This window comes from Camellia sinensis, chromosome 9 (assembly GCF_055761805.1).
Source record: "Camellia sinensis isolate YWXY chromosome 9, ASM5576180v1, whole genome shotgun sequence".
NCBI lineage: Eukaryota > Viridiplantae > Streptophyta > Magnoliopsida > Ericales > Theaceae > Camellia > Camellia sinensis.
In genome coordinates, this window is record NC_138969.1 from 99,558,694 (window position 1) to 99,702,872 (window position 144,179).

The following is a 144,179-nucleotide window of genomic DNA, read 5'->3' on the forward strand; positions in this document are numbered from 1 at the left end:
ATAATAGGATCTTCTTCAATATTTTTAGAAATGCCAGTAGTGCAAGGGGAAGGTGACTACATTTCAGGGTTTCATATGGGAATTGTTTATTATAAAGTTGAGGATGAAGAAAGCTACTCCATGAAATTAGATGATTATACGTGATTATTACTGATAAAATTAATGGCATTGATTTTACTTATATCCCAGTCTTCTTCGGCATTCCTAAAAGTAGTGGAGATTATTATTAGCGCAGCCATATAATAGTTGGAGCATATTTTGGGTGTAGAATTAAAGGTGGTGAGCAATTCCAACTTTCTTTCATTATGCCATCACCTTTAAAGTAAAGCAGTGTGCGACAAGTCTAATTGTCCATTATAACAGGTATATCATATATGAACCAATTAGTGCAGTAACTAGTGTACCAGTTGATGATGTGGCATAATTTAAGAAGTTTTTGAAATTTGTAATGTGATTAATAAGTATGATTAATAATAATATCATAACTAGTGTTGGTATACTAATTAGTGCATGTAGAATCATCGTTATAATAGAGTCACCTCCTTCTACAGATGACGAAGGATGATCATGAAAATTGTCACCAAAACATCAATTGTAATTGGGCCATCTCACATTTTCCTTTGAATAAATATGAATAAATTACAAATGTATATTCACCTTGCTTGTTTCTACTTTTCAAAAAACACTTTTCAAAAAAATTTACTTTCTTATTTTTCGTGTTTTTTTGTTTTTACTGAATTTTTTTAATATTTTAAGCAATTTTTTTAATTTTTAGACACACCTAACATAAATATATCTAAAAAGTAAAAAAATTGTAACAAAAATCTTTTAAAAATTCACTAAATACCAAAAATATAAAAAAAAATACAAGAATTCAGTACATTTTTTGTATTTTTATGTATTTATTAATTTTTAAAATATTTTTTCACAAATTTTTTATTTTTTAGATACATCTAAGTAAGGTGCATCTAAAAAATTAAAAAAAAATGTTTAAAATTTTAAAAATATTCACTAAAAACAAAAAACATGAAAACCAAAATAGTCAATTTTTAAAAAAACTTAATACAGAAAACTCAAATCAAAATAGTCACTCTTTTTTTTTTTTTTTAGATAGTACAAATACATTTATATTTTTGAGATTTGTTTAAGATCTATAATTTTAAAAATTACAAAAAATTGTTTGATTATGAATTTTGAAAAGAGAAAATTTATTTGGTTATGAGTTTGTTGTATTTTGATTTTTTTTTGGTTTCTTTTTTACATTTTAAAAAATTTCTTATTTTATTTTTTTAGGATAAATATTTTTTTATTTTTTTATGTGTGGTATTTTTTTTAAGAGTATTTCTAAATATTTAAAATATTTATTTATTTATTTTTTAAATATTTTATTTTATTTTTTTGAATATTTTCTTAAATATTTTTAAAAAAAATTTGGAGTAGTTTTTATTTATTTTTTTAAATATTTATTTTTTAAAAAAAATTTAATTTTTTTTGAATCGCCTGTATATATTTAAAATTATAACAAATTATTTGGTCAATACTTAAAAATATAACAAAATATTTTTTTTGAAAAAATAAAAAATATATATATATATTTACTTCAAAAATAAAAATGAAAAAATGTTTTTTCAAAAAATAAAAAATAATTTTAAAGAATAAAATTTAAAAAATTGATTTTTTTTTTTGAAAAAGATAGAATTTTGGAAGAATTTGACTATAAAGTTTTAAAAATAATTTTTAAATTGAGTTTTGAGTTGCATATGTAGTTAGGGTAAATTACACTGACACCTTTAAGATTTCTGTTTAATACAGATTCTCTCCTTATGTTTGTAAAATTACATTCCTCTCCCCGAGGTTAGTAATCTCATTACAAATTGCCCTCTAAATAGCTGATGTCATGCCTTAAAATTTTCTAAATGATCATTTTGCCATTTTTCCTACCATTTCTTCTTCTTATTATCATTACTACATTCTACAACTTTTGATTATTAAATTCTACCTGAACATACTTTTACTAAGTGATAATATACAAACATAAATTTTATATATATAAAATTTTTAAATACAATGATATAACTTAATAGTAATATTTCACTTTAAAACAAAACGCTCATAAACATATTTATATTTACGAAAACATCACTATCATAATATTTTTTGTATAAATTTTTATATATGAATACAATTTTTTATTTTTATTTCTATCATCATTTTTCTTTTTCGTCCATTCACCCACATTTATTATAATATTATCAAATATCATCATTTACATTTATTACAGTATTAGTGAACTTTTGCATTTTTGTATTTTTTTTTGTATTTGGTGAATTTAAAAAAAAAACACAAAATATTATATTTCTTAAGTAAATTTAGATTAGGTATATCTAAAAAATTAAAAATATTGCTTAAAATATTAAAAAAAATAAAAATATAGAAATTTAATTTTTTGTGTGAGTTAAATAAAAAAAAGATGATTATTATTTCTCTTGAAATAAAATGAATAAAATATCAGTATTATTTTATATGTATAAAGGTTAAGAAGTAAATATATCATTTTAATCTGATAAAAGGTAAATGTAATTTTTTAAACGTGAAAAAGAGATTGTATTAAAGAAATCTCATATAATTTACCCATTTAGTTATGAATTTTGAAATTCTTTTAAATTAAAATCATGATTTGATTTGAGTTTCAAACCAAATGGTACTAAAATTTGATGGTCGATATTCCACTCTTTTATACTTTGTGTGGATTGAGTGATTTGGAGAGAAAAAAAAAAATTGGAGAGATATGTATTTTTTTTCCTTGTTTGGATAACTTGAGTGAAGAGAAGTACGAAGAAATCAAGAGAAACGGAGAGAAATCCATTTCTTTTATAATTCTCATTTTCAATCTTTCCAAAAGTGGAGAGATTGGGAGAGAAAAGAAATCAATAAATTCTTATATTTTTATAATACCAATTTTGTTCCTGTAAAAGTAAAAGAAATAAAATGATTGACAAAATATAAATAACATAAAACAGTTTGTTTTCTTTTCTCTTATGAAATCTAACCAAATAAGAATGAGAGAAATCACAATAATTTTTTTCTTTTATTTCTTACTCATCCAAAGGAGAGAAATTACAAATTTTTTTTTTTCTTTTCTTCTCTTCTAACTTAAGTAATCATTTCTTTTCTTTTCTCTTATAGGTTCCCAAACATAGTGTTAGTTGTAGGGTTTAAAATAGGGGTGCAACTCGGGCAAATTGCCTCGGGCTAGAGGATTGCCCAGGCTCAGCCCAAATTGCGTTTGGCCGTGCCTAAGCCTAACCATCAACCCAAGCTTGGCTGCCCCAGCCCGGACCGAGCTTCATAATCTGAACTCAGGTTAGCCTGAATTGCTCAAATTTCACAAAATATATGATGATATTAAAATGAGAAGCCATTTTTTATCCTTTCATATTGACAGGAGAAATTAAGAAAAAAACTTAAGTTAAACATGATATGTATAGATGCGTACTCTGATTAAGTATTGACCACTGCAATCCAATATGTAGTTAATTTCATTATTATTCGAACTTCCACAAATGTAGCAACAGAATGCATCCAAATCTAAAATAAAGGACTGACAATGGTGCATTTCAATGGATCTAAACCATAACTCAAAATGATCAACATTTTCATGATTAAACTATTGCAATTCATGGATGAAGGTTAAGATAAACATTCTGCTATCAGTATACCAGCTAGACTAGTAAAATATTAATCAAGATACAAGAGTATAACTGGATTACTTATTTGGAATCCTTAAGAGCAAGAATATCTACACAGATGGAATCCCTTCTTGATTAAACGTCGTAGTCTTTATTTCTCTCTCCATCGTTCTTCAACTCTTTGAGAAACAAATAAGAGTCTGAGACACAGAGAGGGAAAAAAAAAATAGGTAAGGTTTAGTATATACTTTTAATCTAATGGTCTAAATACAATATTCTAATCAAAGCGCAATAAAAAATAAAATAAAATAAAATCTAAGAACCACCTCTTTATACATATATTATATAATCTATCTATACTCTATATACTATACTATATATTAAGCAAAAGGGGGTTTTTAACCCCAAGCCTTGTGGGAGTTCCAATCTCCCAATCCAAATTTCCTGATTTTTTGATTTAAAAAAAAATAAATCTTAGCATTTATTAACTTCTCTCAACTCTCAAGTCTTACCATCATAATAACACTTTAATGCATTAAGAACAAGCATAATTTTTTTTTTAAATCCAACACATATGAATTCCTTGAAAAGTCCCAACACATATGATTATTATCCTTCATAATAACACTTTAATGCATTAAGAACAAATAGAAAAAAAATTTCTTGAAAAATCCAACACATATGATTATTATCAAAATATTAAACTTTAATTTATACTATATATTGAGCAAAATAGGGTTTTTAACCCCAAGCCTTCTGGGAACTCCAATCTCCCAATCTAAATTTCGTGATTTTATAAAAAAAAAAATCTTAGCATTTATTAACTTCTCCCAACGCCCAAGCCTTACCATCATAATAACATTTTAATGCATTAAGAACAAGCATAAAAAAAATTCTTTGAAATCCAACACATATGAATTCCTTGAAAAGTCCTAACATATATGATTATTATTCCTCATAATAACACTTTAATGCATTAAGAACAAGTATAAAAAAAATTTCTTGAAAAATCCAACACATATAATTATTATCAAAATATTAAACTTAATATAATATAATAAAAAAAAAGACATTTAATTTATTGAAAAGTCCAACACATATGATTATTATCAAAATATTAAATTTATACTATATATTAAACAAAATGGAGTTTTTAACCCCAAGTCTTGTTGGAGCTCCAATCTCCCAATCTAAATTTTCTAATTTTTTGATTTAAAAAAAAAAACTTAGCATTTATTAACTTCTCCTAACCCCCAAGTCTTACCCTCATAATAACACTTTAATGCATTAAGAACAAGTATAAAAAAAAATTCTTTAAAATCCAACAAATATGACTTCTTTGAAAAGTCCCAACACATATGATTATTATCCCTCATAATAACACTTTAATGTATTAAGAACAAGCTTTAAAAAAATTTCTTGAAAAATCCAACACATATGATTATTATCAAAATATTAAACTTTAATATAATATAATAAAAAAAAAAAAGACATTTAATTCCTTGAAAAGTACAACACATATGATTATTATCAAAATATTAAACTTTAATATAATATAAAAAAGGAAAAAAAGAATATATTTAAAAAAAAAAAAAGACATTTAAAATTGACAATTCACATATATAGATAATTGTAAATATATTAAGAAAAATGGGGTTTCTAAACCCTAAGCCTTATGGGAGCTCCAATCTCTCAATCTTAATTTTCTAAATTTTTGATTTAAAAAAAAAACCTCAGCATTTATTGATTTGGCCAAAATCTCCTAATCAGCATTTATTAACTTTTTCCAATCCACATGCTTGCATTTATTGATTTGGTCAAAATTCCTAATTAGCATTTAAAATTTCCTCATACAAATAATTATAGATACAGCCGTGTATAGTTATTGCAGTAGCCATTTTAATTTCTCCTGCATAGTTAGTGATAAAATTGTTAAATTATATTTATAAAAAATCTTAAAAAACATAATTTATATATTTAAAAAAATTAAAATAAATATAAATATCTATAATTATCTCGTGCATAGCACGGGTGATAGGCTAGTTTTAATATAATACAAAAAAGGAAAAGAAGAAGAAATTTAAAAAAGGGGTTTTTAACCCCCAAGGTTTGTGGGAGCTTCAATATCCCAATCTGAATTTTCTAAATTTTTTATTTAAAAAAAAAAACTTAGCATTTATTGATTTGGTCAAAATTCTCTGATCAGTATTTATTAACTTTTTTCAATCCACATGTCTTTCCACATGCCTGCATTTATTGATTTAGTCAAAATTTCAGCATTTAAAATCGCTTCGAACAAATAATTATAGATACAATTCGTGTATAGTTACTGCAGTATCCTTTTCAACTTCTCTCATACATTATGATTAGTGATAAGATTGTTGAATTATTTTTATAAAAAATCTTAAAAACATAATTTATATATTAAAAAAAATCTAAAATAAATATAACTATCAATAATTATTCTGTACACGAACGATAGACCAATTTTTAGAATATATAAAATGCAACTTGGGTTCGAATGGCTTGAGTTATACACAACCTTTGCCCAGTCCAACTCAAATTATATTTAGACATAAAAAATTTATCTAAACCCATCCAAACTATAAACCTCCGCTGAATATAAAATCATTCGGGTTAAGCCGGTCCAGGTTGCACCCCCTAGTTTAAAATAGCAGCCAATGAAATAAACCCTTCTTCTTGTATCTACACCTGTGGTCATAGACTTGGACGAGGACATGGAGAGAATTCTATTCAGCGAAGACCAAATCTCCTAACGAGTCTCCGATCTCGCCTCTCAGATCACCCATGACTTCACCACCAATGCCATCTCTTCATCCCCGCCGGTCGTCGTCGGCATCGCCACCGGCGCCTTTCTGTTCCTAGCCGACCTCGTCAGAAAGATCAAACTTCCCCTCAACGTTGACTTCGTTCGGGCCGAGTCGTACGGCTCAGGAACTGTATCGACCGGCGCTCCGAGAATTTCATTCGACTTGAAAATCGATATTCAGGGAGAGCACGTCATTCTGGTACTGTTTTTATCATTCAATTCCAGTTGTAATTCTTTCGTAGCTGTTGTTTTGTATCTAATTGTGTGAAGATGAAGATTTTTTGTTTTCTGATTTTTTGGTTGCGTAATGACTCGTGAAGCGATTTCATTTTGTGACATTTGATTGCTTCGTTATTTATTTATTTTTTTAAAGAACAAACATTTAGATCGAAAAGGGTTACTGCAATGCAATGTATCTTTATTCAATGAAATGAATCACCACATGACATGGGGAATGATCTGAGATTTTGTCAAATTAGGAGACAGTCTGGATGTAGATATTATTTTTAAAAATTTCTAAGGGTTTTGTTAAGGCATACCTTTTAAGGCCAGAAATTATCATATGAGTTAGGAAGATGGGAAACACTATATATGCACCTTATAACTAAAAAAGGAAAATGGCATAATTTCAATCTAAAAAAAAGAAAAAATTGTCATAACTAAATGACTAAAGAACTCACGAGTCCTAACTAAAATAATGTCAAAACTAAAGAAGAAATTTGGTTATAACGAAAGATGAAAACGGGATAATTAGGGGTGCATATGGTACCCCCTTTTGAATGGGTGTTTATTAGAATTTCCCTGGGAAGATGCATGCTAAGAAGTTTAAAAAAATTATACATTTTGCATAAAAATGCATGCAATAAATGATATATAATATTTTTAAACCTCAAGGACTAAATTAACTAGACCCAAATTCTAGACTTCTTTACCAAGCTTATTTAGAAAGCTCTGGGAGGAGGGTATGTAGTAATGTGGGAATCAAAATTGCAACCATCATACAGAGCTTCCCCAGAAGGAAGATATGGTTAATTTATGTTATTGGCAAGGTCCACACCTTGCAGTCATGCTCCCAATCCCTTCTGCTTTTGCACCACCACCACAACAATAAAGATCAAAATATTATATATTGACAAAAGATTATTTCACATGGGTTACATTGAGACAAGAAAAATAAACGTGCAATTTGGATTAGTGATGGGTGCATAGTTGGTCTTATTCTCAACATTTATGGGGTTTGATATTATACCTGCATTTTTATTTTCTTTTCAGCTTTGATATTCTTTCTTTGACATGCTACTTATATTTTGGTTTTTCCTTGGCTTAGGTTGAGGACATTGTGGATACGGGAAACACTTTGTCTTGTCTTATTGCTCTTTTGAAATCCAGAGGAGTGTCCTCCGTATCGGTGTGTACCCTCCTTGATAAACCAACAAGACGAAAGGTTAATTTTGAGCTTGTGGGTAAAGGAAAGTATTATTGTGGCTCTGAGGTACTCTCTCTCTCTCTCTCTCTCTCTCTCTCTCTCTCTCTCTCTCTCTCTCTTGTGCATATGCAATTGGTGGAACCTTATCTAATTCCAAGTTTTACCATGTTTGATGTTTCAAACAATTGAAAACTAATACATTTGAAAATAGCTGCACAATTTACCTGCAGTAATATGTGGAGTACCAAGGACAAACTAATACATTTTATCAGCTAACTATGCTTTGCTGCCACATCATTGAGTTGCAGTGTGTTTCTGCTGGCAGGATCATATATCGGTTCAATTAAAAACTATAAATTCGTGCAGCCCAACATTTCTTGGTGTTGAGAGGGACCTGAATTACCAAATAGTTTATCTCCTCTGATTTTCTAGGCAATGATATCCTAGTGTGCCCGTTGAAATTTTTTCATTTTGCTAGTTTCAAGGCATCGTAAATTACAATTGCCATTCAGGCATTTGATGTTTGAACGGTCAAATTCTTTATTTTTGGCGGTTCCTTATTATTTATATGTCATTTTGTAACAGTCAATTACCACCATGTATGTGTTGTAAGTATTCAGAGGCACAACCTCCATTCAATAGTTTCAGGAAGTCAAATAGTCCATCTCTACTTTATCGCAATAGTTGTTAACTTGTTATAATGTTTCTGAGACATGGCCTTCTTTTTTCTGTGCTTGTATAGAACTTTTCTCTTTCCTTTGAGTTTAGATTATTTGACCTCTCTTCACTGAATTCTTGTACATTTTGACAACTTTAACATAAGAAGATGCTTTTTGTCTCTTGACTCAGAATAACCAATCACATACTTCTAATGGACTTTAAAGTAGTATTTCCAAAAGTGATATGTAATTGATGGATTAAATCTTTGATTTTTTTTTTGTTTTTAGTTATTTTAATTGGGATAGTTAAAAAACATTGAAGGGTGCATGCTCTGTTTACCCAGGCTAGACCTTTAAAATTTTTAAAGAAATTATCTTGACGTGCTTCAATTGGATGATGTGTTGTGTAAGTTCACTGTCTGGTTGGCAGAAACCTTTTAGGGAGTGTTTGATAACTGGATGAGTGGATGAGGGATTAGGATAAGAAAAACATATGTGGGCCTCACATTCTGCCCCTTGTCCCTTGTTTAGTACAAAATATCTAATCCTAGGATAACCTTCTTATCACTCATATGAGGAATTAAATGAGGGATAACTAAGGGTCTAGGAGGAAAAGGGGGGTCATTAGAGAAATGTTGAAGTTATATCAACTGGATATAGTGTTGCTACAAGAAGCAAAACATGAGACTTGTGATAGAAATCTTATTAAAAGCGTATGGGGAGCTAGATTTAGGAAGGGGGGACACCTTCCATCAGTAGGAGCGTCGGGGGGTATTTTGATTATTTGGGATGAAAAAGTAGTGAGCGATTGTGAGACAATTTTGGGGGAGTTTTCAATTTCAATCAGGTTTAGAAATTTAGATAGCAAGGAATGGTGGTTGTCGGGGGTTTATGGCCCTAATAGTCCTCCAAGGAGAGGGGTTTGGTGGGATGAGTTGGTTGGTTTGTATGGGTTGTGTTTACTAAATTGGTGTGTGGGTGTAGATTTTAATGTGGTAAGAACGGTGTCGGAAAAGCTTAATGGCTCATTAGTTAATAGAGGGGTGAGGGAGTTTGATAATTTTATTAGAGAGTGCGGTTTGGTGGACCCTCCTCTGTTCAGTGCCAGGTTTACTTGGTCTAATCTTCAAAAGAATTTGGTTTGTTGCAGATTAGATCGATTCTTATTTTCGTTGGGGTGGTCTGACTTGTTTCCAGAGGTGAGGCAGTTAGCTCTCCCAAGGCTTATCTTGAATTACTGTCTGATTGTAGTCGAGAGCTGCCATTCAAATGGGGACCAACTCCGTTTAAATTTGAAAATATGGCTGGAGCATTCTTCGTTTAGAGATAAATTCACCCTTCGGTGAAATGAATGCAATGTTTTAGGTTGGAAGGGTTTTAGGTTCATGGGGAAGTTGAAATTAATCAAGGAAAAGGTAAAGGAGTGGATTAGGGAGATATTTGGCAACTTGAATAGGCAAAAAGGGGAAATCTTTAGAAGAATTGAGGAGATAGATGCTCTTGAGGTGTTTGCAAGTCTGGATAATATTTTGAAGAGGGGAGAGGATTGAGCTAAAATCTAGAGGGGAGGAGATCATTTTTAAGGAGCAAATTTTCTGGGCTCAAAAGGCAAAATTAAAATGGTTGAAGGAAGGGGACATTAAGTTTTTTTGTAAGGTTGTAGATGGAAAAAGGAAAAAGAAGTTCATTAAGAAGTTAGAGGTGGGGCAAGGGGTGGTGGTTGAAAAGGAGGATCGGATTATAGATGAGATTTTTAGGTTTTATCAAAATCTTTATTCTGATGGAGGGGTAGTTAGACTTGGAATTGAAGGACTTGAATTGGCTCCGATTGGTGAGGCATTGGCGAGGTGGGTGGGAAGGCCTTTCGAGGAGGAGGGAAGTTAAAGAAGCAGTTTTTGACTGTGAAAGAAATAAAGCTCTAGGGCCAGATGATTTTTTTATGATAGTTTTTCAAGATTGTTGAGAGGTGGTGAAAGATGATCTAGCGAGAGTCTCTGCAAAATTTCATGGAAGGGGGATTATTACTTTGAGCACAAATGCGTCGTTTATTTGTTTGATTCCCAAAAAAGAGTTTTTAGTTAAGATAAGTGATTTTAGACCCATAAGTCTTGTCTCGTCACTCTATAAGATTTTGGAGAAAGTTTATCAAAGGGACTTAGATTTAGGGATGGCAATTTAAACCCGGCTCGACGGGGACCCGATCCCCCAATCCCGATTAGAACGGGTTTTCTCCGAAAATTATCCCCATAGGGTCGGGGATGGTATTAAAAATTAAATCCCCAATAATTTTCGGGCCGGGGACGGGGATAGGTTTCCTAGCCCCGGCCCCGACCCCGACCCCGACCCCGGTCCGGCCCAGGCCCCGACCCCGGTCCGGCCCAGGCCCAAGTAATCCCTATATAATCCCCGAATATATATCCCACATATATATAGATATATGTTTAGGTTATATATATATATGTTTAAGTTACTTTTGAGACTCAGTCACCTCTTTTCTCCATTCACACTCACCTCTTTTCTCTCAGACTCTCTCTTCCTCTCTCTCTCTCTATGCTGCGCTACGGTGCTCACGGCGTCTCTCAAGCTCTCTCTCTCTCTCTCTCTCTCTATGCTGCTGTGCTCACGGCGTCGGTGTCGACGTCTCCTCCTCTCTTTCTCACCGGCGTCACTCTTCCCTCACAGCGTCACGGCGGCGGCTCCTCTCTCTGTCACTGGCGGCAGCTCCTTTCTCTCTCACGGTGTGTCCTCTCTCTCTCTCTCTCACGTTACTCTCTCTCTCTCTCTCTCTCTCTCTCTCTGTTTTTTGATTTTGTCCTTCAGATCTGTGAGTTTTGGGCATCGGTGCCAAGATCCGAGTTGAGGAGTGAAGAGACGAATCTGGTGTATGCTAGGGTTTCGTCATTTCTACTATTGAATCTGTCGAGTATATAAGCTAGTGAAGAGACGAATCTGGGTGTGTTGTTGTTGATGATCCTCAGATCTGGAGCTGAATATGTATAATATGTTAAATCTATTGTTGTTGTTCATGAGTATTAAATTTGTTGTTGAATATTAAATCTGTTAGTGAATATCTGATCTAAAAGTGATTTTTTTTTTTTGGCCGGGAACTTTTCGGGGGCGGGGGTGGTGACAGGTTCCCCGTCGGGGACCGAGATCGAGACCGGGACCGGGACCGGGGACGGGGACGGGGACGGGGGTATTTCCACCATTGGAGATCGGGGACGGGGAGTGCGATCCCCGGCCCCGCCCCACCCCGTTGCCATTCATACTTAGATCGACTTTGACTTAGGCCGTTTCTTCGGTGCAAGGAGCTTTTGTAAAAGGTCGCCAACTTTTGGATGTAGTTTTGGTAGCAAATGAAGCGGTGGAGGAGTGTAGAGTTTTGAAGAAGGAAGGCGTTGTTTTTAAGGTTGACTTTGAGAAAACCTATGATCGTGTGGATTGGCGTTTGTTGGATTTTGAAATGTCTAGAAAGGGCTTTGGAGAGAGGTGGAGGAGATGGATTTGGGGCTGTTTGTGTACATGTAATATGTTAGTCATAGTTAATGGGAAGTCGAGGAATTCTTTCAAGGCCACAAGGGGTCTTAGTCAAGGCGATCCATTGTCCCCGTTTCTTTTTATCCTAGTAGCAGATGTTTTGGGTAGATTGGTTGATAGGGAAAGAGGGTTAGATCTTGTAGATGGTTTTGTTGTTGGAAGAGATAGAGTATGTATCTCCCACCCTTCAATTTGCAGATGATACCATGTTTTTTTCATCAGGGGAGGAGAGTAGGGTGAGGTGCATTTTATTGCTTTTAAGGATTTTTTAGATGATCTTGGGTCTTAAAGTAAATTTGAGCAAGAGTAGTATTATTGGTGTCAACTTGCAACAGAGCTGAATTCAAGGATTGGCGGAGATCCTAGTGTGTTTCATAGAGAAGTTACCGATGAAATATTTAGGGCTACCTCTAGGGGGTAGTCCTAGAAGTGATTCCTTTTGGGCACCGGTGGTGGATAAGATAGGCAAGAGGTTGGAGGGGTGTAAAAGAGTTTTGCTTTCAAAGGGAGGGAGTTACACGTTGATCTATTCTGTTTTAAGTGGTATTCCTATTTATTTTTGGGAGATTTACATATAGGTCCTACTAAGTGAACTTATTGTCCAATAGGTCCTATGATAATTAATGGCATTTTTCATCATACACTATTAAAAAACGTTAGTAATTGTTAATTTTTAGTGACCGTTTGAAAATTGTCACAAAAATGTCACTAATTATAAGTTTTAGCGAAAGTTTAAAAAAAAAATTCACTAAAAAAGTCACTAATTTTCAACTTTCAACGGCAATTTGAAAAATTAGTCACAGAAAAACGTCACTAATTGTAAGTTTTAGCAACAATTTTTAAAAACCATGACAAAAAGTCACTAATTGTTAATTTTTAGCGACATATGTAAAAATACGTCACAAAAAATTATTTTTAGCAGTGATTGTATTAAGACTTATTTTCAATAGGATTTAATAGGAATTAAGTCCAACTATTAAGACCTATTGGTAGTTTCACCGATATTTTTTTTTTATCTCTTTTCAAGGTGCCGTTTAGTATTGCTAAATCTATCGAGAACCTTATGAATGGGAAGGAAAGAATGAGGGAAAAAAGATGCATTCTGGTGAGATGGAAAGTCGTCACATTGTCCAAGGATAAGGAAGGACTTGCTTTAGGGAACATTATAGCAAGAAATCTTGCTGTCTTCGGAAAATGGCTTTGGAGATTTCCTTTGGAGAGTGACTCATTATGGCGTTCTATTATCAAGAGCAAGTAGGTGATGGTAGGTCTATTCAGGTGGTTTTTGTAAGTTTTCTGAGTAAAACTGTATATTAGTCTTGAATTAATTTGAACAAAGAATACATACATCATTTATATAGAGTACCACTAATTCCTAACCCTACATGAATACATTACTGAGATATATAGAAGTCTAATAGACATAGGACACTTATTCCTAATCTGAGAAGAACACATATTCTCACACCCCCGCTCAAACTCAAGGTGTTTTAGCAGAAAACACTGAGAGTTTGTCAAGAAAAAACCGAAACCGAGCAGTGGTGTGAGTCTTAGTGAAGAAGTCAGCAAGTTGCAGAGCCGAAGAGACAAAAGGAAGCGAGATAAAGCCAGACTGCAGATGCTGACGGACGAAGTGACAATCAATCTCAATATGTTTTGTCCGTTCATGGAAGACAGTGTTATGAGCAATTTGAATAGCACTTCGGTTGTCACAATAGAGAGAGGTTGGGGAAGATTGAGGGACGCCCAACTCAGATAAGAGCTGACGAAGCCAAACAATTTCAGCAGTAGCATGAGCCATAGCACGATACTCAGCTTCGGCAGTAGAACGGGCAACAACAGTCTGTTTCTTGCTTTTCCAAGAAATTAGGGAATCGCCAAGAAACATACAGAAACCAGAAGTAGATTTACGATCATTAACATCACCAGCCCAATCAGCATCAGCATAAGCCACCAAGTCTAAGGAAGAAGTGGAAGAGAACAGCAAACCCTGAAAGATAGTACTGCGAAGATAACGAAGAATCCGAAGCAAAGCAGCCCAATGCGTAGAGCGAGGGGCAGAAACAAACTGACTAATCACATGGACAGCATAGGCAAGATCAGGGCGAGTAACTGTCAGATAGACTAAGCAACCCACAAGCTCGCGAATATGTGTTCTTCTCGGATTAGGAATAAGTGTCCTATGTCTATTAGACTTCTATATATCTCAGTAATGTATTCATGTAGGGTTAGGAATTAGTGGTACTCTATATAAATGATGCATGTATTCTTTGTTCAAATTAATTCAAGACTAATATACAGTTTTACATTAAGTTCAATAGGGGTATCAGACAGCTTAGTGTCAGTAAGTCTGGCACGATGGATAACGTCGTTAGCATACTTAGCCTGGGACAGAAAGTAACCCTTGGGAGAAGAAGCCACCTCAATGCCAAGAAAATACCGCAATGGTCCCAGATCTTTCATTTCGAAGGTGCGAAAGAGATGCTGCTTGACCTCAGAGATAGCAGAAGAGTCAGAGCCAGTGATGATCATATCATCTACATATAGTAAGAGAGCAACAAAACCAGCCGAGGTATGTCTTAGAAATAAAGCAGAGTCGGAAGCAGAAGGATGAAACCCAAGCTCGGTAACAGCAGTCTGAAAGCGATCATACCAAGCACGAGGAGACTGCTTCAGACCATATAGAGCACGCTGAAGACGACAGACTTGGCCAGAGGAATGGTGAAGACCAGGGGGAGGACGCATGTAAACCTCCTCAGTGAGAGTGCCATTAAGAAAAGCATTCTTAACATCCATCTGATAAAGGGGCCAAGAACGAACAGCAGCGACAGAAATCAAAGTACGGACAGTAGTCATCTTGGCAACAGGAGCAAATGTCTCCTCATAATCAATACCATACTCCTGGGAGAAACCTTTGGCCACCAGACGAGCTTTGTAGCGCTCAAGAGAACCATCAGAATGAGTCTTGACTTTGTAGACCCATTTGCAACCAACTAGATTCTTACCAACAGGTAAAGGAACCAACTCCCAAGTACTCGTTTTCTGTAGAGCAATCAACTCATCCTCCATAGCTTGAACCCAATGAGGATCCTGACAGGCCTCCTTGTAAGACTGAGGTTCTGCAAAAGAGTGAATAGCAGACAAAAAGGTACGATAGGAAGCAGAAAAACAAGTATTAGACCAACCCAACCTTTTTGGAGGATGACGCGCTCGAGGAGGATATCGGTGTGCAGCAGGATCAGAGTCGTCAGAAGCAGGAGGATCAGCAGCAGGGGTAGAGACAACTAGTGGAGGAGGAGCCTTGCGACGAGAATAAACTAACAACGGAGGAGAAGAAGAAAGAGAAGGAGAAGGCGAAGGAGGAGGCGAAGGAGGAGAAGTAGTCAGAGGTGAAGCAGAAGGAGAAGATGGAATAAGCTTAGGAGGAACTGTGGAGATGTACTCATCAGATGGGACCTCAGAAGGAAATGGATCAATATGAACCAAATCCTCTTTGGAAACTGGGGCGGTGAGAGGAGGAAGCTGAAAGTAAGATAGACGTTCGAGAAAGGCAACATGGCGGGAGACATAAAGGCGACGAGAAACAGGGTCATAACAGCGATAACCTTTCTGAGTGAGACCATATCCTAAAAAAACACATAGGACAGATCGGGCACTAAGTTTAGTCCTATCTTTACGGGGTACAAGGACAAAACACGCAGACCCAAATACACGAAGGAGGGAGTAATTAGGAGGTTGAGAAAAGAGAGCCTCATAAGGAGACCGACCCGAAAGAAGGGGGGTAGGCATACGATTGAGAAGAAAAGCAGCAGTAAGAACTGCCTCACCCCAAAACGGAGCTGGAACGGAGGCAGAGAGAAGAAGGGATCTAGCGGTCTCAAGAAGATGACGGTGTTTACGCTCAGCTCGGCCATTTTGGGCAGGTGTATCAGTACAAGAAGTTTGGTGAATGGTACCCAAGTTGGCCAAATATTCACAGAATTCAGTTTTAAAGTATTCCCCACCCAAGTCAGACCGCAACAATTTAATAGTAGATCCAAACTGTGTAGTGACCATAGACTGGAAAGTACGATATATTTTGTAGAAGTCAGACTTATGAGTCATAAGATAAACCCACGTGTAACGGGTGCAATCATCTATAAAAGACACATAATATACTGAACCCCCTTTAGTAAGAACAGGAGAGGGTCCCCAGACATCAGTATGCACAAGAGAGAAAGGAGAAACAGAAATAGACGTACTTTTATTAAAAGGTAAAGCTGACATTTTAGCAAGTTTACACCCCCGACATTCATCAATTTGACTAGGAGAAACTTTACCCAACAATCCTGACTGAGCTAAAGACCGTAAGCGGTCAACAGACAAATGACCAAGACGAGAATGCCATAAGTAAAACTGACTTGACTGAGAATCTAATTGAAACGAGGAAAGTGCAGCTGGAGAGGTGGATAAGGGGAGATGCAAGCTTTCAACCACATAGAGATCTCCAATTCTACGGCCGATCCCAATCTGCTTCTTGGACACCCGATCCTGCACACAACAGACAGAAGAGGAAAAGATAACATCAAAACCAGACGCATCAAGTTGACTGATAGATAATAAACTGACAGATAACTGAGGAACATAAAAGACAGAAGGAAGAGTAACAGCAGACATGGCAGAGGGTAAGACAGACCCAACAGATAAAACAGACATACCAGATCCATTAGCAGTATTAATAGTAATAGGAACGGGTGGGGAAATACAATTTTGAAGTAAGGAAAGATGAGGAGTCATATGATGTGAGGCACCAGAATCAAAAATCCAAACAGAAGAAGGGATACCTGAAGAGGACCCAAGCAAACCTGAATGAAGAGAGGTAAGAGCGGAGGCAGATGGGGAGGACTGAGAGGTGGACAAGATATGCTGAAGTTGTGCAACCTGAGCACTCAGGGAAGCCAAGTCAGGATCGGGAGCCGAAGTAGATGCAGTGTAAGCAGCAGGAGGTCGGAAAGTACTCGAAGTAGTACCGCGGAACTGTGTCTGAGAAGACGGAGCAGGCTGACGTCCCTTTTTAGGACAATTGTTCTTCCAATGACCCCTCTGATGGCAGAAAGCACACTCATCTAGCCCTAATGGTCCTCTCTTGGGTTTTGCAGTGGCCTGAAGTTGATGAGAAGGAGGGGTCGATAACAAGGGCGGCTTGGCAGGAGCCAAGAACACAGAAGGAGGCAAAGTCTGACTGGTCGTCTTAAGACGGGTTTCCTCGGAGAGGAGTTCACGAACAATAGCATCCACAGAGGGAAGAGGAGATCGGTGAAGGATGCCACCTCGAATAGCCTCATACTGAGGGGAGAGAGCTGTTAAGAACTGGACTAAACGACCCTGTTCCCGAAACTCAATATAAGCGTCTAGTATCTTGAGACTAGGTGGTTCCATAAGAGCCAACTGATCCCAGAGACCTGTCATCTCAATATAAAAGTCCTGAATAGTTTGATCCCGTTGACGAGCACCCTGAATAGTTGTTTCCAACTCATACCGCTTGGCAAAATTGGACTGCTGATAAACACCGAGTAAATAATCCCACACTTCCTTGGCAGTACTGTACTTGGAAAACATCATTCCAATACGGTCATCCACAGAGTTATGAAACCAGGTAAGAACTTGAGCATTATCACAATCCCAAGTGTCACAGGAAGACAGATACCCTTCTACTTTTGGGTCCGATGGACGAGGAGCAGAACCAGAAACATAGCCCCATTTTTTTTGACCAAGAAGAAAATTCTTCATAACACTGGCCCAATAGGCATAATTGCCACCATTGAGTTTACATTTAATGGCTTGAATTTTAGGGTCCATTATTGTAATAAACTAAAGATTAATGGGTCAAAGAGGAATAAGGGTTTTAATACTATTGATAACAGATCACCGAGACAGAGACAGAGACAGAGAGATGAGAACCAGAGTCGCGAGAGAGTCTCGCAATGATGAACCGAGATGAAGCCACAGAGAGAGAGAGAACCAAAGTTAGAAAATCGCGAGAGGGAGTTGCGATGATGAACCGAGATGAAGCCGACGAGGACTGAGAGAGATACGATGATGCAAGGGCGATAATTGATCGCGATTTACAGCCGATGGGTTGCGACTGACCAGAGAGGCTACGACTGTTAGGGCTTCGACTCTGCAAGAAGGCACGAAAGAGGCAGAAACAGACAACCAGCAGGTTGTGACGATGGGTCTTGACCTGAACCCAGATGGATCGCGATGGACAGACGAATCACGATGGATGGGTTGATTTCGAACCAGACGAAAACGAACAGAGATGGTTGCTAGGGTTTCGAATCCTTCAGATTAGGGTGTCAAACCGAGCTCTGATACCATGTAAGTTTTCTGAGTAAAACTGTATATTAGTCTTGAATTAATTTGAACAAAGAATACATACATCATTTATATAGAGTACCACTAATTCCTAACCCTACATGAATACATTACTGAGATATATAGAAGTCTAATAGACATAGGACACTTATTCCTAATCCGAGAAGAACACATATTCTCACAGTTTTGAGGGGTCATTGTTAGTCTCCTTGGAAGTCGATATCTCATGTTTTCCCTTTTTTCTCTAGATTTTATGTGTAAAGGTGGGACATGGGGAGTCGATTTGGTTTTTGGGAGGATATTTGGGCTGGAAATTATTCTTTTGCTAGTGATTTTCCCGGTCTATATAGGGTTGCAAACTCATGGTTCTTCCATTGTGTCGTTGGCATGCTCTAGTTTGGCTCCCATTGCTTGGAGTCTTAGCTTTGCTAGAAATCTTTCTAATGGAGAGACTGGTGATTTAGCCTCCTTGTTGTTTTGCATTGATCATTTGTCTTTGGATTCTTCTTCGGGTGATAAATTTGTTTGGCTCTTACATTCTTCCGTTGTCTTTTCATATAAATCCTTCTTTGGAAAAGTCACTGAAAAACCAAACATACCATTTTTTTCCTCATCATGAAAGAATCTGGAAGTCTTTCGCACATCTCAAAGTAAAGTTTTTATATGGTCTTGTGCATTATGTGTGAGGGAGAGGGATAGAGTTTGAATCATTTTTTCTTGCACTGCTCAATGGCAAGAAGTTTATGACAGCAGTTTTTTGCTTGGGGGGTGGCCCCTGAAGCATGTAGTTTAATGGTCTCTATTGATTTTCGATTCTTAGGCCTAAACAAAAAGGCCTTTGTTGGGACGTTGTGCAGTTTTTGCTCTTTTCTGTGTTATATGGTTGGAAAGGAATGCTAGGATCTTTGAGGATAAATTTACTGACGTATCTGCGATGTGGGAGAAAATCAGATTTCTTGCATCTTTTTTGGGCTTCAATTGCTCCTCCATTTAGGGGAATTCCACTCTTTTTTTCTTTCTTATTTTTTTATATTTTTTTATTTATTTCTAGCGATTGGAAGTCCGTATGCGATTTGTAGAATTTTTACTTTCACTTTAGAACCTCCTTTGTATTTTTTTTTTCTTCTCCATTTTAATAAAATTTTCTGTTGTTGCTGATCAAAAAAAAAAAAAATGAGGGATAATTAATCCCAACCCCCATGGGATTAGCTAATCCCTCTGCTCTAGATTAACCTCCTTTATCCAACAGTCAAAATCAATCCTGGAAATCTAATCGCCGAATTAGCGATCGGAAAGGAAGGCTGCTTTCATGTGCTGGAAGAATGGAGCTCATCTCCTCAGTGCTTGCAAGCCTTCTCATCTATTGGTTGGTGGCCTTCGTCATTTTCCTGTAACAAAGATATGGGAGGCTGGATACTTTGAACTGGACACACATAACACAGACATTTACCGACTACATACACTTTATTCATCTTAGACAAGTTTTGGTTGTTCTAAGTTGTAGATTTCCATGATTTGTAGATCTGATTTACTTTCATGTCATATTTTGGGCGCTGAAAACTATGTTTAATAGTATCAATAGTTAAGCACATAATTCACCTTTTTTTCTCTCCTTGTTCTTGGCAGTGCCCGGATTATTTCATTGTGGGCTATGGACTGGATTTTGCAGAATCATACAGGAACTTGCCTTATGTTGGGATCTTGAAGCCTGAAATGTACAAGTGATTTCCGCTGTCACATCAGTGAAGTGTATAACTATTTGGTTTTTATACCCCTGTGCAAAACCTATTCCAAACATAAACCAATAATTACACAACATATTGAAAGATGAGAATTCTAGATGATTGGAATTACATCGAGCATTTTTCTTCACTGCTCATGCACTTTTTGCAATAAATTTACAGCCTCATAGTAATACCATTGTAGTATTGTGTTTTTTATTATCTCTCTTCGTCTCTTCTTTTTGTGGCGACTACTGTTAGTATACTAGCAAAGATGAATTACCCGGCTGAAGTTTGTGCATGAATTAGTTGAATATATATATATATATATATCAGTGAAATTGTCTTCTTGCGTGCGTTGGGAATTTATTGTAACCTTTTATGTGGACGTTGCAAAACCGGTAATTTATTGACATCAACCTGTGGTGAATTACAAATTCTTGTTACAGGATGATTGCTATCCTGCAACTTCACAAGAGTAAGACCTTTCCAGCCAACTTTAAACCCTAAAAACACTTCAACAAGACTCGTGATTTTCAACAACTTTGCACTCTTCAATTTTCATCATTTCCATGGGAAAGCGAGAGAAGCTTTAGCAGCAGGAACAATATTCCCAGCAGAGTCATATATAATGACCCCAGAAAAATCCGGGAGCTGGCACTTCCCACCCATGAGTATGTTCTTCTTCCAAACTGACAATTCACCACTTCTACCACACATGCTTCCTTCTTCGCCTCCATTGCCGAATTGGAACCCACGAATCATCTCTTCATTGTTGTGTTGTATGACAGGACCGTTGTTGCAGTTACCATAGCCATAGCAAGCTCTCCATTGGCGACGCCATTTGCGCGAGTGAGAGGCACATGCGAAGAGCGCAAAGGCACACAAGAGAAGGGTCGCTGCAACATAGCTGGATTGAGAGGAGGTAGATAGGTGGTGAAATAAGAGTAGCTGTCGAACCATGGTTGTTAAAGGTGTGGTTTTTTGTATAGAGTGAGTTTATGTGACGTATATATATACTAGCAATTTTGTGGTAAATGGGGTTGTGGGGATGTTGGTTATGGAGGATTTGGTAAGGTTTGGATTAAGGTTTGACTCTTCGTACAAGTTAGAACTGTTTTGTGGTTTTGGTTACTTTGAACCTCTAATAGCTCGAAAGTGATATTAGCTGAAAAGTGCAAAAATCAATATGATTATTGCGCTGTTTGTTTCAAAGATAAATATTTTATTCAAATTTTCTTTTAGAAAATAATTTTATATATTTGATTAACGTACTAATGATTGGTGGTCGACAGAGGTGTTGGTGGTGATGATAGTGTGGTGACATTAGTAAGATTTTAGTTCAGAAAATGTTATTTGATTTTTAAAAGTGAAATATTTTTTGTTAAAATAAATTTATTTTCCAATGACCACGTAAAATATTTTTTGTTGCATAAAAAATCAGAAAATACAAAAATATTTTTTTTAAAATATGTTACATCTGAACAAAGAAAGTGTAAGATTCAATATTAGGTTAATGCTTTATATTCTTCTCCATCCATTTTTGGAGGTGAATGTCATTGTAACGCTCTCTATCTCACTTTTTTCTCAATATAATGTAGTAGTTCATTTTTTAGTGTATACCTGTAAAAATTATGTATATTGTATGCCTATTTATAATTTAAAGTTGTCTTCATTATAGTTCAAATGACTTGATAGGATGGTCAAATTAAAGTACATCTCATCTTACTCCGGTAGGATGTAAATTGATTTTTTGACTTTTTGACTACTTTAACCTGGGCTAAAAAGTCTCGTTTGGAACAGAACTTCTAGCTTTTTTGACTTTTGTGAAAGAAAAAAATGAAATGATTATAGTTTGGATGTGATATTTTGTTTTATTAAGTTAAAAAATCTATTTTGTTTTTTTGTGACTAAATTAGCTAAAAAGTCAGAAAGCCTGACATGCCAAGCGAAGGCTCATTACTCAAAAGGTGTTTTGCTGACTTAAAATGGTTTTGATTATGACTCAAAAATAATAATTTAGTTATAACTCAAAACGGTATTATTTATATATCAAAATAATTTTGATTATACCCGAAATAGTTCAAAGTGAGTGCATATATGAGTATATAATGTAGATTTCTTAATTCAATACATACTGGATAAATCCACTCCACCAGAATAGGGGGAGGGGAGGGGGGAAATATGCAATCACTAATATGAAGGAAAAAAAAATAGAAAATAAATAAATAAATAATTTAGCTTTGGTTTAAGGGTGTGAAGTTTTTCCTCGTTCTTGAGTGGATTCATAGTTGGTCGTTGTCATGAGGTTGCATGCTAAAGGGTAAAGCATAAGAAAAAAAAATAAAAAATGAAGAATCTAGAATAAAATGGAGTCATCAGGGTCAATACTAAAGCCTCGTTTCGGAACCCTCAATTTTAGCTAAAAAATCAAAAAAGTTACTAAATTAGCCAAAAAGCCAACAATCCATACAAAAAAGTCAAAGATTCTCTTTTCTCTCTACTTTTTGCACATCTTTTCGTAAAAAGTCAAAAAGCCATGCTAAACATACTAGTTTTTTTTAGCTCATATTTTAGCCAAATAGTCAAAAAATTACTAAATTAGCCTGTTCCCAAACGAGGCCTAACTCTCCATTTCTCTAAAATCTTCCATTATCTTTCATCTTTTATCTCTCTAATATTTGTCTCTAACTTATAATTTCTTCTATCTAGACAAACATCACGAACATTAAAAATGTATGGTCATGATTCGCTTGTACTATACACCCCCTTCTTATTGTAATTATAACTAGGATGCCTAAATGCTATAAAAAAATAAAAATAAAAAAAATTGAAACCCATATGAGGGGCCAAACAATTAAAGTAATTTTTATTAGAGTTTTTGGTCTAATGGTTGTGTAACCTTTTTTGTGGTATAAGATTGATATGAGGAGTTTGATACCTTTTATTTCTTCCTTGCATTACGTGATTGTTCCCAATCATCTACCGTTCACTAATGAGATCACATGCAAATGGTCTAACTAATGAATTTTTAGCATAAACAACCATTTACCATTAATAAGGGTTTTATTAGGAGGGAGAGACATAAGAGACCGGGTGCCTTGCTTCTGTAAAGCTTGATATTCATCAAGCATAGTTGCAGTTTATTCCGAAATTTTAATTGATAAGTGGTAGGCTCAACAAGAGAAAAAGGTGGACTAGGGAGAAAGGCAGAAAAACAAATAAGGACCTTAGGTGTATTAATACCACCTTTGGATCTGGTGAGGATATGATAATTGTTACCAGAAATTATAGCTAAAAAATAATGGTTAGAGAGTCTTCATTTTCTTAGTTACAACCATTTGACAAGAAGAAAAATGAAATGCAAATGGTCTAACTAACGATGACAAATTGTAACTAAAAAAATGTGATTATATAGTTTTTCATTTGACTTTTTACCAACCATTTGAGGGCAAGAAAAATGAATTCAATAACACGTACTAAAAAAATTCACATAAGTTGTAAGGTATTTTATGTTCATTAAGACTACTCAAATCATCTAAAGTATTTGCAAATGGCCTGACAAATTGTGGCATACTATCGTCTCTTCTATTTAGTAAACTTGTACAATTTTTATCATAACTATGTTATTAGTTTAACAAGAATAAATTATTGGTTTAACAATGAATAGACATTTTTTCGAAAACTTGTACAATTTGTATCATAACATGTTATTAGTTTAACAACGGTAGATTATTGATTTAGCAATGAATATAACTTAATATTTTGATGACATACAACTTGCCATTGTGCATATGCCTGAAACAACCTTCTATGATGAGGTTGGTATTGGTGGTCTATGTTCTTTATGCACTTGGAAATAATATCAATGTTATAAGACAAGGGAAGAGTGTCAAACTGGAGTCAACATGGTGCAAAAAGTAATTGAATGTTAGTGTGTGAAACTAGTATTTAAGATGTATGGAGTAGAAAATGTTTGAGATGAATGCAAAATTATTATGGACAATCAATAATTTTCTGATTATGCTAATTTGTGGATTGAGCACGAAAGGAAGACTAGCTTGTACTTCTGTAAGATCAAATTGATATAATGAAAAGAGTTATTTTCACTTGTTACATAGGATATTGTTGCTAGTTGAAATGAGTTATGTGCTAATTTCTGTCTTTGGCATTGTAAATTGACTTAAAAATGTAATAGATTGATTGTTACAATTGAAGATCAAGGAAGAAAAAGGTGGCTAAGAAAAAATACAATAAGAAAGTTCAAGAAAAATGACAGGACAGTGAAAGTTAGATGGGCAAGACTAAGATAAATCGTTAAGTGGGCTAAAGTAGAAGATGTAGCGCTTTGCTAACTTGACTAGGTTGGGTGAATTTCCACTTCTTTCTTTTTGTCTTGAAAAGGGGAGTCATCAAGGGACTCTTAGTTCTTTCTTGGCGGGAAGAGGTAAAAAACTTGCTATTCTTATTTTTTTTTTGCGCCAACCCTTTCCTTGTTTCTTCTAATATTAAAATTTTATTAAACGTACGAAGTATAAAATGTAATTTAGTTAAACATTTGTAAGTGATTTATTCCGATGTGCTGAAAAAAAAAAAAAGAAAAAAAAAAAATTGTAAGTGACAAACCAAACCTAAGTAGTCTAACATTTCTTAAATATTTTCCCTAATCAAACCTCATTTTGAAGAGACCAATTCAAAATGTGAACCTCTTTATGAGGAGTTTGGCTGTGTTATGATTTTTGTTTTTTGAAAATCATAGAAAACTTATTTGGCGAACTATATTCACTTGGTTTTTCCCTTTTAGGAAGCATCATAAATTATTTTTGCCAAAAATAAAAACAATAAGAAAACAATGAGTCTTTCAAGCTTTGCACTGTTTATAACACGAAAAAAATATTTTTCAAAATTTTGAAAACGATTTTCATTCAAAAATGAAAATGATAAGAAAACATTGAATATTTTAAAACTTTTCAAACATGAAAAACAAAAACACCACTAAAGAAGGCCTCTACACTTCGCAGCTTGCTTTTGTTTTAGGTTGACAAAAATGGGTCTTAGAATTAAGAAATTTGAATTCGAGGTGTTGACGCTCCAAAATCACCAAACGGGGATTAGCACGAAACTTGGCACACAAGGCCGCCTAGGCACTAGAGACTTGTGGGAGAAGACGGGGCTCGAATCGGGTTCCCGGTTTGGGAGTTAGAGCCAGATTTCGGTCTAGGCATACTAGTTCCTCAAGAAATCTGAATCCGAGGTGTTGACGTTCCAAAATCACCAAACGGTTTGCACACACGATCACTTAGGCACAAGAGACTTGTGGGAGAAGACGGGACTCCAACCAGATTCCCGGTTTGGGAGTTAGAGCCGCATTTCACTCTACACAAACTAGTTCCTTAAGAAATTTGAATTCGACATGTTGACGCCCCAAAATCACAAAACGGCGTCGGGTTGGCACAAAACTTGGCACACGCGACCGCCTAGGCACGAGAGACTTGTGGGAGAAGACGGGACTCCAACTAGGTTCCCGGTTTGGGAGTTAGAGTCAGATTTCACTCTAGGCAAACCAGTTCCATAAGAAACTTGAATTCGAGGTGTTAACGCCCTAAAATTGCCAAACGGGGTCGGATTGGCACGAAACTTGGCACAGATGACCACCTAAGCAGGAGAGACTTGTGGGAGAAGACGGGGCTCGAATCTGGTCCCCGGTTTAGGAGTTAGAGCCGGATTCTCGTCTAGGCAAACTAGTTCTTTGAGAAATTGGAATTCGAGGTGTTAATAACACAAAATCACCAAACAGCGTCGATTTGGGACGAAACTTGGCACACACGACCGCCTGGGCACGAGAGACTTGTAGGAGAAGACGGGACTCCAATCGGGTTCCCGGTTTGGGAGTTAGAGCCGGATTTCAATCTAAACAAACTACTTCCTTAAGAAACTTGAATTCGAGGAGTTGATACCCCAAAATCACCAAACAACGCCGGTTTGGCATGAAACTTGGCACACATGACCGCCAAGGCACGAGAAACTTGAGGGAGTTGACGGGACTCCAATCGAGTTCCCGATTTGGGAGTTAGAGCCAGATTTTGCTCTAGGCAAACTAGTTCCTTAAGAAACATGAATTTGTGGTGTTGACGCCCCAAAATCACCAAACAGGGTTGGATTTGCACAAAACTTGGCACACACGACCGCTTAGGCACGAGAGAGTTGTGGGAGAAAACGGGGCTCGAATCGGGTTCTCGGCCTGGGAGATAGAGCCGAATGCCCGTCTAGGGAAACTAGTTCCGTAAGAAATTTGAATTCGAGGTGTTTACGCCCCAAAATAACCAAACGACGTCGGTTTGGCACGAAACTTGGCACACACAACTGCCTAGGCACGAGAAACTTGTGGGAGAAGACATGACTCTAATCAGGTTCCCGGTTTGGGAGTTAGAGCCGGATTTTTCTCTAGGATAACTAGTTCCTTTGGAAACTTGAATTCAAGGTGTTGACGCCCCAAAATCACCAAACGGGGTTCGATTAGTACGAAACTTGACACACACGACTGCCTAGGCACGAGAGACTTGTGGGAGAAGACGGAACTCGAATCGGGTTCCCGGTTTGGGAGTTCGAGCCGGAACTCGGTCTAGGCAAACTAGTTCCTTTAGAAATTTGAATTTGAGGTGTTGACACCCCAAAATTGCCAAACGGTGTCGGAGTTGGCACACACGACCGCCTAGGCACGAGAGACTTATGGGAGAAGACGGGGCTCGAATCGTATTCCCGGTTTGGGAGTTAGAGCCGAATTTCAGTCTAGGTAAACTAGTTCCTTAATAAATTTGAATTCGAGGTTTTGATGCCCCAAAATCACCAAACGGCGTCAGTTTGGCACGAAACTTGCCACACACAACCGCCTAGGCACGAGAGACTTGTGGGAGAAGACGGGACACCAATCGGGTTCCTGTTTGGGAGTTAGAGTCGGGTTTCAATCAAAAGAAACTAGTTCCTTAAGAAACTTGAATTCGAGCTGTTGACGGCCCAAAATAACCAAACAGGGTACGATTAGCACGAAACTTAACACAAATGACCGCCTTGGCACGAGAGACTTATGGGAGAAGACGGGACTCCAATCGGGTGCTCGGTTTGGGAGTTAAAGCCGAATTTCGATCTAGGAAAACTAGTTCCTTTAGAAATTTGAATTCGATGTGTTGACGGCCCAAAATCGCAAAACGACGTCAGTGCGGCTCGAAACTTGGCACACACGACCACCTAGGCACGAGAGACTTGTGGGAGAAGATGGGGCTCGAATCGTGTTCCCGGTTTGAGAGTTGGAGCCGAATTTCAGTTTAGGCAAACTAGTTCATTAAGAAATTTGAATTTGAGGTATTGACGCCCCAAAATCGCCAAACGGCGTCAGTTTGGCACAAAACTGGCACACTCGACCGTATAGGCACAAGAAACTTGTGGGAGATGACAGGACTCCAATCGGGTTTCCGGTTTGGGAGTTAAAGCCGGATTTTGCTATAGGCAAATGAGTTCCTTAAGAAACTTGAATTCGAGGTGTTGACGCCCCAAAATCACTAAACGGGGTTGGATTAGCACGAAACTTGTCACACACGACCGCTTCAGCACGAGAGACTTATGGGAGATAACGAGGCTCGAATCGGGTTCCCAGTTTGGGAGTTGGAGCTGGATTTCGGTCTAGGCAAACTAGTTCCTAAAGAAATTTGAATTCGAGTTGTTGATGCCCCAAAATTACCAAATAGCGTTGGTTTGGCACGAAACATGGCACACACGACCGCCTAGGCACGAGAGACTTGTGGGAGAAGACGGGACTCCAATTGGGTTCCTGGTTTGGGAGTTAGAGCCGGATTTCAATCTAAACAAACTAGTTCCTTAAGAAACTTGAATTCGAGGTGTTGACGCCCCAAAAACACCAAACGGTGTCGGTTTGGCACGAAACTTGGCACACACGACCATCTAGGCACGAGAAACTTGAGGGAGTTGACGGAACTCCAATCGGGTTCCCGATTTGGGAGTTAGAGCCGGATTTTGCTCTAGGCAAACTAGTTCCTTAAGAAACATGAATTCGAGGTGTTAACGCTCCAAAATCACCAAACGGGGTTGGATTTGCACGAAACTTGGCACACACGACCGCCTAGGCACGAGGGAGTTGTGGGGGAAGACGGGGCTTGAATCGGGTTCCCGGTTTGGGAGCTAGAGCCGGATTTCGGTCTAGTCAAACTAGTTCCTTAAGAAATTTGAATTCGAGGTGTTGACGCCCCAAAATCGCCAAACGGCGTCGGTCTGGCACGAAATTTGGCACACACGACCACCTAGGCAGGGGAGATTTGTGGGAGAAGACGGGACTCCAATCGGGTTCCCTGTTTGGGAGTTAAAGCCGGATTTCGAACTAGGCAAACTAGTTCCTTAAGAAGTTTGAATACGAGATGTTGATGCCCAAAATCACCAAACGGGGTCGGATCGGCACGAAACTTGGCACACAAAACCGCCTAGGCAAATGAGACATTGTGGAGGAAGACGGGGCTCGAATCGGGCTCCTGGTTTGGGAGCTAGAGCCGGATTTCGGTCTAGTCAAACTAATTCCTTAAGAAATTTGTATTCGAGGTATTGACGCCCCAAAATCGCCAAACGGCGTCGATTTTGCACGAAATTTGGCACACACGACCATCTAGGTAGAAGAGATTTGTGGGAGAAGACGGGACTCCAATCCGGTTCTCGGTTTGGGAGTTAAAGCCAGATTTTGCTCTAGGCAAACTAGTTCCGTAAGAAACTTGAATTCGATGGGTTGACGCCCAAAAATCACCAAACGGGGTTTGATTAGCACGAAACTTGTCACACACGACCGCCTAGGCACGAGAGACTTGTGGGAGATGACGGGGCTCGAATCGGGTTCCCGATTTGGAAGTTGGAGCTGGATTTCGGTCTAGGCAAACTAGTTCCTTAGGAAATTTGAATTCGAGGTGTTGATGCCCCAAAATCACCAAATAGCGTTGGTTTGGCACGAAACGCGGCACACACGACCGCCTAGCCACGAGAGACTTATGGGAGAAGACGAGACACCAATCAGGTTCCGGGTTTGGGAGTTAGAGCTGGATTTCAATCTAAACAAATTAGTTCTAGGCAAACTAGTTCCGTAAGAAACTTGAATTCGATGGGTTGACGCCCAAAAATCACCAAACAGGGTTTGATTAGCACGAAACTTGTCACACACGACCGCCTAGGCACGAGAGACTTGTGGGAGATGACGGGGCTCGAATCGGGTTCCCGATTTGGAAGTTGGAGCTGGATTTCGGTCTAGGCAAACTAGTTCCTTAGGAAATTTGAATTCGAGGTGTTGATGCCCCAAAATCACCAAATAGCGTTGGTTTGGCACGAAACGCGGCACACACGACCGCCTAGCCACGAGAGACTTATGGGAGAAGACGAGACACCAATCAGGTTCCGGGTTTGGGAGTTAGAGCTGGATTTCAATCTAAACAAATTAGTTCCGTAAGAAACTTGAATTCGAGGTGTTGATGCCCCAAAAACACCAAACGGCGTCGGTTTGGCACGAAACTTGGCACACACGACCGCCTAGGCACGCGAAACTTGAGGGAATTGACGGGACTCTAATCGGGTTCCCGATTTGGGAGTTAGAGCTGAATTTTGTTCTAGGCAAACTAGTTCTTTAAGAAACGTGAATTCGAGGTGTTGACGCTCTAAAATCACCAAACGGGGTTGATTTGCCCGAAACTTGGCACACACGACCGCCTAGGCACGAGAGAGTTGTGGGAGAAGATGGGGCTCGAATCGGGTTCCCGGTTTGGGAGTTAGAGCCGGATGCCGATCTAGGCAAACAAGTTCCTTAAGAAATTTGAATTCGATATGTTGGGGCCCCAAAATCACCAAACGGTGTTGGTTGGGCACGAAACTTGGCACGCCCGACCGCCTAGGCATGAGAGACTTGTGGGAGAGGACGGGACTCCAATCGGGTTCCCGATTTGGGAGTTAGAGCTAGATTTTGTTCTAGGCAAACTAGTTCCTTAAGAAACGTGAATTCGAGGTGTTGACGCTCCAAAATCACCAAACGGGGTTGGATTTGCACGAAACTTGGCACACACAACCGCCTAGGCATGAGAGAGTTGTGGGAGAAGATGGGGCTCGAATCGTGTGCCCGATTTGGGAGGTAGAGCCGGATGCCGGTCTAAGCAAACTAGTTCTATAAGAAATTTGAATTCGATATGTTAAGGCCACAAAATCACCATACGGCGTCGGTTTGGCACGAAACTTGGCACACACGACCACCTAGGCACGAGAGACTTGTGGGAGAAGACGGGACTCCAATCGGGTTCCCGGTTTGGGAGTTAGAGCCGGATTTCACTTTAGGCAAACTAGTGCCTTAAAAAACTTAAATTCGAGGTGTTGACGTCCCAAAATCACCAAAAGGCATCAGTTTGGCACGAAATTTGGCACACACAACCGCCTAGGCACGAGAGACTTGTGGGAGAAGACGGGACTCCAATCGGATTCTCGGTTTGGGAGTTAGAGCCGGATTTTACTTTAGGCAAACTAGTGCCTTAAAAAACTTGAATTCGAGGTGTTGACGTCCCAAAATCACCAAAAGGCATCGGTTTGGCACGAAACAAGACACACACGACCGCCTAGGCACGAGAAACTTGTGGGAGAAGACGGGACTCCAATCGAGTTCCCGGTCAGGGAGTTAGACGTGGATTTCACTTTAGGCAAATAAGTTCCTTAAAAAACTTGAATTCGAGGTGTTGACGCCCTAAAATCACCAAATGAGGTCGGATTAGCACGAAACTTGACACACGACTGCCTAGGCACGAGAGACTTGTGAGAGAAGACGGGGCTCGAATCGGGTTCCCGGTTTGGGAGTTAGAGCCAGTTTTTGGTCTAGGCAAACTAGTTCCTGATGAAATTTGAATTCGAGGTGTTGATGCCCCAAAATCCCCAAACGACGTCGGTTTGGCACGAAACTTGGCAACACGACCGCCTAGGCACGAGAGACTTGTGGGAGAAGACGGTACTCCAATCGGGTTCTCGGTTTTGGAGTTATAGCCGGATTTCACTCTAGGGAAACTAGTTCCTTAAGAAATTTGAATTCGAGGTGTTGACGCCCCAAAATCACCAAACAGCGTTGGTTTGGCACGAAACTCGGCACACACGACCGCCTAGGCACGAGAAACTTCACAGAGTTGACGGGACTCCTATCGGGTTCCCGATTTGGGAGTTAGAGCCGGATTTTGCTCTAGACAAACTAGTTCCTTAAGAAACATGAATTCGAGGTGTTGACGCCCCAAAATCACGAAATGGGTTGGATTTGCACGAAACTTGGCACACACGACCGTCTAGGCACAAGAGAGTTGTGGGAGAAGAGGGGGCTCGAATCGGGTTCCCGGTTTTGGAGTTAGAGCCGATGCCGGTCTAGGCAAATTAGTTCCTTAAGAAATTTGAATTCGATATGTTGAGGCCCCAAAATCACCAAAACGGCGTCAGTTTGGCACGAAACTTGGCACACACGACCGCCTAGGCACGAGAGACTTGTGGGAGAAGACGGGACTCCAATCGGGTTCCCGGTTTGGGAGTTAGAGCCGAATTTCACTCTAGGCAAACTAGTTCCTTAAGAAACTTGAATTCGAGGTCTTTTCGCCCCAAAATAAACAAACGACGTCCGTTTGGCACGAAACTTGGCACACACAACCGCCTAGGCATGAGAAACTTGTGGGAGAAGACAGGACTCTAATCAGGTTCCCGGTTTTGGAGTTAGAGCCGGATTTTTCTCTAGGATAACTAGTTCCTTTGGAAACTTGAATTCAAGGTGTTAACGCCCCAAAATCACCAAACGGGGTTCGATTAGCACAAAACTTAACACACACGACCGCCTAGGCACGAGAGACTTGTGGGAGAAGACGGGATTGGAACCGAGTTCCTGGTTTGGGAGTTCGAGCCGGATTTCGGTCTGGGTAAACTAGTTCCTTTAGAAATTTGAATTCGAGGTGTTGACGCTCCAAAATCGCCAAACAGCGTCGGTGTGGCTCAAAACTTTGCACACACGACCGCCTAGGCACGAGAGACTTGTGGGAGAAGATGGGGCTTGAATCGGGTTCCTGGTTTGGGAGTTAGAGCCGGGTTTCGATCTAGGCAAACTAGTTCCTCAATAAATTTGAATTCGAGATGTTGACGCCCCAAAATCACCAAACGGCATCAGTTTGGCACGAAACATGGCACACACGACCGCCTAGGCACGAGAAACTTGTGGGAGATGACGGGACTCTAATCGGGTTCCCGGGTTGGGAGTTAGAGCCGGAATTTGCTCTAGGCAAACTAGTTCCTTAGGAAACTTGAATTCGTGGTGTTGACGCCCCAAAATAACAAAACAGGGTACGATTAGCACGAAACTTAGCACACATGACCACCTAGGCACGAGAGACTTGTGGAAGAAGATGGGATTCCAATTGGGTTCCCGGTTTGCGAGTTAGAGCTGGATTTCGGTTTACGCAAACTAGTTCCTTTAGAATTTGAATTCGAGGTGTTGACGGCCCAAAATCGCCAAATGGCGTCGGTGTGGCTCGAAACTTGGCCCACACGAGCGCCTTGGCACGAGAGACTTGTGGGAGAAGACAGGGCTTGAATCGTGTTCCCGGTTTGGGAGTTGGAGCCGGATTTCGGTCCAGGCAAATTAGTTCCTTAAGAAATTTGAATTCGAGGTATTGACGCCCCAAAATCGCCAAACGGCGCCGGTTTGGCACGAAACTTGGCACACATGACCGCCTAGGCACGAGAGACTTGTGGGAGATGACAGGGCTCGAATCGGGTTCCTGGATTGGGTGTTAGAGCCGGATTTCGGTCTAGGCAAACTAGTTCCATAAGAAATTTGAATTCGAGGTGTTGGCGCCCTAAAATCACCAAATGGCGTCGATTTTGCACGAAACTTGGCACACACGACCGCCTAGGCATGAGAGACTTGTGGGGGCAGACGGGGCTCGAATCGGGTTCCCGATTTGAGAGTTAGTGCCGCATTTCAGTCTAGACAAACTAGTTCCTTATGAAATTTGAATTCGAGGTTTGACGCCCCAAAATCACCAAACGGCGTCGGTTTGGCACGAAACTTGGCACACACGACCGCCTAGGCACGAGAGACATGTGGGATAAGACAGGATTCCAACCGGGTTCCCGGTTTGGGAGTTAGAGCCGGATTTTGCTCTAGGCAAACTAGTTCCTTAAGAATCTTGAATTCGAGGTGTTGACGCCCCAAAATCACCAAACGGGGTTGGATTAGCACGAAACTTGGCACACACGACCGCCTAAGCACGAGAAACTTGTGGGAGATGACGGGACTCCAATCGGGTTACCGATTTGGGAGTTAGAGCCGGATTTTGCTCTTGGCAAACTAGTTCCTTAAGAAATTTGAATTTGAGGTGTTGACGCCTCAAAATCCCCAAACTGGGTTGGATTTGCTTGAAACTTGGTACGCACGACCGCCTAGGCACGAGGACTTGTGGGAGAAGACGGGGTTCGAATCGGGTTCCCGGTTTAGGAGTTAGAGCCTGATGCCGGTCTAGGTAAACTAGTTCCTTAAGAAATTTGAATTCGATGTGTTGATGCCCCAAAATCATCAAACGGCGTCGGTTTGGCCCGAAACTTGGCACACACGACCGCCTAGGCACGGGAGACTCGTGGGAGAAGACAGGGCTTGAATCGAGTTCCCGATTTGGGAGTTACAGCCGGATGCCGGTCTAAGCAAACTAGTTCCTTAAGAAATTTGAATTCGATGTGTTGATTTCCCAAAATCACCAAAGGGCGTCGGTTTGGCACGAAACTTGGCACACACGACCGCCTAGGCAAGAGAGAGTTGTGGGAGAAGACGAGACTCCAATCGGGTTCCCGGTTTGGGAGTTAGAGCTGTATTTCTCTCTAGGAAGACAAGTTCCTTAAGAAATTTAAATTCGAGGTGTTGACACCCTAAAATCACTAAACAGCGTCGGTTTGGAACGAAACTTGGCACACACGACTGCCTAGGCACGAGAGCTTGTGGGAGAAGACGGGACTCCAATCGGGTTACCGGTTTGGGAGTCAGAGCCAGATTTCACCCTAGGCAAACTAGTTCCTTAAGAAACTTGAATTTGAGGTGTTTGACGCCCCAAAATCACCAAACGGCGTCGGTTTGACACGAAACTTGGCACACACGACCACCTAGGCACGAGAAACTTGACAGAGTTGACGGGACTCCTATCGGGCTCCCGATTTGGGAGTTAGAGCCGGATTTTGCTCTAGCACTCAAGCTATTACTGTGCCGAATTATGACAGGATAACTCTTTCCAGGTTGGAATATCTTGTGATCTGGAAATCTTTTGATGTTATCATATATCTTCAAAACTCCCTTCCCACTGACACCAATTCGATGGAAATATCTTGTTCTAACCTTCAGAGTTGTTGCAGCCAAATTTGCAGCTAGATTTCCAACTATCTTCTTGTATTTCATGTCCATCTCTTCTATTCGTTCATCCAAAGCATGCATGGTGTTCTTGATCATGATTGGATTTTGAGAACCAATATAAACACCACCCCTTCGGAGAACTGAATACATTGGAGCAACAGAAAGTGCACCAAGAAGAACATCCTTCTGCATAACTGAACCAGGAAGGACTAGGCTTTGACTCCCCACCGCAGAGTTATCTTGCACCTCTATTTTACCAGATACAAACCCAATGGATGAATAGAAACCAGCTATGATCCGGCTGAAGTCACCTAGATGGACACCATCACCGATTGAAATTAACTTGGGTTCTGAAACAGGGTTTATGGCTCTAATAGAACAATGTTTTCCAACTTTTGCACCTAAAAGACGCAAGTACATGCAAAAGGCTTCTGTTCCAGAAAGCAGCTTGGCAAATCTAAGGTGGCAGGCTATGGTAATCCGGTGGCAAAGCCAAGTTTGCAAGTGGCTTTGCTTTGTTTCCTGGTGTCTGGTAAGAAAATGCGCCACAATAGCGGTGAGGAAGCTGAGTATCAAGCCATGAGCAAGGTAAGCAATGGCAACTGAGATGGCAAAGCTCTTTGCTGTTGAAAAGGCACTACCAATCATAGTGGCATATGCAATGATGGCAAAGGGAAACCAGTGGAAGGCACCAGAGATACAGAGGAATGCAAAATGTTGTATTGAAGGAGGCTTTTGGGATATCCAAATATAGAGGAAGTAAAGGATAGCTGCTGAGAAGGAGCTGAGAAAACCAACCACGTAGATACCCATGAGGTGGTAAATAGCTCCAGTTTGAGTATCACTAGTGGCTTTTTGCAGTGTTGCACCCTGCAACCATGGTAGAAAAACATAAGGCACTAGCGATCCAGGACAAGTTGCATGCATTCATTAAATATTAGACGACAGTCATCTCACAGATACATCAGTATGAGCACAGTAAGGCAAAACGGTAACATCTGATCAGTGCAATGCACAAGAAAGCCAAAAAAAATTGGAATTTTTGTATTTAACCACCTTGGTGACTAGTAGTAATTTACAATACATTCCACAACAACGTATTTTATCATCAGAAATTCTCATAATCACAGTTATCTCCATGCAAGTTGACAAGGGAATAAGCATGTGAGTCCAAAATGAAAAAGTATAACGAGAAAGATGAATGAAATTCAAGTCTGAAAGTAAGTGATTATATAAGACAATACTTCCTTCTTATTTTATTTTTCTTTTTAGACTGTTGTCACTGGATGGCTAGATGGTGAATTTCTTGAAATAAATAAATAAAACTTGGAAATCTCCAAACTTACAAGTGAGTGACGAGACACTTATAAATCTTATTAATGCAAGTAACAAACTATGATGACAGTACCTTTTCATGTTATTTTCCGATTTGTAAGATAATTGCCTCATCTGAACAAGAACTAGCATTTGGAACCAATGCTTCCAGGGAAGGAAAAAAAAATAAAGAAAAAAGAATGATGGTTGTATTGAGAAAAATGAGAGACCTTAGTGTTATCTTGCTGAATGAGTAATGCAAAATGCCATCTACAAGAACAATATCATGACTTAAAAACTTGATCTTTGGTGCTGACAAATGGATCGAAAGAAAAATAAGATACTTTTCTAAGTAATCAATTCGGAATCCATGGAAGTAACAGAACATAAGATGCATTTAGAAGAAAACTTTTTAGTATTTCAACTTTAGGACAAGCCAAACTTCTTAATTAGCATATCTATAATTTAAATAAAGATGAGAAGTTAAAGTATGTACCTTCTGAATATTTTTACCCCTGGTAGATTTGAAAACAGGCTTGCCTCCTTCGGTCTTTTGCAAAGCTGGTGCTTCACAATCTTCTCCCAGAACACTTCCTTTCTGGATCAAGGCATAAGGACCAACCGAAGAATTGCTTCCAATTTTTATTGGAAGGAAACTCAAGATTCCATTTTTCACCTCATGGCTTTGAACCAATGCCCCTTCTGCAATCACAGCCCCATCTCCTATAGAAACTAGTGATGGATCTGTAATGTCAACAGTATCGAGCAAAACTGATGATCCAATCCTAGCCCCAAGCATTTGAAACCAAAATTTCAAGAACACTGTTCCTCGTAGATGCACTGCCATAACTCTTGAAGAAACTTCATGGGCCTTGTAGAGTGCCCACCATTTCACAAAATCTGTTGACCATATGGAAACTTCAGGGGTGAGGGCATAGTTTGGTTGAAGGAATGAATTCCCGAAGAAAGCAATACAAATGCAGGTTAAGAATGTGCAAAGGATCCAAGCAAGCGGGGCAAAGGCTAGGGAAATCATATAATTCAACCATGGACTTTGGCTCAAAGATATCAGATTCATAAAAGCAGAAACTGATAGATATGCAGGGAGGATCAGCATGGAGGAAACATACGTAAGAGCTAGAAGTTGTAATAAGCAAATTCCCAGTTGGAAAGAATGGGAAACTTCAGGTATCAACTCAGAAGAATCAGTCTCTGGTTCTGGAAGATAAGATGGAATTGTTGTACTCTGAGGTTGAGACTTCTTAAGAAGATCCTCTGAGAAACATGCAAGTTCTTCAATGCAAGTGGCAGTGAAAATATCAACTGCCCCCACTGGCACTCCTAGGAAATCTGAAAGCTTTTGAGCTGCTCTGACTACACCAATCGAATCAATTCCATAAGATACCAGGTTCTCAGTTGTAGAGATCTTGTTGATAGAAATACCTGTCTGTTCTGAAACAAGCCGCCTCAGAAACTCTGTGATTTCTTTGTTACCCAATCTCGTAAATGGTAAAGGAGGACCATTAACCATCTGAGATCGAGGTGTTTTTCCCTCTTTACATGTACCTGTAGTGAAGGAACGAGCCAGAAATCTTTTTGACATAATTGGATCTGGCACTAAATTGAGTGTTCCATCAGTGAACTGTTTGAGGCAATCAAACCTCTTGATTTTACCACATGTTGTTTTACTGATGGTTCTGGGCTTGATTAGCTTAACAGAAGCAACAGTGACCCCATGTTCTTCTGCAACTCGGGTTTGAATTTGTTCAATGTCATGTTTAGGAACAGGTTTACCATCTCTGACCTCTGCAATGACAACCAAGCCTACTTGATCAGAACTATCAGGAACTGATATCCCTTTTGTTGACAATATTTCCTCTGGAACCCCAATGACGGCACAGCAACCTGGGCGAATAAGTTCAGATGAGCTCTCAACTGTCTTTTCTACGTCTGCCGAGTATATGTTTCTACCAGCAACAATGATAAGATCTTTGATTCTACCAGTGATGAACAACTTCCCATCAATTATCCGCCCCAAATCACCAGTTCTTGTGTACTTTTTATTGAGGCAACTCTGAAATATATTTCCGAAAGTTCTCTCACTCAGATCCTCCCTACCCCAGTATCCAATTCCTGCACTTGGACTGCTAATCCATATATCTCTCCCTCTTTTCCAGCTTCTTCGTGCTCTTTGTCGGTTTCTGGATCAATTATTCTAATGTCAACATCCGCATCATCTGGATTCACATATCCACAGCAAACTCTTCCTTGCCAATCTACCAAGATGGGAATCCCTTCACCGTAAGCACAACTAACAAACACACAATTTTCTGCCAGTCCATAACCAGGAGCCATCACCTCTTGGGAAAGACCAAAAGAACTGGTGAGCTCAACAAATCTTTTGAGAGTTTTCTGTCTCACCGGTTCAGCAGCAACCATGAAGAAAATCATTGAAGAAAGATCATAGTTCCGAACCTTATCCTTGTCTGATTCTAATCTTCGAACCACAAGTTCAAAAGCAAAGTTGGGGCCGGCACTGTGTGTACCATGATATTTGCTTATGATCTGAAGCCACAAGAGGGGGTTCTTGATGAATGTAATTGGGGAGAATAATATGGCAGATCCCCCACTAACCATAGCTGTAAAAATTCCTCCTATCAGTCCCATATCATGGTACTGAGGAAGCCAGCTTACTAGGACTGTCTTTGATGTGCTGCTGTATCTTTTCCGCATTAACTTCACATTATGAATTAGTGCTCCATGAGTTATCATCACTCCTTTAGCATCACCAGTTGATCCTGATGTGAATTGCAGAAAGCAGAGATCATTGGCCTGGGGTTCAGAAGGATAACCTATGTCCTCTGGAAGTGTGCTTTTGGAGTTCTTAATCCAAGAATCTGTGTGTAACCATGGAAGATTAGGCCAGCGAGCTGAGGATTTCCCATTTTTACTCGCCAATGAGATCAAATTCTTCACTGCACCTGCCCAAACAGCTGAATGATAACCAGTGGTTGATAGGATTGCCACTGCATTGCATGATTTGGCAATGTTTTCAATCTTCAAAAGTGCTTGTCCGCCTCTTTGAAGCGGATCTGGAGGAAGAACTGGGACTGGTAATACTCTAGCTCTCAAGCACCCAAAGAAAGCATCAATGAAATCAAGTCCGGGGATGTGGACCAGGAGAACCCGGTCACCAGGCTTGATTACTGGTTTCTGGCCTGTCAAGAGGTTTTGAGCTATGCAAGAAGCATTGGCATGAAGTTCTCCATAAGTCCTCTGATACGCCCCTTCCCCTTCTTCATTAATCCAAGTGTAGAGGGTTTTATTTTGAGTGACTTTATGAGATCCCCAGTGCTTCAGATAGCCATCAAGTGTACACAAATCAGGAAATTCCACTCCTGAGGATTCTTCTAACGCTTTGGGCTTTCTATCCCAGCGATCTGATTGAAGTGGAAAAAGTCTCTGCAGAAACAGTGTATGTTCAGAACATCAAAAAATGTAATCTGATTACTGGTCTTTTTAAAAATATAGAATGTGAAGTTTACCTTAAGATATGGGAATGTCGGCAATGAACTATCATTTGCAAAATGCTTGCAGACTAGAGCTATGGCATAAGATGAATTTCTTTCAGTGAGCTCAAATGCCACAAGTCCACCTACATAGTAAGTGTTCTGCTGACCTTGAAGTTGACTCTCCACTTTGTCATAGAACCCTTCCTTCATATCTGTATCCAAATTAAAGAAAATTAGTAATCGAAAAGATTGCAATGGTAAATGGTGCGACATTAACTCATTGAGCTTACCTTGGCTGTTTACATGAGGGAAGTACTTGAATCGCCGTTGTAAAACTACTTTCTCAACTATCCCCCCCATATTTTTAACTGCATCCATTGCAAGCTCTGTGACCCTTGTTCCCATAATATCTGCAGAATTGCCATAAGACCAGAACAGGAAAATATCTGTCTCCGCATAGAATCTCTGCATTGCAACTGGATTTCCTATAGTTGCAGGATCGTCCATGAACTCATCGAAGTAATAAAACCCAACTGGCAAATGTTCCAGCCCTCTAATCTTCAAAACAGTGGTATAGTAATCAATAGTTTGTACTCTACTGAACAAGTCCTTTTCCAGCTCACTATAGTCCATTACGTGGTTTTCGTCTTCTGCAGTGAGAAAAGCCGTAGTTTAAAATTTAAAATGACAAAAGCTTAAAGCAATGAGAAGCCTAAAAGGAAATATTTATATACAAATCTGACAAACCTGCTAAACATTGAGGTGATCTGTAAGTTTTTCCAATCTTGAAAGGGAAAGACCCAGAAATAATTATCTTATCAAATTCCATTACTTCAACATCTCTGTCATTACTTTTAACATCAATGCTGACACCACATGAACTGCGTCGAACTGCCAATACTTCAGTGTTGCAGCGCACTTCAATTGGCAGAGCTTCACTGATCTTCTGCCAAAATCTCATGTATCCATCTTTAAAACGTCGGATCTTTCCAGCCATAGAACTTCGGGTAAACTCATGAATGTAAGCATAAGACATGTCTTGAACAAAACCATATCCAGAAGCAGTGTATCCATAAGCTACAGATTTGGGAACAGATTTGAATCCACGACCCTCAAGAAACACAGGAGTTGAATCTGAAGCCAAATCACTCACAGCATGGACCCCAATTCTACCGGAATCCTTTGCTTTCTCCTGTCAGGATTCAAAGTGGAGAATTAAACCAAAAAGAGAAGTGGAGAGTAAAACTAACTGCTGCGCTCTAAAATCAAGCAACAATCTAGTTCTGTGAACTACAATAGAAACTGACCTGGAGTTCTAAGGTCAGTGAAATTACAGATACATAATCATCAGCTACTTGGATGTCCTGATACTTTCCCGTAGAGTAGTCAATGAGTGCAAGTTTGTGGGAGTCCAATTCAACTAGTTCAGACTCGGTTTCTTTTTCCAAATGAAAGATTGTTGGAGCACTGTTTGCTGCAAGAACTTGACCTCCGAGATCATAAATCTTTCCTGTAAAAGAAAAAGAAAAATATGCATGTCTCGTTAGAATTTAAGGCAGAAAAAAACAATTTAGACTAATAACACAGCTGTGTTTGCTTTGTACCTTCAATATCAGCCGATTCACACATGCCACTAACAGTGTGATACTTCTCAACCACAGTTACATTAGTGTAACCAAGCTTACTTAGTGCATAAGCAGCTGATAATCCACTTGGACCCCCACCAATTATCCCGACTCTGGTGTTCACAGGCAAGCATGGATGAACCTTGGAAAATTGATCTTCTACTGATTTTTTCAGGTCCATCTTCCCTGTCAAGATTACAAAACAAGCTGAGACCTAGCTTCCATTTGCATCACTCCCAATTTTTCCAAACAATACACAAGGGTGTATACAAGAATAACATAAAATCTTGAATCAAACGAACACTAATCTTAGATTATAAAAGAAACACTAGCACTTTATATGTTCTTCATTGTTGTGTTAAATATCAGAGAGCTTCTAGTGGGTTATATAACCACCCAGCAGGAAGAACAGCAAAAACAGAAACCCTTGTCAGACAAAAAGATTCTTAATGTTTAAAACAAAGCTCCTAAATATATTCCTAATATTGACATATTATATGAAAGATATGCCAAACTTATCTGCTAAAAAAAATCTTCCTCATAAGAAACAGCCAGAACACACTGGAATCATCCCAAATTTATTTTCCCCCCCCAACATTGCAGCTAAAAAAACCAATCATAATAGCAAGAGAATATGGCTTTAAAATCCCAACTTTCATCATGTTACGAAAAAGTTATTCATTAATGTTACTGCTGCATAAATCTTGAAAGGCTACGATTTGTAGTGTGGACTGTGGAGAAACCAACAATTCCAATAATCAATATCATATTTAGAAAACAGCATAACAGAATCGAGAACATACCTTTGAGATGAAAAGAAGTTATCTCCACCTCTGGAGCTGCCTTAGCCGGCTTGGAGCACCCTATATACCCCTCCCTGTAATGCCACTGTTGATGGAGTTTAAGAATCCAAAAATTGGCATATGAATCAGGTAGATAAATTATTCTTTACTCACCAAACTAGCATTACTCTCACTCCCTCCTCATTCTCTCTTATCCCCTCTTACTATAGATACTACATGATCTCTGAAACAGAGCCAGTTATCATGAAAGAAAACTCCTCTCGGTTGTTCTCTATGAGATTGTCTCTTCAATCTCTATACTATGTTTCTCTCACGGTTTGAATATTTACCAAAATCAATGAACCTGCATGAGTCAGCGAGAAAGACAGTTGTCTCTCTCTCTCCAACATTTTCTCTCTTAATGTATACCCTTCAAAAACAATCAAACAGTAAGTCATTGAAAAAGAAAACTCTCCTTTAAAAAAATCATCTCTTCTATCATTACAATCTGTTTCTCCTCAAATTTTCATTACAAAATCAATAAAACATTGTGATCCATTGACAAACTCTCTCTCTCTCTCTCTATCTCTCTCTCTCTCTATATATATATAGACATGTACATTACAACATTAACAAAACATAATCATCCTGTAACGAAAAAAATCACCTTCTTTTTCTATCTATAATTACATTCTGATATCAACAAAACAGAACACATGAAGCATTTGACCCCGTTGGGGTCACTCAGTATACCCTCATTACCAAAAAGAAATGACAATCTCTCACTTGAGAAACCCTCCTTTATATTTACATTACATAAACAAAACAATTCACACCTTAATTAAAAAAATATATATACATAAATAAACCTCTATCTCCTACAATGTACAAAACAGGTAAAACACAGAGAGTAAGCCATTGAAGGATTCAAAATAAATAAATAAAGAAGGCACAGTATAGTAGAGTAAATAAAACGAACCTGAGAGGTGAAGTTGAGAAAAGGCAGAGTAGTGTAATACAATGCCAAATGGCAGAGTCTCACTTCTTGGATTTGTGACGACCACCTATTCTCCACAAAGCTTAACTGATGATCTCCTGGTTGAGTCGAATTTAAACAACCACAAAAGATGCTTGTTAGGTCCCAAGTAATAAACGACAAACCTTTCATTTGTCAAATCAATACAGACTTCATGTTTTCCTTCGGCGAATCCGATAATTCCTTCTTTATTTTTACAACGTTGACACTCTGAAAATATCAAAATCAAATCATATACCCAGTAATATACTAATATTCTCCTCCTTGTGCAAAAACACCTAGGTGGCATTTTGTAATGTCCGTCTTGTCAACCACCACAACCTAGGACTATTTGTTGATGTTGATAGATACTGTAGTATTCTATTCTATCACCAGCATATACTATGCTATACTATACACTTGCTCAGTGAGAGATTATTTATGTATATTATATTGTATATAGATGAGAGAGAGAGAGATAATAAAAAAATTTAAAAAAGGATTTGGACTGTCCTCTCTCTCTCTCTCTCTCTCTCTATGCTGTTTGTGTTTCATGGCGGAATTAATTAGCAAACGTCGTCGGTCATCTCGAAGTTATGCTTGCCTTTTTGATCACTTGCTATGTAACATTCTTTTACAGATTCGCATTTTCAAACAGGCTGATTGTTCGATAGCTGTGAATACGGGTACAAAATATTTCATAATTGTATAATTGGTGAAAAAAATAAAATATTAATTATTTATGTTAAGGATTAAAAAATAAGAAAAATTATTTATATGTCTTATTAGGGAGACTAATGCTACATATGGTCCTACTAAAAAATTTATGTTCCCATAAGTCGTTCCTTAAGAAACATGAATTCAAGGTGTTGATGCTCCAAAATCACCAAACGGGGTTGGATTTGCACGAAACTTGGCACACACGACCGTGTAGGCACGAGGGAGTTGTGGGAGAAGACGGGGCTCGAATCGGGTTCCCGGTTTAGGAGTTAGAGCCGGATGCCGGTCTAGGCAAACTAGTTCCTTAAGAAATTTGAATTCGATATGTTGAGGCCCCAAAATCACCAAATGGCGTCGATTTAGCACGAAACTTGGCACACACAACCGCCTAGGCACGAGAGACTTGTGGGAGAAGACGGGACTCCAATCGGGTTCCCGGTTTGGGAGTTAGAGCCGGATTTCACTCTAGGCAAACTAGTTCCTTAAGAAACTTCAATTCCAGGTGTTGACGCCCCAAAATTATCAAAAGGCGTCAGTTTGGCACGAAACTTGGCACGCATGACCGCCTAAGCATGACAGATTTGTAGGAGAAAACGGGGCTCGAATCGAGTTCCCGATTCGGGAGTTGGAGCCAGATTTCAGTCTAGGCAAACTAGTTCCTTAAGAAATTTGAATTCGATGTGTTGTCGCCTCAAAATCACCAAACGACATCGGTTTGGCACGAAACTTGGCACACACAACTGCCTAGGCACAAGAGACTTGTGGGAGAAGACGGGACTCCAATCGGATTCCCAGTTTGGGAGTTAAAGCCGAATTTCGAACTAGGCAAACTAGTTCCTTAAAAAGTTTGAATACGAGATGTTGATGCCCAAAATCACTAAACGGGGTCGGATCGGCACAAAACTTGGCACACAAGACCGCCTAGGCAAATGAGACATTGTGGGGGAAAACGGGGCTCGAATCGGGTTCCTGGTTTGGGAGTTAAAGCCAGATTTTGCTCTAGGCAAACTAGTTCCGTAAGAAACTTGAATTCGATGTGTTGATGCCCCAAAATCACCAAATAGCGTTGGTTTGGCACAAAACACGGCACACACGACCGCCTAGCCACGAGAGACTTATGGGAGAAGACGAGACACCAATCGGGTTCCGGGTTTGGGAGTTACAGCCAGATTTCAATCTAAACAAATTAGTTCCGTAAGAAACTTGAATTCGAGGTGTTGATGCCCCAAAAACACCAAACGGCGTCGGTTTGGCATGAAACTTGGCACACACGACCGCCTAGGCACGCGAAACTTGAGGGAATTGACAGGACTCTAATCGGGTTCCCGATTTGGGAGTTAGAGCCGAATTTTGTTCTAGGCAAACTAGTTCCTTAAGAAACGTGAATTCAAGGTGTTGACGCTCTAAAATCACCAAACGGGGTTGATTTGCACGAAACTTGGCACACACGACCGCCTAGGCACGAGAGAGTTGTGGGAGAAGATGGGGCTCGAATCGGGTTTCCGGTTTGGGAGTTAGAGCCGGATGCCGGTCTAGGCAAACAAGTTCCTTAAGAAATTTGAATTCGATATGTTGAAGCCCCAAAATCACCAAACGGTGTTGGTTGGGCACGAAACTTGGCACGCACGACTGCCTAGGCATGAGAGACTTGTGGGAGAGGACGAGACTCCAATCGGGTTCCCGATTTGGGAGTTAGAGCTAGATTTTGCTCTAGGCAAACTAGTTCCTTAAGAAACGTGAATTCGAGGTGTTGACGCTCCAAAATCACCAAATGGGGTTGGATTTGCACGAAACTTGGCACACACAACCGCCTAGGCACGAGAGAGTTGTGGGAGAAGATGGGGCTCGAATCGTGTGCCCGATTTGGGAGGTAGAGCCGGATGCCGGTCTAGGCAAACTAGTTCTATAAGAAATTTGAATTCGATATGTTGAGGCCGCAAAATCACCATACGGCGTCGGTTTGGCACGAAACTTGGCACACACGACCACCTTGGCACGAGAGACTTGTGGGAGAAGACGGGACTCCAATCGGGTTCCCGGTTTGAGAGTTAGAGCCGGATTTCACTTTAGGCAAACTAGTGCCTTAAAAAACTTAAATTCGAGGTGTTGACGTCCCAAAATCACCAAAAGGCATCGGTTTGGCACGAAACTTGGCACACACGACCGCCTAGGCACGAGAGACTTGTGGGAGAAGACGGGACTCCAATCGGGTTCCCGGTTTGAGAGTTAGAGCCGGATTTTACTTTAGGCAAACTAGTGCCTTTAAAAACTTGAATTCGAGGTGTTGACGTCCCAAAATCACCAAAAGGCATCGGTTTGGCACGAAACATGACACACACGACCGCCTAGGCACGAGAAACTTGTGGGAGAAGACGGGACTCCAATCGAGTTCCCGGTCAGGGAGTTAGACGTGGATTTCACTCTAGGCAAACAAGCTCCTTAAAAAACTTGAATTCGAGGTGTTGACGCCCTAAAATCACCAAACGAGGTCGAATTAGCACGAAACTTGACACACGACCGCCTAGGCACGAGAGACTTGTGGGAGAAGACGGGGCTCGAATCGGGTTCCCGGTTTGGGAGTTAGAGCCAGCTTTTGGTCTAGGCAAACTAGTTCCTGATGAAATTTGAATTCGAGGTGTTGATGCCCCAAAATCCCCAAACGACGTCGGTTTGGAACGAAACTTGGCAACACGACCGCCTAGGTACGAGAGACTTGTGGGAGAAGACAGTACTCCAATCGGGTTCCCGGTTTTGGAGTTATAGCCGGATTTCACTCTAGGGAAACTAGTTCCTTAAGAAATTTGAATTCGAGGTGTTGACGCCCCAAAATCACCAAACAGCGTTGGTTTGGCACGAAACTCGGCACATACGACCGCCTAGGCACGAGAAACTTCACAGAGTTGACGGGACTCCTATCGGGTTCCCGATTTTGGAGTTAGAGCCGGATTTTGCTCTAGACAAACTAGTTCCTTAAGAAACATGAATTCGAGGTGTTGACGCCCCAAAATCATGAAATGGGGTTGGATTTGCACGAAACTTGGCACACACGACCGTCTAGGCACAAGAGAGTTGTGGGAGAAGAGGGGGCTCGAATCGGGTTCCCGGTTTTGGAGTTAGAGCCGATGCCGGTCTAGGCAAACTAGTTCCTTAAGAAATTTGAATTCGATATGTTGAGGCCCCAAAATCACCAAAACGGCGTCAGTTTGGCACGAAACTTGGCACACACGACCGCCTAGGCACGAGAGACTTGTGGGAGAAGACGGGACTCCAATCGAGTTCCCGGTTTGGGAGTTAGAGCCGAATTTCACTCTAGGCAAACTAGTTCCTTAAGAAACTTGAATTCGAGGTCTTTTCGCCCCAAAATAAACAAACGACGTCCGTTTGGCACGAAACTTGGCACACACGACCGCCTAGGCATGAGAAACTTGTGGGAGAAGACAGGACTCTAATCAGGTTCCCGGTTTTGGAGTTAGAGCCGGATTTTTCTCTAGGATAACTAGTTCCTTTGGAAACTTGAATTCGAGGTGTTAACGCCCCAAAATCACCAAACGGGGTTCGATTAGCACGAAACTTAACACACACGACCGCCTAGGCACGAGAGACTTGTGGGAGAAGACGGGATTGGAACCGGGTTCCCGGTTTGGGAGTTTGAGCCGGATTTCGGTCTGGGCAAACTAGTTCCTTTAGAAATTTGAATTCGAGGTGTTGACGCCCCAAAATCGCCAAACGGCGTCGGTGTGGCTCAAAACTTTGCACACACGACCGCCTAGGCACGAGAGACTTGTGGGAGAAGATGGGGCTTGAATCGGGTTCCCGGTTTGGGAGTTAGAGCCGGGTTTCGATCTTGGCAAACTAGTTCCTCAATAAATTTGAATTCGAGGTGTTGACGCCCAAAATCACTAAAAGGCATCGGTTTGGCACGAAACTTGGCACACCCGACCGCCTAGGCACGAGAAACTTGCAGGAGAAGACAGGACTTCAATCGATTTCCCGGTTTGGAAGTTAGAGCTGGATTTCACTTCAAGCAAACTAGTTCCTTAAGAAACTTGAATTCGAGTTGTTGACGCCACAAAATCACCAAACGGGGTCAAATTGGCACAAAACTTGGCACACACGACCGCCTAGGCACGAGAGATTTGTGGGAGAAGACGGGGCTCAAATCGGGTTCCTCGTTTGGGAGTTAGAGCCGGATTTCAGTCTGGGCAAAAGTAGTTCCTTAAAAAATTTGAAATCGAGGTGTTGATGCTCCAAAATCACCAAACGGCATCGATTTGGTCTGAAACTTGGCACACACGACCACCTAAACACGAAAGACTTGTGGGAGAAGACGGGGCACCAATTGGGTTCCCGGTTTGGGAGTTTGGGCCAGATTTCACTCTAGGCAAACTAGTTCCTTAAGAAACTTGAATTCGAGGTGTTGACGCCCCAAAATCACCAAACGGGGTTGGATTAGCACGAAACCCTGCACACATGACCGCCTAGGCACGTGAGACTTGTGGGAGAAGACGGGGCACGAATCGGGTTCCCGTTTGGGAGTTAGAGCCGGATTTCAGTCTAAGCAAAAGTAGTTCCTTAAGAAATTTGAATTCGAGGTGTTGACGCCCCAAAATCACCAAACGGCGTCGGTTTGGAACGAAACTTGGCACTTACGACCGCCTAGGCACAAGAGACCTGTGGGAGAATACGGGACGCCAATCGGGTTCCTGGTTTGGGAGTTAAAGCCTGATTGCGGTCTAGGCAAACTAGTTCTTTAAGAAATTTGAATTCGAGGTGTTGACGCCCCAAAATCGTCAAACGGCGTTGGTGTCGCACGAAACTTAGCACACACGATTGCCTAGGCACGAGAGATTTGTGGGAGAAGATGCGAATCGGGTTCCCGGTTTGGGAGTTAGAGCCGGATGTCGGTCTAGGCAAACTTGTTCCTTAAGAAATTTGAATTCAAGATGTTCATGCCCCAAAATCACGAAACGGGGTTGGATTAGAATGAAACTTGGCACACACGACCGCCTAGGCACGAGAGACTTATGGGAGAAGACGGGGCTCGAATTGGGTTCCTTCTTTGAGAGTTAAAGCCGAGTTTCGGACTAGGCAAACTAGGTCCTTAAGAAACTTGAATTCGAGGTGTTGACGCCCCAAAATCACAAAACGGCATCGGTTTAGCACGAAACTTGGCACACACGACCGCCTAGGCACGAGAGACTTGTGAGAAAAGACGAGACTACAATCAGGTTCCCGGTTTGGGAGTTAGAGCCAAATTTCACTTTACGCAAACTAGTTCCTTGGGAAACTTGAATTCGAAGTGTTAACGACCCAAAATCACCAAACGGTGTCTGATTGGCACGAACTTGGCACAAACGACCGCCTAGGCACGAGAGACTTATGAGAGAAGACAGGGCTCAAATCGGGTTCCTGATTTTGGAGTTTGAGCCGAATTCTGGTCTAGGCAAACTAGTTCCTTAAAGAAATTTGAATTCGAGATGTTGAGGCACCAAAATCACCGAACGGCGTCGGTTTGGAATGAATCTTGACACACATGACCGCCTAGGCACGGGAGGCTTGTGGGAGAAGACGGGACTCCAATTTGGTTCCCGGTTTGGGAGTTAGTGCCGAATTTCACTCAAGCAAACTAGTTTCGTAAGAAACTTGAATTCAAGGTGTTGATGCCCCAAAATCACCAAACGGCGTCGGTTTGGCACGAAACTTGGCACACACGACCGTCTAGGCACGAGAAACTTGTGGGAAAAAACGGTACTCCAATCGTGTTCCCGGTTTGGGAGTTAGAGATGAATTTCACTCTAGGCAAACTAGTTGGGACTCCAACCGGGTTCCCAGTTTGGGAGTTAGAGCCAGATTTCACTATAGGCAAACTAGTTCCTTAATAAATTTGAATTCGAGGTATTGATACCCCAAAATCACCAAACGGGGATTGATTGGCACGAAACCTGGCACACACGACCGCCTAGGCACAAGGGACTTGTAGGAGAAGACGGGGCTCGAATCGGGTTCCCGATTTGGGAGTTATAACCGAATTTCGGTCTAGACAAGCTAGTCTCTTAAGAAATTTAAATTTGAGGTGTTGACACCCCAAAATCGCCAAACAGCGTTGGTTTGGCACGAAACATGGCACACACAACCGCCTAGGCACGAGAGACTTGTGGGAGAAGACGGGGCTCGAATCGAGCGCCCGGTTTGGGAGTTAGACCCAAATTTCACTCTAGGCGAACTAGTTCGTTAAGAAACTCGAATTCGTGGTGTTGACGCCCAAAAATCAGCAAACCGGGTTGGATTAGCACGAAACTTGGCGCACACGACTGCCTAGGCACGAGAGACTTGTGGGAGAAGACAGGACTCCAACCAGGTTCCCGGTTTGGGAGTTAGAGTCGGATTTCGGTCTAGGCAAACTTGTTCCTTAAGAAATTTGAATTCGAGGTGTTGACACCCCAAAATCATCAAACAGCGTCGGTTTGGCACGAAACTTGGCACACACGACTGCTTAGGCATAAAAGATTTGTGGGAGAAGACGAGACTCCAATCGGATTCCTGGTTTGGGAGTCAGAGCCAGATTTCACTCAAGGCAAAACTAGTTCTTTAAGAAATTTGAATTCGAGGAGGTGATGACACAAAATCATCAAACGGCGTCGGTTTTGGACAAAACTTGGCACACACGACCGCCTAGGCACGAGAGACTTGTGGGAGAAAACGGGACTCCAATCGGGTTCCCGGTTTGGAAGTTAGAGCCGGATTTCAATCTAGGCAAACTAGTTCCTTAAGAAACTTGAATTCAAGGTGTTGACTCCCCAAAATTACCAAACGACGTCGGTTTGGCACGAAACTTGGCACACACGACCGCCTAGGCATGAGAAACTTGTGGGAGATGACGGGACTCCAATCGGGTTCCCGATTTGGGAGTTAGAGCCAGATTTTACTCTAGATAAACTAGTTCCTTAAGAAACTTGAATTCGAGGTGTTGACGCCCCAAAATCACCGAACGGGGTTGGATTAGCACGAAACTTGGCACACATGACCGCCTAGGAACGAGAGAGTTGTGGGAGAAGACGGGGCTCAAATCGGGTTCCCGGTTTCGAAGTTAAAGCCGGATGTCGCTCTAGGCAAACTAGTTCCTTAAGAAATTTGAATTCGATGTGCTGATGCATGGGGCTCGAATCGGGTTCCCGGTTTGGGAGTTAGAGCCGGATATCGGTCTAGGCAAACTTGTTCCTTAAGAAATTTGAATTCGAGATGTTCATGCCCCAAAATCACGAAACGGGGTCGGATTAGCATGAAACATGGCACACACGACCGCCTAGGCACGGGAGACTTATGGGAGAAGACGGGGCTTGAATCAGATTCCCGGTTTGGGAGTTACAGCCGGATGCCGGTCTAGGCAAACTAGTTCCTTAAGAAATTTGAATTCGATGTGTTGATTCCCCAAAATTACTAAACGGCGTCGGTTTGGCACGAAACTTGGCACACAACCGCCTAGGCAGGAGAGAGTTGTGGGAGAAGACGAGACTCCAATCGGGTTCCCGGTTTGGGAGTTAGAGTCGGATTTCTCTCTAGGCAAACGAGTTCCTTAAGAAATTTAACTTCGAGGTGTTGACGCCCCAAAATCACCAAACGACATCGGTTTGGAATGAAACTTGGCACACACGACCGCCTAGGCATGAGAAACTTGTGGGAAAAGACGGGACTCCAATCGCGTTACCGGTTTGGGAGTCAGAGTCAGAGCCAGATTTCACTCTAGGCAAACTAGTTCCTTAGAAAACTTGAATTCGAGGTGTTGACGCCCCAAAATCACCAAACGGGGTCGGATTAGCACAAAACTTAGCACACACGACCGCCTAGGCACGAGAGACTTGTGGGAGAAGATGGGGCTCGAATCGGGTTCCCGATTTCGGAGTTAGAGCCGGATTTCAGTCTAGGCAAACTAGTTCTTTAAGAAATTTGAATTCGAGGTGTTGACTCTCCAAAATAACCAAACGGCGTTGGTTTCACGCAAAACTTGGCACACATGACCGCCTAGGTACGAGAGACTTGTGGCAGAAGACGGGACTCCAACCAACTTCCCGATTTGGGAGTTAAAGTCGAATTTCACTCTAGGCAAACTAGTTCCTTAAAAAATTTGAATTCGAGGTGTTAACGCCCCAAAATCACCAAACAGCGTCGGTTTGGCACGAAACTTGGCACACACGACCGCCAAGGCACGAGAGACTTGTGGGAGAAGACAGGACTCCAACCAGGTTCTTGATTTGGGAGTTAGTGCTGGATTTCACTCTTGGCAAACTAGTTTCTTAAGAAACTTGAATCCGAGGTGTCAAGGCCCCAAAATCACCAAACGGGGTCGAATTGGCACGAAACTTGGCACAGCGACCACCTAAGCAGGAGAGACTTGTGGGAGAAGATGACGCTCGAATCTGATTCCCGGTTTGGGAGTTAGAGTCAGATTCTCGTCTAGGCAAACTAGTTCCTTAAGAAATTTGAATTCGAGGTGTTGATGACACAAAATCACCAAACGACGTCGGTTTGGGACGAAACTTGGCACACACGACTGCCTAGGCACGAGAGACTTGTGGGAGAAGATGGGACTCCAATCGGGTTTCCGGTTTGGGAGTTAGAGTCGGATTTCAATCTAGGCAAACTAGTTCCTTAAGAAACTTGAATTCGAGTTGTTGACGCCCCTAAATCACCAAACGGCGTCGGTTTGGCATGAAACTGGGCACACACGACCGCCTAGGCACGAGAAACTTGTGGGAGACGACGGGACTCCAATCGGGTTTCCGATTTGGGAGTTAGAGCAGGATTTTGCTCTAGGCAAACTAGTTCTTTAAGAAATTTCAATTCGAGATGTTGACGCCCCAAAATTACCAAACTGGGTTGGATTTGCACGAAACTTGGCACGCATGACTGCCTAAGCACAAGAGAGTTGTGGGAGAAGACGGGGCTCGAATCGGGTTCTCGATTTGGGAGTTAGAGCGGATGCCGGTCTTGGCAAACTAGTTCCTTAAGAAATTTGAATTCGATGTGCTGCTGTCCCGAAATCATCAAACGACGTCGGTTTGGCCCGAAACTTGGCACACACGACCGCCTAGGCATGAGAGACTTGTGGGAGAAGACGGGGCTCGAGTCGGATTCCCGGTTTCGCAGATAGAGCCGGATGCCGGTCTAGGCAAACTAGTTCCTTAAGAAATTTGAATTCGATGTGTTGATTCTCCAAAATCACCAAACAGCGTCGGTTTGGCACGAAACTTGGCACACACGACCACCTGGGCACGAGAGACTTGTGGGAGAAGACGGGACTCCAATCGGGTTCCCGGTTTGGGAGTTAGATCTAGATTTCTCTCTAGGCAAACAACTTCCTTAAGAAATTTAAATTCGAGGTGTTGACGCCCCAAAATCACAAAACGGCGTCGGTTTTGAATGAAACTTGGCACACACGACCGCCTAGGCACGAGAAACTTGGGAGAGAAGATGGGACTCCAATCGGGTTCCCGGTTTGGGATTCAGAGCTAGATTTCACTCTAGGCAAAGTAGTTCCTTAAAAAACTTCAATTCGAGGTGTTGACGCCCCAAAATCACCGAACGGGGTCAGATTAGCACGAAACTTGGCACACACAATCGCCTAAGCACGAAAGACTTGTGGGAGAAGATGGGGCTCGAATCGGGTTCCCGATTTCGGAGTTCGAGCCAAATTTCATTCTAGGCAAACTAGTTCCTTAAGAAATTTGAATTCAAGGTGTTGACTTCCCAAAATCACTAAACGGCGTCGGTTTGGCACAAAACTAGGCACGCTCGACCGCCTAGGCACGAGAGACCTGTGGCAGAAGACGGGATTCCAACCAGGTTCCCGGTTTGAGAGTTAGGGTTGAATTTCACTCTAGGCAAACTAGTTCCTTAAGAAATTTGAATTCGTGGTGTTGACGCCCCAAAATCACCAAACGGCGTCGGTTTGGCAAGAAACTCGGCACACACGACCGCGTAGCCACGAGAGACTTGTGGGAGAAGACAGGACTCCAACCAGGTTCCCGGTTTGAGAGTTAGAGCCTGATTTCACTCTAGGCAAACTAATTTCTTAAGAAACTTGAATTCGAGGTATTGACGCCCCAAAATTGCCAAAAGGCATCGGTTTGGCACAAAACTTGGCACACACGACTACCTTGGCACGAGAGACTTTTGGGAGACGACGGGGTTCGAATCGGGTTCCTGGTTTGGGAGTTAGAGCTGTATTTCAGTCTAGGCAAACTAGTTCCTTAAGAAATTTGAATTCGAGGCGTTGACGCCCTAAAATCACCAAAAGGCGTCGGTTTGGCACGAAACTTGGCACACATGACCGCCTAAGCACAACAGACTTGTGGAAGAAGATGAGACTCCAATCGGGTTCCCGGTTTGGGAGTTAGAGCCGGATTTCACTCTAGGCAAACTAGTTCCTTAAGAAACTTGAATTCGAGGTGTTGACGCCCCAAAATCAGCAAACGGCGTCGGTTTGGCACGAAACTTGGCACACACAACCACCTAGGCACGAGAAACTTGTAGGAGAAGATGAGACTCCAATCGGGTTCCCGGTTGGGGAGTTAGAGCCGGATTTCACTCTAGGCAAACTAGTTCCTTAAGAAACTTGAATTCAAGTTGTTGATGGCACAAACTTGAAACTGGGAGTCCTGTGCTAATTTCGTAAGTTTTCACAATTTAAATTGGTCCCTCTCGAACTGTTTGATGTGTTCCTGGGGCCTTCCCGTGACTGTAACACGATTTTGTTCCCCGATGGCCTATTCTTAAGCTTAAGTGTGAGAAAAGTGTATTTTTGGACTTAGTTTCAAACCGAGAGCCTCGTGCTAGTTCTGCAAGTTTTCAAAACTTACTTTGGCCCCTCTCGAGGTGTTAGAGGTGTTCTTCGGGTCTTCTCGTGACTGTTACACGATTTTGGCCCCCCAATGGCCTATTTTCAAGCTGAAGTGTGAAAAAAGTGACTTTTTCGACTTAGTTTTCAAATCAGAAGTCCCGTACTAGTTCCGTAAATTTCCACAACTTACGTTAGTCCCTCTTGAGGTGTTGGAAGTGTTCCCAGGTCCTTCTTGTGAGTATTACACGATTTTTGCCTCTAACAGCCTATTTTCAAGCTTATGTGTTTGAAAAGTGCATTTTTTGACTTAGTTTTCAAACCGAGAGTCCCGAGCTAGTTCCGTAAGTTTCCACAACTTACATTGGTCCCTCCCAAGGTGTTTGAGGTGTTTCCCGAGACTTCTCGTAACTGTAACATGATTTTGGCGCGCGATGGCCTATTTTAAAGCTTAAGTGTGAAAAAAGTGCCTTTTTCGACTCAGTATTTAAACCGGAATTCCCGTACTAGTTTCGTAAGTTTCCACAACTTACATTGGTCCCTTCCGAGGTGTTTAAGATAATCCCTGGGCATTCTCGTGACTATTACACGATTGTGGCCCCCGATGGCCTGTTTTCAAGATTAAGTGTGAAAAAAGTGCCTTTTTCGACTCAGTATTCAAATCGGAAATCCCGTGTTAGTCCAGTAAGTTTCCACAACATACATTGGTCTCTGTCGAGGTGTTTGAGGTTTCCTGGGTATTCTTGTGAATGTTACACAATTTTAGCCCCCAATGACCTATTTTTAAGCTCAATTGTGAAAAAAGTGTCTTTTTCGACTTAGTTTTCAAGTCGGGAGTCCCGTGCGAGTTTTTTAAGTTTCCAAAACTTACATTGGTCCATCTCGAGGTGTTTTAGATGTTCCCTGGGCCTTTTCGTGATTGTTACACAATTTTGGCCGCCGATGGCCGATTTTCAAGCTTAAGTGTGAAAAAAGTACATTTTTTGTCTTAGTTTTCAAACCGGGAGTCCTGTGCTAATTCCGTAAGTTTTCACAATTTACATTGGTCCCTCCTGAAGTGTTTGATGTGTTCCTGGGGCCTTCCCGTGACTGTAACACGATTTTTGGACTTAGTTTCAAACCGAGAGCCCCGTTCTAGTTCTGCAAGTTTTCAAAACTTACTTTGGCCCCTCTCGAGGTGTTGGAGGTGTTCTTCGGGCCTTCTCGTGACTGTTACACGATTTTGGCCCCCCCAATGGCCTGTTTTCAAGCTGAAGTGTGAAAAAAGTGACTTTTTCGACTTAGTTTTCAAACCGGAAGTCCTGTGCTAGGTCCGTAAGTTTTCTAAACTTCCCTGGTCCCTCCAGAGGTGTTGGTGGTGATCCCTAGGCCTTCTCATGATTGTTACACAATTTTGGCCGTCGATGGCCTATTTTCAAGCATAAACGTCAAAAAACTGAATTTTTTGACTTAGTTTTCAAACTAGGAGTCTCATGCTAGTTCTGCAAGTTTCCGCAACTTACATTGGTTCCTCCCGAGGTGTTCCCTGGGCCTTCTAGTGACTGTTACACGATTTTGTCCCCCGAATGCCTATTCTCTAGCTTAAGTGTGAGAAAGCGACATTTTCGACTTAGTTTTCAAGTCAGAAGTCCCGTACTAGTTCCGTAAATTTCCACAACTTACGTTAGTCCCTCTTGAGGTGTTGGAAGTGTTCCCAGGTCCTTCTTGTGAGTATTACACGATTTTTGCCTCTAACGGCCTATTTTCAAGCTTATGTGTTTGAAAAGTGCATTTTTTGACTTAGTTTTCAAACCGGGAGTCCCGAGCTAGTTCCGTAAGTTTCCACAACTTACATTGGTCCCTTCTAAGGTGTTTGAGGTGTTCCCCGAGACTTCTCGTAACTGTAACATGATTTTGGCGCGCGATGGCCTATTTTAAAGCATAAGTGTGAAAAAAGTACATTTTTCGACTCAGTATTCAAACCGGAATTCCCGTACTAGTTCCGTAAGTTTCCACAACTTACATTGGTCCCTCCCGAGGTGTTTAAGATAATCCCTGGGCATTCTCGTGACTATTACACGATTGTGGCCCCCGATGGCCTGTTTTCAAGCTTAAGTGTGAAAAAAGTGCCTTTTTCGACTCAGTATTCAAATCGGAAATCCCGTGTTAGTTCAGTAAGTTTCCACAACATACATTGGTCTCTGTCGAGGTGTTTGAGGTTTCCCGGGTATTCTTGTGAATGTTACACAATTTTAGCCCCCAATGACCTATTTTTAAGCTCAATTGTGAAAAAAGTGTCTTTTTCGACTTAGTTTTCAAGTCGGGAGTCCCGTACGAGTTTTTTAAGTTTCCAAAACTTACATTGGTCCATCTCGAGGTGTTTTAGATGTTCCCTGGGCCTTTTCGTGACTGTTACACAATTTTGGCCCCCGATGGCCGATTTTCAAGCTTAAGTGTGAAAAAAGTACATTTTTTGTCTTAGTTTTCAAACCGGGAGTCCTGTGCTAGTTCCGTAAGTTTCCACAACTTACATTGGTCCCTCCCGAAGTGTTTGATGTGTTCCTGGGGCCTTCCCGTGACTGTAACACGATTTTGTTCCCCGATGGCCTATTCTTAAGCTTAAGTGCGAGAAAAGTGTATTTTTGGACTTAGTTTCAAACCGAGAGCCCTGTGCTAGTTCTGCAAGTTTTCAAAACTTACTTTGGCCCCTCTCGAGGTGTTGGAGGTGTTCTTCGGGCCTTCTCGTGACTGTTACACGATTTTGGCCCCCCAATGGCCTATTTTCAAGCTGAAGTGTGAAAAAAGTGACTTTTTCGACTTAGTTTTCAAACCGGAAGTCCTGTGCTAGGTCCGTAAGTTTTCTAAACTTCCCTTGTCCCCCCAGAGGTGTTGGTGGTGTTCCCTAGGCCTTCTCATGATTGTTACACAATTTTGGCCGTCGATGGCCTATTTTCAAGCATAAACGTCAAAAAACTGAATTTTTTGACTTAGTTTTCAAACTAGGAGTCTCATGCTAGTTCTGCAAGTTTCCGCAACTTACATTGGTTCCTCCCGAGGTGTTCCCTGGGCCTTCTAGTGACTGTTACACGATTTTGTCTCCCGAATGCCTATTCTCTAGCTTAAGTGTGAGAAAAGCGACTTTTTCGACTTAGTTTTGAAATCAGAAGTCCCGTACTAGTTCCGTAAATTTCCACAACTTACGTTAGTCCCTCTTGAGGTGTTGGAAGTGTTCCCAGGTCCTTCTTGTGAGTATTACACGATTTTTGCCTCTAACGGCCTATTTTCAAGCTTATGTGTTTGAAAAGTGCGTTTTTTGACTTAGTTTTCAAACCGGGAGTCCCGAGCTAGTTCCGTAAGTTTCCACAACTTACATTGGTCCCTCCCAAGGTGTTTGAGGTGTTCCCCGAGACTTCTCGTAACTGTAACATGATTTTGGCGCGCGATGGCCTATTTTAAAGCATAAGTGTGAAAAAAGTGCCTTTTTCGACTCAGTATTCAAACCGGAATTCCCGTACTAGTTCCGTAAGTTTCCACAACTTACATTGGTCCCTCCCGAGGTGTTTAAGATAATCCCTGGGCATTCTCGTGACTATTACACGATTGTGGCCCCCGATGGCCTGTTTTCAAGCTTAAGTGTGAAAAAAGTGCCTTTTTCGACTCAGTATTCAAATCGGAAATCCCGTGTTAGTTCTGTAAGTTTCCACAACTTACATTGGTCTCTGTCGAGGTGTTTGAGGTTTTTCCCGGGTATTCTTGTGAATGTTACACAACTTTAACCCCCAATGACCTATTTTTAAGCTTAATTGTGAAAAAAGTGTCTTTTTCGACTTAGTTTTCAAGTCCGGAGTCCCGTGCGAGTTTTTTAAGTTTCCAAAACTTACATTGGTCCATCTCGAGGTGTTTTACATGTTCCCTGGGCCTTTTCGTGACTGTTACACAATTTTAGCCCCCGATGGCCGATTTTCAAGCTTAAGTGTGAAAAAAGTACATTTTTTGTCTTAGTTTTCAAACCGGGAGTCCTGTGCTAATTCCGTAAGTTTTCACAATTTACATTGGTCCCTCCCGAAGTGTTTGATGTGTTCCTGGGGCCTTCCCGTGACTGTAACACGATTTTGTTCCCCGATCGCCTATTCTTAAGCTTAAGTGTGAGAAAAGTGTATTTTTGGACTTAGTTTCAAACCGAGAGCCCCGTGCTAGTTCTGCAAGTTTTCAAAACTTACTTTGGCCCCTCTCGAGGTGTTGGAGGTGTTCTTCGGTCCTTCTCGTGACTGTTACACGATTTTGGCACCCCAATGGCCTATTTTCAAGCTGAAGTGTGAAAAAAGTGACTTTTTCGACTTAGTTTTCAAATCGGAAGTCCTGTGCTAGGTCCGTAAGTTTTCTAAACTTCCCTTGTCCCTCCAGAGGTGTTGGTGGTGTTCCCTAGGCCTTCTCATGATTGTTACGCAATTTTGGCCGTCGATGGCCTATTTTCAAGCATAAACGTCAAAAAATTGAATTTTTTGACTTAGTTTTCAAACTAGGAGTCTCATGCTAGTTCTGCATGTTTCCGCAACTTACATTGGTTCCTCCCGAGGTGTTCCCTGGGCCTTCTAGTGACTGTTACACGATTTTGTCCCCCGAATGCCTATTCTCTAGCTTAAGTGTGAGAAAAGCGACTTTTTCGACTTAGTTTTGAAATCAGAAGTCCCGTACTAGTTCCGTAAATTTCCACAACTTACGTTAGTCCCTCTTGAGGTGTTGGAAGTGTTCCCAGGTCCTTCTTGTGAGTATTACACGATTTTTGCCTCTAACGGCCTATTTTCAAGCTTATGTGTTTGAAAAGTGCGTTTTTTGACTTAGTTTTCAAACCGGGAGTCCCGAACTAGTTCCGTAAGTTTCCACAACTTACATTGGTCCCTCCCAAGGTGTTTGAGGTGTTCCCCGAGACTTCACGTAACTGTAACATGATTTTGGCGCGCGATGGCCTATTTTAAAGCTTAAGTGTGAAAAAAGTGCCTTTTTCGACTCAGTATTCAAACCGGAATTCCCGTACTAGTTCCGTAAGTTTCCACAACTTACATTGGTCCCTCCCGAGGTGTTTAAGATAATTCCTGGGCATTCTCGTGACTATTACACGATTGTGGCCCCCGATGGCCTGTTTTCAAGCTTAAGTGTGAAAAAGTGCCTTTTTCGACTCAGTATTCAAATCGGAAATCCCGTGTTAGTTCTGTAAGTTTCCACAACTTACATTGGTCTCTGTCGAGGTGTTTGAGGTTTTTCCCGGGTATTCCTGTGAATGTTACACAACTTTAGCCCCCAATGACCTATTTTTAAGCTTAATTGTGAAAAAAGTGTCTTTTTCGACGTAGTTTTCAAGTCGGGAGTCCCGTGCGAGTTTTTTAAGTTTCCAAAACTTACATTGGTCCATCTCGAGGTGTTTTAGATGTTCCCTGGGCCTTTTCGTGACTGTTACACAATTTTGGCCCCCGATGGCCGATTTTCAAGCTGAAATGTGAAAAAAGTACATTTTTTGTCTTAGTTTTCAAACCGTGAGTCCTGTGCTAATTCCGTAAGTTTTCACAATTTACATTGATCCCTCCCGAAGTGTTTGATTTGTTCCTGGGGCCTTCCCGTGACTGTAACACGATTTTGTTCCCCGATGGCTTATTCTTAAGCTTAAGTGTGAGAAAAGTGTATTTTTGGACTTAGTTTCAAACCGAGAGCCCCGTGCTAGTTCTGCAAGTTTTCAAAACTTACTTCGGCCCCTCTCGAGGTGTTGGAGGTGTTCTTCGGGCCTTCTCGTGACTGTTAGACGATTTTGGCCCCCCAATGGCCTATTTTCAAGCTAAAGTGTGAAAAAAGTGACTTTTTTGACTTAGTTTTCAAATCAGAAGTCCCGTACTAGTTCCGTAAATTTCCACAACTTACGTTAGTCCCTCTTGAGGTGTTAGAAGTGTTCCCAGGTCCTTCTTGTGAGTATTACACGATTTTTGCCTCTAACGGCCTACTTTCAAGCTTATGTGTTTGAAAAGTGCGTTTTTTGACTTAGTTTTCAAACCGGGAGTCCCGAGCTAGTTCCGTAAGTTTCCACAACTTACATTGGTCCCTCCCAAGGTGTTTGAGGTGTTCCCCGAGACTTCTCGTAACTGTAACATGATTTTGGCGCGCGATGGCCTATTTTAAAGCATAAGTGTGAAAAAAGTGCCTTTTTCGACTCAGTATTCAAACCGGAATTCCCGTACTAGTTCCGTAAGTTTCCACAACTTACATTGGTCCCTCCCGAGGTGTTTAAGATAATCCCTGGGCATTCTCGTGACTATTACACGATTGTGGCCCCCGATGGCCTGTTTTCAAGCTTAAGTGCGAAAAAAGTGCCTTTTTCGACTCAGTATTTAAATCGGAAATCCCGTGTTAGTTCTGTAAGTTTCCACAACTTACATTGGTCTCTGCCGAGGTGTTTGAGGTATTTCCCGGGTATTCTTGTGAATGTTACACAACTTTAACCCCCAATGACCTATTTTTAAGCTTAATTGTGAAAAAAGTGTCTTTTTCGACTTAGTTTTCAAGTCCGGAGTCCTGTGCGAGTTTTTTAAGTTTCCAAAACTTACATTGGTCCATCTCGAGGTGTTTTACATGTTCCCTGGGCCTTTTCGTGACTGTTACACAATTTTAGCCCCCGATGGCCGATTTTCAGCTTAAGTGTGAAAAAAGTACATTTTTTGTCTTAGTTTTCAAACCGGGAGTCCTGTGCTAATTCCGTAAGTTTTCACAATTTACATTGGTCCCTCCCGAAGTGTTTGATGTGTTCCTGGGGCCTTCCCGTGACTGTAACACGATTTTGTTCCCCGATGGCCTATTCTTAAACTTAAGTGTGAGAAAAGTGTATTTTTGGACTTAGTTTCAAACCGAGAGCCCCGTGCTAGTTCTGCAAGTTTTCAAAACTTACTTTGGCCCCTCTCGAGGTGTTGGAGGTGTTCTTCGGTCCTTCTCGTGACTGTTACACGATTTTGGCACCCCAATGGCCTATTTTCAAGCTGAAGTGTGAAAAAAGTGACTTTTTCGACTTAGTTTTCAAATCGGAAGTCCTGTGCTAGGTCCGTAAGTTTTCTAAACTTCCCTTGTCCCTCCAGAGGTGTTGGTGGTGTTCCCTAGGCCTTCTCATGATTGTTACGCAATTTTGGCCGTCGATGGCCTATTTTCAAGCATAAACGTCAAAAAATTGAATTTTTTGACTTAGTTTTCAAACTAGGAGTCTCATGCTAGTTCTGCATGTTTCCGCAACTTACATTGGTTCCTCCCGAGGTGTTCCCTGGGCCTTCTAGTGACTGTTACACGATTTTGTCCCCCGAATGCCTATTCTCTAGCTTAAGTGTGAGAAAAGCGACTTTTTCGACTTAGTTTTGAAATCAGAAGTCCCGTACTAGTTCCGTAAATTTCCACAACTTACGTTAGTCCCTCTTGAGGTGTTGGAAGTGTTCCCAGGTCCTTCTTGTGAGTATTACACGATTTTTGCCTCTAACGGCCTATTTTCAAGCTTATGTGTTTGAAAAGTGCGTTTTTTGACTTAGTTTTCAAACCGGGAGTCCCGAGCTAGTTCCGTAAGTTTTCACAACTTACATTGGTCCCTCCCAAGGTGTTTGAGGTGTTCCCCGAGACTTCACGTAACTGTAACATGATTTTGGCGCGCGATGGCCTATTTTAAAGCTTAAGTGTGAAAAAAGTGCCTTTTTCGACTCAGTATTCAAACCGGAATTCCCGTACTAGTTCCGTAAGTTTCCACAACTTACATTGGTCCCTCCCGAGGTGTTTAAGATAATTCCTGGGCATTCTCGTGACTATTACACGATTGTGGCCCCCGATGGCCTGTTTTCAAGCTTAAGTGTGAAAAAGTGCCTTTTTCGACTCAGTATTCAAATCGGAAATCCCGTGTTAGTTCTGTAAGTTTCCACAACTTACATTGGTCTCTGTCGAGGTGTTTGAGGTTTTTCCCGGGTATTCCTGTGAATGTTACACAACTTTAGCCCCCAATAACCTATTTTTAAGCTTAATTGTGAAAAAAGTGTCTTTTTCGACGTAGTTTTCAAGTCGGGAGTCCCGTGTGAGTTTTTTAAGTTTCCAAAACTTACATTGGTCCATCTCGAGGTGTTTTAGATGTTCCCTGGGCCTTTTCGTGACTGTTACACAATTTTGGCCCCCGATGGCCGATTTTCAAGCTGAAATGTGAAAAAAGTACATTTTTTGTCTTAGTTTTCAAACCGTGAGTCCTGTGCTAATTCCGTAAGTTTTCACAATTTACATTGATCCCTCCCGAAGTGTTTGATTTGTTCCTGGGGCCTTCCCGTGACTGTAACACGATTTTGTTCCCCGATGGCTTATTCTTAAGCTTAAGTGTGAGAAAAGTGTATTTTTGGACTTAGTTTCAAACCGAGAGCCCCGTGCTAGTTCTGCAAGTTTTCAAAACTTACTTTGGCCCCTCTCGAGGTGTTGGAGGTGTTCTTCGGGCCTTCTCGTGACTGTTAGACGATTTTGGCCCCCCAATGGCCTATTTTCAAGCTAAAGTGTGAAAAAAGTGACTTTTTCGACTTAGTTTTCAAATCAGAAGTCCCGTACTAGTTCCGTAAATTTCCACAACTTACGTTAGTCCCTCTTGAGGTGTTAGAAGTGTTCCCAGGTCCTTCTTGTGAGTATTACACGATTTTTGCCTCTAACGGCCTATTTTCAAGCTTATGTGTTTGAAAAGTGCGTTTTTTGACTTAGTTTTCAAACCGGGAGTCCCGAGCTAGTTCCGTAAGTTTCCACAACTTACATTGGTCCCTCCCAAGGTGTTTGAGGTGTTCCCCGAGACTTCTCGTAACTGTAACATGATTTTGGCGCGCGATGGCCTATTTTAAAGCATAAGTGTGAAAAAAGTGCCTTTTTCGACTCAGTATTCAAACCGGAATTCCCGTACTAGTTCCGTAAGTTTCCACAACTTACATTGGTCCCTCCCGAGGTGTTTAAGATAATCCCTGGGCATTCTCGTGACTATTACACGATTGTGGCCCCCGATGGCCTGTTTTCAAGCTTAAGTGTGAAAAAAGTGCCTTTTTCGACTCAGTATTCAAATCGGAAATCCCGTGTTAGTTCTGTAAGTTTCCACAACTTACATTGGTCTCTGTCGAGGTGTTTGAGGTTTTTCCCGGGTATTCTTGTGAATGTTACACAACTTTAACCCCCAATGACCTATTTTTAAGCTTAATTGTGAAAAAAGTGTCTTTTTCGACTTAGTTTTCAAGTCCGGAGTCCCGTGCGAGTTTTTTAAGTTTCCAAAACTTACATTGGTCCATCTCGAGGTGTTTTACATGTTCCCTGGGCCTTTTCGTGACTGTTACACAATTTTAGCCCCCGATGGCCGATTTTCAAGCTTAAGTGTGAAAAAAGTACATTTTTTGTCTTAGTTTTCAAACCGGGAGTCCTGTGCTAATTCCGTAAGTTTTCACAATTTACATTGGTCCCTCCCGAAGTGTTTGATGTGTTCCTGGGGCCTTCCCGTGACTGTAACACGATTTTGTTCCCCGATGGCCTATTCTTAAGCTTAAGTGTGAGAAAAGTGTATTTTTGGACTTAGTTTCAAACCGAGAGCCCCGTGCTAGTTCTGCAAGTTTTCAAAACTTACTTTGGCCCCTCTCGAGGTGTTGGAGGTGTTCTTCGGGCCTTCTCGTGACTGTTACACGATTTTGGCACCCCAATGGCCTATTTTCAAGCTGAAGTGTGAAAAAAGTGACTTTTTCGACTTAGTTTTCAAATCGGAAGTCCTGTGCTAGGTCCGTAAGTTTTCTAAACTTCCCTTGTCCCTCCAGAGGTGTTGGTGGTGTTCCCTAGGCCTTCTCATGATTGTTACGCAATTTTGGCCGTCGATGGCCTATTTTCAAGCATAAACGTCAAAAAATTGAATTTTTTGACTTAGTTTTCAAACTAGGAGTCTCATGCTAGTTCTGCATGTTTCCGCAACTTACATTGGTTCCTCCCGAGGTGTTCCCTGGGCCTTCTAGTGACTGTTACACGATTTTGTCCCCCGAATGCCTATTCTCTAGCTTAAGTGTGAGAAAAGCGACTTTTTCGACTTAGTTTTGAAATCAGAAGTCCCGTACTAGTTCCGTAAATTTCCACAACTTACGTTAGTCCCTCTTGAGGTGTTGGAAGTGTTCCCAGGTCCTTCTTGTGAGTATTACACGATTTTTGCCTCTAACGGCCTATTTTCAAGCTTATGTGTTTGAAAAGTGCATTTTTTGACTTAGTTTTCAAACCGGGAGTCCCGAGCTAGTTCCGTAAGTTTCCACAACTTACATTGGTCCCTCCCAAAGTGTTTGAGGTGTTCCCCGAGACTTCACGTAACTGTAACATGATTTTGGCGCGCGATGGCCTATTTTAAAGCTTAAGTGTGAAAAAAGTGCCTTTTTCGACTCAGTATTCAAACCGGAATTCCCGTACTAGTTCCGTAAGTTTCCACAACTTACATTGGTCCCTCCCGAGGTGTTTAAGATAATTCCTGGGCATTCTCGTGACTATTACACGATTGTGGCCCCCGATGGCCTGTTTTCAAGCTTAAGTGTGAAAAAGTGCCTTTTTCGACTCAGTATTCAAATCGGAAATCCCGTGTTAGTTCTGTAAGTTTCCACAACTTACATTGGTCTCTGTCGAGGTGTTTGAGGTTTTTCCCGGGTATTCCTGTGAATGTTACACAACTTTAGCCCCCAATGACCTATTTTTAAGCTTAATTGTGAAAAAAGTGTCTTTTTCGACGTAGTTTTCAATTCGGGAGTCCCGTGCGAGTTTTTTAAGTTTCCAAAACTTACATTGGTCCATCTCGAGGTGTTTTAGATGTTCCCTGGGCCTTTTCGTGACTGTTACACAATTTTAGCCCCCGATGGCCGATTTTCAAGCTGAAATGTGAAAAAAGTACATTTTTTGTCTTAGTTTTCAAACCGTGAGTCCTGTGCTAATTCCGTAAGTTTTCACAATTTACATTGATCCCTCCCGAAGTGTTTGATTTGTTCCTGGGGCCTTCCCGTGACTGTAACACGATTTTGTTCCCCGATGGCTTATTCTTAAGCTTAAGTGTGAGAAAAGTGTATTTTTGGACTTAGTTTCAAACCGAGAGCCCCGTGCTAGTTCTGCAAGTTTTCAAAACTTACTTTGGCCCCTCTCGAGGTGTTGGAGGTGTTCTTCGGGCCTTCTCGTGACTGTTAGACGATTTTGGCCCCCCAATGGCCTATTTTCAAGCTAAAGTGTGAAAAAAGTGACTTTTTTGACTTAGTTTTCAAATCAGAAGTCCCGTACTAGTTCCGTAAATTTCCACAACTTACGTTAGTCCCTCTTGAGGTGTTAGAAGTGTTCCCAGGTCCTTCTTGTGAGTATTACACGATTTTTGCCTCTAACGGCCTATTTTCAAGCTTATGTGTTTGAAAAGTGCGTTTTTTGACTTAGTTTTCAAACCGGGAGTCCCGAGCTAGTTCCGTAAGTTTCCACAACTTACATTGGTCCCTCCCAAGGTGTTTGAGGTGTTCCCCGAGACTTCTCGTAACTGTAACATGATTTTGGCGCGCGATGGCCTATTTTAAAGCATAAGTGTGAAAAAAGTGCCTTTTTCGACTCAGTATTCAAACCGGAATTCCCGTACTAGTTCCGTAAGTTTCCACAACTTACATTGGTCCCTCCCGAGGTGTTTAAGATAATCCCTGGGCATTCTCGTGACTATTACACGATTGTGGCCCCCGATGGCCTGTTTTCAAGCTTAAGTGTGAAAAAAGTGCCTTTTTCGACTCAGTATTCAAATCGAAAATCCCGTGTTAGTTCTGTAAGTTTCCACAACTTACATTGGTCTCTGTCGAGGTGTTTGAGGTTTCCCGGGTATTCTTGTGAATGTTACACAATTTTAGCCCCCAATGACCTATTTTTGAGCTCAATTGTGAAAAAAGTGTCTTTTTCGACTTAGTTTTCAAGTCGGGAGTCCCGTGCGAGTTTTTTAAGTTTCCAAAACTTACATTGGTCCATCTCGAGGTGTTTTAGATGTTCCCTGGGCCTTTTCGTGACTGTTACACAATTTTGGCCCCCGATTGCCGATTTTCAAGCTTAAGTGTGAAAAAAGTACATTTTTTGTCTTAGTTTTCAAACCGGGAGTCCTGTGCTAATTCCGTAAGTTTTCACAATTTACATTGGTCCCTCCCGAAGTGTTTGATGTGTTCCTGGGGCCTTCCCGTGATTGTAACACGATTTTGTTCCCCGATGGCCTATTCTTAAGCTTAAGTGTGAGAAAAGTGTATTTTTGGACTTAGTTTCAAACCGAGAGCCCCGTGCTAGTTCTGCAAGTTTTCAAAACTTACTTTGGCCCCTCTCGAGGTGTTGGAGGTGTTCTTCGGGCCTTCTCGTGACTGTTACACGATTTTGGCCCCCCAATGGCCTATTTTCAAGCTGAACTGTGAAAAAAGTGACTTTTTCGACTTAGTTTTCAAATCAGAAGTCCCGTACTAGTTCCGTAAATTTTCACAACTTACGTTAGTCCCTCTTGAGGTGTTGGAAGTGTTCCCAGGTCCTTCTTGTGAGTATTACACGATTTTTGCCTCTAACGGCCTATTTTCAAGCTTATGTGTTTGAAAAGTGCATTTTTTGACTTAGTTTTCAAACCGGGAGTCCCGAGCTAGTTCGGTAAGTTTCCACAACTTACATTGGTCCCTCCCAAGGTGTTTAAGGTGTTCCCCGAGACTTCTCGTAACTGTAACATGATTTTGGCGCGCGATGGCCTATTTTAAAGCTTAAGTGTGAAAAAAGTACCTTTTTCGACTCAGTATTCAAACCGGAATTCCCGTACTAGTTCCGTAAGTTTCCACAACTTACATTGGTCCCTCCCGAGGTGTTTAAGATAATCTCTGGGCATTCTCGTGACTATTACACGATTGTGGCCCCCGATGGCCTGTTTTCAAGCTTAAGTGTGAAAAAAGTGCCTTTTTCGACTCAGTATTCAAATCGAAAATCCCGTGTTAGTTCTGTAAGTTTCCACAACTTACACTGGTCTCTGTCGAGGTGTTTGAGGTTTCCCGGGTATTCTTGTGAATGTTACACAATTTTAGCCCCCAATGACCTATTTTTAAGCTCAATTGTGAAAAAAGTGTCTTTTTCGACTTAGTTTTCAAGTTGGGAGTCCCGTGCGAGTTTTTTAAGTTTCCAATACTTACATTGGTCCATTTCGAGGTGTTTTAGATGTTCCCTGGGCCTTTTCGTGACTGTTATACAATTTTGGCCCCCGATGGCCGATTTTCAAGCTTAAGTGTGAAAAAAGTATATTTTTTGTCTTAGTTTTCAAACCGGGAGTCTTGTGCTAATTCCGTAAGTTTTCACAATTTACATTGGTCCCTCCCGAAGTGTTTGATGTGTTCCTGGGGCCTTACCGTGACTGTAACACGATTTTGTTCCCCGATGGCCTATTCTTAAGCTTAAGTGTGAGAAAAGTATATTTTTGGACTTAGTTTCAAACCGAGAGCCCCGTGCTAGTTCTGCAAGTTTTCAAAACTTACTTTGGCCCCTCTCGAGGTGTTGGAGGTGTTCTTCGGGCCTTCTCGTGACTGTTACACGATTTTGGCCCCCCAATGGCCTATTTTCAAGCTGAACTGTGAAAAAAGTGACTTTTTCGACTTAGTTTTCAAATCAGAAGTCCCGTACTAGTTCCGTAAATTTTCACAACTTACGTTAGTCCCTCTTGAGGTGTTGGAAGTGTTCCCAGGTCCTTCTTGTGAGTATTACACGATTTTTGCCTCTAACGGCCTATTTTCAAGCTTATGTGTTTGAAAAGTACATTTTTTGACTTAGTTTTCAAACCGGGAGTCCCGAGCTAGTTCCGTAAGTTTCCATAACTTACATTGGTCCCTCCCAAGGTGTTTAAGGTGTTCCCCGAGACTTCTCGTAACTGTAACATGATTTTGGCGCGCGATGGCCTATTTTAAAGCTTAAGTGTGAAAAAAGTACCTTTTTCGACTCAGTATTCAAACCGGAATTCCCGTACTAGTTCCGTAAGTTTCCACAACTTACATTGGTCCCTCCCGAGGTGTTTAAGATAATCTCTGGGCATTCTCGTGACTATTACACGATTGTGGCCCCCGATGGCCTGTTTTCAAACTTAAGTGTGAAAAAAGTGCCCTTTTCGCCTCAGTATTCAAATCGGAAATCCTGTGTTAGTTTTGTAAGTTTCCACAACTTACATTGGTCTCTGTCGAGGTGTTTGAGGTTTCCCGGGTATTCTTGTGAATGTTACACAATTTTAGCCCCCAATGACCTATTTTTAAGCTCAATTGTGAAAAAAGTGTCTTTTTCGACTTAGTTTTCAAGTTAGGAGTCCCGTGCGAGTTTTTTAAGTTTCCAATACTTACATTGGTCCATCTCGAGGTGTTTTAGATGTTCCCTGGGCCTTTTCGTGACTGTTATACAATTTTGGCCCCCGATGGCCGATTTTCAAGCTTAAGTGTGAAAAAAGTACATTTTTTGTCTTAGTTTTCAAACCGGGAGTCCTGTGCTAATTCCGTAAGTTTTCACAATTTACATTGGTCCCTCCCGAAGTGTTGGATGTGTTCCTGGGGCCTTCCCGTGACTGTAACACAATTTTGTTCCCCGATGGCCTATTCTTAAGCTTAAGTGTGAGAAAAGTGTATTTTTGGACTTAGTTTCAAACCGAGAGCCCCGTGCTAGTTCTGCAAGTTTTCAAAACTTACTTTGGCCCCTCTCGAGGTGTTGGAGGTGTTCTTCGGGCCTTCTCGTGACTGTTACACGATTTTGGCCCCCCAATGGCCTATTTTCAAGCTGAACTGTGAAAAAAGTGACTTTTTCAATTTAGTTTTCAAATCAGAAGTCCCGTACTAGTTCCGTAAATTTCCACAACTTACGTTAGTCCCTCTTGAGGTGTTGGAAGTGTTCCCAGGTCCTTCTTGTGAGTATTACACGATTTTTGCCTCTGACGGCCTATTTTCAAGCTTATGTGTTTGAAAAGTGCATTTTTTGACTTAATTTTCAAACCGGGAGTCCCGAGCTAGTTCGGTAAGTTTCCACAACTTACATTGGTCCCTCCTAAGGTGTTTGAGGTGTTCCCCGAGACTTCTCGTAACTGTAACATGATTTTGGCGCGCGATGGCCTATTTTAAAGCTTAAGTGTGAAAAAAGTGCCTTTTTCGACTCAGTATTCAAACCGGAATTCCCGTACTAGTTCCGTAAGTTTCCACAACTTACATTGGTCCCTCCCGAGGTGTTTAAGATAATCCCTGGGCATTCTCGTGACTATTACACGATTGTGGCCCCCGATGGCCTGTTTTCAAGCTTAAGTGTGAAAAAAGTGCCTTTTTCGACTCAGTATTCAAATCGGAAATCCCGTGTTAGTTCTGTAAGTTTCCACAACTTACATTGGTCTCTGTCGAGGTGGTTGAGGTTTTTCCCGGGTATTCTTGTGAATGTTACACAATTTTAGCCCCCAATGACCTATTTTTAAGCTTAATTGTGAAAAAAGTGTCTTTTTCGACTTAGTTTTCAAGTCGGGAGTCCCGTGCGAGTTTTTTAAGTTTCCAAAACTTACATTGGTCCATCTCGAGGTGTTTTAGATGTTCCCTGGGCCTTTTCGTGACTATTACACAATTTTGGCCCCCGATGGTCGATTTTCAAGCTTAAGTGTGAAAAAAGTACATTTTTTGTCTTAGTTTTCAAACCGGGAGTCCTGTGCTAATTCCGTAAGTTTTCACAATTTATATTGGTCCTTCCTGAGGTGTTCGATGTGTTCCCTGGTCCTTCTCGTGACTGTTACATGATTTTGGCCGCCGATGGCCTTTGTTAAAGCTTAAGTGTGAGAAAAGTTTCTTTTTGTACTTAGTTTTCAAACTAAGAGTCTCATGTCAGTTCCTCAAGTTTCAACAACTTACATTGGTGCCTCCCGAGTTGTTTGATGTGTTCACTGGGCCTTGTCGTGACTGTTACTTGATTTTGGCCCCCAATGGCCTATTTTCAAACTTAAGTGTGAAAAAAGTGACTTTTTCGACTTAGTTTTCAAACTGGAAGTCCCGTGCTAGTTCCTTAAGTTTCCACAACTTACATTGGTCCCTCCCGAGATGTTTGATGTGTACCATAGACCTTCTCATCACGATTTTGGCCCCCGATGGACTATTTTCAAGTTTAAGTGTGAGAAAGTGTCTTTTTGGACTTAGTTTTTAAACTGGGAGTCCCGTGCTAGTTCTTTAAGTTCCCACAACTTACATTGGTCTCTGTCGAGGTGTTTGAGGTGTTTGCCAGGCTTTCTCATGACTGTTACACAATTTTGGCCTCCGATGGCCTATTTTCAGGATTAAGTGTGAAAAAATTGAATTATTTGACTTAGTTTTTAAACCGGGAGTCCCGTTGAAGTTCTGTAAGTTTCCACAATTTACATTAGTCCCTCCTGAGGTGTTTCAGGTGTTCCCCGGGCATTCTCGTGACTATTACACGATTTTGGCCCCCGATGACCTATTTACAAGCTTAAGTGTGGAAAAAGTGCATTTTTTGACATAGTTATCAAACCGGGAGTCCTGTGTTAGTTCCGTAAATTTTCATATCTTACAATGGTCCCTCCTGAGGTGTTTGAGGTGTTCCTTGGGCCTTCTCGTCACTGTCACACGATTTTTGCCCCCGATGGCCTATTTTCAAGCTTAAGTGTGAAAAAAGTGCCTTTCTCGACTTAGTTTTCAAAACGGAAGTCCCGTGCTAGCTCCGTAAGTTTCCACAACTTACATTGGTACCTCCCGAGTTGTTTGATGTGTTCACTGGGCCTCGTCATGACTGTTAGACGATTTTGGCCCCCGATGGCCTATTTTCAAGCTTAAGTGTGAGAAAAGTGTATTTTCGGACATAGTTTTCAAACCGGGAGTCCCGTGCTAGTTCCGTAAATTTCCAAAACTTAAATTGGTGAATCCCGAGGTGTTTGAGGTGTTCCCTAGGCCTTCTCATGACAATTACACGATTTTGGCCCCCCGATGACCTAGTTTCAAGCTTAAGTGTGAAAAAAGTGCATTTTTTTACTTAGTTTTCAAACCGGGAGCCCCGTGCCAGTTCTGTAAGATTCCACAACTTACATTGTGTTTGAGGTATTTCCCGGTCCATCTCATGATTGTTACATGATTTTGGCCACTGATAGTGTATTTTCAAGCTTAAGTGTGAGAAAAATGCCTTTTTCGATTTAATTTTCAAACCGGGAGTCCTGTGCTAGTTCTTTAAGTTTCGACAACTTACATTGGTCCCTCTTGAGGTGTTTGATGTGTTCCCCGGGCCTTCTCGTGACTATTACACGATTTTGGCCCCCCAATGGCCTATTTTCAAGCTTAAGGGTGAAAAAAATGCATTTTTTGACTTAGTTTTGAAGTTGGGAGTCCCGCGCTAGTTCCGTAAGTTTTCATAACTTACATTGTCCCTCCCCAGGTGTTTGATGTGTTCCCTGGGCCTTCTCGTGACTATTACAAGATTTTGGCCCCCGATGGCCTATTTTTAAACTTAAGTGTGAAAAAAGTGACTTTTGGACTTATTTTTCAAACCAAGAGTTCCAGACTAGTTCCGTAAGTTTCCATCACTTACATTGGTCCCTCCCGAGGTGTTTAAGGTGTTCCCCGAGCCTTCTCGTGACTGTTACTCGATTTGACCACCGATGGCCTATTTTCAAGCTTAAGTGTGAAAAAAGTGTGTGTTTTGGCTTAATTTTCAAACCGGGAGTCCCGTGGCAGTTCCGTAAGTTTTCATAATTTACATTGGTCCTTCCCGACATGTTTGAGGTGTTCCACGGGACTTCTCGTGACTGTTAATCGATTTCGTCCCCCGATGGCCTATTTTCTAGGTAAAGTGTTAAAAAAGTATCTTTTTCGACTTAGTTTTCAATCTGGGAGTCCCGTGCTCGTTCTGTAAGTTTTCAAAACTTACATTAGTCCCTCTCGAGGTGTCTGAAGTGTTCCCCAGACCATCTCGTGACTGTTACACAATTTTGGCTTCCGATGGCCTATTTTCAAGCTTAAGTGTGAAAAAGTGCATTTTTGACATAGTTTTCAAACCGGGAGTCCCGTGCTAGTTCTGTAAATTTTCACAACTTACATTGGTCCCTTCCGAGGTGTTTGTGGTGTTTCCCGGGCCTTCTTATGATTGTTACACAATTTTGACCCCTGATGGCCTATTTTCAAGCTTAAGTGTGAAAAAAGTGTATTTTTTGACATAGATTTCAAACTGAGTGTCCTGTGCTAGTTTTGTAAGTTTGCACAACTTATATTGATCCCTCCCGAGGTGTTTGAGGTGTTCTCCGGGCCTTCTCGTGATTGTTACTCGATTTTGGCTCCTGATGGCCTATTTTCAAGCTTAAGTGTGAAAAAATGGCCTCTTTTGACTTAGTTTTCAAATCAAAAGTCTCGTGCTAGCTCTGTAAATTTCCAAAACATACATTGGTCCCGCCCGAGGTGTTTGATGTGCTCCTGGGGCCTTCTCGTGACTGTTACACTATTTTAGCCCCCGATGGCTTATTTTCAAGCTTAAGTGTGAGAAAAGTGCATTTTTATACTTACTTTTCAAATCGGGAAACCCGTGCTAGTTTCGTAATTTTCCATAACTTACATTGGTCCCTCCTAAGGTGTTTGACGTGTTCCGTGGGCCTTTTTGTAACTGTTACACAATTTTGGCACTCGATGGCGTATTTTCAACCTTTAGTATGAAAAAAATGCATTTTTTGACTTAGTTTTCAAACCGGAAGTGCCGTGCTAGTTTCATAAGTTTCCACAACTTACATTGGTCCCTCCCAAGGTGTTTGTTCCCTGGGCCTTCTCGTGATTGTTACACAATTTTGGCCCCCAGTGGCCTATTTTTAAGTTTAAGTGTTAGAAAAGTGCCTTTTTGGACATAGTTTTCAAAACGAGAGTCCTGTACTAGTTCTGTAATTTCCACAACTTACATTGGTCCCTCTCGAGGTATTTGAAGTATTTTCCTGGGCCTTCTCGTGACTGTTACACAATTTTGGCCCCTAATGGCCTATTTTCAAGCTTAAGTGTGAGAAAAGTGTCTTTTTCGACTTAGTTTTCAAACCGGGTGTCCCGTGCTAGTTCTGTAAGTTCCCACAACTTATATTGATCTCTCTCGAGATATTTGAGGTGTTCTCCGGGCCTTCTCGTGACTGCTACACAATTTTGGCCCACCATGACCTATTTTCAGGGTTAAGTGCGAAAAAAATTCCTTTTTCGACTTATTTTTTAAACCGGGAGTCCTGTACTAGTTCTGTAAGTTTCCACAACTTGCATTCCCTCTCGAGGTGTTCCCCGAGCCTTCTCGTGACTGTTACATGATTTTGGCCCTGATGGCCTATTTTCAAGCTTAAGTGTGCAAAAAGTGCCTTTTTCGACATAGCCTTCAAACCGGAAGTCCCGTGCTAGTTCCATAAGTTTCAACAACTTACTTTGGTCCCTCCCGAGGTGTTTGACGTGTTCCCTGGGCCTTCTCGTGACTTTAACACGATTTTGGCCCCGATGGCCTATTTTCAAGCTTAAGTAAAGAGATGCGCCTTTTTGGATTTAGTTTCCAAACCGGGAGTCCCGTGTCACTTCCGTAAGTTTTCACAACTTACATTGGTCTCTCCTGAGCTGTTTGAGGTCTTTCTCGGGCCTTCTCGTGACTCTTACACGATTTTGGACCCCGATAGCCTATTTTCAACTAAAAGTGTGAGAAAAGTGCATTTTTTGACTTAGTTTTCAAACCGAGAGCCCCGTGCCTATTCCGTATATTTTCACAACTTAAATTGGTCCCTGTCAAGGTGTTTGAGGTATTCCCCAGGCTTTCTCCTGACTGTTACACGATATTGGCCCCCGATGGCCTTTTTTCAAGCTCAAGTGTGAGAAAAGTGCATTTTTCAACCTAGTTTTCAAACCGGGACTCTCATGCTAGTTCTGTAAGTTTCCACAACTTACATTGGTCCATCTCGAGGTATTTGGGGTGTTTCGCGGGGGTTCTAGTGACAGTTACACAATTTTGGCCCCCGATGGCCTATTTTCAACCTTAATTGTGAAAAAGTACATTTTTTGACTTAGTTTACAAGCCGGAAGTCCCGTGCCAGTTCTGTAAGTTTTCACAACTTACATTGGTTCTTCTTGAGGTGTTTGAGGTATTCCGCTGGGGTTCTCGTGACTATTACACAATTTTGGGCACCTGATGGCCTATTTTCAAGCTTTAGTGTGAAAAAAGTGCATTTTTTGACTTAGTTTTCAAGCGGAAAGTCTCGTGTCACTACTTGTATTGGTCCCTCTCGAGGTGTTTGATGTTTCTCATGAGCCTTCTCGTGACTGTTGCCCGATTTTGGCCCTCAATAACCTATTGTCAAGCTTAAGTGTGAATAAAGTGCCTTTTTAGACTTTGTTTTCAAACTGAGAGTCTCGTACTAGTTTCGTAGGTTTCCAAAGCTTACATTGCTCCCTCTCGAGGTCCGGGCCTTCTCGTGACTTTACCCGATTTTGGCCCCCGATGGCATATTTTCAACCTTAAATGTGAAAAAATGGCATTTTTTGATTTTAATTTTCAAACCGGTAGTCCCGTGCCAGTTCCGTAAGTTTCTACAACTTACATTGGTCCATCTCGAGGTGTTTGAGGTGTTTCCCGGGCCTTTTCGTGACTGTTACACGATTTTGGCCCACGAAGGTCTATTTTCAAGCTTAAGTGTGAAAAAAGTGCATTTTTCGACTTAGTCTTCAAACCGGGAGTCCCATCTAGTTCTGTAAGTTTCTACAACTTACATTGGTCCCTCCCGAGGTGTTCGAGGTGTTTGAGTTGTTCATCGGGCCTTCTCATGACCGTTAATCGATTTTCGCCCGTTGACGGCCTATTTTCAAGTTTAAGTGTGAAAAAGTGCCTTTTTCGACTTAGTTTTCAAACAGGGAGTCCCGTGTTAGTTCTATAAGTTTCCACAATTTACATTGGTCCGTCTCGAGGTGTTTGAGATGTTCCCTGAACCTTCTCGTGACTGTTACACAATTTTGGCCCCGACGGCCTATTTTCAACCTCAAGTGTGAAAAAAATGCATTTTTTGACCTAGTTTTCAAACCGGGAGTCCCGTGCTAGTTCCGTAAGTTTTCACAATTTACATTGGTCCCTCCTGAGGTGTTTGAGGTGTTCCCCGAGCCTTCTTGTGACTGTTACTCGATTTTGGCCACTGATGGCCTATTTTCAAGCTTAAGTGTGAAAAAAGTGCATTTTTTGACTTAGATTTCAAACCGGGAGCCCCGTGCTAGTTCCGTAAGTTTCCACAACTTACATTGGTCTCTCCCGAGGTGTTTGAGGTTCCCTAGGCCTTCTCAAGACAGTTACACAATTTTGACCCCTAATGGCCTATTTTCAAGCTTAAGTGTGAAAAATGGGCCTTTTTCGACTTAGTTTTCAATCTGGAAGTCCTGTGCTAGTTCCATAAATTTTCCCAACTTACATTGGTCCCTCCTGAGGTGTTTGATGCGTTTTCGGGGCCTTCAGATTTTCCACGATTTTGGCCCGCGATGGCCTATTTTTAAGCTTAAGTGTGAAAAAAGTGCATTTTTTGACTTAGTTTTCAAACCAAGAGTCCCGTGCCAGTTCCATTAGTTTCTACAATGTACATTTGTCCCTATCGAGGTGTTTGAGGTTTTGCCTGGGCCTTCTCGTGACAATTACACAATTTTTGCCCCCGATGGCCTGTTTTCAACCTTAAGTGTTTGAAAAGTGCATTTTTTGACCTTGTTTACAAACCAGGAGTCTCGTGCTAGTTCCGTAAGTTTCCATAACTTATATTGGTCCATTCTTAGGTGTTTGAGGTGTTCCCGGGGGCTTCTCGTGATTGTTACACAATTTTGGCCCTCGATGACCTATTTTCAAGCTTAAATGTGAAAAAAGTGACTTTTTTGACTTAGTTTTCAAACCGAAAGTTCCGTGCTAGTTTCGTAAGTTTTCACAACTTCCATTGGTCCCTCCCGAGATGTTTAATGTGACTATTAGACTATTTTGGCCCCTGATGGCCTATTTTCAAACTTAAGTGTGAGAAATTTGTCGTTTTGGACTTAGTTTTCAAACCGGGAGTCCTGTACTAGTTCCGTAAGTTTCCACAGCTTACATTGGTCCATTCTAAGGTGTTTGAGGTGTTCCCGGGGGCTTCTCGTGATTGTTACACAATTTTGGCCCTCGATGACCTATTTTCAAGCTTAAATGTGAAAAAAGTGACTTTTTTGACTTAGTTTTCAAATCGAAAGTTCCGTGCTAGTTCCGTAAGTTTTCACAACTTACATTGGTCCCTCCCGAGATGTTTGATGTGTTCCCTGGGCCTTCTCGTGACTATTAGACTATTTTGGCCCCTGATGGCCTATTTTCAAACTTAAGTGTGAGAAATTTGTCATTTTGGACTTAGTTTTCAAACCGGGAGTCCTGTGCTAGTTCCGTAAGACTTAGAAAATATGAAGAAGAAGAACTCCGAAAATATGAGGAAGAAGGAATATATTTCTGTTATATTCAAAACTTCTTATCTTACAAGACCAAATGACACTCCTTATATAGGAGATATTACAAACATCATCATAACCCATTATATGCCACTTACATATTATATATTACCACTATCTACCACTATCATATTATATACATGCCACTATCTACCACCAACACCACTATCATATTCTATACATGCCACTATCTACCACCAACACCACTATCATATTCTATACATACCACTATCTACCACCAACACCACTATCATATTATATGCATGAACACAATTTCCAGCACTCCCCCTCAAGCTGGTTTGAAGATATCTTCCATAGCCAGCTTGCTAGTCAGCTTATCAAATTGCTTCTTGTGTAGTCCCTTCGTTAGCACATCAGCTAATTGTTCACCTGTTGGAAGGTAGGTCATACAGATTATGCCAGCATTGATTTTCTCCTTGATGAAATGTTTATCCACTTCTATATGTTTTGTGCGATCATGTAGAACTGGATTATGAGCTATAGATATAGCTGCTTTGTTGTCACAATAGACCTTCATAGGTGTCGGGTGAGAAAGCTTTAATTCTTCAAGAATTCTTTTAATCCACATTACTTCACAGATTCCATGGGCAACAGCTCTGAACTCTGCTTCTGCACTACTTCTAGCTACCACATTCTGTTTTTTACTCCGCCATGTAACTAGGTTCCCACCTACAAAGGAGCAGTATCCGGATGTTGATCTCCTGTCTGTAACACTTCCTGCCCAGTCTGCATCTGTGTATACTTCAACTTGAAGATGTCCATGTTTCTTGAATAGTAAGCCTCTCCCTGGAGTTCCTTTCAAATATTTTAAGATCTTATAAATGGCCTCAAAGTGCTCTGCCCCTGGTGAGTGCATGAACTGACTTACCATGCTGACTGCAAAGGCAATATCAGGCCGCGTATGAGACAAGTAAATCAATTTCCCTACAAGTCGCTGATATTGTTCTCTCTCTTTGACTTCTTCAGCCTTAGCAGCTTGTAACTTCAAGTTAGGCTCGATCGGAGTCTCCACCATCTTACAACCAAGCATACCTGTTTCTCCAAGGAGATCAAGAACATATTTTCTCTGATTAACGAATATACCTTCCTTGGATCTTGCAAATTCCATTCCGAGGAAATACTTGAGGGCTCCCAGATCCTTAATGTGAAATTCTTTTGCGAGTTTCTCTTTGAGGGCTGCTAACTCTGCTTCATCATTACCAGTTAAAATGATGTCATCAACATAAACAATCAAAATTGCAATTTTACTGTTTTTTGAATGTTTATAAAATATTGTGTGATCTGCTTGACTCTGCGAGAAGCCACAACTGATAACTGCCTTCCCAAAGCGTTCAAACCACGCTCTTGGTGATTGTTTGAGTCCGTATAATGACTTGTTCAATCTGCATACTCTGTCACTTCCAAGTCTCTGCTCAAATCCCGGCGGTAGGCTCATGAACACCTCCTCTTCAAGATCACCATTGAGAAATGCATTTTTAATGTCAAGTTGATGTAGAGGCCAATCTGAATTTACTGCAAGAGATAACAGTACTCTGATGGAATTTATTTTAGCAACAGGAGCAAACGTCTCCTGATAGTCGATCCCATAAGTTTGAGTGAAGCCTTTAGCTACCAGTCTCGCCTTGTATCTCTCAACGCTTCCATCTGCGTTACATTTTATCGTAAACACCCATTTACACCCAACTGTTTTCTTGTCTTTGGGTAGATCAACTATCTCCCAAGTACCACTTCTCCTTAAAGCATTCATCTCCTCCATGACTGCTAATTTCCAATTCGGATCATCCAATGCTTCCTGTATATTCCTTGGAACAAACAAGTGTGAAATCCTAGATGTGAAAGCTCTATGGTTTTTAGACAGTCTTTGATAGGAGAGGTAATTTGCAATAGGATGTTTAATGCAATTTCGGACACCTTTCCTAATTGCTATAGGTACATCAAGGTCGGAAATAGAAGGAATAGGATTACCTAAAATTTCGATGCCAGAACTCGGGTGGACATTCGGGTCATTAGGATGGACATTCGGGTCATTATTTCTCAGATGAAATCGCTTCCTAGTATAAACCTGAAGCTCAGGATTTAGATCATTTTGTAGTACTTCTCCCCCTAAACAAGAATCTTCTTGACTAGGCACCATAGAACTTGGTTCTCCTAAGTGATCATTATCAGACAGATGTGGTTTTTGTGTAGGATAAATGACATTGGGGAGCGGGATAGAAATATCCCAAAAACGGTCTTCTACTCCACTTGTCTCCCCCTGAAGAGAAGTGTTGGGAAAATAGGATTTTGTTTCCACAAATGACACATCCATACTCACATGAAATTTCTTGTTTTGAGGATCGAAGCACTTATACCCCTTTTTGTTTGAGGAATAACCCAAAAAAACACATTTTATAGCACGGGGGTCAAGTTTTGAACGAAATTGACTGGGAACATGAACATAGGCAGTACATCCAAAAACTTTGGCGGGTAAATCAGAAAACAACCTCGTGTCAGGAAAAAAAGTTTTGAGACAATCAAAAGGTGTTTTGTTTGTTAACACCTTTGTAGGCATCCTGTTTATCAAATAAGAGGCTGTTAAAATTGCTTCACCCCATAAATATTTAGGAACATGCATGTAAAACATTATAGCACGTGCTACTTCAAGTAGATGTTTATTTTTTCGTTCTGCAATGCCATTTTGTTGAGGGGTATCCCGACATGTAGATTGATGAAAAATCCCATTTTTTTCCAAAAACTCACCCAACTGCTCATTGAAATATTCTGTTCCATTATCAGAATGTAAAATACCAATTTTGGTTTGAAATTGGTTTTCAATCATATTGTAAAAATTTGTGAATAAATTTTTCACGTCAGATTTTTTATTCATCAAATAAATCCAACATAAGCGGGTATGGTCATCAATAAATGTAACAAACCATCTTTTACCAGAAAGAGTAGTGATTTTAGAAGGGCCCCAAACATCACTATGAATCAAATAAAAAGGTTTTGAAGCCTGGTAAGGTTTTGGCAAATAAGTAGAGCGATGAAATTTTGCAAAAATGCAACTTTCACAATGAAAAGAAGAACAATCAATCCCTTTAAATAATTCTGGAAATAAATGTTTCAGATAAAGAAAACTAGGATGTCCTAGCCTATAGTGCCATAGCATTATTTTTTCTCGAACAGAGATTGAACTGGTACTATTAAAGCTCTGAGCTTTTTTATTACTAACAGGTACTTCATCAAAGTAGTAAAGACCTTCAAGCATCCTAGCACGCCCAATCATCATCCCCGAGTTCTGGTCCTGAAATTCACAATGAGATTCAAAAAATGTAACACGACAATTAGAATCCTTAGATAGTTTACTGACAGACAAAAGGTTACAGGCTAAGTTGGGGACGTGAAGAACAGCATTGAGATTAATTTTCTCAGTTAGTTTAATAAATCCTTTTCCTGCAATAGGTGAAAAACTACCATCGGCTATTCTGATTTTGTCATGACCAGAACAAGGGAAATAGGTACTAAATAAATGGGAAAAACTAGTCATGTGATCGGAGGCACCGGAATCTATGATCCACGGAGAGAAGTTTAGGCAAGAGAAGGCTTTAGGATTTCTACCTGTTTGTGCCAACAAAACACTAGGAGTACCGGTTGAGGAGTTGGATTTTATCAGCTTTAAGAGTTGATCAATCTGCTCTTTGTTGAAGGGACCTGAATCGGCTTCATTAGCGGTAGGAAAGCCACGATTCTTCTCTCCTTGTTTGCTGCTTTTCCAGTTGGCAGGTTTGCCATGAATCTTCCAACACGTTTCGCGTGTATGGCGAGGCTTGTTGCAAAAATCACACCAGACCCGTGGCTTATCATCAAACCTGCGCTGGTAACTTGCAGCCTTGTTGGCCGCAGCATCGCTAATTAAAGCAGAAATTTCAATTGATTCACCATTACCTTTTTTCTTAAGCATGACGCTCCTTCGGCTCTCTTCCCTTCTGACTTCGGCAAATACTTCGCCAATGGATGGGAGAGGAGGTCTGCCAATAATTCTTCCTCGCACTTCATCGAACTCAATGTTGAGGCCGGCAAGAAACTTGTAAATACGGCTGTCTTCCACAGTTTTCTTGTGGTGGTTGCAGTCGTCAACCGATTTCCATTCGTATGTGTTGAAGATGTCAAGATCCTGCCACAACCTTTTCAACGAATTGAAATATTTGGTGACGGAATCATCTCCTTGACGAATCTCTCCCAACTTCAAAGTTAATTCGAAAACTTGAGATTGATTTCCTAGGTCAGAATACATCTGACTAACATTATCCCACAATTCTTGTGCAGTAGTATAGCACATGTAATTAGAGCTTATATCCTCCTCCATGGAATTGACCAACCATGTCATAACCATAGAGTTTTCAGCGTCCCAATTGTCGAACAACGGATCATTAACAGCAGGAGCCTTCTTGTCACCAGTGATGTAACCGATCTTTCCTTGCCCACGGATATACATCCGGACAGATTGTGACCAGCGGAGAAAATTATCACCATTTAGGCGGATGGTGGTGATTTGGACAGAGTGAGAGTTGGACGTTTTCACCGGAATGGCAGCGGCAGGGGTTGAAGTGGTTCCGGACGTGACTTCCGACATGGCTATGACGGTTTTAGGGCTGCTGTGTTTTTTGTGGCTCTGATACCAACTTAGAAAATATGAAGAAGAAGAACTCCGAAAATATGAGGAAGAAGGAATATATTTCTGTTATATTCAAAACTTCTTATCTTACAAGACCAAATGACACTCCTTATATAGGAGATATTACAAACATCATCATAACCCATTATATGCCACTTACATATTATATATTACCACTATCTACCACTATCATATTATATACATGCCACTATCTACCACCAACACCACTATCATATTCTATACATGCCACTATCTACCACCAACACCACTATCATATTCTATACATACCACTATCTACCACCAACACCACTATCATATTATATGCATGAACACAATTTCCAGCAGTAAGTTTCCACAGCTTACATTGGTCCCTCTGGAGGTATTTGAGGTGTTCCCCGTGCCTTCTCGTGACTGTTACACGATTTTGGCCCCCGATGGCCTATTTTCAACTGTAAGTGTGAAAAAAGTGCATTTTTCGACTTAGATTTCCAACTGGGAATCCTGTGCTATTTCCATAAGTTTTCCCTACTGACATTGGTCCCTCCCGAGGAGTTTGAGATGTTCCCTAGGCCTTCTCGTGACTGTTACACAATTTTGGCCATCGACAGCCTATTTTCAAGCTTAAATGCGAAAAAAGTGAATTTTTGGACTTACACTTTTAAAACCGGGAGTCCCGTGCTAGTTTCGTATTTTCAATAACTTGCATTGTTTCCTCTCGAGGTGTTTGAGGTGTAGTCGGGCCTTCCCATGACTATTACACGATTTTGGCACATCGATGCCTATTTTCATGCTGATGCGTGAAAAAAGTGTCGGTTTCGACTTAGTTTTCAAACCGGAAGTCCCGTGCCAATTCCGTAAGTTTCCACAACTCACATTGGTTCCTCCCGAGGTGTTTGAGGTATTCTTTGGGCCTTTTCGTGACTGTTACACGTTTTTTGCCCCCGATGGCCTATTTTTAAGCGTAAGTGCGAAAAAATTATCTTTTTTGACTTAGTTTTCAAATCGGGAGTCCTGTACTAGTTCCATAAGTTTTCACAACTTACATTGGTCCCTCCCGATGTGTTTGAGGTGTTCCCCGGTCTTTCTCATGACTGTTGCATGATTTTGGCCCCCGATGGCCTATTTTCAAACTTAAATGTGAAAAAAATAACTTTTTCGACTTAGTTTTCAAATCGGAAGTCCCGTGCTAGTTCCGTAAATTTTCAAAACTTATGTTGGTCCCTCTCGAGGTGTTGGTGGTGTTCCCCAGGCCTTCTCATGATTGTTACACAATTTTGGCCCCCGATGGCCTATTCTTAAGCATAAATGTGAAAAAAATGAATTTTGTGACTTAGTTTTCAAACCAGGAGTCCTGTACTAGTTCCGTAAATTTCCACAGCTTACGTTTAGTCCCTCCTGAGGTGTTGGAGGTGTTCCCTGGTCCTTCTCGTGACTGTTACACGATTTTGACCTCGAATGGCCTATTTTCAAGCTTAAGTGATTGAAAGTTCATTTTTTGACATAGTTTTCAAACCGGGAGTCCCGAGCTAGTTCCGTAAGTTTCCACAACTTACATTGGTCCCTCCCGAGGTGTTTGAGGTGTTCCTCGGGACTTCTCGTGACTGTTACACAATTTTGGCCCCCGATGGACTATTTAAAGCTTAAGTGTGAAAAAAGTGTCTTTTTCGACTTCAGTTCATGAATTCAGAATTAAATGCATACCTAAAGTCTTCAAGAACACTAATTCTAGCAATTTCTTAAATTGTATTCCTCAATTCTTCAATTCTCAAGCAAAATTCCAAGCTTCCAAGCTCTTCTCTCTAAAATTGAGTTTCCTCTCTCCAAACTTAATTGTCGGCAGATTTTTGTGTCTAAATGAGATTAATTAACATTTCTCATAGATTAGCTTAGGGCCTTAATTAGGGATCAAGTTAGTTAAATAGAGCTTAAGACTAATTAATCAAGGCTTAATTTAATTGATTTAATCAAACTTCTGACGTCATTAATCAAACTTCTGACGTCATTAAGGCCTTCAATTTCAGATTATAGCCGAAATCACAACAGATATTCCTACGGTTAACGGATATGAACCTAAAAATCATATTAAACACATAATAAGCATTCAAATTCACACAAAGCACTTAAATAACATTCAAAACCAATGATTAACAGGGTTGTCACAAGATCAATATTGCTTACCAACAACAAAATGTTTACTGGATTTTATAATTTAGAATGGGAAAAGTGGATAATCAAATTAAAGTCACACACAGCTCCATAAAAGACAACTTTGAGGGCAGAACTTAATTTATATGACACAAAATACAACAATTATTTCGTTGTGGTGATAAAAATACCTATACAAGAATAGTAAATATAAGTTGGATGCTAGAAGCGCACAAGGACCAAGCTTTCCTTCTACCACACGCTAGGTCAGATAAAAATTTCCACAACAAAATGTTTACTGGATTTTATAAATCATAATGGGAAAATTGGATGACCAATTTAAATCACACAGCTCCATAAAAGACAACTTTGAGGGCAAAAAACTTAATTTGTATGACACAAAATACAACAATTATTTTGCTGTGGTGATAAGATACATATACAAGAATAAGTAAATATAAGTTAGACGCTAGTAGTGCACAAACCTTCCTTCCCAACACCCCAGGTCAGATAAAAATTTCCACAGTGTGAAATAGCTTGGTCTAAGCAATATCATTTGTCAAGCGCTTGTGCTGGTTGTAATGCATCTCCAAGAAGACCTTTGAAGCCCTGTCAACTGTTTTACGCCACGTCTACATGAAAAGAAAAAAAAAAATAGTAATCAATAAAATGAAGAAATAAATAGAGGCAATTCACAGTTAAACATTAAGTTGACATTGAACTGCTACAGTTCACAATAATTTAATGAATCTCAAGGTGTAAATAGCAACTATTCCAATAGTTGATGAAATCATGATAGTGATGGAGTGGCGGCAGTGATGGCGTACCACAGCCAATCCTACTATCTAATGTAATGACAGTCACATGCTGGTGCAATCAGCATGACAACGATAATGATATAAATCAAAAGAAAACGTGTACTTTCAAAATTTCAATCTCTTTTAACTATAAGTAAAATGAATTTTACCTAACCAAAAAAGCAAAATGAATTTTCTATCTGATTTCTAATCTCACCCTTCCCAAAACACTTGATGTAGTAGGTATGTGCTCTAGGTCTTATCAATTTTGATTCTTTAGGATTAAAGTCTTGTGAGTGTATACAGCCTTCCGTTTGCATGCTGACCAACACCTAGGTTTAGTTTTTCCTAAAGGAAGCCTTTATTATTAACTCCATTCTTACATTGTGCTAATCTAACATGTATCGCCCTTAATACTAGCCATGCTTCGCCGTGGAAAAAATCATAGCAGCCACTCTATGGGAACATTTACTCTGGTGAAAGTTTCCTGCAGTTGAAATGCAAAATGTCATGCTTTTTGGTAACTATATAGTGCCATTCCTAGAGAACAAAATCTACGTATATCCCATGATCTACGTATATCCCAAATTTTAGTTGACTTGTATAAATCCTTCTTAGCCAGGCTTAAAATATAACCCTAATAAGCCCTCATCTATAAACAGGGTTTTATTTCACATCTTTTGGTCAAATGACTATTGCAGTAACATTTCAAATAAAAAATTAATTTGACAATGCTAAAGATCTAGTGATTCAGATAAAGTGCTAATGCTTCACACTTAAAATGTTGTTTGGCACTTGAATAAGGTCTAGAGGAGATTTAGCCCTCAAAATGGAAAAGAATTTGCTTAGGATTGATAACATAACATGACAGAGATTATGAATTGTTCATTTTATTCAATTAAACCAATATGAATTTGCATTATGCCAATCAATTCTGTAATCAATATAATAATCAATTAGACACACAAAAGGATTCCCTTCTTTTTTTTTCCTTCTTCTTCCTGTCGAAAATCAAAACGGACAAAACCCACAGGACCTCGTAGCCAACCAATTCACCATTAGTAAGGGAAAAAAAAGAAAAAGAAACAACCCAACCCTAACCCAGTTCATGTGCCTTAGGTGTTGAATCCTAAAACTTGTTAGCGTGTTTCTTATACCACTGGAAATCGGTGATGTTTGTTCCTGAATGGTTGGTAGAGTATCAAGCATCCATGATACTCTATGAATTCACCACAAATTAAACGCGATCCACCACTGACTAGGAAATTGCCAAAACAAACTTGAAATGTATTAAAGTGATGTAAAACGCATATTAATCAATTGATAGTGCAAGCGAATATGGATGCTTCTCTTATTTGACAAATTTATTTTGGTTACAACTAGTTTAATTCTCCTCCTGTACGAAATTGCTAGTCCATTTTAACTATTCCAAACATCCCAAAAAAATCATCTATGTTTTTTTTATTTATTCTTTCTTTCAATTTGTAGGGAAAAAAATACATTATTTATTGACCCTACTAGAAGGCATAAATGCTGAAAATTGACAAACAGTTGGGGATGGAACGAGTATTTATAAATGAGATGACTTGAAGACCAATCCCATACAAAATCCAATTTAAAACCACCTTAGAATTTGCAAAATCGTTGGCCACTACTCGAGCCATGAAAATCCCTAGAGATTGGGTGTCTGCTTCCACTTGAGATCTCAGTTTTTTAATAGATTGGGTGTCTGCTTCCACTTGAGATATCAGTTTTTTAATAGATGGAAACAAAGTTGATTGAAAACTCACAATTTTCATACAATGGAATATTTTTTCTTTCAAGCTTGTCCCTTAGCTATCCTTCAAGTCAAAAGTTTTCCTATAAAAAATTGGATATATTGCGGCCAAGATTTTTCTTTATACGTAGAATTATTGGAAGATTTAATTAGTTTGATGATCTGTCAGCATTATTAGTGGCTAAGATTGAGGAAATCTATAGCTAATAGATCATTATTTGGTCCCACGATTTTAGGGGATTCTAGTAGTCTGTTATCAAATTTGTAGATAAAAGTTTCCTGTTTTATTGCTTTCTGTTTTAGATAAGTTTGATTCCATTCTAGGTAAGTTGTAAATATCCCTATAAATTAGATGAGTATTATCATCTATAAAAGGGTGAATGTAATCCTTTATTTGATACAGTGGAATATTAAGTTTTTCTTCCACAACAACATGGTATCAGAGCATTCTCTGAACCCTAATTCCCTCATATGACCAAATACGGCAGAAGTGACTCTTCCGTTTCCCAAATCACCTCCAATCAAGAAGCCATGGCTTCCAGCAACAGTAGTGCAGATAGTAACCTCATGCCCATTACAGGACACAAACTGAATGGGAACAACTATCTCCAATGGTCCCATTCCGTAATGATGTTCATATGCGGAAAGGGAAAAGACGATTATCTCAATGGAGTTGCTGCCAAACCAAACAAGGATGATGAGAAGTTCAAATTCTGGAATTCTAAAAATAACATGGTCATGTCATGGCTCATTAATTCCATGACAAATGACATTGGAGAAAATTTTCTTCTCTACGGAACAGCAAAGGAGATTTGGGAAGCTGCTAAGGAAACGTATTCTAACAATGAGAATACATCTGAATTGTTCGAGGTGGAAAGTGTTCTCCATGACTTCCGCCAAGGAGATTTAATGGTGACTCAGTACTTCAACACACTCAACCGCTACTGGCAACAGCTGGACTTGTTAGAGGAGCACAATTGGAGCTGTCCTGATGATGGAATCAGGTATAGACAGATTATTGAACGGAAAAGAATATACAAATTTCTGATTGGATTAAATAAGAATCTCGATGAAGTCCGAGGGAGAATCTTAGGATCCAAACCACTGCTGAATATCCGAGAAGCACTTTCAGAAGTTCGTAGAGAGGGGAGTCAAAAGAAGATCATGATGGGCTGCTCTCAAGAATCTGTGACAAATCTTGAGAGCTCAGCCCTTGTAGTTGGAGGAAATCCATACAACAACAATGACAACAGACCAAAGAAAGGACGGCCATGGTGTGATCATTGTCGACGTTCTGGTCACACCAAGGACACTTGCTAGAAAATCCATGGTAAACTTGCAGATTGGAAGCCTTCCCGGTTTGCCAGTGACAAAGAAGGACGGGGCAATCTCGTCGCGGTGGATGAAAAACCATCAATCGAACCCATTCCCTTCAGCAAGGAACAACTAGAAGTATTACAGAAACTGTTCAGCCAATCATTGCCTGCCACTGCCCCCACTGTGGTTGGTATCGGTTCCTTGGCACACAAAGGTAATTTCTTAAGTGCTCTCAATGTTAAAAAGGAGAAGCTAAGTCCATGGATTATAGACTCAGTGGCATCGGATCATATGACTGGAGATGAGAAAATTTTTTCTACTTATAGTCCATGTTCTAAAAATTTAACTGTCAGGATAGCCGATGGTTCACTCTCAAAGGTTGCTGGTACAGGTTCTGTTAGAGTTTCAGAAAACATCACACTTGCCTCAGTTCTTCTTGTGCCAAATTTAAATTGCAATTTACTGTCCATTAGTAAACTCACTCGGGATCTCAATTGTGTTACTAAATTTGGCTCAAATTTGTGTGAATTTCAGGTCTTGGACTCGGGGAAGATGATTGGCAGTGCTAAGATGTGTTCGGGGCTCTATTTTCTCGAGGTTAATGATCCTTTTCAAGGAGCAACTCACCAATCTGATTGTTCAGTGTCCAATAGTCCTAGTTCTTTTTCTGTTAGTCGTTCTAATCATGATAGTGCAATTATGTTGTGGCACTATAGGTTAGGTCATCCAAATTTCTTGTATCTTGAGAAGTTGTTTCCTTCACTATTCCATAATAAAAATCCAAATGAGTTTCAGTGTGAGATTTGTCAATTTTCTAAACATGTTCGTAACTCTTATCCCAATCAATCCTACAAAGCATCTCAACCCTTTTCAATGATTCACAGTGATGTATAGGGTCCATCTAGAATCAAGAATGTTACTGGTTCTAGCTGGTTTATTTCCTTTATTGATGATCACACTAGACTTACATGGGTCTTCCTCATGAGAGAAAAATCAGAGGCAAGTCAGATTTTCAAAAACTTCAACACCATGATCCAAACACAATTCCAAGCAAAAATCCAGATTTTGAAAACTGACAATGCCAAAGAATATTTCAAATCCATCCTTAATGATTATCTCTTGAGTCACGGTATAGTTCACCAAAGTTCCTGTGTGAACCACTCCTCAACAAAATGGAATTGTCGAAAGAAAAAACAGGCATCTTCTAGATGTTGCACGCTCCCTTATGTTCTCTACCCATGTACCAAAATTTTTCTGGGGTGAAGCCATTCTCACTGCAGCATATCTCATAAATAGGATGCCATCTCGTATTCTCAACTTCCAAACTCCCTGTCAACTCCTACTTCAGTCCTTTCCCAATACTCGTCTCATCTCCACTATCCCCTTCAAAGTTTTCGGGTGCTCAACTTTTGTTCATGTCCATCAACAACACAGGGATAAACTTGATCCTAGAGCCCTTAAGTGTATTTTTCTTGGGTACTCTCCAACTCAAAAGGGATATAAGTGCTACTCTCCGGTCACTAAACAGTACTATTACTCCATGGATGTCACCTTTTTTGAGTACCAGCCTTATTATCCCAAATCTGATATTCAGGGGGAGCCTAATTTTGTCCAGGAATACCAGCTTTGGGATATTGAAGAATCATCTCACCTTTCTCCTAATTCTGACCAATTTTGCTCATCACTGAATCCTAAATCCATTCCTCTTCAACATCTCTTCCTAGAAACTCTTTCTCAAGCTCAAACCAACAATCTGCCTATTCCTATTAATCCACCTCAAAATCTGGACACTATTCAATTAACAAAGAATGATGAGTTGATTACCTACTCACGGAGCAGAAGGAACCAAAAGGAGATGGAACAACAAGCATCTCCTGAGCAAGCCCAAGAATCTGATCCAAGTCCTAGATCAAGTGAAGATCCATCAGGTAACTCTAATCCCGAGACTTCACATAGTGAGTTAACTAATGATGATAGTGATATTCCTATTGCTGTGAGAAAAGGTGTAAGATCATGCACAAAACACCCTATATACACATTTGTGTCATATGAAGGACTGTCACCAAAGTTCAAATCATTTGTTGCCAACCTCGACAACATCCAGGTTCCCAATAACATACAAGAAGCCCTTGGCTCACCTAAGTGGAAATCAGCCGTGTATGAAGAAATACATGCGCTTGAAAAGAATGGAACCTGGGAAATCTCAGAATTACCAACTGGAAAACGTCCAGTAGGCTGCAAATGGATATTCACAGTCAAATATAATGAAGATGGGAGTATTAATCGATTCAAGGCACGGCTGGTTGCAAAGGGATTCACCCAATCATATGGAATCGACTATGAGGAGACATTTGCCCCTGTAGCCAAGTTAAACACAGTTCGGGTTCTACTATCTTTAGCTGCAAATCTTGATTGGCCTCTTCATCAACTAGACGTCAAGAATGCCTTCCTAAATGGAGACCTAGCTGAAGAAGTTTACATGGAAATTCCTCCAGGATTTGAGACACAAACTACATGCAACAAAGTTTGTAAACTTAGAAGATCTCTATATGGGCTCAAGCAATCTCCAAGAGCCTGGTTTGAGAGATTCACAAAGGTAGTTAAGAGGCATGGCTATTCTCAATGTCAGACGGATCATACTCTATTTGTTAAACACTTTCCTGTAGGAAAACTTGTTGTCCTCATTGTATACGTGGATGACATAATTCTAACAGGAGATTATGAGGAGGAAATCTGCACTATCCAAAGTCTTCTAGCTACAGAATTTGAAATCAAGGACCTTGGGAATCTCAAATACTTCCTAGGCATGGAAATCGCAAGGTCAAGAAAGGGAATCTCTGTCTCCCAAAGAAAATATGTCCTGGATCTCTTAAAAGAGACTGGAATGCTCGGATGCAAGCCGGCTGATACTCCTATGGATTCAACAACCAAACTAGGAACTAAGGAAAATTGTGCACCAGTGGATAAAGGCAGATATCAAAGACTTGTTGGTAAACTTATATACCTATCTCACACCCGACCAGATATCGGTTTTTCTGTTAGCATGGTAAGTCAATTCATGAATAATCCAAATGAAGAACACATGGAGGCAGTGTATAGAATCCTAAGATACCTAAAACTAACACCAGGTAAAGGATTATTTTTTGAGAAGAATCAAAGAAGAGATATTGAAGTATTTAGTGATGCAGATTGGGCAGGATCAGTACAAGACCGAAGATCTACTTCAGGGTATTGCACATATGTGTGGGGTAACCTTGTTACATGGCGAAGTAAGAAGCAATCGGTGGTGTCAAGGAGCAGTGCATAAGCTGAATTCAGGGCAATGGCACATGGCATTTGTGAGGGACTATGGTTACGAAGGTTGCTAAAGGAATTAAAAATTTCAGATGAAGAAACTATGAAAATGTTTTGTGATAATCAGTCAGCAATCAGCATTGCCAAGAACCCAGTACAGCATGATAGAACAAAACACGTGGAGATTGATCGACATTTCATAAAGGAGAAGATAGAAGAAGGGACAATCAAGATGATGTACGTGCCCACATGTCTGCAAACAGCCCGAGAAAGACGTTTGATGATCTGAGTTCCAAGCTGGGGTTAATAAATATTTACCGTCCAGCTTGAGGGGGAGTGTAGAATTATTGGAAGATTTAATTAGTTTGATGATCTGTCAGCATTATTAGTGGCTAAGATTGAGGAAATCTATAGCTAATAGATCATTATTTGGTCCCACGATTTTAGGGGATTCTAGTAGTTTGTTATCAAATTTGTAGATAAGAGTTTCCTGTTTTATTGCTTTCTGTTTTAGATAAGTTTGATTCCATTCTAGGTAAGTTGTAAATATCCCTATAAATTAGATGAGTATTATCATCTATAAAAGGGTGAATGTAATCCTTTATTTGATACAGTGGAATATTAAGTTTTTCTTCCACAGCAACAACTTTTATTTAGATTTGACTTGCTTTCATATGTATTTTTTCTTCTCTGATTTTGCTAAGCAGTCAAGTCACACAAGGAGGGTTCTTTCCATTCTAGTTGCTCCCAATATGGATTATTATTTCTTCTATGATTTTGCTAAGCAACACAAAGGAGGAATAAAATGATTGATATTTGCTCCCAATAGGTATTATTTCTTCAATTGTGATGTTGGAGCTAGTCCTCCTAGGCATTTGTACATCAACTTCTTAACACACCAAAATCCCATCCAATCAATTTCCATTTGATTCAAATTCTTGTTAGCCCTCCAACACATAGGAGAATATAATGATTGATGTTGGCCCTCCAGTACTACTAAATCAATAACAGCCTAAGTTTTCTAATCCAAGATTAAATAGTCTAAGAATTCAACATGACCAGCCTTAAGACAACCAACTTTATTTTGTTCATGTTGTATCTCAAGGGGGAATAATGAAGGAGCATTTTCCTCTTCCTAGTAGATAAAATCTAGAACGAGACACAAGGAGAAATCCCGGGCAAAAATTACATACGAGGGAAAAAGGCCAAACTATACATCAACCCATAAGCTAAATTCTTCCAGCAAATCAATCAAGAAACAAAAGAAAGAGATTCCTAATAGTATTTATCAAAAAGAGAGAGAGAGAGAGAGAGAGAGAGAGAGAGAGAGAGATTCCTAATAGTAATCCAAAAAAGGGCTCAATATCAAATGTTTCGACTCCAAAATAAAAACTACACCTCCATTAAAGATTTTCCTGTTGTGCTCCTAGATGCATCACCAAAAACAAATCACTGAAGACTCCGGCCCATTTCTTTCTTCCTCTTTCTTCTTCCCTCCTTTTTTTAATAAGTAAATATATTAGAAAGGTGCCAAAAAAAGGAGCACAGTCACCACTTTACACCGGCTATGTTTGATTTCGGTTTGGATTAGGCAGATAGGATACCCCCGAATGTGTAAGCCAGTCGAAGGCATTTTAGTCATTCACATGCAAAAGTACCCCTAGGACAAAATAATCCCTCATATGTAGGTAAAGGGGTCACGTGGGATTAGCTATTCTGAGCAACTTTTGCAGTACCAAATGTGGGATTATTTATGAAACAACACAAGGATGAGGAGTCACAAGTCACTACATCTTAGTTGCCAACTTCATATGTAAATGGAAATACAGCATGAGTTACATCAGACAGATCAGTAACAAAGACACATATGCTTCCACAGTCCACCATTAACAGTTGGCCTCTGAAAACTCCCACTAATATAAAAGCCAACATAACTTGATCATTCATTTAAGAATGGAAGTCAATGGCTTTCATGAATGAAATAAATAGACTTCGTTATCAAAAAGAGGGCAAAGCATGTTGTTCTTCTCATGCAATATATATCTCGAGCTTTTTTTCTCTTGCTAAAAAAATAAAAAACAGAATTCGATGTACATCATGTACTAAGCTCTTAAATACTTAACACTGATAATTAAACAGCCAAGACATAGATAAAAGATACTTGCAAACTGCCTTCAGACACAAAGAAAGAAAGAGAAAAAAAAAAAAAAAAAAAAATCAATGAAAAGGAAACCACAGTGCAATCAATTTCAGAGTTGGGAATTTACGAGATTACCAGAATGTTCTACGAGAATTTCACACAAATTCTACAGATACAAGTTGAGAATTCAAACAACTAAATTTGGCACAATTAATATGTATATATGTAAATATATAGCACATATTATGTATGTAAAATTACTAACCTTGTCAATTGTGGCGAAAATGGACATGTTCTTGAAATCCCTGGACCTGAGCCGTGACCTCCCAATCCCCAGCCGCCGAATCAGCGCAGATGACATCCGGGTGGATACCGCCACAGCAGGAAGAAGCGATTTCCTCTCAACCAAACTGGCCCGACGGCTTAAGGAGGAGGAGGAGGAGGAGGAGGGGTTCTCACGGTACTGCTCATCATCATCATCAATCACAAAAAAAAACCAATTCAGTAAAATTCATATTGTTATTGTAGTAAAGACACATAATCAGATCAACCCAGAAAAGAGGAAAGAAAATAAAATATCAGATCAATCATTATTGGTTGGATTGAAAGGTGTGTAATAATTTCAAAAACAAAAAAATAAAAAATCTTGATACTACAAATATATATATATATATATATATAATTCATGATCAGAACACCTATAATGATTTTGGTTCTCATAATTTAATTTCTGAACATTTTTTTCATTTTTTTCCTAGAAAATTGTTCGTTTGGGGGAAAATAAAAATTGACAAGATTTTTTAAGAGAGAGAGAGAGAGAGAGAATGGGGGCATACTTGGATCCATATCGGTGCTAACAAGCTGCAACACAACATTCCTTCCGATCTTGTCGGTGAGAGCATCCAAATGTTTTACAAGTGTCTCCTTCAAGTCTTCCTTGTGCTTGTTCCTCACAGTCACCACTGCTCACAGTCTCCTTCAAGATTTTTTAAGAGAGAGAGAGAGAGAGACAGGAGGATAAAAAATGCAAGGGGAACATTTGTCTCCGTTGCAATTTTGTGAGAGAAATGTGCCGTTGGGTGGGGGCGGTGGTGAATATAGCCGTTGTCCAAACACACCCCTAAAAATTCTAATAACTAAACTCTTTTGAAATTGTAATTCTAATAAAAAAAAAATTTAAAATTCTTTTCTAAATGTATAATTAAACACACAATTCAAAATTTAATTTAAAATTTTTTTCAAAATTTATAACCAAATTCTTTTTAAAATTTTATTTAAAGAAAAATTTTAAAAAATATTTTTTTATTTTATGTTTTAAAATCATGATTTTATTTTTTAAAATATTTAATTTTTTTTTTAATTTCAAAAAAAATTTGGATGGCCATATATATCTAAGAGGTTTTTTTTAATTTCAAAAAAAATTGGATGGCCAAAGCAAAGAAGTCCAGACCGTTGCTACCTTCTACTACGAGAACTTTTTGAATCGCTAAACGCGACGCATGACCGTGACTCCACGAGAACCGCTTCAACTCCGCCTTCAACTCCTGAAAGAAATGCTTCGCTTTTGCAACCGCCTCTGCTTTCAACCCTTGCGAGAACTGAAGGAGACGATTCGACGAACTCCACCTTATTGTCAGAGACCGTGAACTAGAGGCGGACGCCGACGCCGACGCGGGCAAAGTGTCCGCTCCTCCGAAGAAGGCAAACTCTCGGTCGATGTTGAGGATCGTTGTCAGCTCCACACTGCGGAGCACGATCGTGTCATCGTCTTGAAGGTCAAGTGTCACTTCGACATAAGGATTGACGTGAGAGAGTTAATTTTCTCTGTGATATATTGGTGTGGAAGTTGAGGAACCTTAGACATCATAATATAATATTGTGGATCTCTTCCATTACTAAAATTGGGAGAGGGACCTTAGACCAATTTTCCCTATATCTAAACCATAACAAATTATTTGGCCAATACTTAAAAAAATAACAAAAAATATTTTTCAATAAAATAAAAAAATAAAAAATATATTTTGATTAAAAAGCTTTTGAATTGAGTTTTGAGTTATGTGTTTGGTTATGAGTTTTAAAAATAGTTTTTGAATTGAGTTTAGAGTTATGTGTTTGCTTATGATTTGAGTGTGAAGTTGTGTTTTGAATTTAAAAAATTTACAAAAATGAAATAAAATATTTAAAATGAAAAATAAATTTTTCTTAAGCGTTTTTAAATATTTAAAAGAAATAAATTCAAAAAATTTCAAAATACAACTCAAAATTCAAAAACTTAAAACTCAAAATACAACTTAAAACTCTTTTCAAAACTCAAAATTATTTTCAAAATTCAAAACTCAAAAACTCAAAAATATTTTCAAAACTCATAACCAAATAAATTTTTATTTTTTTAAAATTGAACTCACAACTCCACATTTAAAATCACAATTTCACACTTAAATCATAATTATAAAATTAAACTGAACGGATTTTACCCTTAACTCTTACACTCACTAATATGCCTTGCACATACGAAAGTTTTGGGGCTATTGTGGGAGCCAAAAAAATATCCCAGCTATAGGGGCAAAATATCCTAAACAAATATTGTCCATCCCCTATAAAGGGAGATGACCCCATACACAAGATGTATGCCTCATTTTCCCTGTCACAGAGCACACACACTCTCTAAATCTTCATCTTCTCTCCTTGATCTATTTTGGCTAACTTTATCATTGGAGTGTCTCCAACCGGCAACCCCGATTGGGTGGCGCCGATCATGCTCATCCTTGCAAATCTATAGGAGCTAAGCTCATCTCTTCGTTGGATCTCATCAACAATCCATATGAGAGGATTTTCTGATTCTCACAATAGATATAGAGGATTAAGAGAACTCCTACCTCAAAGATGAAAGTGAATAAGTGAAGACCCAAACTTTAACGATGATGAAAATTTGATCTAATCGGTTCAAAATGTCAATCTCAATACGCTCTGCGTGTTTGCCTCAAGAACTAAGGGTAGATTTATCAAAAATGAGATAAAATCCAAGGTTGAAGAGCTTGGTGGTTCAAAAATGGAGGAAAGAGAGAAAAGAGAGAGTGAAAATAAGTGATAAGAGATAAGAAATCTGACGAAAAAGGTAATTTAAATGCGCTTATTTCAAACAGATTGCTCAAGCGATTAAATCTAAGCTCGAGCAGTAAATGAAGGCTTGCAGTATCTCTACTTTCACAAACAGACTGCTCAAGTGGTCAAATGTGCACTCGAGCAATGAATCAATACTTGCAGAATCTCTCCCTACAACTCAGGTACGCAAACTTCAAACCGGACATAACTTTCTCGTTCGAACTCCATTTTGGGTCATTCTTATATCTAAATCGAAACCTCGAAAATAAGTTTTCGAATGGTTCTAGTTTTACATCAAAATTCAAAGTGTAGAGAGAGAAAATGGTAATAGAGTGACGACTACTCAAAGGACGGTTATTCTAATCAAGGTTTTTTGTTCCATTCTACTCTACCATCACATCACCCCACCAATCAATACTCAAATGTCAATCAATAAGGTTCTAATTATAATAATAAGATAGTCAACCGCAATCCCATTAACTCAAGGAGCACAAAGTGTTACATTTCTAAGCTAAAGGAATGAAAGGAAAATGTAAATTTCTTTCTTATCTCTACTATATTTTTTCAATGAGCATATCCAATGGTTAAATTTGTGTTAAAATGTACTAAATGACAAAAGGGGTAAAAGCAAAGTCTAATTTTGTTTGTTAAGTGTTTTTTAATTTAAAAATGTGCAATAACGTAGTTAAGGTGAGTTTTGGTGAATGCATCGCAGATGCTCTAAACACTCCACAACCACCCATTTCTATTATTTGCTCACCTCTTTCAACAGTCCCACAACCACCACCTCTAGACTTAAGGCCATTGCCTCTCCCTCTCCTGCCACCCACTTGCAACGCCACCCTCTCCCATCACCCAACGCACGCCCCGCATGGCATAGAATTGGTAAAAAATGTGAAGGTATGAAGTGTAATTAACCCTATCTTCATTGTTACAAGCATTTTTCTAAGCCTCTTATTTTGATTGTGACAACTTGGAACAAAGTCACTTAAACACAACCAACAATCCCTCTCCCAAGGTTGACTTAGACATGCAGAACAGCACCATACCAACTGCAAATTGCTAATAACTCTTATGCAAAAGAACAAAGAAATGCTTACAATATAACGAACAATGCTAGGGAACACCAAATATTCTACACACAATACTAATGGGCGTTGATCCCATGCGGTGTGAGAATCCCACACTCACGCAAGTATTGTGTAGAATATAATAATTCATTTGGAGTCTAGCATTTTTGCAATACAATTGGTACGTAAAGAAAGCATTTTACATTAATCTCAGTTAGCTAGTACCGGGAACAAGGGAAAGAACAGTTAAAAGAGGCAACCAAACCACACAAACATTAGAACTCTATGAAACTCACCTGTGAACAGAACACAACTTCACACTATCAAGGAAAAAACAATTAAGTTTAGAAGGAAAATTGAAAAACATAAAAGAAAAATGTTCACTAATTCAAATTAGCACACATGTTCCTTCCTACATTACATTAAACCAGCAAATAAATATGTAAAAATGCAACCTCGAGGCACAGGGCAGCAACCAGGCAGATTCTCTTCAGGACATTTATAAATTTTAAATTGTTCAACCGCAGGAATGATCTTGCCTTGATCGGCCACTTCAAACTCATTACAAGACCCTGAAAAACCAAGAAGGTGATGAGAAGAAATTAGTAGCTGCTTTGCCATATTTGTTGGGAATGCTTAGAAGGTTGTTGGCCTTGAGAGCCACCAAGGGGACCATCTCTAGGGTTTTGCTGCTGCTGCTGATGTTCTAGTGAAATTCCAGACTGAGAATGGTAGAAATTTGGATACCCAAGAGCTCCGTAACTCTGGGAAGGTTGCTGAGTTTGCCGGAAACCCTGCTGACTCTGTCCCTGGAAGCTGTAATATGTGCTGGCTGGAACAGCTGACATTATTCTGGAACCAAGCCCATGAACCCACATAGCCAAGTTTTCATTCTACTCAAAAGAAGGGGAATGATCAAATTAAAATTTTCATGAGTTCCAAAAGGAAACAACAAAGGAAAGAGGGGAAAAACAAACACACACACATACTATGAAGCACGGACAACTTTACAGAGGTTATGTACAGGCGTCCACACGTGTTTGACGCACTGGGACATGTTGACACACTGCAGACAGTCTCCTTTTCTTTAATTTTTCCCACCAGAATAGCATACCCGAGATTGATGAATTTGATAAGATAAAATATTACACAAAATAAATACATCATATTAACAAATATGACATACAATAAATATATAAAATTATATGTTTAGCACGAGTCTCTAGCTTGTCGTGTCCTATAATTTTAGAAAATTTGTCCTCATGTCCGTTTTATGTCACGTCAATATCTGTGTCCATGCTTCTTAGTGTAATGCCACATCAATGTTCATGTCCGTGCTTCTTGGTGTATATGTATTAATGCTGCAAAAACATTTAAAGGCTGTACAAAAATAATAATTGTTCACCATAAATTTAATAACTATTGAAACACATCAATCTATTAACTATTTATTTCCTTTATACACACATAGACAAATGTGGTTGAAGAATCAGAGGCAACTTAATATTTTGTCTTTGTTTTATTTTTCCAAGAATAATGTCCTTATTTAAATGCGAGGTACCTGTTGAAGAGAGATTGAATGATTGCTGTCCTTGTACTGAGAGCTTAAAATGTCATCATATCCGATGGTTGTGGGCCCAGGAGCAGCAGGTGGGAAGTTACTTGGAATGGAAGTCGAACTTCCAAAGCCACCATACCCAGAAACAATAGCAGCAGACTGAGGCCGGCTGTTAACAGAAACATTATTATTCTTATATTGTGGAAGCCCTGCTGCTGCTGCCAGAGATTGATGGTCCGTGCTGTTACCACTGCCAAATGCCTGTTGGAAAGTAGATGGCAAATATGTATAGCTTGTAAGCAAGTAAGGATAGCTAATCATGCTAGCAAATGGCCCCAATTGAAGACTAGGCTGGGAATATGGGTGCACAGCAAGATGTTGAGGAAGACCAAGTCCTGTGTCGACGTTACTTCCAGGCAGGATCTGTGCACTTGGCTGAGTTGATGAAAAGCCAACCGTCTTCAAAGCCTGGATATGTGTAGCAGAATATAATGAATAATTAAATCTAATAAATGAAATAATTAGCAAAAGGGGAAAAAAATTGGATCTCTAGACATTTGCAAGGCTTTTTGGTTTAGATCTTCGATGTGAAGGGACTCAAACTTCTTTTTTGAATATACAAGTTCAACCCGGCAACTTAAAATTGGGAAATGAAATTAAAAAAAGTATTTTGTCATCGTGTGATTTAATTTAATTTAATTTAATGTTTTTTAAAAAACAAGAGAAGTTAAAAAACTCTCTTCGGGAACTTCATATCTTAAAGAACACAGATATGTAAAACCTTCAGTATGAAATAATTCCATTTTATTTCCTCATCCCAGGCAAGGCATAACACCACCTCATGATAATTTTAATCCCATCAAATATCACTTACATACACCCTCCCTCATGTGGTCATGCCTCAAAGCCCTTTCCTCTTTCCCATAAAATAAATAAATAAATAAATGAGAAAGTAGGTATGATTGAAACATCCATCAACTTATCAAAGAAGAATTCACAAGAAAAAAAATTAGAGTCTAAAACCTAGATAACCAAGAAGTTCATTACCTTCACGAGTTGTGATCATTAATTGGATTAGAATAAGAGATTATCATATAGTCAATTCAAGCATCATGAGAACATGATATATCTATCATACACAACACAATTGAGTAAACAAACGAGCAAATGGAACCTTCCACTCCAAAACATCCTCCTGAAAACAAACATTCCTGCTATCTTCCACAACAAGATGAATGTAATGAAAAAAAAGATAAAAAACCTTGACTAATCTTGGGGCTTTGAAGTTAATGACCAAGCAAACCTCTAGTGGCCCCTTGGTTTGACTCGAACTCGAGACCATTGGATTTAATCCTTAAATCTTTACTGCTCGGGAAGAGAGACCTCCAGTGGTGCAAACCAAGCCCCCCTCACACTTGGGAAGAGAGACCACATCCCATTTAACTAAGTGTTAATTTTTCCCTTCTTCACAACTTTTACATAAAATCTCTCTCAGCATGTTCTAAATTTTATTTGCAACACCCACTAATACCCTAAAGAAAGATAATAAGCGTAAGTTCGGTTAGAATGAAAATTGGAAAGTAAACTAAACTAAATCAAACCAAAGCAAAGACTCAAGTCTCATCAAATGGAGTCGGCAATGAAAATTGGAAAGTATGAGAATGAAATTTTTTTGAATATTTCCTGCATTTGTTTAGCATGAGAATGGTGAAAATGCAAGAAAGTAATATTTTTTGTACAACCCATATCACCATGGTAACTTGACTTTCCGTTTCTTAAAATTTAAAAAAAAAAAAAACAAAAATGATATTTATTTATTTTCTCAAGAGAGTAGTTACATGTTATAACTTTCTTTCAAAAAATTCATCTCACTAAATGCATGTTAACAATTTTTTTAATTTCACTTTCACTTCTCATCATATTTTTCACCCTAATTAAATGGATCCTAAGCAAATAAGTATTCTTGACAAAACATATTGAACCAAAGAAAACCAAAAATACACAAGATGTTCATATCTATACATTTATTTTTTTTGGATGAGTAATTATTGGTTTTAACTTGACATTCAACAATTTCCCCAAAACCCTAGAATACATAACATATAAATGCATATGGTGCCATGTTTCCATGCCGACCGGTCTATGACAAATGTGCCTATGTTTACATCCACGCTTCATAGGAGCACAATACTTTCCTCATTCCCATGTTTAAAGTTGTAGGTACATGGGTTCATCTCCATTATGTGGCATTGATATGTTGTCACAAGTGTGCTTGAGATCTCCATGAATCTCACTATCTCCAGGATCCACATGTAGAAAGGAACCACCTCCTGATCCACATGTAGCATCTCAACTCCTAATCCATATGAAGGATCCTACCTCCAAATCTCAATGCAAGATCCACATCTTAAATGAAAGAGGTTTTTCCACTGCAACTTGTGACCTGCAACTATGACATGTCCATCTTGCACGCCTGACATTCATACCATGGCATGTGATTGTGATACTAACACAAGGACGCAATGATCCGTGGATCCCTTGATATTGTCAGGATTCGTTAACTTCTCTTGACATTGTCAGGAGGTCCTTCCCTATATAAGGAAGTCCCCCCAAAGCAACTTGGTATAGAAGACCTCTATTGCCACCCACTCTCTTCTAAGCTTGCCTAGCTTTCTCCTCCTCCACCTCCAGTGACCTCATGCCATCTAAGTGCCTACCATCTTCCTAGATCATCTCGTTCAGCCACACCAGACATTATCATCCACAAAAGTTATTAAGGGTGGGAACCCTTTTTAAAATCCCCGAGGAAAAGATCGTTAGAAACTCACATTGAATTCATTCGAGGAGGATAGCTCTATTATCATGAGTAAATTTTTTTTTTCTTCAGATGGCCTTGGAGATATCCAGCCTTTTAGTTAAACAAAACAAAACACACACACACACAGAGTGTTATTAAAGGCGTGCCTAGGCGTGCGCCTAGGCCCAAGTTCCATCCAAGCCCAAGGTTTGCGCCTTGTAGTATTCCAAGCCAAGCGACTTCGATAAGACGCGGCTAGGCCCAAGTCCCGTCCAGGCCCAAAGTTTGTGGCTTATAGTGTTCAAGGCCAGACAACTATGATAAGGCGCCTGATTGGCCCAAGGCTTGAGTCTTGAGGACTTTTTTTATTATTGCTTTAATTGATTTTGTTTAAAATCTAACCATTGATTTAATATGGTGTAGCTAACGATGATCCCTACTCTTATTACAGATGCCAATACATTGGGCATTCAACCCCAAATCAACGATAGAAGAAAAATTAGCCCTAATTCCTAATCTCCAAAAAATACTAAATGTTTAACATTTCATTTTGTTTATGTTGAACACTAAATTATTTACTTATATTAAATTATATAATTTTTTCCCCTACAAGGTGCGCCTTGAGCCTAGGCCCCAGAAGACCTTGGCACCTTGGTGCGCCTATCGCCTTTAATAACACTGACACACGAGACATGACCATGGGATGGGGCCCATGGGCTTCCAAAGTTTCTTGTGATCTAATTTGTCCTAGTGTCAAAAGGATCCTCCACTTGTGCTCTTGTTTCCCTCCCTTTAGTTATTTTTCTTTTAGGGCATTTGTGTGTGTTTGTGTGGACACCCTTATGTACTTTTCTCTTTACTTTATCAATTTTAGTTTCACATCAAAATAGTCAAGATGCAATAAGATGCATGTGAACAACAGAAAAATAAGTGAATATCATCAAGTCAGGACAAAGTACGCAAATGTCATCTAAAATAATTCTTACAAAAATTAATGACTGCATCAATAAGAAGAATTGACATGGTTCCAGTTGAACGCGCCACGGGGACAATACAGGAAAGCTGAATAAATGTAAGTCGAGACTGCTAGAAAATAAAGAATGGCATGATTTGACCTCAGTTGAGCTTAGTGGTGGGTCATTTTCGTAAACCAAAAGCTAATTCATTTAGGTGTGGTTCAAATAAATTGCACACCTTAAACAATGTAATTTTCGAAAGGCACGAATGTTCGGACAAGTATTCCACTTAATTTTTGCATCTTAATACTATTTCTCTATTCGGAAGTTGGGAACTCAAAAATTTATCAAATTTTATGCATGAGCTAAACAATCCACATGAAGATATAATTCTAGGGAGAGTACCTCTTCCACAGAAATGGTTGAACAATCTACATGAAGATATAATTCTAGGGAGAGTACCTCTGGCACAGAAATGGTTGAACCGCTGATGGAAGACACTGCGCTGCCGTACTTTGTAGGCATTGATTGTGTCATGAGAAAGGGTGAGTACGGAAGCTCAGACTCTCTCACAGGCTGAACACTCACTGCCAATAAAGAGCTTGGTAATGAGTTTGTATATGCCTGCTGTTACCGCATAAAAACAAAAAAACAAAAAAACGAGTGAGAATTGGCAAAGAAACGTATCTACAGGACTGAAAAGATTGCAGTGTTAGTTCTTCAAATTTAGCAAGCTCAATATAAAAGAGAAGAAAAAAACAAACAAAATAAAAATTCTGAAACCATCATGAATAGCAAGAGCAATAATTTAATATAACGAAAACAACTCCAGTTAGAATTATATTAATGACAATAATAAAGTGACCAAATCAGTCCAACCACGATAAATGTAGAAGAACTAGTCAAGGCATTACAATATGGGTCATACGACTTGAAAAGACTTTTAAACAGGAATGCAATAATGTCAATATCAAGTGCCTAAACTAAATAGTACCCATGCATCTAGGTCACTTGAATTTATGTATCTACATGGGTTTCTTTTGAACATTTCAAACTTCAAATTAAATATGCATACAAAGGCATCCATTTATTCACTGACCATATTGGTAGGAAATGTTTACAGACAAATAAATGATAAGAAAAAATGCAAGCATAGTGTATAACGCATGGTATTTTGCAAATGAATACATGCAAAAGTAGATCACATATCAATTTTGTACAAGGTTCCATAACAAAAACTTCATCCCTCGTTAGCACAAACTTTAATATCTTTCTCCAAATTCACAAAAGTTAGCACCAAAAAAAGGTTACATGTGACTGAGGTGGTCAACAAAATTAAAACATATAAGAAAATTCATCTAAACACAGTTTGAAATTAAATACACTAACCAAAACATCATGTACATTGCCTCAAACATAAAAATTTCAATGGGAAAGCCCCATAAAACTGGAAAGCTCTACTTCCTTCAAATGATAAAGCTTAGAACTAAGTTTTCATGTTAAGCACATGGCAAAAAGATGCTTGGCTTTCTGATGCTCAAGTTTATTGAAAACCTAAAGCGTAAAGAGAAACAAGGGAAAAGTGGCTCAAACCAATAATATGTACACCACCAGTTGCATGATTGTATTAATCACAACACAACAGAAAAGAAAAATAAATAAATAAATAAAATAAAAAACTGAATTCAGTTGATAGAATCACGAAATAACAATTTCCTTTGTTGCTGGTTGATAAAACAAATAAATAAATAAAATCACAACACAACATAAAAACTGAATTCAATTGATAAAACACATGATATATGTGAAAACAGTTAATTTACAATAACAGAAGAGGACAAAAGTTTCATGTATTATATAGGTCATTACACTCGAGAAAGGAGGAAGATTCTGTGTATGAGAACTTGTCTGAGGAAATGCAGCATTCAACTGTTGGCCATTGTCAAAGTTATAATTAGCGGAAGACGAAGGGAACATGCAGTGAGTTTCATGTGGTGCCTCAGTATTTTCTTGTTTCAACACTTCAGGTTGTGAAGCAGAAGATGAATCATAAAACCCAGCATTTAAACCAGTTCTTTGAACTAAGTTTCCATCCGAAGCAGTTCTGAGAGGCTCATTCCCATAGTACTCGGGGTTTCTGTGAGGAAAAGTTTTCATGAGATAATTTGCAAACAACTAACAAGTAAAATAAACGAACTACAAACTCCAAAAGAAGGGTATACGTTGTGTCCGAGTGCCCAACTAGTGAAGCATCTGCATCTGCATCTGCAGATGTCTCTTCAATATTACTTTTCAAAGGCCTAGATGAAAATGGCCCAGAAAAGGCAGCACTAATACCAGACCCAAAACTACCAAAGCTCAAATGTGAGCAGTCTGCACTCTGGACTTGAAGGTGATTAGGAATTATTACTGAATGATTATCTTCTTCAGCTGGTTCCACCCGGTCCTCCTGTACACTTTTTTTTTTGGGTGAATAAGACATAAATAAAAGACAAAGAATATACAAGATTACAAGGGGAATACCCCAGGCCCTAAATCAGCTATACAGCAAAACAGACACCATAAGCAAACAAAACAATGTTCAGTATCCATATCTAAGAAAATAGGGAAAATGAACATTGCGAAAACAAAAGGGTATGACATACCCTCAAAACCTCAAACCAGCAGCAACTAAGCCGACTGAATACAACCTGAGACAACGAGGCACATAAAAGTCTATCATGTGCAATCCAGAAACTAAAGTAATGGCATGAGGCCGAGACATATCAACAAAAGACCTAGTACATCCCACTAGGGTAGGCTTAACAAAATATTGAGCAATGTAAGTTAAAAACACCATAAAGAAAGATAGTAATATAAAAGAAGACAGCTTGTAGACAACGAGGTGCATCCAGCAGCCATCGGCACTTGACAGCCACTTGTAACTCAAATACAGCAGACCAAATTCCCAATTATCAACCCAGCAGGTAGTAGCACCTATCGGGTAAGCAGCAGCATACACTATAGCATCGGACAACATCTCCATAAGCATCAACACCACAGCAAAGCAGTCCAAAGTTTGGTGAAGATGGCAGACATTCTCTAAACATAGTAGAATTTCCTGCCAGTAACAAGAAACCACAACCCAAATCACAAAAGCCCAATAAAATCCAATATGAAGAATAATACACACATATTGTAAACTCTCATCACTCGGCCCACAGTATAGGACCTCACAACACTCGAAAACTGCTTCCTTATCCTGCAAATAAAGAGATAATATATATATACTGGTTAGCAAATAAAACATATATAGGCTATTTTCACTCAACCCTCAGATATTCCATTGATGTTACCAAAATGTCTAACAGATTTGAAGTTTATGACTCACATCACTCAACCCTCAATCCATAGAGCTGCACAGGACACAAACAATTAGAAACCCCACATTATGTAGCTCACCAACACTCAACTCTCATGTGAGAAACTCCCATCACTCAGCAGCCCTCCCAATACGAATAGTATGGGGCTTCAGAATGGAATCAGTCAAATTCCATTGCTTTAGGAACCATTCATCACCTGCATATCTAGGCAAATTTTTTAATGACATTAGCCTGCCTCTAATCATTTGAACAATTGACTTGATAACAACTTCTTCAGGTTTCATTTCCTTATTAAAAATTCTGTTATTTCTTTCAATCCAAACTTGATAAACAGTACATAGTAGAGCCAGTCTAGTAGTAATGGCTCTCAGAGATTTACCCAGACTCTCCCTCATAGCAACATGAACAATATCAGGCCAAAAAATGTCAGGCCACTTTACATTACACTTAACTTTAATAGCATCCCAAACCTTTAGAGAGAAGATGCAATTAAAGAAAAGGTGAGAGTGGTTTTCAGTGTGATGATTGCAGAAGGAGCATTTGAAATTATCACTCAGACCAAAAGATTCTAACCTGTCCCCAGTGTTAAGCCTTCCATGTAAGGCAATCCAGACAATGAAACTAACTCTAGGGATATTGAAAGTACTCCACAGCAGTTTATACCAAGCCACCTTATCATGTTTATCTCTCCAGTGGTTCCAAGCAGATTGGATGGAGAATATACCATCTTGAGTAAGAGTCCAAATAGGAGTATCATTACTCGAAGATCTGGGTTTAAAAGAAGGGGGGGTCAACGATATAAGGTCTCTCATCTCCCAAGAGTTGGGAAAAGGCCAATGCCAGGAATCCCCATTAACAATATTGCTCACTTTAGCCTCCCCAGAGAGACCAGAATCATAGATAATCCTATTCCCAAATTTGTCCCAAATAGAGCCCACCGGATACCAATTATCATACCACAAAAAGGTAGCATTACCATTCCCAATTTTGTGTACAATGAGAGGAAATATTGACTTCCTAAGAGAAAGAATCTTCCTCCAGACCCAAGAAGGGTCACTAGGAACAGGGACTTTCCAAAAACTTTTGCCTTTGAGTAAGTAAGATTTAACCCATTGGCACCACATCGATTTCTCACCCCCCGAGAAAAGGAACCAAATATGTTTGGCAATAGTAGCTCTATTCCAAACCTCCAGAGATTTAAAACCCAGACCACCTTCAGACTTGGGAGCACAAACCTTATCCCAAGCAATTTTCGCACTATGCTTCTTCAGATCAACCCCGAACCAAAGAAAGGCTCTAAGTAAATTTTCAATTTCTCTAACAACCTTCTTAGGGAGGATGAACAACGAGGACCAATAGACTTGCATGGAGAACAGGATGGTTTGAATAAGCTGAGCTCTACCAGCATAAGAGAGGGCCTTATTGGTCCAACTCTTAATACGGTTAGTGATCCTATCAATAAGCTGCTGGCAATCTAATGCTCTCAACTTAGTGGTGATTAAGGGAACACCCAAGTACTTGACAGGGAGGGTACCTTCCTTGAAATTGGCAATCTTAAGAATTTCCTCCCTAAGACTAGAGTCACACCCGCAGAAAAATATGTTACTCTTGGCAGCACTAGGGGTAAGACCCGAAAGATTCTTGAACTCCCCATAGAAAAAACAACATGCCATACCACTAGAGTATTTCCTAACAAGACAAGATACTAGAATATTGACTTACAACCCAACCCAGTTTGCACTTATCTTTACAATTGTACCACAAACTTGCAAGTTCAATTTCCACTTGCTAGTGGCTCTGACAACATCAACTAGATCTCAGCTACTGAGTGCATGGTGTATGTAAACAAAATGTGTATGTTGTGCATGGTTTTTTGTAAACCACCAGGTAAAAGTTTTCTCAAATCAATTTCAATGCATAAGAAAATCGAATCTACTTTGAATATATATGGACTAGGCCTCCGAGGGGTCTAAAAAGATTAGGGATGCTAAGGCAAAATTTCTATGTAAATAGAATCGAAAACGTGTTGCCCTATTTATCGTTTCAATATGATAAGGTTTCACATGATTTTCAAAAATTTTCATGCCGCTTGAGCGTCCTTCAAGAGGGCATGTTTTGCAGTATGCTCATGCAAATATGCATGCTGTAGGATCAGCGCATGCTTCACATTGCTAGTGGACCAAGTAACACAAACACTAACATGCAATGTGACATGCTATGAAGCACCGACACTTCAAAACAAGTGTCGTATCCGTGTCGGACACAGACACGGTGGGGACACGCGAACACAATAGAGACACGCCACATGGCATGTCCCTTTATTTAATTAATTTATTTCAGGGGGCACACTAAGGACATGCCAAGCTGTCTTTTTCCCCAATTTCTTTAGTACTTTTGATGAATGATGAATGATAAATGTATATTTTTTTCTTAGATTTAAATACATAATAGATCATCCATAAAAAAAAGATATAAACTATAAGTGTTAATTTAAAAATATATATATATATATATATTTTAAAATATAGAATTAGAGCTTTTTTTGTTAATATTGATTGTTTGTGGATGAAATAATAATCCAGATAGCTAATACAAATATATGAAAACATATTTTATTGCTGTGTCCGTGTCTCTGTTTTTTTGAAACTGCTTTGTCCCGTGTCCGTGTCCACGTCCGCGTCCGCGTCTGCATATGCATCCGCATCCATGTCTGTGTCCGTACTTCTTAGGTGACGTGATACAAACATGCTGATTTACAAAAAATTGAAGACACAACACACTTGGGACATGATAAAATTTATATTTTTACAAATTTATAATATGTCAAATATATATATACTTTTTATTTAAAGATAAAAAAAAATATGTAACATAACATTAATTATAATAAAAAAGCTATATATATTTCATAACCTAAATATCAAGATATTATTCACATAACAATTATTTTAAAGAATGCAAAAATTATAAAACATTGTAATACACATGATGTATTCATCTCATAATTTTTAAAAAACAAATTTAGAATGCATAAGTTGTGTTTTAAAGAATGCAAAATATTATTATTATAGAAGGATTCATCACATAAGATGTGTTCAAAGAGTTCAAGAAGTGTTGGTGAAGTCACTGATATTATGAATTTGATTTTTTTAATTAAGACACATTGAACAAAATCCAAGCATTCTTTTAGGAGTGTCGAAAGTGTGTCGTTGTACGACACGGGTGTCGAACATGACAAGTTACCTTCGCAAAAATGTCAATGCTTCTTAATTTGTAGAAGTCCTCATTCCTCAACACTTAGACACACTAACCTATAACATAGACATCTAGCAAAGCTTTTACCTATGAAAATCGCCCACACTATAACACTTAATAAAAATGTCTGGAAAACTTCAGCCTATGAAGCATGGACACTTCAAAATTAGCGCCGTGGCGGTGTCCGACACGGGGACACGCTGGGGACATGTACGAAACACGACAGATGGTGTGTCCCTTTAATTTAATGATTTTTTTGTAGGGACAAAGTGGGGACATGCATGTCCATATGGGGACATGGCACGCGTGTCCATTTGGGGACACGGCAGGGCTAATTTTTTTTTTTTTTAATTATCGTTTATTAGGACTTTTTTGTGAATAGATGATCTATTAATTTGTTTACAAGTAGTGGTTATATTTAATTAATTAATGTTACTATGTTAATGTTAATTTTGATTTAGGATTAATGTAATATGAATCTACATAACACATAAAAATACATAAAAATAAATAAAATAAGATTCGCAGTGCCCCCCGCCGTGTCTGTGTACCCTTTTTTTGAAAATTGTCGTGTCCCGTGTTTGCGTTCGTGCTTCATAGACCTCAGCTAATTTTTCATTTGAAGATGAAGACATATTAATCTAGAACTATTTTGACATAATAAGTTAATCAAGTAATAAAATTTCCTTTTCTTTCCACTGAAACAACTGAAATGTTTCCATTTCCTAAGAGACCAAAACGAAACACTTGTAAAATAACGAAATTCTAGCATTTCCATCACAACAAACCAGAACATAGTGAAACATACCAAAACATAGCACAAAGTAACAAAACAGTAAATCACATCAACATAAATATAGAATTTTTCATAAATGTTTTTACAAAAAAAAAATAAAAATAAAATAATATGAAAGGGCCATATTTTACCATATTAATAAATATTATTATGGATATAGTAATATGACTACTACTTTCTAAGTGTTTTTTCTTTTCTTTTCTTTACGTTCACTTTTTCTTTTTCTTCTATTTTACTTTTTTTATTTTTTACCAAGAAGGAAAAAAAAATTAAAAGAAGAGATGAAATATAATGGAGGGAGAACAAGAAGTCTACCTAAAAAAGAAAGCAAGAAATAAGTCAAACAAACCGTCCTCACTCTTTACCCCTTGAATTAACCAGGGTGCACTTGCGGAAAACTTCTCGTCGAAGGCCTGTGCACCCCTGGGGATTAGTAGAGTTTTGATCCAGACACCTTGGTGCCAATCAAATACATACATATATATATATATATATATAAAGGAATTGGAATCTACCAAACCCAATAGTTTCAAAAATCGCATGAATTGTAACATGTAAATCGACTGTGAATCCATGCTCCGTGAATTCTATCCCAAAATAGATTCACCCATGGATTTGTATCAATCTATGCATGAAATTGTAAGATTCTGATAACAGATATTATTACTACTGTTTAAATATATTTTTAGACCTCATGTTGTTGGTATCACATACTTTTAGATGATTTACACTTGTGTTTAATAAGATTAAGTTAATTGACAGAATTCAACAATCTTTAGTTCATAGCCATATTTATTTTTTTGATTTTACAATTGTTCTTTTATGTGAATGACTATATAAAATTTTTAGTAGTAGTCTTCTTAGATAAGTACCAATAAAAATATAAAAATATGGATGGTAAAGAAAAAGGAGGATCTAAGATCGGAATTATATTGAAATTATAGAGTGAGATGACCAATAAAAAATGCTAGAATAAGTAGGATAGAATTTTGGAAGGGGATGGTAGTAATATACTATGTCCTATCAGATCAAAGATAAGAAAGCATAGGGCCTAAATAGAATTTTTTGAGCAGAGTGTACAAAAAAGGATTCCACCATTCCTTTGTAATCAGCCAAATAATTCGAACTATCTTCATTTTTAAATCTTAGTATACAAAAACATCTTGGGTACAGTGGACCCAAGTGATTAAGAGTATCAGACAGATTTGTACTTTGCTTCCCTCTTTTCCTCTTTCATATCATTTCCTACCTATAGAAACCCGAAGACTCAACAATGTTCTGCAACTTTCTAAGTTATAATACCAAGTTTAGGATTCAATCCAATTTCCATTTCCTTACTGATGTTAAAATTTACAAACAATAATACACTCAGTCAAGAAAAATAAAAAGAAAATGATAATATCAAATTAAGCATCACTTACAACCAAGGTTTTAAAAAGCGGCTGCAACCGTTACGTAACGCCGTTACGTAATGGTTTTGGCAGTTACCGCCACCCGTTACGGCCGCTTTTGCAGTGTGATTGAGATTCACAGGTGTGTCGGCCGTAGCGGACGTAACGGTGCCGTAACAGCCGTAACGGCCTGTTACGGACCGTTACGTAACGGTTCAAAACTGTTTCTTTCGAAAAAAACACACACAAAAAAGCTGAAAATGGGGGAAGAAGGATAGAGAGAAGAGGGAAGATAAAGAGAGAAAATGGAGGAGCAAGAGATAGAGAGAGAGAAGAGGGAAGATGAAGAACATGTTATTGATTTGTTGAAACTGTAAGACCTATACTATTCTATTCAGCTGCTATCACTCAACCATTTGGTTTTTGTGTGTCTATTTATATATTGTTTGAAAATAATAATAATAATAATAAGTGTGGTCATTATCTATTTGACTTGGTTAAAATATGCATATATATATATATATTGGTTCTTATTTATTCTCTTACTTTTGTCATTGTTTATCTTATATATAATAGTTAGTGATTGATTTTTTATATAATATAAAGTCATTAATTATTAAAATAAAATGTAAAAAACTTAGTTTATAGTGATTTAAAAATATGAAATATATTGGATCATACTTAAAAATTTACAAAAATTGATCAATATTTATTTTTAAACCAATAAATATGATTATGGAAAAAAAATATGTGTATCGGTAAATTTTTTTCAAATTGTGTGAAAAATAAAAAAATTCACGATTCCGGTTACCGCAATCGTTACACTATAGCCTTTACACCCCGCAACCGCGCCACCGCCACCGTTACCGTTACCGCGACCACAACTGCTTTTCAGAACCTAGCTTACAACCATCTTCACTTAGTCCTAAAACCATATTAAAAACTTTTGAGTTTGCAAATACTACTAGGAGTGCGAAAAATCTGCCGGCCCATGCCAAACTGCCCCAATGCAAGCCAAACTACGCGGTTTGAGATGGTTGGCGGAGCAGGTTGGGTGGTTAGGCAATAAAGATGTGTGCGTCGATTGATGTGTGCAGCTTAAAATGTTCCAACTTGTTCAAAATAAAACTGACCCACCTCTCTTATAATAGCAATAAAATAGAGCATTAGGCCTACCCATACACAACCCTAATTCACTAATACTATCACCCCATCTCATTTGCGTCTACTCCATCACCCTAACCCTCAGTCATCATCCCCCATATGCCAAAGTCCCCTCCAGCCAACCCCGAGCCCCCCCTCCTCAACGATCACCTACTCATCCCTACCAACAACCCAAGACCACAGTGCCGCCACTACCCAAATCTCTCTCTGGTCAACACTGACCATTACCCCTCCAATTGAAACCCCTCAACCCAGAAGTTCACTACTACCGAACCGAACCCTTGTTGTCCAACTTCCCTCTTCCATCACCTCACAACCACCTAACCCCTGTCATCCACATTCCCTCTTCTGTCACCTCACAATCACCTAACCCCATCTCTTCCCAAACAATTGGTAGCTCTAGGACTGAAAAAGTGTGATGAAGGCCTTCAATCATCGATTTGTGTTATTGCATTTGATGTTGCATAGGTATGGGCTCTTTAAGTTTTTTTTTTTTTGGGTAAGTAAGTGCTCTTGATGTTGCTTTGGAGATTGTCTTGATTATCAAGTGCATACCACCAAATTGTAGGATACATATATTATTTTAGGGCAAAATCTATTTTACCTTCTTGTGGTTTAGACCTAAAGCACTTCACCCCCTTGTCTTTTAAAAATGGAAAGTGATTTGCAAACAAAAAATTCATACAAAAAGTCGCACAAGAATGCTATGGCAATGGCATTTTGGAACTTGTAAATCACTTTAATGGGCTTCTTGATTTGAAATGAATGGACACAAATTTGCCATGTATTCTGCATAGATTTTTTGTAAAAATTTCTGTTTGTATTTTATCACTCTTTAAAAATAGCTATTTACCTCACATGTGGTTTTGGAATAAAACGCAACCTTAACTCTATTAATGTAAATGATAAAAAGGCAGTTATACCCTCTATGTCTTCCTCCACTTCTAGTTGCCTAAGCTAAAGAAGAAAAAAAAAATTTGCCACCATGGCTATAACTAGTGAAGCAAAACAAAATTTTAAAAACATAAAATAAAAATCAATTAAGATTCTTGAATTCCATAACTTTTTAACAAACTTAATTACATCAATTCAATTAAATTATAAATTAACTTTAAATCCCAAATTTTTTGTTCAAAATCACACTGTATACATATATAAATCCACACTAATACATATATAAATTCCTAAATATTTAATCTAAACAACCTTAATTATCCTTATTTATACATATACACAAACATTCCCAAAGAGCTTCTTGAATCTAACCTCCAGAAGGAAACTAAGTTTTGCTAGCAGTCCTTGATCTTATCTATCTTAATTGTGGCTGGGTCTTGCAATTTACAATTTTTATGGCCTCTGCAAGCATTTGCACCGTGAAGCTAATGTATTTAACCAACTTGTGATCTCTCTATATATATATACATGCATATATGTACAAGAACAAAATGTTTCCTTCAATTGATGTTGTATTTTTACTATAATTGGCTCCATGAACTTAGCACAATTCCAATTGAATGAGTTGGATGGGAACATTCCAAATCAAAATAAATTCTCGTAGGCATGTTGCCCTACAAAAGAACAGTAGTTGTTACCTATGTGTATGATTTTGAAATTGAAGATTTGACATTAAGAAACACAACAGGTTAGGGGCAATGGGAGATGTGGGAGGGGGAAGCAGAAGGTAGTCGGGGGAGCTTGAGAAGCTGGCAAGCTGTGGCAAGGAATTGGTGAAAATGGGAGGGGAGGTGGTGAGAGGATGTGGGTGGGTGCGTTTGGGTTAGAAATGTAGAAGACAAAAACAAGGTTAAATATATCTTTTTACAATAGAATTTGACTTTGACTACACTTTTTTCTTTCCCAAATTTCAAAATTGGCAGGTGAGATACACATTCCATTAATTCTGATGGAAAAGGTAACAGTACCACTTTAGTCCAGAGGGAATTAGCTATTTTTAAAATACAAGAGGGTAAAGTGCTTTAGGGGCTAAAACCACAAGGGGGTGAACTGAATTTTTTTTTTGGGTGAATAGGGGGTGAACTGAATTTGCCCTAATTGATGGCATTTTTTGGTCTCAAATAAGGGTTGCTTGTGATGATTTTGAGAAAATGGGGAATTCCATCTTTTATGTCATTTATAGACTACTATTTGAATATTTAGCTCGGCCTCACAAATATAGAGAGCAACATGCACAACCCATCGAGTAGAAACCGCCAAAATTATACCACCAGTTTTGATCTTGGGCAGTTCAGCAGTGGGTGAAAAAAAATCTCAAAGCGCTAAGGGCAGTTCAGCTGATATTATTACCACCAAACCACCACTGAATAGGTTTGGGCACATCCCTAAATGCAACGTTTTACTACAAGCTTTACATTTAAGTCCCATGTAAATAAGAAATTACAGGCCTTGTTTGGTTTGTGTTTTGAGATATTATTTCAAAAATAATTTTCTGGAGAGAGTTTAGAAAATTTGAAAATTTGTTTGGTTGTATATTTGAAAATAGTTTTGGAGTTTTGGATGATTTAATATTTTGCGGTAGTTGAATAGATGGGTGTAAGAGAAAAAGTGATTAATTGATGTGTAGTAGAGAGGAAAATGATTTTGGAATTTTTTTTTTTTTTAATTTTCAACCAAACATATTTTTGGAATTTTTTTCTCCAAAAACATGTTTTGAGAGACAAACCAAACATGCCCACAGTTTTTCTACACACCAACATTCTGCATGCAAGAGCCTAGCTTATAAAGACATCTCAAGAACAAATTACAGGCCAGAAATTTAAAATTAGAGCATGTTACCTTCTCGAAGTTCGAAAGAATTTGTATGAGGCTGGTAGGAACCCATGTTTTTACATATGTCATCATTAAAAAGGGAAGCACCTCCAGAATTGTCCTCCTCTATCTTCATGATGGAAACAGAAGCTGATCCAGTTTGGTTTGCATTAATATTTTCAATAGCAATATCTTCTACTGCCCGGACATCATCTTTCTGAAACTGAGAATGCTGAATTTTATCCGAGGACAAGTGAGATGCATCTACATAAAGCTCAGAAGTCACGGGTGGCTCTAAGACAGGAGGCGCGCCTGCAGCTGGTAGCTGCTCAATTAAGGGCCCCTCATCATTGGGAGAAAGGGTACCAACTCCTGGTTCAGGGTTTATCTCCAACACAGATAAATAAACCTCAGAAGAATGCAAATTGTTATGTGATGCATTGGATCGCAGTGCCTCAGCATGGAGGTGGTTGTTAGCATACTGAGATGGGTTTGTTGTGCTAGAACCCTTGCTATGTGGCCTACCCATCTTAACAATGTCAGCCATTGATACTTGACCAGGGACTCCCGACCAAACAGGTTGATATCCAGAAGAAAGCTGTATACCATCAAGTGTGTCTATTGTCATCACTTCATTTTCGATGGTGATAAGATCACTGCAAGAGAAAACATATATGCAAAGAATTAAACAAGTATAGCAGTCAGAAGATTGGCGAACAAATTGCACCCCATACACATCTTGGATATTTGAAGAAGATAGTGAATGTGATTCTTTGGTAGATATAATAATAGCACAATAAAAATCAGCTGAAGACTCGTAAATTTCTTCATATCTCTAATTCCATGTAAAACAATGAAGCTCAAATTGCAGACTTTGTATCTGTTGCTCTACCTATCAATTTTAAAAATGTATAAGATGGCACAATGTTATAAGCCGTTTGGGGCTTGAATCGTACCAACTCTGCAACAGACCAACCCAATAGCCCTACATCAAGAATTCCATGGGTCACTGTGACCAACTATAGCATGACAAAAAATTAACAACTGTAATAGTCTTGTTTATACAATCATACGGAAAGATGTCATGTATCAAATGTGCCTCCTGCATTGCATCACCTTCCCACTCGTAAGAAACTACAGCCATGCCACTGAAGCTAACATCATAAGCTCTTCCATCAATGGCCACAATTTGGCAAACTTTTCAATGTAGTGACCACCAATCCATACTTAAATTGAGAGCCAATGTCAAATTTTAGATGTGGGACGATCAATTAAGTTTTGTTATGGGATAAACTTCAAAATAAACCTAAGAAACATTGAAAAAACAATGTGAGTTATGTAGGCACCACATATTATTTATTTTTATTTTTTTTGATAAATAAAGCAATTTATTATTTTAAAAAAAAATGGCATCAAGAAGATGCAACCAATACAAATGGTATTCCCAATTAGGGAAGCCCGAACCAAGCACTACCCAATTATATCATCTAGAAAATCTAAAAAAACAAACAAATCTGGGTCAATTGTTCTCTCCAACCAACTATACATAACTACAAGAAGCCAATTCTCTAACCAATGGACACCATGATAAACCTCTTGAAAAGTTCATCTATTTCGCTCCAACCATACAAGCCACATCAAGCAAAACGGTGCCAACATCCGTCGACTTCGACGTCCAATCTGAGCACCCCGCCAAGCCCGAAGCATATCCAACACCCCTTTTGATTGAAACCAAACAACCCCAAAGAGTGAGTAAATAAAACCCCACAGCAGCGAGGCCACTAGACAATGCAGGAACAACTGATCCACCAATTCCGCATCAACACAACACATACAGCACCGATTCACATACACATGCCCACGCCTCATCAAATTATCCAATGTGAGATTCCACTTCAAAGCAATTGTCCACATTAAAGAAAACCACCTTAGACGGGACACCAAGCATCCAAATACTCTTCCAATGCAACACCCTACCACACTCCCATACTAAACCCCAATAGAATAAAGAAACTATGAATTGTCCCCTGGCCCCCACCCCATTCCACACCATAACATTGGACCTCACCCCAATAAGACCCAAGCCATACAAGGAACCCCACAACTCCACCAATTGAGCCACCTCCCAATCTTGCACTTGCCATCGCAACTGAATATCCCAAACCACCGCACCCCTACCTCCCAAATAAGATGCCACCGTAGCCTCCTGATCAACCACAATGGCGAAGATCAAAGGGAAACGGATCTCCAAAGAACCTCCTCACACCATCCATCCTTCCAAAACCTCACCTTCACTCCATCCCCCACCCGAAATCCTACCCACCTCCAAAACTCCACCCTTCCTAGCCAAATTCCTTTTCACAGCTCACATCCATGGGAACTAGTCCCATTCCAAGTAACCCAATCCCCCCTACCCAACCCATGCTTAGAAGCAATCACCCTTTGCCATAATCTATCTTGCTCTAAAGCAAAACATCACAACCACTTCCCTAACAAGGCTCTGTTTTTTTTTTTTTTTTTTTTTTTTTTTTTGGGTAAGTAAGTCATAAAATAAAGACAATGAAATTTACATGTTTACAAGGGGCATACCCCAGGCACGCCCAGCAACAATAATAATAAAAAAACAAATATAACCAATATAAACTACCACTGCACCCCCTAAGAAAGGGGGGGAAACTAGAAATTGAAAACACAATAACCCAACTCTGCCCATATGTCCATTTTGTCCTCAAGTAACTCCTACCATCAGAGATAATAGATGGGAACTTGAGATGGATATATGGGCAAAGACATACATAAAAACACCACAAGCTAATAAACAAAACAAACACACTAACAAGGCAACAACCCCCAAGCCGAAACAAAGATGATAGGCAACTCCACATGCCCCCAGTCTCTACTGCAGATAAAACATGGAATCCAATAAGCATCCCACTCCTCACAGCCATGACATCCAAGCCACTTAACCAAAGCCGTGATAGAGGAAAAAGTCTACCCCATGAGAAATCCCAGCAAAGTCACATGAAGCTAGCATGATCAAGAACCATAAGTCGCGGTCTAGGGAGTTGAAGTGAAAACAATAGCCCCTCAGCAGCAAACCAAAACACAGCCAATAAAATCATGAGATCAAACATCACATCCCCCAGTCCCTTCCTTGGTAGATCACAAACCTCAAACCCCACGGCAGTGTGCCCTTTACTCTATGTCAGGCGTGGTAATACGATCAATTAGGACGGGTCACATGAAGACAAGAAGCGACCAGAAAACCGGTAGCTATCCTCCCGCTCATCTCCCAGTCTCTAACTCGGCTGGTTATTGAACCACTATTCCCCAAAGCAGTGACTCCCCAATCACTCTTGGTAGAGATGGCTCAAAACCACCCTCATATCGAGTCACATGAGGATCACACGAACAATCAACACGAGAAAATCAACTGTAAATGGTTTGCTACTTTGTGGCTAAACAGGAATTTTTGGGCTCACCAATCATATAAATATATGCAATATGCCCCAAAAAAATCAATGAGCCCAAATCAACAGCAAATCCGTGGGACAACCCACTAATCCAATAAAAAGCCCACCATTTAACAAATTAACACAAATTAACAAACTGCCACCCCAAAATAAGATATAAACGAATGCCCTGCGGGACCCACAGCCCAATACCATCCCAAAAAAATCAACCACCACCATTTTGGAAAAATAAATGCAATATCCACGAAGGACTACTATAACATGGCAGCACCATAGCAAATGCTAATGCTCACACGTGGGATCAAGACCAGCAAAAGAAACCCACGTGCAACCCATACCTACTAACGTCACTTTTCAAACAGTAACGTGTATATACGGCATACCTATACCTTGATTATCACCATACCTCTGTAATTCAAATGATGATGGACACAACACCCAATCAAAAACTGACCAGCCACCATGTTGGTCTGCCCCATGAACCACGTGCTATCCTTGAGCCAAAGCTTACACAGCACGCTTGGGCGGAGAAGCCTTCGTCCACGCTACAGGCCACACGTAACCGTCACGCTCCATCTCAAAAGATAAACCAGTAACAACTCTGACCAGCGGAAAACAAATGAGCTAGCACAGAGATCGGAACCCTGCATAGCTTATAAAGCTTCATCAGTCCATGCTTAGACCGACGGAACCAAAGCTGCAGAAGCAACCTGGACGGCGAGAACCGACACGGCATACAACTGAACCGCTACCATGGCCGATGAGACCACCAAAAAACAAGTTTAGCACGGAGCTTCAACCTCGGCAGAGGATCAACGAACCCAGTAAATCACCATCGCTGGAACTGCGAACCAGCCATAATAACACGCTGGCAAGAGTTCCAATAGCAAGACGCCGGCGAGCAAACACCGGCTGCCAAACGACAAATCACAAGGCTCTGTTGAAAGTCACCAACCGGCTAACCTCCAATTCCCTTGCTTGCTTAGATTGGCAAATCCTTCCCCAATCAACCAAATGATACCTGAATTCGTCTCCACCACTACCCTACAAAAAGTCCCTTTGAAGCTTCTTCAACAGCTGTGCCACTGACACTAGAATAACATGCACGGACATGAAATAGGTCGGGATACTGCTCAACACACTTTTGATTAGCATCAATCTCCCTCCTTTCGAAAGATACTGCCTCTTCCAACCAGCTAAACAGCGTTGAACCCACTCCACCACTCCATCCCACACCTCATTTGCCTTAAATCTAGCCCCTAATGGCAGACCTAAATAAGACATTAGCAATCCCGACACCTTTCAGAACAAGACTGCCGCGAAAACTAGCAAGCGCTGAACCTCCCCAACCAGAATAAGCTCTGACTTCCGCAAGTTAACCTAGAGGCCTGACACCGCCTTAAAGCATAGCAACACACATCTCAAGTATCCCACCTGCTTCGCTTCAGCACCACAGAATATCAAAGCATTATCCACATATAATAGATGAGATACATCGATAGTAACCCCTGTCACCGATCCCACAACAAAACCTTCCAATAAACCTACACACACTGCTCTATCCAACAATTTGCTCAATGCTTCCATTACTAGAATGAATAATAAAGGTGACAAAGGGTCCCCTTGCCGAAGTCCTCGATATGTCTGAAAGAACCCCGTTGGAGTCCCATTAATCAGAATAGACATCCGCACAGTCGATATGCAAAACTCAATCCAATGACACGACGTCTCCCCAAAACCCATACAGGCTAACACATAAAATAAGAACTCCCAATTAACATTATCGTATGCCTTTTCAATATCCAACTTGCAGATCAAACTAGGACGCTGCTGACGAAGCTGAGAATCCACACACTCATTAGCAACCAGCACTGCATCTAGAATCTGTCTACCCCCCACAAAAGCATTTTAAGACTCAGATACAATAGCTGGCAAAACTCCTCTCAATCCGTTTGCTAGCACTTTAGCCAACAACTTATACACACTCCCCAGCAAGCTAATAGGCCTGAAGTCACAAACATCCTCCACCCCCCTTTTCTAAGGAATCAAAGCCAAAAAAATCGCATTGAAACTTTTCAAGAATTGCCACAACAAAAAAAGGCCTTCCAAAGTTGCCATCACATCACCCTTAACCACGCTCCAACAATGCTGAAAGTAAGCCATAGTAAAACCATCTGGGCCAGGGGCTTTATCACCACTCATGGCCCTCAAGGCCCCAAAAACCTCCTCCGTAAAAGCTCGCTCCAACATCGCTTATCCTCTCCTGAGATCATATCAAAATGAACCCCCTCCAAACTTGGACACCATGCCCCTTCTTGGTGCCGAAACAAATGCTAATAGAAACCCGCAACCCCTTCCTTAACCTCCACATCCGAACATAACTCTCGGCCATCCACCCGTAACTTGCTAGTCTGATTGACCCATCGATGTGTATTTGCCATTCGATGAAAAATTTTCATATTACGATCCCCATCCTTCAACCACAAACATCTAGATTTTTGTCTAAAACACCTTTTCCATACGGGAGATACAAACAAAATCTTGCCTGGCCGCCTCCTTCCGATCCACTTCATCACTAGTCAACCCTCCTTGTGCTTCTAGCTCATCCAAGGAATGAAGCAAAGACACCATTTCGCCTTTTGGCCCTCTAACCGACCAAACACCTCCTTATTCCATTTCTTCAAATCTCCTTTCAACATCTTCAATTTATGAGCCAACACACAGCCAGGAGAACTAGCAGCCCCATAACTATTCCACCATCCGCGGACCAACTCCAAGAAGACTTCTGTTTGCAACCACATATTCTCAAATCGAAATGGTTTAAGGCCATTGTGAATCCCCCCGCTATCAAGCAGGATGGGCCAATGATCAAAAATTGGTCGAGGAAGGTGGATCTGCACAACCTCCGAGAAACGCTCCTTCCATCCCCCAATAACCAGAAAATGGTCAATTCAAGACAGGCTCTGCCCATTTGACCAAGTGAAACTACCCCCTGTATCGGTAAATCAACCAATTGCAAATCGTCTATAAAAGAGCAAAAGGCCCTCATTGATCCCGATAGCCAAGTATTCCCCGCCTCTTCTAATGGCCATCTAACAATATTAAAGTCACCACCCACACACCAAGGGACATCTTAGCAAAACGCAGCACTCTCCAACTCCGCCAGGAACAAACCTTGCTCTAAATTCTGCACTGGGCCATACAACCCAGTAAAACCCCACCAAAAATTGTCCTCTGCACACCGAAACAAACAAGAAACAGAAAAACCCCTAACCTCCTGCTCCTTCCTTACCAACACCTTCTTGTCTCAACAAAGAAGAATCCCACTTGATGTACCGACTGCCGCAAGAAACATCCACTCCACAAATGTCCCCTCATACTTCCCGAATCAGCTCCACCCCCAAGCTCTCCATCTTAGTTTCTTGTAAACATATAACATCAACTTTAGCATTCCACAACACTGCCTTCACCACCACCCTCTTTTCTATCATTCAAACCCTGCATGCTCCAAGATAGGATTTTTAACTTTATTTCAACAAAAGACGTCCATTATGAGCTTTCCTAACACCCCGTCCCACAATCTTTGCTCCATGGTCATAATTGACATTACATTCCAGATTCTTGAGCTCTCAATTTCTTTTACCAGCACTTGCAGAAGGCGTAGTCATCCTTGTACTAGAGACCCCTTGCCTCCACGATGCCTCCACTGTCAAAAATGAACGCAAAGCCTTCTCTTCGTGGCCTTTGGATGACAGTCCCAGACAACGACTAACTTCATTGATACGTTCGAGCACCCATTCTGACACTTCCTCAACCGACAGCATTACAGCCCCATTCAAACCACCGTTAGCATCAAAAGTGTCCCGGTTCAAACCCAACTCGTCCTTCGAGACACCATCTGCCATTGCGACAATGTCCTTGCATCAGCACTGTCCCCAGGCCCACCTCTTTCAGCCCAGGTGTCGCCTTTAGACCCCTCTGTTTGTGGATAAAACTCCCATTCTTTCGAATCCAAATCTACCAACTAAGGATTAGTCCCCCCATCGTCTGACAAAACCATCGACCCGAATCCATTATTCGTTAGATCTCGACACACCATCAACTCCATCCCGAAGTCTCCTATGGCCATTGGCGATGAACATCGTCGTTTGTTGGCTCCACCCGACCCACAACCTCTGGGTTTGCATCTTCCTCCCCATGACTATCCACCTTCGCATCGACCCAACCCACGTCAAAGGACTCTGGGTTGATCTGGATTGACATAGTGTGGCCCAATTCACTCCTCCTTAGGCTTGAGGCACAATCTAGGCTTCCCCCCATCATATCCTTACAGCCCATCATTGGATTCCTTTTGTTTTTAGCCTTCCCCCATCATATCCTTGGGCTTGAGGCGTGATCTGGGCTTCCCCCCATCATATCCTTATGGTTAGATTCCTTTTGTTTTTAGCCTCAGCCCAACGCTGCTTGCCTATAACTCCTACGTCTGCATCTTGGGCCTTTGTAAGGCCCATCTAACCCCTTTTGTAAGCCTTAGGATGACCCAATCCATTTCCCTACTAATGGATAGGGTTTGGCTCGAATGCCCAGCCTTCCTAAATCTCTGCAAATAATCCTCTACCCCAAAAATCTAAGTCAGATTCCGATCTAATTGCAGGAAATTCCTCATTTCCTTGTACGGTCCAACTTTTACATCCTTCTCGGCCGACAGCAACACCCTCTCAGCCGCTCATTCTGTCTCTCCCAAATTCGCAGCGAGAATCGCCACAAGCCCCATTAAAGGGAAACTCACATCGGTGTTTGTTCCGAGTATCTCACACGCAACTGAAGAGGGCACAAGTCCGCCGACAACTCATCCGACTCCACAAAAACACCACATCAATTGCCAATTGCACAGTACACCTCTTCTCCACAAAGATGGATAGGCAAACCCACCACTCGAATCCAAACACTCTTCTTAGGCTTCTCTATCTTCCCCAAAGTACATCAGGCCAGTGGTGACCACCACTCCAGCAATAAGTCTCGCCCATCTACTGTCTACCGCCATCGTAACACTGCCTCCGCCTCACCTCTAGTCGGCAAAACAAACAAGAAAGCCTAGTCTCCCAATGGTCGTACCTCCACCTTTCCTGATAGCTACCCCTAGAGACCAACCCAATCCAAGATAGTCGCAAAACTCAACCTCTTCCCACCCATCCCCTTCACCTTACCCACCAACGATCTATCCAACGTCCTGAACCAGTCAACCTACAACCTTGTGCGAACTGCCTCTTCGGACTCCCAGTGGTTGGTCGATTCCTGCAAACAAAGGTGGACACCAACTTCTTCGATCCACCAGGTCGCACCCACCCTAACATCGCTCAATCTGAAGCCTTCAATGACCAACGCCACCCCCTCCCACCCATCACCGAAGGCCGACCTAGGTATGAAAATATGTTCTCGCCTCATCCTTGTTGTCACCATTATTTGAACCAACTACCCACCAACTTCCTCGCCACAGACCCAAGCAACGACAGTTCGATTACCCCTACTGAAACGGCTCAAAAACTGTAGATTACTAGGTTCCTTCGATGCTATTTTCAATCTTGCCACCAACCATTACGTCTTCGACCTGTTCAACACCACCATCCGTAGAAGCCCCTCCCCTCTCTCAACGATGGACATCCTGCACCACCCATCCGCACCCACCAACATCTCCTCAAACTCGAACAATCGGCCGCCGAGAAAGAGAATCCGCCGACAAGGTCTGATTTCTTTCTTTACTGGGAACATTCTCATTTCCTAGAATCTCAGAGCCATTAATAGGAAGAAGAGCTATACTTCACTTTACTGAAACAATTAGAAAGATAATAAGAGGGAGGCAGTTCAGGGTTTATCTCCGACACAGATTTCATTTCTTACTTTATAAGGCTTTAAATCACCATTCAATCATAACGATGCAAGAGATGGGTCCATTGGCAATGTAATAGAAGACGCAACATTATGATAATTTATGCCTGCACTTGACAAAGTCTACATCAAATCCAACCAATGGCCCTAAATTAAGAATGACATGGTTGTTCCACAGTGAAACATGCAAGCATGATAGATAATTACAATGACAAACATAGTAGCCCTTGTTTATATGATAAATTTGAAGGAAAGATGATGCCACATGTCAAGCGTGTCCCCTGCATTCCATCATCTAGCCTCCAGATTTGTAATGCAGACTGAGGAATCATGAATGATATTTTTTTCCCCTAATAAGTAAATACAAAATTTAAAATGGAAGTGCCAGAGGAGGCACAACACAACCCATGAACACAAGATACATCAGACAAGACCCCTACCCCAAGAATCTCGACCAAATGCTCTAAGAAAATCCAAAAAAAATTCTAAGGGTCCACCCCCCAATATTACAACCATGCTGCATACACCAACAAAATGCTCTTTACTTAAAGAACCAAGCCATCAATTCCTCCAAAAATCATCTATCCTTTCCTTCCATATCTATTCTTGTATCCCTTTCATGTTCCATTAGTTATTTCTTATTCACCCAAAAAAAAAGAAAAAAAATCACATTAGAGGGAGACCACATTCAATACTCTCTACTCTTCCTACACACTCATAAAAATAATAAATAAAATGTTATTGACATAACAATTGTCCTTTTATTTCAACAGTGCCACATATGAGATGTGCATTCTAACAACTAAGTACATTAAAGAACAGAAGTTATGGCTAAGCTTCTTTTTGGCTCTCCCCATCTTCGGATGTAGTTCCTAGGTTTGGTCTAGATCTTTTTTATATTTTCGGGCTTCGGTGTTTTGTGTGCTGAGGCTCGTGTTGTTTTCTGTTGTTAGGGCCTGGGGTATGCCCCTTGTATTTTTGTAAATTTTCTGTTTTATATTATTTCTTATTCACCCAAAAAAAAAAAAGAACAGAAGTTATTAGAAGGGGAAGCAATCAAGTGGGAACTCATCTAATTTCTACAACGAATCCCAATTTCATATTGATCATTACCTGCGCAGAAAATGTTTAGCTCTTAAAATGTGTAGCTCGTATGCCCCTTGAAACCATTGCATCTTGTGATATATCTTTCCTTTTTGGGCTCCCGGCGAAGACATGTCCAGTAACAATTGTACGCAAAAATCTTGAATAAATTACTATTAAATACAACTAATTATCTTACACCTGCTGGCACCCCTCCCTTTCCATTTAAAACTTAATGCACTAATTAACAAATATAAAATATGGTTAGACCTTGCCATCTCAGGTTCTTAGATAGATGATATTGGAATAAAAAGGACAATTTAGAATAATATTAACTCAAAAGATATTCAGTTGTGTTGTAAGTTAGTTGAAGTATAGTATTTCTATTCCCCCCAAAAAAATATAGCATTTCTAGTCATTCTCACACAAAATAAGATAAGTCATAATGATATTTGCCATGTGAGCCAAAGTAGGACAATTACATAAATAAACTGCAAAACTTGCAGATAGATGTAAATAAAATCCTGTCTGATGCATGCCATCACGTAAGAGGATGCAAACAAGGTTACACAACATTGTAAAAGCTTACGTAAGTCAAATAGAAATTAAGACCAAGTAGAGCAAGGACAGATTTACTACCATAAATCTCTTTGGTTCATTGTCTGTATTACACATTTTCCAATATTACACTCATGCTCTTTGACTCTTTGATTATAGTACGTGATTTCCTATGCTACCCACAATTTACTTCTAAAAGTAAATTATCCTTTAACAATCAACACTCCATTGACATTATGGGAAGCCTCATGGATGCCAATAATTAAGTATAGCCTCGAGGAAAAGTTTTTAGTTGCAACACCAAGAAAGCAAAGGAGGTAGATTAGATAATTTGCAGGACTATCTTTAAAATCACAATTTTGAACAGCTAAATTCTGACTGATCATGTTACAATAAGACTAAGGACCCATTTGCCATGATGTTGAAGTCTTTTTCTTGCTTTGCAACCAACAGCCCCAAGAAAAGCTAATGCTAATAGGTTCAGATTTACTCCAAGCTTCTAACACAAAGAAGAGTACAAATTAGTTAGATATCCAGTGCACATTTGTATATCAGAATCATAAACGTCCACAACCTGTCTCAAAGAAGCACCTGTAGAGGGCATCTTTTTAATCACAAGATGTGGCATTGATTGCCAAAAAGAAGTACGTCACTCCAATGAATTTCATGAATGCCATATACACAAAGTATAACCATATACCATTTAGCAGCATGAAAGCTCCTTGGTTTACAAATCTAGATAAGAAACACACATCTGAGATTATAACAGGACTAACCTGTCGGCTGGGGATCGCCGATTTGTATTATTTCCTGCCATTTCAAATGCTAAAGATGAAGCACTTGTGTAATTATTTGTTCCATTTTCCTTATTGTCTGAAGATTTACCAAGTAAAACGCCAGACTCTGAAAAGGAAACCAGTGTCAAGATCAAACAAGTACAAGAATTCAAAGAATGAACTCTTGCCAAAAAGTACAATTCCATCAACATACCAGAAGAGCTGAATTGGGTTGAGCCAGCACGTCCAACATAACGATCAGTGCCACCCCTACCCCCACGACTTGAAGAGTTACCAAAGCCACGAAACCTGGATTCTGTTATCTCCTTATTCTGAAACAATGAACACAAGACAAGTAAAAATGGATGACAAGGTGAACTTTTAACTAGCGCTAACAATAAATCTAAAGCTTAACAGGGCTGCAATAATAAGCTTACCCTATTCCACCAAAAACAGGAAAAGAAAAAAAAAATCCAAGCCCCTTATGCATAATCAAACATGTGGTCATCCTAATCTCATGTTATGACATTAGGGAAAACAACAGAGAAAACAAAAAACGAAACGGCCAACTAAACAAAATATATAAACACACAAACAAATAACTTAACCCCACATTACGACTCCACAATTTCATCAGATTCGGTACGATCGGAATGGTAGCAAGCATTAGTGGTACATGACCAACATAAGCTTTAAAAGGGGAAAGTCAACTATCCAACGATACGAATCAGAGATTTTAAGCATTTTTCACATCCACGCACCTCTTTTTTCTTTTCTCGTTTGCTCTTCACCACATGAAAAGGATCTAGAAAATCGATAAAGTTCAAATTAGAATTGTGCTTGAATATCAGAAAAAAAACATAGAAGCTATACCCTAGAATTTTCCTTGCCACTAAATCCCAGAGCTAGCAGAAGCAATAATATGAAAAAAAATAACACATGTGAATGATAATTTTAAGTAAAAAGAGGGGGAAAGAAAAAAGGAATCTGCATACTAATAAATTGATAGAACAGTAAGGTCTAAGCTGTATCCTATATCTAGCAAACAACCACTAATACAGTTGAAGCAAGCATGGTCAAGGAATAATAATGATGTAAATATGATCATGCTACAACACACAAGGTCCTTCACTCTATTGAACACTAACAACTGTCAAGTTAGCATACTTCTTATCCCAGCTTGACCACTTGAAAATAAAAAAAGCACTTCCTGTGTTGATAACTTGACTAGTGAACTTAATATATCATGGGACCAAATCCAATTGCAATATGAAATAAAAACATGTGACGATAATTTTCTTTTCTTCATGATTCAACTTTTCTGACCTGTATTGATAGCCAAGAAGACAAAGCTGTTCAAGCCAAGAAAATTGCACAGCCTCAACCAATCCACATGTGATGATGTTTACCTGGCCATTAGATTTTTATATTGCAATGAAGCATAAATCCTAGGCGCCATTACTAGGACCAAGAGTCAGAGATCAAACAAACAAGCATGAAGGCATAGGTTTAAACCTGAGGACAACTGCTGCATGCTAACAAAGGCCCGGGTGGGGCTTGACAAAATTTACCCCTGTTAGAAGTTAGCACCCTAATTTACTGCAACCACTACCAGGGAATGCCTTGCTAAAGGAAACACTCTATGATTATAGCCAACAGCAAGAGGTGGGCGTAAATAAGCATAAAGCTTAGCACTTGTGTCTTGTAAAGCTGCCATGCTTAACATCCCATATATCATAAACAAGTGACAAGCATGAACAACATAACAAGAAAACTATTTTTCAAAAGAGTAGCAATGAAACACATCAATAGTTTCATGTTGGTCACCAAACCAAGCCATGGCACCACCAGAGCAGAGTATAATTGCATTCTGAAATCCTTGTGTTAAGTTCATATTCTCATATTTCAAGTAAATGCCAACTCTAAAAAATGTTATTTTCGTTGAAATTAGGTAATTTGATCAAGCACCACCAAGTGTAGTGTTGTAAATAAGTGAATCTTCTACAGCATATCAACCTTGACAGTGACAGATAAAAAGAAATAAATAACATAATATGCATACATATCTACAATAACCACATATTTGTAAATAAAATATTAGTGAAGTAATAAATGCCTTAACTGGACCTTGCAAGTGTAGTTCAATAAAAATGCATAAAATGTTTCCTTACAAATATATTAATGCACGTTACACGAACTTAACTTAATATCATCATGCAAAATTGATTACTTGGAACACTAAAACAAATAAATAAAAACCCTAATCAACCAAAAAGGATACTTTTTTAAGTACAAACCAAGCTAAAAACCGTATAAAAATCAACTCCTCCCGTTTGGTAACAGGAAATATAGAACAATCAAGAAAAAAATTCCAATCTTTCAAAAACTCGAGTTCTTTATATATATGTGTGTACCCAGATATTCATCAAAACCACAATCAGATAAAAGAACCCAAAAAAATATGTATAAGCATATATATATATATATATAGAGAGAGAGAGAGAGAGAGAGAGAGAAAGAGAGAGAGTGGAGGCAAAACCTTGAGAAAGAAGGCGGTTTTCAGCTTCATTAGGGTCCATATTACAATCTTTGAGCATGGCATAGATCTCAAGCTCGGGACAGTTTACAATCTCCTTCAAGCTCTGAACCATCTTCCTCGACGCCGCAGGGATTGATTGTAACCCGCCCCCATTGTTGTTGCTGCTCATACTCTCTCTCTAGAATCTCAGATCTAATGTAGAGCGATTGCTTCTTCCCTCTGTATATCTTTTCATTGCCTTGTGTCTTCTCGGCTCTGCTATAGAATCCGCCTCGACCACAACATAACTCTCTCAGTTTCTCTCTCCACTTCCCAAAACCCTCTCTCTCTCAAAAGTATCTCTCTAAATTTTTATTTTTGAGGACAACAAATAATAAATAGGACATTTATTAGTAACAAAAAATTAGCACGATAATAATTAAATGATTAATTTTAAGAGAAAATTGGATAATAATTAAGGGAAAATTAGTCTAAGGTCCCTCTCCCATTTTTAATAATGGAAGAGATCCACAATATTATTTTATGATGTTTAAGGTCCCTCAATCCCCAACACCCATATATCACAGAGAAATTTGATTCCCTTAAATCAAACTACCTCTCCCTCTCTCCTTTTCTCTTTGCTCTTCTCTCTCCGACGAACTCTACCTCCATCATCGGAGTTCATCGTCGTCATTTGTACTGGACCGGACCGGATACAATAATCAAGTATATGACAGATGATATGCTTCTGAGAGAGATTTTGATTGATGAGAATTTTTCTCAGTATTCAGTTATAATGCTTGATGAAGCTCATGAGAGGACAATCCACATTGATGTCCTTTTTGGATTGTTGAAGCAGCTTGTAAAGAGGAGACTTGACCTTCGATTGATTGTCACATCTGTCACATTAGATGCAGAGAAATTTTCAAGTTATTCCTTTAACTGCAATATCTTTACAATTCTTGGAAGAACTTATCCGATGGAGATACTCTACACCAAATAGCCAGAAAGTGACTACCTAGATATATCTCTAATCACTGTTATAGAGATCCACTTGACAGAACCTGAGCGTGATATCCTCCTCTTCTTGACTGGTCAAGAGGAGATTGCTCTCTCTCTCTCTCTCTCTCTCTCTCTCTCTCTCTTACAACTCATACACATATAAACATCCATGTATATAGTATGAAGTTAAACTGTTTGACAAAATGCTTCTTAAAACTCCAAAACACATAACTATGAGATTTGGTTTGACAAAACTCTTTTTAGAACTGTAAAACATATAGCTATGAGCTTTGAAGCTAACTTGTTTGATAAAATGTTTCTTAGAAAAATAATCATAGAGAAAAACAATTATAATTTTCTCTAGTTTGTTCAAAACACAGAGAAAATTATGATTGTTTTTTTGTTTCTAGGTAGCCCAAATTTCTCTGGTTTGGTTTGATTTTGAATGACCAATAATAAAGAAGTTTAGATAACCAAGAAATATTTCCTGGTAGGTAACTAGAGAAATTCTTTGATTTTGAATGACCAATAATGGCTATGAGAAATTTGGAGAATCAGAAGCTTCTTCTGCAACCATATATCCAAAGAAAAAATATTAGAGAGTGAGAGAGAGTTTAGGCTAAGATGAGACTTGAACTTACTTTGTCCAAAGAAATTAGAGTGGGAAATCCAGAGAAATTTGGCGAGAATTTCTCTGGACAGTGGGAAGTCCAGAGAAATTTGGAGAGAAGTCCAGAGAAATTTGGAGAGAAGTCCAAAGAAATTTGGCGAGAATTTCTCTGGACGGTGGGAAGTCCAGATAAATTTGGAAAGAAGTCCAGAAAATTTGGAGAGAATTTCTCTGGACAGTGGGAAGTCCAGAGAAATTTAAGTCCAGAGAAATTTGGAGAGAATTTCTTTAGAGATTGAAATTTCTCTGGATCAATATGTGAGGGACCTTAGACATTATGAAAATATTTGATGTCCTTTATGCTATAAATCTTAATACCAGGGACCTTAAAAAAAAATCCCCCCTCTCCCATTTTTAGTAATAGAAGAGATCCACAATATTATTTTATAATGTCTAAGGTCCTTCAACTCCCACATTCATATATCACAGAGAAATTTGACTCTATGAGATATTATAAAATCGTTACATATATTTTTTTGTTCTAGGTTTCGATCAATCGCAACCATGGAAAGGGGGTGGAACCATGAGAGTAGCAGCGAAGGTAGTTGGAATCACCATCGTGAACGACGATCTTTGCGGCGTCCCGTCGGTATCTCCGGCGGAACATCAAGTCAGCTCAGCCACTCACAGAGCCAGTCGTCCTATCTCATCTATCATTGCTTCTTCCGAAGAGGTGAATCGGAACATCTTGACAACTTTTCAAAACAATCCAATCGACGCTGCGTCGTAGAGGTTGTGTTGGAAGCTCGACGATTGGGAGTTGAAAGTTCTGTTGAGTACTTTGAAAGTTAAAATCATAAATATGGCAAATATTTTTTGATAGTATAAATATATATATATAGAGAGAGAGAGAGAGGGGTCGGACTTGGGAAGAAGGAAATTGATGATGTGTACCCTTCTCTCCAGTAGAATCCCACTCTTTTTATTGTGTTTGTGAATTGTGATAATGTGCATATATATGAGTCAATTGATTTCTTGTAAAAAAATGATTTACTGTTATCATTTCAGTAGAATTTCAGAATTTATCCATTGTTAATGACAAACTCATGTACGGAATGGAACATTTTGTCAGGCCTGAAACAAGCAAATAGAAATCTCCTCCAACTTGGTTTGGATTTTGGGAGAACCTCTTTTTTTGATCTCATAACTAGTAAGTTTCTCTCACTCTTCTTATCGAGACTACTAATATTCAATAATTGATATTTGATTCTACAGAATTTAGGTTGCAGAGCTGGTAATAATTGTTGATTTTGCTAAATTCGACTTCACAGAGAAAATTGGTGCAGGGACTTTTCTACCTTCCCTAGACTTTCCATTGCAAATTTCTCTGGTCTTCCCTTCTCTCCAGAGAAATTTGTTAGAGAACATATAAAATGCACGATGATGCAGAGTTTCCTGGATTGTGTGAATTTTCTCTGGATGTCTAAATTTTCTCTGGACTACCTGAATTTTCTCTGGATAAAGAGAATTTCTCTGGATGTCTGGAGAGAATTTCTCTGGAAAGTCCAGAGAAATTCTCTGGACCGAATTTTCTCTGGATTGATGTTGAGGGACCTTAGACATTATGAAAATATTGAGTGTCCTTTATGCTATAAATTCTTAATATCAGGGACCTTAAAAAAAATCCCCCAATAATTAAATGATTAAATTTTAAAAGAAAATTGATAATAAATCTAATTTGGAGAGGGTCTAAGATATTGACTAGAGATGTTCACGATTTGTTAAATAGTTTGGTAAAAAGTCTTATGGGATATTTTATTTTTAATTTTACTTTTCATTGATTATCGTTCAAATTTTTTTCCTATCAATTTAAATTTTTATCTTATCTGTTTAATTTTTTTAACCTTTTCAATTCCAACTTTCCTTATTTGTTTAAATATTTGTCTAAATAGAATTCTATCTATCTAATTTTTTTGTCTATCTATCCAATTTTTTGTCTATCTGTTCAATTTTCCACCCTATTTGAATAGATATGTTGTTGTCTTATCTGTTGAAAATCACCTATAATAGATCTATTTAAAATCAAGCAAATCACAGCATATATACCGTAAAAACCAAAAAAAACAACAATAATTACATAATAATTGTACCTAGAAATGCTGATTCAAACATATATATGTATATATAGAGAGAGATAGAGAGAGTAAATCATTACATTATAATCAACAGTACTGATTCAAACAAAATCATTACATTATTTTCTTCCTTAACTTCATCCAACAACTGTAATTCAGCAAACATGTGAGAATACTCATGTTCAAGGTATTTTAGTTCACTTTTAAGCAATATCGCCTTCACAAACAATTGACAAATTAACAATTCTCGTTAAACAATCAAGAGTACTTTCTGGTAAGTTTGGCATTTTTTTTCTTGTTTGGAATATTAATAATAAAACTTGGGAGCTTGACTTGGGGGCTGTAGACACACCATTTTTTATCGTCTTTAAGTCTCGAGCGCTTCAATCCAAACACTCGATGATGAAAGTTACATTATGCAAATTGTTCTAATTTTCAGCGAAAAATTTGGTCTCGAGCTTTAAATCCAAGCCTTCCCATTTGGACCAAAATCCTTTTTTTAGCCTGACCACTTAGTGAACAGCGGGACCAAAATAATTTGTTGGCCTACCAATTTAATGAGCAGGCCATGCAATGAATTGGCCGATCGGCTATGTGTATTGAAAACAGATATTTTGCAACAGTAGGCGGCTTCCATACACGGGTTTTGGCCAACTAGCCTCTTTTGCATATATTTTCGTTGAAGACAGTTGTTTTTCTATAAATACAGCCCCTCACCTCAGAGTTTAGGGTTAAAACAAATTTCCAAAGGCTTAAAGGATTACCAAAAGCTCTTTCCTACACTATAGATACGCCATTAAAGCTTGAACTTGAAGATTTTTGCTGAGGTTTTGAACCCTATTTCAGATGCTTGAGAGTGTGTGGATTGAAGTTTGTGAATCAGGAAGCTCTTCTTCTTTTCAAGAGGTTGATCTTTAAACTCTCTTTCATCACCTTTTCTCTTACTCTCTTGTTCTTTATTCTCTGTTTTAAACACTGTTTTTCAGATTATTTTGGCTTTTAAAATGCGATTTGAAATCTTGTTTAAAGATGGAAGGGTTAGCTACCCCTCCATAGGCTTGTTCTTTAGCTTTACTCTCTTGTTGTTCTTCATGTTCTTGCTTCGTTTACTTCATTTCCAGCACTATTTTTAGATAGTTTTTAATTAAATAAGGTTGTTTGCATGTATTTAAGGCTTACATAGCTAGTTTGGTTCTTGTATCATATTGTTCTTTTGTTGTTCTTCATATTTAGGCTTCAATTCTTTAATTTCTAGCACTGCTTTTAGTTAGATTTTGATTAAATATAAATTGTTTGTATGTGTTTAAAGCTTACATTGATAGTTTAATTCTTGTCTCATATCTCTCTCATTTGAAAATATTGCATAGCTCTCTTCTAGTTTCTCTTTTGTAGTATGGAAATGGATGTTTCATCCATGTTCCATGAATAGGAAGATGAGCTTGCAACAATCTTTTCTTAGCTTTCATTTGTTGCTTTTACTTAGTCTAGCCTTGTGTTTGTTTTAAGGGGGCTACATGAGAGCTCTTCATCAAGGCCATTAAAGACTCTCTTCTTTTTTCTTTGAAGCATGGAAATGGAGGTTTTAATCCATCTTCCATGAGTAGGAAGATGAGTCTCTTTGGTCTTTCTAATGATGGAATCTCCTATGTATATGCTTTGCCTTCAAGAATGGCTTCTTTTAAACCTATTATCTCTAAGCTTAAGCATTCACTTGCTCTTGTTTTCCATGAGATTCAGTGGGTTTTGGTTATGTCTTTGATTGTATCTTTCATACTTAACCTTAGTTAGCTTTGTTTTCATTAATTACCATCTCTTTGCTTCACTAATCATCATCTAAATACCCATGGGATGTTTGATGATTTGTGAAGCAAACCTACTCTTTCTTTGAGAAATTTTCATGACAGAAAAGAGAAGAATGGATGAACATCCATGGGAAACCCCATGTTTGTGCTTTGTTCCAGTTCTGGTTGCAACAGATTCTCTCCCAAAAGTCATGGCTGCCCAACCAGTGCATAGTACGATTGACCATATCTCAAGGCCGGGCAACCCATTTTATTGGACGGTTGAGGTGCATTTTCAATAAAACAGAGCAGATCCTGAGGCCTGAAACAGAATGATTTTTAGACTATGAACAAAGATAACTTCAGCAGTGAACAGTTGGGGTTTTAGAAGTATGTTCTCGCCCTTGTCCGCTTGATTCATCGCCCCTCCTTTAATCCATTTAATTTACCTTCTTTGAGTTGTATTTTGTAAATAATTAGTTAGCTAATTCACTTATATTTGTAATTAATTAGTTCATTTGCTTGTATTGTATAATTAGTAGCTTTCATTTGGATTTGTAATAATTAGTTAATTAGGACCTTTGGACCCTCTTGTGCGAGAAAAAATTTCTAATATTTGTATGTCATCCAACCTCCATTTCATTCTCCTTTTTATTTACCTCATATCATTGCCATGTTTTGTATCCATTTTTGCATACATTAAGGTTCGGTTCATCATTCTTGAAATATCATTGTCATGTCCTACTTGCTTGAATACATGCGTTATCGCATGCTTTGAGTTGATCCATATGACATGTTAAATAAATCGAATCTAATAGTTACATTCTTGTATGTGTTGCATTAATCATGTGCATTGTTAGGGTCATGCATTTTTCTAATTGCTTACGAGGTGAGCATTTTTGGCTTTAGCATATTCATGTGTGTGATTGTTGCCATGCTTAACATAATGCCATGAGGCTATGTCTTACTTGAAATAAATTGTTTTAATGCTTGTGGATGAAGGTTATTTTACTTGCATTGGGGATGATTTTGATCAAATGTATATACGAGCTCATTTCTCTCATTTTAAGTTGTGTGCACTCAAAACTCTTTTCAAACAAACACGAAATCAAGTCATTTCCAAAGCAAAGGGAAATAGTCTGTACTTATGTGCCTCATATAGTAAGTTATCATATTAATAACCAGAACAAGAGCATATAATGTTAATAAAATTCACATCATGATTAGTTGAGGCTGATTTTTGATCAGGTGAGAGTGGTGCTCAATTCATGACCTTCCCCTTTCATACCTTAGTTCCCCGAACCGAGACACTTTAGTTATGATGGACAAGTGACCTTCGGCACGAGTCACGGGTTTTCCTAAATTTTTCAAAAATATTTAGGTGACGACTCTAAAATCTGGTAATGCAATCTATTTTTGGCATCTCTGATGATTAATGGATTTTCTAAGATTTGCCGGATTTGGACTCTCATTTTTTTTTTCTATTTCACATTGCACTAGTGAAACCAAATTTAGAACAACGGGAGTCCGAACTATAGGGCTATCGTACCCGAGGAGCGCGAAAAACCAACTATAGGGGCCAAGCATTTTTACTAGATAGAAATTTATCTAGTGCTTTATAGATTTATCAGAGATATGCGCACTTATATAAGAGGTGTTTGGCTACTGTATAGCATTTGAAATTAGGCTTGCAAGAAAACTCCTATTGCATAATTCTATGCTTTTGAGAACTATCTAATTTCTTCTTTCTCTTTTGCTTCTTAATAGTCTATCTTGAAAGATGGAATTCTACCTTTGAAGCTCCATATGGCAATACAAATTTGCCAAACCATTTTTTATTGTATGGTGCTCAAAACACCCACTCCTTCTCAAGACACTTCCAACGCATTCAATGAAATGTTAAATATTTTAAGGGTTATATTAATTGAAAAATGAATAATATGAATATGGAAAACAAACTATAAGCTTCTACAATGTATAAGTGAAGATTTGTCTCAAGTACCTTGTGATTAAGTTCTTTCTCCTCATTCTCAAATTCCAAGCATCTGGAAAACAAAATGAAAAACATGTAAGAAATTTCCAAAGAATGTATTGCTAGATATGGCCTTAGTTCCACGAAGTGTAGAACAAAAATGTGCTATTCAATCAAAAATCAAATATCTTTGCTCAGAGTAGCAAATATTTTTTGGCTACTAGAAAAAGCTTTAAAATGTAGCAAATTTCCTTTGCTAGTAGAAAAAGCTTTAAAATGTAGAAGGAAAAAATTAAAAAATAAAATAAAATAAAATAATAATAATAATAATAATCAATCATTTCTAAGATACATAACTCTCTAAAACATTAAAAAAAAAAAAAATCACTTCTCAAATTCACAAGCTTATTATACCTATCTATTCAACTTTTATCTGAACAAAAGTGCATTTGGGCAACATCTTGAGTCAACTACACCATGGTAACTCTGTATACCCCCCAAACAGTTATAGAACTCTCTAAAACATTAAAAAAAAAAAAAAATTCACTTCTCAAATTTACAAGCTTATATTCCCCTTTTCTTTTCTCTCACTTTCTCTTTTAGCCCTAAGGAAGAAAGTTTCTCTCCAACTCTCTCCGCCCTTCTCCATGGCGCTCTCTTTTGTTCTAGAAACTAATTAGTTTGGGCAACTAATAGTTTCCTTAGCTTAAGTGGCCAATTTTAACTCAAACTAGTCTTGCTCTCCTTCCAAGTGAGTAATTATGACTTAACGATATTAGTTTCACTAAAGAAACTCATTTAAGGTTTCCTAAATCACCTTAGTGTTCAATTCTCATTTACAAAAGCATAAATTTCAATTCACTTTCATTTTTTTCCCCTCCAACTCACTCCGCCCTTCTCCATTGTTGTCTCTTTCTAAATAACCTATGTGTTCAATTCACAATTCCAAAAGGGTGAATTTCAATTCGCTTAAAATTTCGCCTTATTCCCCTTTTCATTTCTCTTACTTTCTCTTTTAGTGCTCAGGAAGAAAGTTTCACCCTAACTCTCTCAGCCCTTCTCCATCGCGCTCTCTTTTGTTCTAGAAACCAATTAGTTTGGGCAACTAATAGGTTCATTAGCTTAAGTGGCCAATTTTAACTCAAACTAATCTTGCTCTAATTCCAAGTGAGCAATTGTAGCTTAACAACATTAGTTTCACTTAAGAAACTCTTTTAAGGTTTCCTTAATCACCTAAGTGTTCAATGCTCATTTATAAAAGGATGAATTTCAATTTGCTTTCATTTTTATCGTATTTCCCTTTCTTTTCTCCAATTTTCTCTTCTACCACTCAAGAAGAAAAGTTTTTCTCTAACTCTATCCGTCCTTCTCCATCCATCTCTCTTCTGTTCCACTAACTAATTAGCTTAGGCAATTATTAGTTTAATCAGCCTAAGTGTCCAAGTTCAACTCAAACTAATCTTGCTCATCTTTCAACGAGGAGATTTTGCTGAGTAATTTTAGCATAACAACATTACTTTGACTTAAGGAACTCATTTCATGTTTTCTAAATCACCTATGTGTACAATTCTCAAGTCCAAAAGGGTGAATTTCAATTTGCTTAAAATTTCATCCTATTTCCCTTTTCTTTTCTCGCACTTTCTCTTTTAGCGCTCAGGAAGAAAGTTTCTCCCTAACTCTCTCTGCCCTTCTCCATGGCGCTCTCTTTTGTTCTAGAAACTAATTAGTTTGGGCAACTAACAGTTTCATTTGCTTAAGTGGCCAATTTTAACTCAAACTAATCTTGCTCTACTTCCAAGTGAGTAATTGTACCTTAACGATATTAGTTTCACTTAAGAAACCCATTTAAGGATTCCTAAATCACCTAGGTGTTCAATTCTCATTTACAAAAGGATGAATTTCAATTCGCTTTCATTTTCATCGTATTTCCCTTTCTTTTCTCTAATTTTCTCTTCTACCTCTCAAGAAGAAAGTTTCTCTCTATCTCTATCTGTTCTTCTCCATTCTTTTCTCTTCTGTTCCACTAACTAATTAGCTAAGGCAATTATTAGTTTAATCAGCTTAAGAGGTCAAACAAATCTTGGTTATGTTTCAAAAAGGAAATTTTGATGAGTAATTAGCATAACGATATTACTTTAACTTAAGGAACTCATTTCATGTTTTCTAAATCACCTATGTGTACAATTCTTAAGTCCGAAAGGATGAATATCAATTCGCATAAAATTTCGTCCTATTCCCCATTCTTTTCTCTTACTTTCTCTTTTAGCGCTCAGGAAGAAAGTTTCCCCCTAACTCTCTCTGCCTTCTCTATGGCGCTCTCTTTTGTTCTAGAAACTAATTAGTTTGGCCAACTAATAGTTTCGTAAGCTTAAGTGGCCAATTTTAACACAAACCAATCTTGCTCTACTTCCAAGTGAGTAATTGTGGCTTAACAATATTAGTTTCACTTATGAAACTCAGTTAAGGTTTCCTAAAAGTTATTCACCCCAAAAAAAAAAAGGTTTCCTAAAACAACTAAGTGTTCAATTCTTATTTACTAAATGATGAATTTCAATTTGCTTTCATTTTTATCGTATTTTCCATTCTTTTCTCCGACTTTTCTTCTGCCACTCTAGAAGAAAGTTTCTCTCTTACTCTATTTGTCCTTCTCCGTCCATCACTCTTCTGATCCACTAACTAATTGGCTTAGGCAATTATTAGTTTAATCAGCTTAAGAGGCCAAATTCAACTCAAACTAAACTTGGTTAGCTTTCAAGGAGGAGATTTTGCTGTGTAATTGTTGGGCGTACCTGGGGTACGCCCCTTGTAAACTTGTACATTTTACTGTCTTTATTTTATGACTTACTTACCCAAAAAAAAAATAAAAATAGTTTCATTAGCTTAAGTGGCCAATTTTAACTCAAACTAATCTTGCTCGACTTCCAAGTGAGTAATTGTAGCTTGACGTTATTAGTTTCCCTTAAGAAACTCAATTAAGGTTTCCTAAATCACCTTACTGTTCAATTCTCATTTATAAAAGGATGAATTTTAATTCGCTTTCATTTTTTCCCCCCCTCCAACTCACTCTTCCCTTTTCCATCGTTCTCTCTTTCCAAATCACATACATCGTTCACTCTTTCCAAATCACCTATGTGTTCAATGCTCAATTCTATAAGGATGAATTTCAATTCGCTTAAAATTTCGCTCTATTCCCCTTTTCTTTTCTCTCACTTTCTCTTTTAGCGCTCAGGAAGAAAGTTTCTACCTAACTCTCTCCGCCCTTCTTTGTGGCGCTCTCTTTTGTTCTAGAAACTAATTAGTTTGGGCAACTAATAGTTTCGTTAGTTTAAGTGGCCAATTTTAACACAAACCAATCTTGCTCTACTTCCAAGTGAGTAATTGTGGCTTAACAATATTAGTTTCACTTATGAAACTCAGTTAAGGTTTCCTAAAAGTTATTCACCAAAAACAAAAAAAAAAGGTTTCCTAAAACAACTAAATGTTCAATTCTTATTTACTGATGAATTTCAATTTGCTTTCATTTTTATCGTATTTTCCATTCTTTTCTCCGACTTTTCTTCTGCCACTCTAGAAGAAAGTTTCTCTCTTACTCTATCTGTCCTTCTCCGTCCATCACTCTTCTGATCCACTAACTAATTAGCTTAGGCAATTATTAGTTTAATCAGCTTAAGAGGCCAAATTCAACTCAAACTAAACTTGGTTAGCTTTCAAGGAGGAGATTTTGCTGTGTAATTGTGGCATAACGATTTTACTTTAACTTAGGGAACTCATTTCATGTTTTCTAAATCACCTATGCGTACAATTCTCCAGTCCAAGAGGATGAATTTCAATTCGCATAAAATTTCGCCCTATTCCCCTTTTCTTTTCTCTCACTTTCTCTTTTAGCTCTCAGGAAGAAAGTTTACCCCTAACTCTCTCCGCCCTTCTCCATGGCGCTCTCTTTTGTTCTAGAAACTAATTAGTTTGGGCAACTAATAGTTTCCTTAGCTTAAGTGGCCAATTTTAATTCAAACTAATCTTGCTCTCCTTCCAAGTCAGTAATTGTAGCTTAACGATATTAGTTTCACTTAAGAAACTCAATCAAGGTTTCCTAAATCACCTTAGTGTTCAATTCTCATTTACAAAAGGATGAATTTCAATTCGCTTTCATTTTTTTCCCCCTTCAACTCACTATTCCCTTCTCCATCGTTCTCTCTTTCCAAATCACATACATCGTTCTCTCTTTCAAATCACCTATGTGTTCAATGCTCAATTCCAAAAGGATGAATTTTAATTCTCTTTCATTTTTATCGTATATCCATTTGTTTTCTCTAATTTTCTCTTCTCCTCTCAAGAAGAAAGTTTCTCTCTAACTCTATCCGTCCTTCTCCATCATTCTCTCTTCTGTTCCACTAACTAATTAGCTTAGGCAATTATTAGTTTAATCAGCTTAAGAGGTCAAACAAATCTTGGTTATGTTTCAAGGAGGAAATTTTGATGAGTAATTGTAGCATAACGATATTACTTTAACTTAAGGAACTCATTTCATGTTTTCTATATCACCTATGTGTACAATTCTTAAGTCCAAAAGGATGAATATCAATTCGCATAAAATTTCGTCCTATTCCCCTTTCTTTTCTCTGACTTTCTCTTTTAGCGCTCACGAAGAAAGTTTCACCCTAACTCTCTCTGCCCTTCTCTATGGCGCTCTCTTTTGTTCTAGGAACTAATTAGTTTGGCCAACTAATAGTTTCATTAGCTTAACTGGCCAATTTTAACACAAACTAATCTACCTCTACTTCCAAGTGAGTAATTGTGGCTTAACAATATTAGTTTCACTTATGAAACTCAGTTAAGGTTTCCTAAAAGTTATTCACCCCCAAAAAAAAAAGGTTTCCTAAAACAACTAAGTGTTCAATTCTCATTTACTAAAGGATGAATTTCAATTCGCTTTCATTTTTATCGTATTTTCCATTTTTTTCTCCGACTTTCTCTTCTACCTCTCAAGAAGAAAGTTTCTCTCTTACTATATCTGTCCTTCTCCGTCCATCTCTCTTCTGATCCACTAACTAATTAGCTTAGGTAATTATTAGTTTAATCAGCTTAAGTGGCCCTACACTTCATGTCAGGCGCGACAATACGATCAATTAGGACGGGTCACATGAAAACAAGAAGCAACTAGAAAATCGGTAGCTATCCTCCCGCTCTTAAAAAACTCTTTTAAGTTTTCCTAAATCACCTAAGTGTTCAATTCTCATTTACAATTGGATGAATTTCAATTCGCTTTCATTTTTATCGTATTTTTCATTCTTTTCTCCGACTTTCTGTTCTATCACTCTAGAACAAAGTTTCTCTCTTACTCTATCTGTCCTTCTCCGTCCATCTCTCTTCTGATCCACTAACTAATTAGCTTAGGCAATTATTAGTTTAATCAGCCTAAGTGTCCAAGTTCAACTCAAACTAATTTTGCTTATCCTTCAACGAGGAGATTTTGCTGAGTAATTTTAGCATAACAATATTACTTTGACTTAAGGAACTCATTTCATGTTTTCTAAATCACCTATGTGTACAATTCTCAAGTCCAAAAGGATGAATTTCAATTTGCTTAAAATTTCATCCAATTCCCCTTTTCTTTTCTCTCACTTTCTCTTTTAGCGCTCAGGAAGAAAGTTTCTCCCTAACTCTCTCCGACCTTCTCCATGGCGCTCTCTTTTGTTCTAGAAACTAATTAGTTTGGGCAACTAATAGTTTCCTTAGCTTAAGTGGCCAATTTTAACTCAAACTAATCTTCCTCTCCTTCCAAGTGAGGAAGATTAGTAATTGTAACTTAATGATATTAGTTTCACTTAAGAAACTCATTTAAGGTTTCCTAAATCACCTTAGTGTTCAATTCTCATTTACAATTGGATGAATTTCAATTCGCTTTCATTTTTATCTTATTTTCCATTCTTTTCTCCGACTTTCTGTTCTACCACTCTAGAAGAAAGTTTCTCTCTTACTCTATCTGTCCTTCTCCGTCCATCTCTCTTCTGATCCACTAACTAATTAGCTTAGGCAATTATTAGTTTAATCAGCCTAAGTGTCCAAGTTCAACTCAAACTAATCTTGCTTATCTTTCAACGAGGAGATTTTGCTGAGTAATTTTAGCATAACGATATTACTTTGACTTAAGGTACTCATTTCATGTTTTCTAAATCACCTATGTGTACAATTCTCAAGTCCAAAAGGATGAATTTCAATTTGCTTAAAATTGCATCCTATTTCCCTTTTCTTTTCTCTCACTTTCTCTTTTAGCGCTCAGGAAGAAAGTTTCTCCCTAACTCTCTCCGCCCTTCTCCATGGCGCTCTCTTTTGTTCTAGAAACTAATTAGTTTGGGCAACTAATAGTTTCCTTAGCTTAAGTGGCCAATTTTAACTCAAACTAATCTTCCTCTCCTTCCAAGTGAGTAATTGTAACTTAACGATATTAGTTTCATTTAAGAAACTCATTTAAGGTTTCCTAAACCACCTTAGTGTTCAATTCTCATTTACAAAAGGATAAATTTCAATTCACTTTCATTTTTTTTCCCTCCAACTCACTCCGCCCTTCTCCATCGTTCTCTCTTTCTAAATCACCTATGTGTTCAATTCACAATTCCAAAAGGGTGAATTTCAATTCGCTTAAAATTTCTCCTTATTCCTCTTTTCATTTCTCTCACTTTCTCTTTTAGTGCTCAGGAAGAATGTTTCACCCTAACTCTCTCAGCCCTTCTCCATGGCGCTCTCTTTTGTTCCAGAAACCAATTAGTTTGGGCAACTAATTCCAAGTGAGTAATTGTAGCTTAACAATATTAGTTTCACTTAGGAAACTCTTTTAAGGTTTCCTAAATCACATAAGTGTACAATTCTCATTTACAATAGGATGAATTTCAATTCGCTTTCATTTTTATCGTATTTTCCATTCTTTTCTCCGACTTTCTATTCTACCACTCTAAAAAAAAGTTTCTCTCTTACTCTATCTGTCCTTCTCCGTCCATCTCTCTTCTGATCCACTAACTAATTAGATTAGGCAATTATTAGTTTAATCAGCTTAAGTGGCCAAATTCAACTCAAACTAAACTTGGTTAGCTTTCAAGGA

The 144,179-nt window shown here is 39.3% G+C and overlaps 3 protein-coding genes and 1 pseudogene across 5 annotated transcripts; 1 reads left to right on the top strand and 3 right to left on the bottom strand.

Moving 5' to 3' along the window:
* Nucleotides 1-6,322: 6,322 nt before the first annotated feature.
* LOC114269812 (uncharacterized) lies at nucleotides 6,323-20,441 on the top strand (annotated as a pseudogene). The gene is made up of 3 exons (XR_014340132.1): nucleotides 6,323-6,718; nucleotides 7,847-8,011; nucleotides 20,125-20,441. The product of XR_014340132.1 is annotated as an uncharacterized LOC114269812 (transcript).
* A 15,851-nt stretch (nucleotides 20,442-36,292) lies between these two features.
* On the bottom strand, nucleotides 36,293-42,980 carry LOC145798704 (uncharacterized). Its single transcript, XM_082887362.1, has 8 exons — nucleotides 42,869-42,980; nucleotides 41,911-41,995; nucleotides 41,087-41,293; nucleotides 40,790-40,992; nucleotides 40,230-40,674; nucleotides 39,773-40,132; nucleotides 39,516-39,694; nucleotides 36,293-39,432 (listed from the first exon to the last, which is right to left on the bottom strand). The coding sequence occupies exons 3-8, from the start codon at nucleotides 41,286-41,288 to the stop codon at nucleotides 38,074-38,076; spliced, it is 2,748 nt and encodes a 915-aa protein (XP_082743488.1). The 5' UTR covers nucleotides 41,289-41,293; nucleotides 41,911-41,995; nucleotides 42,869-42,980; the 3' UTR covers nucleotides 36,293-38,073.
* LOC145798705 (uncharacterized) lies at nucleotides 42,869-94,141 on the bottom strand. 2 transcript variants are annotated; one of them, XM_082887364.1, is made up of 4 exons: nucleotides 93,909-94,126; nucleotides 93,338-93,535; nucleotides 84,233-84,379; nucleotides 42,869-42,984 (listed from the first exon to the last, which is right to left on the bottom strand). In XM_082887364.1, the coding sequence occupies exons 1-3, from the start codon at nucleotides 93,972-93,974 to the stop codon at nucleotides 84,290-84,292; spliced, it is 354 nt and encodes a 117-aa protein (XP_082743490.1). In that variant the 5' UTR covers nucleotides 93,975-94,126; the 3' UTR covers nucleotides 42,869-42,984; nucleotides 84,233-84,289. The 2 variants fall into 2 exon arrangements, 1 of the variants encoding a protein (XP_082743490.1); XR_014340133.1 differs by lacking the exon at nucleotides 42,869-42,984 and having other exon boundaries at nucleotides 83,871-84,379; nucleotides 93,338-93,538; nucleotides 93,909-94,141.
* A 32,756-nt stretch (nucleotides 94,142-126,897) lies between these two features.
* On the bottom strand, nucleotides 126,898-129,773 carry LOC145799649 (GBF-interacting protein 1-like). The gene is made up of 5 exons (XM_082889254.1): nucleotides 129,605-129,773; nucleotides 127,827-127,870; nucleotides 127,280-127,397; nucleotides 127,066-127,192; nucleotides 126,898-127,024 (listed from the first exon to the last, which is right to left on the bottom strand). The coding sequence occupies exons 1-5, from the start codon at nucleotides 129,771-129,773 to the stop codon at nucleotides 126,898-126,900; spliced, it is 585 nt and encodes a 194-aa protein (XP_082745380.1).
* Nucleotides 129,774-144,179: the final 14,406 nt, after the last annotated feature.

Excerpts from the sequence above, each read along its gene's own strand:
- LOC145798704 (XM_082887362.1), bottom strand. The coding sequence starts at position 41,288 with ATGGACCTGAAAAAATCAGTAGAAGATCAATTTTCCAAGGTTCATCCA. Across the intron at positions 40,133-40,229 it reads ATCACCTCAATGTTTAGCAG|AAGACGAAAACCACGTAATG; the intron begins GTTTGTCAGATT and ends TTCTCACTGCAG. Across the intron at positions 39,433-39,515 it reads CGACATTCCCATATCTTAAG|AGACTTTTTCCACTTCAATC; the intron begins GTAAACTTCACA and ends CTGTTTCTGCAG.
- LOC145798705 (XM_082887364.1), bottom strand. The coding sequence starts at position 93,974 with ATGCTCTCACCGACAAGATCGGAAGGAATGTTGTGTTGCAGCTTGTTA. Across the intron at positions 93,536-93,908 it reads TAGCACCGATATGGATCCAA|TACCGTGAGAACCCCTCCTC; the intron begins GTATGCCCCCAT and ends GATGATGAGCAG. Across the intron at positions 84,380-93,337 it reads TTTTCGCCACAATTGACAAG|ACGTGGCGTAAAACAGTTGA; the intron begins GTTAGTAATTTT and ends CTTTTCATGTAG.
- LOC145799649 (XM_082889254.1), bottom strand. The coding sequence starts at position 129,773 with ATGAGCAGCAACAACAATGGGGGCGGGTTACAATCAATCCCTGCGGCG. Across the intron at positions 127,398-127,826 it reads AACGAGAAAAGAAAAAAGAG|AATAAGGAGATAACAGAATC; the intron begins GTGCGTGGATGT and ends TCATTGTTTCAG. Across the intron at positions 127,025-127,065 it reads CGGCGATCCCCAGCCGACAG|ATTTGTAAACCAAGGAGCTT; the intron begins GTTAGTCCTGTT and ends TTTCTTATCTAG.